The 144,179-nt window shown below is 39.8% G+C and overlaps 1 protein-coding gene across 2 annotated transcripts; it reads right to left on the bottom strand.

Moving 5' to 3' along the window:
• Window positions 1–37,644: 37,644 nt before the first annotated feature.
• On the bottom strand, window positions 37,645–135,796 carry LOC134563900 (transducin-like enhancer protein 4). 2 transcript variants are annotated; one of them, XM_063422314.1, is made up of 20 exons: window positions 135,658–135,796; window positions 135,139–135,236; window positions 133,932–133,995; window positions 132,492–132,536; window positions 103,891–103,953; window positions 97,153–97,227; window positions 80,936–81,140; window positions 80,509–80,525; window positions 51,445–51,564; window positions 50,872–50,925; window positions 50,073–50,225; window positions 48,724–48,856; window positions 48,252–48,445; window positions 47,985–48,061; window positions 44,623–44,872; window positions 43,290–43,537; window positions 42,255–42,402; window positions 41,455–41,605; window positions 41,048–41,124; window positions 37,645–39,404 (listed from the first exon to the last, which is right to left on the bottom strand). In XM_063422314.1, exons 1-20 carry the CDS (start codon window positions 135,700–135,702, stop codon window positions 39,297–39,299), a joined length of 2,325 nt encoding a protein of 774 aa, XP_063278384.1. In that variant the 5' UTR covers window positions 135,703–135,796; the 3' UTR covers window positions 37,645–39,296. The 2 variants fall into 2 exon arrangements, with proteins under 2 accessions (XP_063278384.1, XP_063278385.1); XM_063422315.1 differs by having other exon boundaries at window positions 80,936–81,137.
• Between the last annotated feature and the right edge of the window lie 8,383 nt (window positions 135,797–144,179).

Genomic DNA, 144,179 nt, shown 5'->3' with positions numbered 1-144,179 from the left:
CTCCCATTCTTAATGAATTTAAGATCTCAATGGTTACCTTTATGCAGGTCATTTCTTCCTCTGTTGCAATCAAAATGTCATCTACATACTGGAGTAATAAATATTGGTCTCTTGGTACTTGCCCTTCTCTGGTCCAGATTTCCAGTTCTTTTGCCAGTTGACTTCCGAAGAGAGTGGGGGACCCCTTGTACCCCATCGGTAATCGAGTCCAGGTGAGCTGAGTTTTTCTTCCACTTTCTGGATGTTCCTACTCAAAGGCAAATAGTTTCCTACTTTCTTGGTCAAGGGGTATACAGAAGAAAGCATCTTTTAAGTCAATTACAGTAAACCATTTATATATCTCTTTTACGGATGCTAACAATGTATAGGGATTGGCAACTACTGGATGAATGTCTTTTGTTATTTCATTTATACCTCTTAAATCCTGTACAAGTCTATACTCACCGTTGGGTTTCTTCACTGGGAAAATTGGGGTGTTGTATTCCGATTTACATTCCTCTAGAATTCGATATTTTAAAAATTTATCAATGGTCTTTGCTATTCCCTGTCGTGCTTCTGGTTTTATAGGGTATTGTTTGATTCGTACAGCCTTTGCTCCTTCTTTTAACTCTACATGTACCGGTTGTGCCAATTTAGATTTTCCAGGTACATCTGTTTCCCAGACAGAGGGAATTACTGCATCTTCTACTTCTTTAGGAATATTAGAAATTGGTTTTTCTTTTATCATCAAAATCTTTCCTGTCTTAGACTCCGGAATTTTCATTACGAGTTCACCATTCTCAAAAGTAATTACTGCCTCCAGTGCTGCCAGTAGATCGCGCCCTAAGAGCGGAGTTGGGCAGTCTGGCATGTATAAGAATTCATGGGTCAAGATCTTATCTTCAAAGCTCAATTCTAGGGGTTGCAAGAATGGCCGTACCTCCTCTTTCCCTGTGGCTCCAATGACTGCTGCTGACTTGTTCCCGATTTGCCCCTCAAGATAATTTAGTACAGAATGTGTGGCCCCCGTGTCAATGAGAAAATCTACGTCTTTTCCTTCTAAATGCAAAGTCACCATGGGCTCTCTTGATCTTGGCTCCCTCTCATGTAAAACTATGACCCTGGCTACACCATCCAGCTGATGCTCACTACTTTGATTAAACATACTGTCTAACTGAGGCTGACCATTCTGGCTAAACCGGTTTGGACACTCCCTTTTCTAGTGTCCCTCCATCCGACAATATGCACACTGATTCAGACCTAATCTACCATGACCAGAACCTCTGCCAAAGCCACCTCTATTAACGCCACGACCATCTCTACTACGTCTCCGCCCCTGTCTCTGTAAAACTGCCAAAAGGCTTTGCCCCTGTTTCTTGACAATTTCTCTGTCCCTGTTATTATAAACTTTCCAGGCAACCTCTAGGAGTTTATCTAAGTTTCTTAACTCTTCACCTTCCAGTTTCTGTAGCTTTTTCCTAATATCTTCCTGTGCCTGACCTAGAAAAATAAAGGCAAGCTGAGTCCTTCCTTGCTCACTGTCTACTTGAAGATCAGTATATCTTCTAGCTGCTTCCTTAAGTCTTTCTAGAAAGGCAGTGGGAGATTCTTTCTTTTCCTGTCGAATTTCATACAACTTAGACCAGTTCATACTCTTAGGTATTGCCTGTTGAACACCAACTGAAATCTACTCCTGATATCTCTTTAGCCTTAACATATCCACTCCAGAGGGGTCATTAGCATCCCACTCTGGGTCTGCAGTGGGAAAATTATAATCCAGTGTCCCTGTCACCAAACCATTTCGTATGTCTTCTCTAGCTCTTTCTCTTGCTGCTCGAAGAACCATATCTCTCTCTGTCTCATCCATCAGAGTGTCTAATATGACATGAATATCTTCCCAATCAGGGTTCTGAGTTTTCATTATCATCTTAACTACACGAGCTACCTTATCTGGGTTTTCTCTATACGTTCCGGCTGATTGTTTCCATATAACTAAATCAGCAGGTGAAAAGGGTACCTTTACAAAGACGGGTCCATTAGTTCCCACCCCTTGCCTTAGTGGTGCAATAATCGTTCTCTTTTGTTTGCCTGATTTTAATATACCCTTTCCTGCCTGAGGCCACTCCAGGGCCAGTTTTCCTCGTGTTCGGTGAGCTACTGGGGCGTCTAGTTCATTTGCTTCACTGTCACTACTTTCCATTCTATCTGTCTTCTTCACATTCCCCCTTTGCTTCCGCCTCACAATCACACCCTGGATAGGGGAATCTGGAAGGGGGGGATACAGGGGGGCAGACGGGACGGAAGCTGGTGAAGGAGGTGTAGGTTGGGAGCGGAGGGTACCCTTGAGCCGGTGTTGGAGGGGGGATAAATCTTTCAGTGGGTGTGGGCGGGGGAGCAGGATAGCTTTGAGCAGGTGTATGTGGAGAAGGGGGGGTTCTCTGAGCAGGCGGAGGAGGGGCAGGCACCTGGGCAGGCGGAGGAGGGGCAAGCGGAGGTGCGGCTGGCACAGGCAGAGGAGGATAATTACCTTCAGCAGACAAAGGTGGGGGTGAAACATATTGTGCTGGCACGAGCGAGGGGGGTGTAAGAGAATCAGGTGGGGTCAGGGTGAGCGGGGTAGAACTTGGTGTTGAGGGGGCCGTGGTGGTTCCGGGAGCCATGGGAGATACCAATAATTCCGATTCCAGTTCATCTCTTTTTTCCCCTAACATTTCACTTAAAACTGCATGTTCCATACAATGCTTATTTTGGACGCAAGCCAGACACTTACTATTCTCAAGCTTCATTGCTTTCATTTTGTCAAGCCACAAAACCGGTTTCTCAAGCAAGCACAGAAATAAGTCAATATATGGTAATTGTTCTACCCTTCCATCTTGTGTACAAAGCGATCTAAGTTGCATAATAACCTTCACATCAAAAGACCCGTTTTTCGGCCACCTCTGATTTTCAGGCAAAGCGTATTTTGGCCAGTGAACATTACAATATTCAATCAACTTATCTTTTCGTAATTCCTGACCGAAGTTCCCCTCTTTCCAATGTGCCAACAAACAACCCAACGGAGAAGAACTTGGTATAGAGGCATTATTGCTGCCCAAAACCTCTTTTAACCCTTTTAGTTTCTCCATATTACAGATACATAAAAACCACGGATGCCGAACCTGCAACGCTTTCGCGATGTCTGACGGACGGCTGCCTAGGCAATACCACCAGGAATTCCTTTTGCCCAACCAAGCGTAGCTTTCGCTGCGTCTTAATGGCAGGCCCCCAGACCAGAGAATAAAGAACCTTACTTCTCACTAGGGGTCGTTGTGAGCGGCGAGGGTCGCGGCTCCGATGGGCTCCCCGAGAAATCACCCGGTGCCGGCTGGAGCGTGATCGGGTCGCGGGGTCCTGGCTGCGCCCACAAGGTCCCATCTGGGTCGCCAAAAATGTTAGCGTAGGAAAACATATAACCACACGAAGGCGATCATATGCGGTTCTTTATTCCAGCGCGCGGGACACCGGGGTGATAATACACCCAAATCTGATGTCCAAAGGATACAGAGTCGATTCGTGATTTTTATAGTTTAAATTATACACATGTTAACTAACCCCCACCCCTAGATACTGATTATCCTATTCCTTAGTTACTATCTTAAATCATACCTACGCTTCTACCCTGATCCACACTTGATTTGGTTAAAACAATAGCATGGAGCTGTTTACAGAAGCTGACGCTTGTTCCCAGCTAGCTGCGTCAAGTTCCAGTTGTACGTTCTCTACTTTCCTCCCCCTACACATTACTCAATCCAGAAATTATATTTTTTTAACCCTCCACCAACACAACCATTTACTTAATAACGTCTCACAATACTTGAAAAATAAGATCACAGTCTTCTAAGTCTTATGATCAATTACATTTCTCAGATCCTTTACATATATGCTAGGGTAAACTGCTTCTGTATTGTTAAGTAATATTCAACAACTTTGATTTATATTTCTAAGGTAACAATTTGGCTTACATTAGTTTTAAGGCTTTCAGTTTTTCCATTTACGTGACTCCTTTCCAGTTACTCTATTATAACTTTTTTTTGTCATATGAGAACATACGTATGCTTCCTCTTTTGAAAGAATGACTGTCTTCGTGTTTCTTACCTGTGAACACTCTGTAACCTCTTTTTAGCAACTCATCTCAGTCTCACGTGTACCTATAGTCTATCACTTTGCTCTTGATCTTGCCAACTGAAACGTCCCTTAAAGGTGCAAATGAAATTTAACTAGGCAAAAATAAGGTTCTTTTCTGTCATTCATATTCTTTTTTAACTTAGGTTTAAATTAGGTACTCATTCCAAGACCCCTTTAGCCAGCACATTCACAAATTCTGCTTTTTCAGTTGTTCACTTGCTTTTGATCAATAAAGAGAAGTTCTCTTATAAACTGTACTAGTCATAGTCAAGCAGTTCTCCGGAGATTAGTCAAAGTTCATTGTCCCTTGTCAATGTTTAGATGACCTTTCCTTCTTTTTGGAAAATCAAACACAGACAAAAAACCTTCAAACCATTATTTAGGAAATTATGTGAAAATTTTTAGACTTGGAAAAGGTTAAACTGTGGGTCTTGATATTTTGTAATTAGGCTTCTGCAGAGTAATGATAGAAAGTAAAGTTCCTGAAAAGACTGAAATATATCCAAATGTTTCCATAATTTAATGTAACAAACCAAAGATGTCAAATTGTGTTTCTAATCCTTGCAGTAGCTTGCTGTTATAATTTCTTCATAAGTAGAAAGATAAGACTCAGAGATATTACAGAGTTGTAAAGACAGTGAACAGACCAAAAGTTTATTGGAGTGACATATATGGACATACAACTGCACTATTAAATTCACCACATTTCATTATACAACCAAAGCCACTTCTGTATCATTATTCCAGCTGAGAAACTTGTTCCTGCTTCAGAATCTTGTTCTCTGGTAAACAGCCCAAATGGAGCAATCAGGGAGAGATGTTTGCTTGAAATATTTCTTCAGGAGTATCTTACACAATATTATTAGTTTTAACTCTGGTAAGCACAGCTTAGTCAAAGTTTCCTTTAAATTTGGTATGGGCACATTTTCACATGAAACGACCACCTAGAAAAGCTCCTAACTCTTGCAATTGTTCTATATGCAGACTACACTTAACTTGTATTAAGTGGAGCATGTTTTCACCGTGCCTCTGAAACTGTCACAGTTTTAAGCGTTTCTACTTCACCCTCCAAATGACTTGACTGAGATATAAATGTTCTAGACATTATGCAAAAGTATGTTTAAAGAGTTGCTGTCAAAAAGAACTTAGCCTTATTCATTACACTTATAAAAGGTCCTGCAACTTTGTATATTCTGGGATTTGTACAACCTTCAGCTAAACGTTTCTCATTCTGTGTGGACTATAGACCCAAGGGATTGAAGACGTCTCTGTCAAGCTGTCAGGAAATAATTTATTCTAATAAATGCAGAAACACTTTCTTTTTAAGTCTTCAAGGCTATACCACTATCAGGACATTTGCCTTCGATCCAATATAGATGAAGATACTTGTTCTGAGGAGCAGCATAATTTAATTATTCCATTCTTCCTTTTCGTCACTAAAAGATGGTTAACAAAATATGGGATTAAAAAATATATTAAATATAATGAGTCTTTTTGAAAAACGGCTTACTTACTTTGAATATGGTGAAACATTGTTCATGGTTTTTCTGAAGGCATCCATCTTATAAGAAAGATGCTGTCACAATGAGAACCCACACCAGTAAAAATTGATAGACTACCCTGAATGATGGCAGACTCTTGACGTCTGGCAGTTTCAGGACATATGAGAAACACTTCAGAAAGGTATCTGTGTCTAATTAAGTTGTTTGTCACAGCAGGAGATAAAGAAAGGTGGACCAGTTCCAGCCCTGGGAATATGAGAAAGATTGCTTCCACTTTCTTGTACCTCCTCTCACATTCTGCTCAGCTGACAGACATCACTAAATTGAGTGGTGCTGATACAAAGACCGACAAAGACCAATATTATCTAAACCATAAGTGCTTAAGAGTGAAGTTTTGTACTTCCTCATGTAATACTTGCTATTGCATGAACCAGGGTTGGAATCCAAGCCCGAGAGTCATCAAATAAAGATTTCATCAAATGAAAGCTTCCTTGTACAGAAATTTCTCTTCTAGGCACTTGTAGTGTTTTTCTGCCAACACGGTGAGAGATTTTGACCTACTGGGTTTCTTTAACCCTTACAAAACAAAAAATCTCCCACAAAAACAAAAGTGCGTTATCAGAAGATGGAACTTTTGTATTTATATTTTTTATCCTGCCAGGTGGGGGTGGGGTTGAGTGTAAAGAACAGTAAACAAAAAAGAATCTTAACGAGAATGGTTCACTTGACACAGAAAAAACCAAGAAAATTACTGTGTTTACATCTTATTGCAAACTCCCCAGTTGTTTCATATACAAGAGAATTTAAGCTGACCCATCATTTAGTGCTTATATCATAGAGATATAAGAATTTCCTATGAATGGGAGAACAGATAAAATGCAGCACTGGCAGATCTAGCATTCAACACTGAAGAAATTAAAGACAATGTTTGCACCAATTTTTGGGTCACAAAGCTTCTGACTTATGCCCAGTCTGATTTAAAGTCCATTACTTCTTTCATGTCAACCCCACTTACAGTTTTGATTCACCACTGCTGTCACAAAGAATATGTCATTCACACATCTTTCCTTTTCAGTCAGACATTTGAAATAGCATGCAAAGTGGGTTTTGAAAATTGATGTTACCTCTCAGTTCCATCAGTAACCCCATGCCAGGTCACTGATTTTTACAAAATAAACAAACAAAACCTCCACTAATTTTCTGGTAGTAGAGTTGGGAATGGACATCTCAATTGAATGAGTAAAGCAGACAATGTTATTGGAGAACATAAAGAAGGTTGCTTTCCTCCCTGACTTCAAGATCGCCTACCCCATTGTGTTGGTTTTGCACGGCATGATTTTTGGTGAGGAAGGAAGAGGCCAGCCATGGAAGTGATTTTCTGTGAGGAGCTGCTACCAGCTTCCTCCATGCCTGGCAAAACAAATTCCTGGCTGGCTCTAAGAACAGGCATGGTGCTAAGCCAGTTAGAGAAGTTGGTAGCGCCTCTATGACAGCATATTTAAGAATGAAAAAACCCCATAAAAATCTTCCTTTCCTTCTGCTCTCTGAGGGGTGGGCAGGGGGCTGCTGGGCCCCATCCTAGCACGGCTGCCGGGGCCCATCCTGACATGGAGAGCAGCCACGCGGCCAGGACCCCGCGGAGTGGGCCAGAAGTGGGGACCACACCACCCGGCTGCTGCTGTCTCGGCAGCGCTCACAATTAACTTTATTTGCTTAGCTGCTTTTAGCCAGCCATGCTGAGAGCAGAAGGGCAGAAGCAGTGGCAGTAGTTGTTCCTTTTCAGGTCCCCACATGAGGAGAGGCGCTCAGTGGAGCGGTGCGGCTCGCACAGGTCCGGCTGGGACCACATGACCAGCAGCGAGCGGCATGGCCAGCAATTCCCCACTGCACAGCCCAGACAGATTCAACTTCTCAGTGCTGTGGAACTCTATAAAAACTTCTCAGCAGATAGAACTTGAGAACAAACAAGCCCACAAACAGCAAATCCCAAGTCAGAGAAAAAGGGGAAGGACTTGAGAGGAGAACAACATGGCAACACCAAGGCTGATGCAAAAGAGGGAGGAGGAGGAGGAGGTGCTCTGAGCATCAGAGATGAGATGATTCTGCAAGCCCTGGTAAGGACTATAATATGACTTATTCCCTGTAATTCATGAAGTATGTGAGGAGATGCAGAATTCACCTGCAGCCCACGAAAGAAAGGTGCTTGCACTGGAGCAAGTGGATGCTGAGAAGCTGTGATCTGATGAGATGCCTGAACAGAGAGAAGGAGAATTCTTGCTTCCCGAGGTAGAGGAGGAAGGCCCTTGTTTTCATACTAAAATAGCTCATCCTTTAAAAACTGCTCTCCGTGAACTACTGGCCCATGAAAATGCAGTTGTGAGAAGACTACTTTGCCCATGGGAGGGATTCACATTGTAGCAGGTTTGGGCAGGACTGCCACATTGAAGAATGAGGCAAAAATGTTGTTGAGTACCTCAGCCTTCTCCTCATCCATAGTTATCAATCTTCCAGCATTGTTTATGAGGGTGGTACAGCTTCTTTGACCTTCCTCTTCTGGTTAGAAGCCTGTAGAAGAGCTTCCTCTTATTCTTCACATTATTAGACTGAGTTCAGTTTGAAACACTCTTCTTATGATGACTCAATAAACTCTTTAAACACTCAGAAGAGGAATGATAACAAATAGGTTGTCATTTCTTTAAAATACTCTCTAATACACCTCCTTGAACTATTTCTACAGTTACAGTAGTGCCATGCTTTTAAAAAAATCAACTGTAGTGTTTTATTACTCCCAACATGCACTGGGAAAACACCCTATTGTTAATTTTTTTGGTCATGCACAGATTATTAAATCTGAGTTTCAGCAGAATATTTTAAAATCAATGTAGATGTTTGTCATTCTTGCCATTTTATTTGACTTCTTTCAAATGATTTGAATAAAAGACTATATGATTTTTGCAGATATTTTCTAGACTTAACCTATGTCCTTAGGTCTAAAACCATCAAAAATTTAGAATTTAGAATTTAGAAACCCAACCCCTCCTTCATCATACTTAATTATAAGGAATAACAATATGCAATATGTTGGAAGGCCTTGTACTGAAATGTGACTTTTCTCCCACTTCAGTCGTCTATCTCTGTATTCTGGAGCACTCTCTTTATCTCTACACCCTTAGAAGTTGAATTTTCAGAAAGAAAACATAAAGTGTTGCTTCCCTGCATCATGGGAGAGGATCTTCACAGCTGGGATTTGACAGATTTTTTTTTACTTGATTAATTATTTGACCTAGTGGTAAATGTTAAGTCTGAATATTACTATTTCTGTCTGCTCTGAGGTCCTCAATGTCAATGCACAGATCTATTGCAGTGATTTCAGAGAAGGGTCACCAAGTTGTTCAGAGGGATGGAACACCTCTCCTGTGAGGAAAGGCTGAGACAATTGGGACTGTTTGTCCTGAAGAAGAGACGGCTTTGGGGTGACATAATTGCAACCTTTCAGTATCTGAAGGGAGCCTGCAAGAAAGATGGAGAGAGACTTTTTTATAGGAGCGTGTAGTGACAGGACAAGGGGAGATGGCTTCAAACTGAAAGAGAGCAGATTTAGCTTAGATGTTAGGAAAAAACCTATGGTATGAGGGTGGTGAGGCCCTGGGACAAGTTGCCCAGAGAAGCTGTGGATGCCTCATCCCTGGAGGTGTTTAAGGCCAGGCTGGATGGAGCTCTGAACAACCTGGTCTAGTGAAAGATGTCTCTGCCCACAGCAGATGGGTTGAAACCAGATAATCTTTAAGGTTCTTTCCAACCCAAACCATTCTATGATTCTATGGGTCTATAACTCTGACACATTTTAATTAAACATCTGATAATATATAATCTTCATTATTGTTAATGTTTTCATTTATTTTATGTAAGTATGTAACATAAAAATATTTTCTGTTTATAGGTGTACATCACAAACACACGCACTGATGTTTCAAGATGCTTTTACAATTTTCAATAACAAAAATTCACCTCCTAAAATGAAATGGCACTTTTTAGATATCAATAAGAAGGAAATTATTTTTGTAGTATTCCAATCAGGAAAGCTAGATCCTATGCTCATTTTCCTGGAAATGCAGTTCTTATTTTGTTTTGTGAGAAGCAATTATAATACATTAAAAAAAAAAAAAATAGATGAATACAATGTTTTCCCTGTGTAGTACTAGCCTTTACAGCAAAATTACACAAGGCCCTATTTTTCTTGATTTCTGCATCTGCTTACAGCCTGGCAGAGATTACCTGCGAGCTTAGAAATAACTTCCACACAAACACATAGAAATTATAATGGAAGTCTAGGAGGCATACAAAAGTAGTTTATTCAAACCTGAATTAAACCCAACATTTATGTTTTGATCTGATGTATAGTAATAACTCAGTTTACTAGAAAACCTTAAGGTTTTGCTACAGAAATGGCAAAAATGACCTTTGGAAGTCATACGGGAAGTGGACAACGTTGTCTGTTTGAGAGGCTTTGGGGGATGTATGGACAGCAATGGGATAAGCAGCCAAAACAGAGGAACTGCAGAGTGTACTGCTGCAGGCACACCTGGATGGCATGCTCAGCTGGCTCCATTAGCTGGGCTATTTATTACCCATCTCTGAGGCCAGCTCTGGTGCAGGCCTCCAGCCTATTGCTTCCCCACTTCCCTGTGGCCCTGATGGAGAGTGGTGCCCTTGAGCAGCGAAGCTCTGGCTGCCCTCTTTCCCTCTCCACATCTGGATTCCCTGGTTAGGCAGACCTGGAGAGACCACTGTCAGCACCAGGCAATGTGTAGCTGCTTCTATTTACAGCCACAGACTGCAGTTGTGTCCAGATTCTACAGCTCCCACCCCAGCCACCCTCCCTACCTCCAGAGCACAGGACCAGAAAGGACACTTGGGTCATATGCCCCTACAACCTCTGTGGACCACTACTTCTAGGAGAGCCTCCAAGGATTTGTATGTAATGGGAATTTCTGTACAAATAATATCATATAGATAGAATGCATATTCCCATGGCTGATAGAGTATTGAGAATCTGATAAAAAATGGGTCTTCTTTATACCTGTTTAAAATTAAGATTTTTAATTCCAAAACTGAATAATATTTATCTTGCAGTGGTTTACCTCTTGAGGATAAAGTTATGCAATTAGTTGTGATGTTTATAATTACAATTTATCTTTTGCTTTAGGATCATCTTTGTTTTATACCCAATTTATCCATAAAGTCAGCTTTTACTGGATGTAAATTAAAATAAAAAGATTGAAAATCTGGCAATGTTGCAAATGCTCAAAAATCTGCTGAGACAGAAACCAAATTCTTACAAACTCACAATATGAGAAAAGGCTCTAACCTTCCTGAAACAGAGGGGAAAACACAAGCACTTAATAGAGGGAGCCAAGATGAAAGAGACTTAGTGAACTACAGAATGCAAAACACGCATTAAAAAAGATTATTCAATAAATAAATGTACTTATGGGTGTGTATCATGAACCAGATTCAACAAACACTAGGGCACATGTTCAAATTTAAGTACTGACTGCAGTGTCTCAGGTGGATGCTTAGGTGCTATGCTGAACAGAGATTTTGCAAGAAAAGTTATGTTTGTCTGCTTCACTGACATGCAACCTCTTATGTTTTTCTGTAAAGAACAAGAATATCTTAAAAATGTTTTAAACTGAGATAGCTTTCTCATTGCAGTCATTTATTTTAACACTGAAAATGAATTATTGTAAAGAAAACATTCTTGAGATATTTAAAATATTGGGCCCATGCATCCCTTAAAATCATCCTCTCATGCTGTTTGGAAAAAAAATGAGGACAGTAGCAGTTGCACTATACAGCTCTTCCATGATTAACAAGACTAAACAGATTAACATTGAGTATTTTTTCTATAAGGGACACAATGGTATTTTGAAAGATCACGTAGAGAAATCACTTGCAAAAAAATCTGGATTTTTTACAAATTAAGGTTACTGTTAGAACTGTTTGTCATCGCAGAGCATATGGCTGCTGGCAACCATTGGAAAATGACATCATCCTTGACCCTAGAAATACAAGTGATAAGTATAAGAGGATTATAAACCTTTTTCCATAGTGCTTTAATGCTACTTCCTAGCATGTCAGAAATGATTGCCTTAGAAGTAAAGTAGTAAATACTTAAAAGTCTTCGTTGTTGGCAGATTTAGCTTGTTAACTGTGAAGGCAACATTAGCATAAATATCTTCTAAATAGCACAATTATCTCTCTCTGGCTGTTCATATGACCAGACCAGAGATGAACTGAGCTCATCACCACCTTCCACTGTCAAAGGGCTTACTATACCTTTTGGAAACCACTCCTTTTCCCTGGCCATAGCTTACCCTTGCAGCCTCTCCTTCCTCTAGGATTCCATTCCCAGCCCTGTGTGTACAAAGCTGCACAGCTGTGATGCTGTTACACTGGATGTCGACCGAGCACAGGCTCCCTTTCTGTGGAGGGCCGTGCCCTGCCTGCCCCTGGAGGCATGGCTCCATCACAGCTACCTTTGCACACAGCATCTCGCCGATGTTTTAGCTCCACGGATAACAAGCATTAAGTAACAGCTGAATATCTCCATTGTCTGTCTCAGAGAGTTTTGAGGGGGTAGATGTTGGGGTTTATACACTGTCCAGAATGACCTTTTGTCCACTTCCTACAAGCTGCAGAGCACAAACACCAAGAGCACTAGAACACAGCAGTTGCCTGTCACTGTTTGACTTTATCAGTCTTGCAATAATATCATCACATGACCTATTATATCAAACTATCTGCCAGAGAGAAGCACCAAAATTGTGGTTTAAAAAGCAGAGCACTTAACAATATATTTTTATAAAACATATTTCATATATATGTAAAGTATGCATGCATATGTAAAGTATATATATGGGTATAAAATACATGAATTAAATATAATTTTGTAATTTTCTTTTTCACAGAGTGATAGAATTAAAATCAGAGATATTTTAGAAATTTAACAGCAGGTTACTTACATTAAGGCACATTTTCTGCTGGAGAAAAGGAAAAAATATGCTAATACTTTTTTTTTTCATGTAAGCTGACTTGTTTGTCTATTCTTATATCTTATTTATTTTACAAATCTGATCAAGCAAGCTAGTTTCTGGTATCACACAGTGTTGAGGACTGAAAATTTCAAGTGCATAACATTTTGTGCTGCAGTCCTACGTGTAACAGAAGGGCTGTAGAATGAAACCTCAGGCTTCTTTACTGTTCTTGGCTACTGTATAATTCACTAGATATGTGGCTGCATTAAGACAGATATAGGGAATACGACTGAAACCAGGATATCTGTTACACACTCCAAGTATGGAGACCTGAAAATACTTATTTTTACAAGGACCCCTTACTCATTTTTAAGGGGGCCTATAACAAAGACGAAGACAAACTTTTTAGCAGGGCCTCTTGCAACAGGAAGACGGTTATTGGTGTCAATTTAGATTAGATGCAGGAAGAACTTGTTCAGCAAGGAGAGTGGTGAATCACTGGCACAGGTTGCTTCAAGGGATGGTGTAAGGCCCATCCCAGGAACTATTCCAGGTCAGGTTGGATGAGGATCTGAACAACCTGGTCTAGTTGAAATTGTCCTTTCTCATTGCAGGGTGGTTGGTCTAGATGATTTTTAAAAGCCCTTCTAAACCAAACTGTTCTGTGATTCTACCATGTTATGAATGGTAGCTTGAAAAGAGCCTTAAAACTTTGCACTACTCACGTGAAAGTCACAGTGGGATGAAGCTTCATATCAGGTGTGCACTTGCTCAGGCAAGCACACAGTGCCCCTCAATTCAAAACTAATATATGACAGAGAACTGGAGTTGCATGTAGTGAACTCTTTCCAAATTAAAGACCTCTGTGCTCTGTCTGTTCCTGTTTAAGAATAGCTTGCAGAAGTTAAAAGTTCTGTTAAGGGTTCACACAAAGTTGAATAGTTACAAATCCAAGAAAAATAGTACTTACCTGCACTCTACAGGAGAAGTTGAGGGCCATTGACTGACCTCTGTACTACTAAGTCAGCTTCATATAAAAACTCACTAGCAGTAAAGGCAACTGGCCTCCACAAAGATTAATTTTAAACAGAAAACATACTGCTCAAAATTCAATTTAAGCTGAATGCAATTTGAAAGAATTAATTTTCTTATATTTCCTGTTTAAAACTGATAAGCTATTGCAGGTTTTCACTGAGTTACTTTAAATAGTTGATGATTGTTTACCAGTGTCAGCCTACCCTTTGATGTTTGTCATATTACTTTTTTTTTTAGAAAGCACTTATAGCTGCATAGTAGGATTATTTCATCATCAGTCAACTGATGTATCATAGATTATTGCTAACACAGAGCTCCAATCCTGATTTTACCAGATCAACGGGAAACATCACATTAAATTTAATAACTTTGTGACGGATATTTTCATCTTCTTTCAACATCCAGCCAGAATGCATACAGGATCCCTACATCCACATGTGCATAGCCCTGGAAAATCAAACACTGCATTCTGACTCATACAATTAACCATCCTCCTACACGTTAAAGGGAAGAGAAATCTCACAGGGGTGGAACCACCATTGATATTCTATTATTTATACCTGTATCAAAAGAACTGGAGACTCAGATGTCAAGCTGTTATGCAATCAGTTGCTCCATGTTTTCACCTTTTCTACCAAAGGAGTACGGATTGAAAACTACTTTGAAAAGCAGGGGAATTTCATGTTATTTTTTCTTTTTATTTGATTTTTATATTAACATATCTTAAACACCAGTTGTTATTTAAAACCTCATATCTTATTAAAAATATATAAAATTGTAGTTTATGTGGGACAAGAAGGTCATAAAAAGCCAACATACAACTACTGCAATGTAGAAATCAGAAAATAAACAAAAATAAGTCATTATCAATTACTCATTTAGCAACATTACAACATTTAGCAAATGATGCTTTGAGGTCTATCTTATTAATTTCATTAATAACTGAGAAAAACGGTGCACTGTTTTTTTATCTGAATCAAGTTTTAAATGCCTTCTTTTGGCTGCTCTAATTTCAGAGAATTTTTGAAATTACAAAAGTGATAAATAATTCTGCTTGGATTATATACTCTTTTCTTAGAAGAGAAATTATTACATTATAGTCAGGGTCCAAGACCCACCCACACAGAAGCAAAAGTCACCATGTTCAACTTCCCCTGGCTGATCATCTCCTCCCACTGAGAGTTATCCTTCAGTTTTACCATCTGAGCCTCCTAATATTTCATTTCCAAATGACTCAAACTGGGTCCTTTAAAGCTACTCTTTTTGATTTTTTAGCTAACCTGATGCATTTGGACCCAAATAGCTTACAGAATATACACGAGAACAGCTTTTCAAACAATATGGGAGACTAGAAAACCCCCAGACAGAGGGTAAAGGAAGATGCCAGCCTAAGTACAGACAGGAGGACAATGGTGTCTCTTACTCTTAGAACTGCTTATAAAGAAAGCCCATTTGTACTCCTCTGTATTTCACTCTTCTTGCACTCTATATACAGTACTTCAGAGAAACAAAATTCCATTCTTCTTTTTTTTATTATTTGGAATAACCATTTCTATAAATAATAAATACAGTAAAACATTAGAGTAAATTACAAGTATTTCACTTCAAGGGTGTGAAATAATATGTGGGGTGAAAATAACTTGCAGTAGTACCTGTCAAGTGAGTTACTAATCAGGAAAATATACACAGATACAGTGCTTTAGATAACTGAAAGTGGTTAATTGCTTTTGATTTAACTATTTGAACTGGAACAGGTCCACCTCCAGGTCTCTCTGTGATGTACACAGTTCAAGACTGTACACTTGAGTACATGTTTGCATCTCCATGATCAGCCACTGTAATATGGAGAAATTGCTGACTAGAGTAGATGGGAAGCAGATGAAGAGGAAAAAAAAAAAAAACCAGAAAAAAAAACCAGATGAAGAGAAATAGCTAAGGGATCTGAAATTTGCATGTGATACTTCACATAAAGGTTTGGAAACTTCACAGAGAGCAACAAATGCTGCAAAGTAGAATACACACATGAAGAAATGAAAATAAAAAATTATTCCCTTGAGTTTAAGAAAGGCAGTCTGCCTGTATGTTTGTACATGAGTGTAAGAAAGCAAAAAATTGTGAAAGGGAGTAAGCTACAAGCAAAATCAATTGGCAGAATAATCTAAACAAAATCAAACCCCAACAGCAAAAAGTCTATTGAGATAACTGGGAAAGATCTGATGCAGCTGTCTGATCTAAACCAAAAAACTTAAATGAAAACGTACAACGGCAACTCCTTGTCAACATTAAAACAAAATATGGAGTAAAATGCAGAGATAATTAGAGACTTTCAGTATCTGTTGCCTAAAGATGGTTTTTAGTTGTCAATAGCAAAAATGCTGTGGTGATAGCCAGCCAGAACTATGTATAGATCACCATCTGGAATGCTAAGGCTGGTGGAACACTTGAGAGCAGATGACTAAGCTCAGATTTTACACAGAAACCTTATAAGCAAGAAGCAAGAACATTACGGACCCTGTCTATTATAAGCAATCCTCAGAGCAATTCCTATAAGGAAGGAGGGGAGGAATGAGATGGCAGACAGAATGAATGAAAGAAGCCAAGAGCACCATTTTTGTTTCCAACAAAACTTCTAGATTTCTAGATTTCTTCTAGAACTCTTAGTTTAATTTTCCATTTCAAAGGCAAATTATATAAGTAAGAATGTAAATGGAGATCTACATGAAGAGCAGATCCTAAATCTGAACATTACTAAACAAGGACTGGTTTCGGGTTGGTGTCCCACATGCTGCACTCAGCTTTCCTGACTTTTGAAAATGTAATTGTGCATCCTTATGCTGCTCCCACATATCTTTTCTGTATTAATAACATTTTAAAAATGGCAAAATAGAAAGTTAGTAAGAGTGAAAATGCAGTATTACGGACTTGGAAAATAGTTTTGCAGCGTCAATGGTGAAATAAAATTCTAGCATTTCTGACTTTTAGTGGTGATTCAGTTTGTTTTGATTGACTGACAAATAAATTCATATAACTTCTAAGCAGGAAACTATATGTATCTTTTTGAGCGACAAAATATTCTTGCTAAATGTTCAAAAATGGCAGGCATTCAACTCTGCTGAAATCTCAGTTGTCCAAGTATAATGTGTATCTTAAACAAATAAACAAAAGAACCTCATCTAAATGTAAGAGAAAAATAAAAATTTCATAAATGCAACGAAAAAAGTAAGACTGGTTCACTCACCTAATGACAGACCAAACACTAGAAAAGAAAGCATGATAGACATTCCTGTAGTTGTACTATTTGCAGATCTCTTTATAAAGAGCTGCACTGTGTGTGCCAAGAGATCTCAGGGAGAAGTCACGACTACTAGGGAGCTGGTGATGAGAGTTGATAGCTTGAACCAATTCACCTGGCAGAAATGCATTACAAACAGGGTGTATTTCTACAGAAGAATAATACTTGTTTTGGAAAGCTGACAGTGCAAGTGCACAATGTACAAACAGAGGGATCCAAAAGGGTTGGTATTTTTCCTCAGTTTTTTAGATGAAAACTTTTCTCTGTTCCATGAAACATGTCTTGCAATCGGTGGGACATAAATCTGTGCTCAAGACTTTTGCCAAAATGTGACCTGAAAAATCTGGTTGAGGTCATTCCTGGCATCAGTAAGAGTTGATGCTGTGTCCCAAATTTCAGTCAAGTGTCTTACTAGAAACAAAGACTTCCTCTCACCAAAGTAGTATGTGAGCATGATACAAAATGTCTGATAATTTTACAATTCATACTGAAGCTCCTGTTACCTACTAACAAGTCCAGTACTGAACTTTATCATTCTTTAGAAATGTTGACATCCTTTAGAAATACTTTTAACTGATTCACACTTGGTAAAACTAGAGGCCTATTTATTTTGGGAAAAGCATTGCAGTATTTGTTAAAGGATACCTCTCTCCTCTCTTCCTCAGCATTCACTTCTGGAATGGCAAAGGTTTATTTATTCTTATTCTGGAAATACTATGATTTTCACAAAACAGGGATACATTTCCGCAGTAGGAGCTATTTTCCAAAAGCTACTCTAGTACTCAGTATTTTGAGGGCATGTTAACTGACAAGGAATATGCCTATCTGAATCTGTACTAAGAATTACAAAGTCCATTTATTTATCTATATATTTAAAAGTATTTTGTCAAGATCCAATCCACAGCCCTTCCATTCAGAAATACTGCATTATCTGTGGGAATAAGACAGAGGTGTATAGCCAATTCTTGGTCTGGCAGGTTAAAGTGATAGGTTTTTCATGCCTAAATGTTTTATTTTTGCTTTAATTGCTGTGAACACTTATGAAACTGAAAAAGAACTGAGCTGTAATTCCATTTAATTAAGGCTTCTGATCTTTGAAGATGTAAGTAGAATTATTCACCAAATCATAAGAGAACTGATTTTGTTTACGGGAAGTCACAGTCTATATAATCACTATATAAAGTTTTCAGGAGTTTTGCTCATTCAGTTGCTTTTGAGTTTTGCAATCCAAAGAACACCAGGATCAACAAGCATTCAGGACCACAAGGTTTAATCACCTTGTTTGTGCCCCATAAGTACTCCAAAAAATGTTGACAACCAAGACAAGAAGTCTTCATAGTAACAAAACCAGCAATAGTAATTTGATGATACCTTGAGAGTAGAGCACCTTTGGGAAATTAATCTACTCCCGAATACATCTTCATTTCATACTCACACTGAGGAATATCATAAATTAATAATTTCCAAATACAAAGGAAATGAGTACAATCTCTCTTTTCAGTTTCACGGGATTATTTATATCTCATATTCTCCCACTCTGAGGAAGAAATTACATAAATATTTACATGGAGTATGCAAGTGCTAAAATACACTAACAAGCAACAAATATAAATGCCAGGCAAATAAAGTGTTATATAAAAGGGTGAGTTCTCTAGACAGTATAAAACCATCCTTCACATATAAGTACAGATTTTCTCCAAACAGAAACAAAACAAAAACAAACAAAAAAAACCAAACCAAACCAAACCAAAACAAAAAATTATTTTCACTATAAAGAAATTTCCTCTGTCCTTTATCCAAGATAACATAAAAGTTCTGATACTCTAAAATTTTTCTTTAAGATCAGATCTAAGAACCAATGCTCTGAAACAGACAATGCAGGAAGAGTGCGCCATCTTCCTGGCCCACTACAGGAAGTCCTAGGAAATCTACTAGTGTTCAAAGACATACACAAATACATAGACTTGCATGCACAAGGGGAAACACACTCTTTCAGTCAGCAATACTAGCTAAGCCACCTCACACAAAAAATAGCAAGGAAAATAATAATAAAATGAAAAGGGAAAGCAATAACATTTGATGAATAAAACTAATATAGACTAGATATCTGCCGGTCTAGAATGCCTCCTGTAGTGGACCACTTTAGGCAACTGAAGGTTTCAGGTGGTAGCTAGATTGGAAACTGTAGTCTGAGTGAGAGGTACAAACAGAAATCCATCCCAGATCCATCTCCATCTTCACAAGACTGCAGCTTACCTGCTGTACTAAAGACTAATCTAAATTTCAAACTTGAATCAGACTTCTGATATAGTGCTTACAAAATTCCTCTACCATCACCATTCCTCCTTCTATCTAATTGACATAATCAATTTGAATATCAGGTGTTCTGAGGCATTAAAAACATTCATCAAAGAGTCAGGAGTAATGTAAGTAAAGTAGATCTGAAGTTATTTCATTGCTAAACCACAGACTCACAGAATGGTTTGGGTTGGAAAGAACCTTAAAGATCATCTGGTTTCAACCCATCTGCTGTGGGCAGGGACACTTTTCACTAGACCAGGTTGTTCAGAACTCCATCCAGCCTGGCCTTAAACACCTCCAGGGATAAGGCATCCACAGCTTCTCTGGGCAACTTGTCCCAGGGCCTCATCACCCTCATACCATAGGTTTTTTTCCTAACATCTAAGCTAAATCTGCTCTCTTTCAGTTTGAAGCCATCTCCCCTTGTTCTGCCACTACATGCTCTTGTAAACAGTCTCTCTCCATCTTCCCTCCCTTCAGATACTGAAAGGTTGCAATTATGTCATCCCAAAGCCTTCACTTCTTCAGGACGAACAGTCCCAATTCTCTCAGCCTTTCCTCATAGGAGAGGTGCTCCGTCCCTCTGATCATCTTGGTGACCCTTCTCTGGAATCAATGCAATAGATCTGTGCACTGACACTGAGGGCTTCAGAGTTGGACACTGAACTCCAGGTGGGGTCTCAGCAGAGCAGAGCAGAGGGGCAGAATCCACTCCCTGGCCCTGCTGCCCACGCTGCTCTGGATGCAGCCCAGGACACGTTTGGCTTTCTGGGCTGTGAGTGCTCATGGCTGGGTCACGTACAGCCTCCCATCCACCAACACTCCCAAGTTTTCTCGCCAGCCAAAAGTTGATGCCAAAAGTTGCCCTGACCCAGGTGTAGCACCATGCATTTGGTCTTGTTAAACCTCGTGAGATTTCCATGGGCCAAATTCTTGAGGTTGTCCTGATCCCTCTAGATGGCATCCTGCCCTTCAGGTGTGGCTACTGCATCACTCAGCTTGGTGTCATCAGCAAATTCACTGAAGGAGTACTTGGTTCCTTAATCTGTGTCATTAATGAAGATATTAAATAACATTAATGAATAGATATTAAATAACATTGGTCTGAATGCAGACACTTGAGGGACACCATTTGTCACTGATGTCCTTCAGGACTCTGTGCCATTGACCACTACCCTCTGGATGTGACTACTTCCTTACGCCTTTAATTGTCTTTTTCCAGTTTAAAGAAAAGGATGTTGTAGGGGACTGTGTAAAAGACTTTACAGAAGTCCAGATATTCCCTACTCAACCATGCCAGTCTTTGCCTTTTTTGCATGATTTCCTGTGTCTGGGGATTGCTAACTCTTGCTCAATCTGTCAGGTCTGTTCCACTCTCACGTCAATCATGGCAGTCTGTCAGGGGATCCAACTGACTATCTTACTGAAGATCTGGAAGCTTGTTTTCCTAAAGTTCAGAGGCCTAATTTTAGGCACTTCTTACCTGACCCACATCCCTCAGGAGTGCAAACTCTACCAATGCAGGGTTGCTGCAGCCTGGGCTGCTTCTAGTCTTGATGCCTCCAATGAGCTCACCTCTGTTGATGACCAACAGAGCCAGTAACATATTCCTCTGACAGGGCTGTCTATTACCTGGATTGTGAATCATCAAACCATAGAATCTTCAATGTTGGGAGAAACCTTCAGGATCATTGAGTCCAACCATTCACCCAGCATTACCACAGCAACCCCTTAACCATTAAATCACATCACCCAGTGACAGATCCAGACTTCTCTTGAGCATCTCCAGGGATGGTGACTCCACCACCTCCCTGAGCAACCTATTCCAATGCCTGACAACCCTAAATGTGAAACAATTGTTCCTTATATCTAAATTGAATCTTGTTTTAGTTTCAGCCTAAGGCTATTTCCTCTGGTCCTGTCACTGTGGGCACAGTAAAAGAGACCAGCCTCCACCTCACTGCACCCTCCTTCCAGGGAGTTGTGGAGAGCAATAACGTCCCCCCGAGCCTCCCCTTCTCCAGACTAAACAAACCCAGACCCCTCAGCCATTCCTCATATGACTGACGTGCTTTCTAGTCCTTTCATGAGCCTTGTTGTCCTTCTCTGGACACTCTCCAGCACATCAAAGTCCTTTTTAAAGACAAAGGCTCAGAACTGAACACAGGATACAAGGTGTAACCTCACCAGTGCTGAGTAGAGGAGAGGAATGACTTCCCTTCCTGATACATGCCAGGATGCCATTGGCCTTCTTGGCTATGTGGGCACACACAGCTGGCTTGTGTTCGATCTGCCATCAAATAGTACCCCCAGCATTATAAGAAAAAGGGAAAAACAATGGATGCACAATACAATTGCTCACCACCTGCTGACTGATGTCAGACCTGGGTAACTTCCCAGAGTTACTGGGCATGATGTTCTGTGGTGTGGAATATCCCTTTGGTCAGTCAAAACACAGCTGTTGAGAAAAAGTTAACTCTATCCTAACTGAAACTAGGACACTGTCCCAGAGGAACACCCTCCAATTACTTTCATATATTTTCCTGGAGTTTCTCAGTTGGCTTCTCTTACTCTCTTCAAGAGTCCCTGGTTCATCTCCGTAAGACTGAAGGTCTGCAGCCATGTGCCTGTACAGCTCAGAGTCACCAGCTGAGAGCCCTTGCCAGCAGTCTGTCCCTCCAACCTTTGCCTCTTATCTCACAGCTGGGATAAGAGGCAAAGCAGACAAGCCTGATATTGTCCCCTTCTCCCATCACATCTAATTTGCAGCTGTGCCAGTGAGCCCCACTAGTTCCCAACAGACTCTCATCCTTTGTTGAGAAAGGTGGTCCCACCTGATGCCAGCACATCCAGTGCTGAGTAGGCCTTTCCACTGTCAAAACACCACAGACTCTGACAGTGACACCAGCCTCAGAGCCCTAAAGTTTCAGAAGATTCAAAGAGAGAAATGGGATGGAGATAGATAAATAGACAGTCGTTTCATAAACACAGCATATGGCTTGCATGGTATAGAGACCTCACAAGGCAACAAAACTACACCGATTGTATACACAAGCTGGACAAACAAGATCAAGATGGTAGAGATGACTCATATTAGCAAATTCATATCTTTAAAAAACCTTTGATGACTTTTACAAATGGACCAAAAACCACAAAGCAGCCATTAGAAAGACTGAAAAACATACACAATCTGAAAGAAAAAAAAATGAATCTTTTGACGTGAGAGTGGAACAGACCTGACAGATTGAGCAAAAGTTAGCAATCCCCAGAGTCAATCACAGCAGACTGAGGACAAGCCTGGCATAAAGTGCCCCCAAAACACTTTCATCTTTCTATGGTGTGAGAAGTCAATGCTATCTAAAGTGGAGTATCACAGCATCAAGGAGACCAGGCAGCTGTATTTATCTACATACAGCCTGTATCTGTAATACATCCGGTTTGACAGCCCTGCTGAACATTTAAAAACACTTACAAACTTTAATGAAAACATAGTTTCAGATTACACAACTGGCCTCATGTAGTTCAGCTTTCCAAAGAAAAAAATATCAATGTCTCTCAACTTTATGCAAATGTCTAATAATCTTCTTCTAGACTGCAAGAAAATTTCAACAATGTAAAAGTGCAATGCAGCAATGCAGCATACAGCTCGGGAAAAAAATAAACAAACAAACAAACCCACCAAACAACCACCAAAACAAATCTCAACCATACTAAATACAGAAATCTATTCCCTGAATGAAGTCAACCCCTTAAGGCACACTGGAAGTCTGTCCAGACTAGGTTGTTTCAGTTCTTTAAAGCCCAAAAGGTTTCAAATGCTCAAGCTAAGCCATCCACTCTTTCGCTTTTACTCAGGAAAGAGTAAAACTCTCTCAGGGAGAGAATCAGTATAATTTAGCAAGCTAAAATCTATCTGCCAAATTTTCCATTTTAAGTAGATGAAACTGGGGGGCTGGATGCCTTTGAAAGTATCCCATCTAATTTCTTTCTTTTGATTTAATCTTGTTGTGACTAATCCTTTTTATAAGTGATTACTACTCATCATTAAACTCCTAATTATCTAAGCTCAGGTAAAGGACTGCTTTCTTTATTTCACTCCCAGAGAATATTGTAAATAATTTTACACAATATGAAGTGCATAAAATAGTGTGTGACATGCACTAAGTCTGAAGAATCTCATTATTTCATACTAGCAAAAACAAAGTTTCTACACTTTGAAATGCTGTTAATGTAATCCATGCAAATAAAATAAAATAAAGCAAAACACTAAAAGGATTCAATGACTGTATTTAATTGGTTTTCCACAAACTGGGATATATTTTCAGAGGCAAGTCTTTCTTGTGGTAACAGACTTTCTTTTGTGGATCCTTTTCCCAAGCTGCCAAAAATATTTGTCCCTTGGCAGGCAGCCAGCAGTGATTTTAAGCCCATAGCAGGAGCTATTCTCTAACATGGTTGCTTTCACCGAGAGGAGCTTTCTCAGCGTTGTTCTGGTGGTTTCTGCAACAGTCAGCGCATTCTTGCAAACATGCTCTAGCTCTAAATTAGGGATGAAATGCAGTAATACATTGCTCTAAATTTTGCACACCTGTCAGCAGCAGCGTTTGAAGCTTGAAAGTGCTGCAAGATGATCCTGCTTCTCCAATGCCTTCCTACAATTCAAGGTCTCCTTGAAATCAGCAGCAAATGGCATGAGGGTTAGGTACTGACTCACCGAGTCCATCTTCTTGGTGGAATGGCTCTTTCTGCTCTCACATTGCATTTTCCCTAACAGTTTCTACAGGCGGGAATACTGGGAGAGATTTTCTCAATCGCATTAAAAAATAGGTTTCAGTATTTAATTTTTTTTAATGGAGAAAATATAAGGCAGTAGCAGTTGAATCTGGGTAAAAGATTCTTTTGCTGGTGATTAAGAGCAAGTCGAGGTAGAAAACATATTTCACATATTTTTATTACTTTTACAATGGGCAGATTATTGCTACAACACGTAACCCAGTGTTTGGTAGCATCTGGTGAGAGTCATATAACCTGAAGTTTGAGAAGTTACTAGGATTCCAGTATAATTTCTTAAGCATATCTCCATCTTTTGGAAAGACTTCCCAGTATTTTATTATGATATCTTATGCTCATCTAATCACACATCACAAGTAATGGTCTGTGTTATGCCAATACAAGGAAAAGACAAGAAATTTTATAAAATACAATTGGTAATAAGTGTAGTTGCAGCCAAATTCAATTCTCTTCAGTTCTATACACTTTTACCACACTTTTTTTTAAGTGTGGTTTTGCAAGTGTGGTTTTAGCTCTTAATCTTCTGTTTCTTCTGTGAGTTCCTTGATTTGAACTAAAAGCATTACAGGTTAAGTTCCCCAATGAGTGCACAAAACATCGTATTATAATCAATAAGTTGGTGTTGGAACACTGAGAAAAAAAAATCAAATTACTCTCTTTAAGGTTTTTGACAGGAATTTCAGAGAACAAGATCTGGTAAGTGGCATTTATCAATTCTCTTTCTGTTGAAGAAAAGAACAAACCTACAAAATCTATTAGAGTTATTTATGTTTCTCTTTTTCTTCCTCTACTTCCACAACCACAAAAACCCTTAAAAATTAAAAAACCCTATTTAAAATGTCTGTTTACAATAGTGCAGGAAGAAACAATACAATGAGGCCTTCATTCACTTAAGTTTGTCTGCAATATGTATTTTAAAAAATGAGTGTTTAACAAAGGAATACAATTTCAAATCCATATCCATCTGACAGTTTTCTTCAGACATTAGAAAGAGAAGAGCAGATAAGCTGAATAATCCTGTTCCATTTTCATTTAGCTTAAAGAAAGAGCTCCATCTTTAGCTGTGTCCTTCTACAGTCTTTATTTCAGGTATTTCATGGCAAACAGCTATACACTCTGAACTATCTTTAAGATTGTTTGTTGTCTTACAACTTGCCCAATTATAATAAAAATTACTTTTAAAATTATGAATCTATCTTTCCTTTTGACTGCCATTAAACGTTCACCTGTTTCTGGAGATCACAGACCTAACTTTTTGCATAAGGTTATTATCATTTGGATATGCAGATGCATGTTTGCATAATGTATGGCTTATATTTTTCAGTACTCCTTTCAGCAATGTATTTATTAGAGAAAAAGCATTTTTTATTATCCACTTTCCCACAAGACCTGTGCCTCACATTTGCCCTGTTTCTAAAGAAACCAAAGCTCAAAGTCAGCTTTCTACTATTTTTATTTCTGGGAAGATGAAAACCTGTTGGTCTGTGTATTTATTTTGTTTCGTTTGGGATTTTTGATGATTCACATTGAAATTCAAAGAAGGCATTTTTCAAAAGCATTTTCATATCTGAGGTACTAGTAGCAAAAGACATATAAACAAAGTTTTCAAAAGGTGCAATTACAAAGCCTAACTGTATGGCCCACTCTTAGCTCTAAACATGAGACTTTCCCCCAAAACAAATATACATAGAAGTAAAAAGAAATTTGCCCCAGTGAGACTGGATAAAAATCAAAAACTGTCCCTTCAAGAAAAATATATTATCCTTTATCACTCTGAATGATTGCATTATTCTCTGCTGCTTTTGTGATTCAGTTGAACAAGTTAAGGTATTAAACAGAATTGCACATCACAAGAGGATATCAAATAAATTGTATCATAATGAGTGAACACATCTACTGTATTCTAATACAGAGACACCTTTTATATATTATGCAAAAGAATCTAATATGAGAGATCTAGCTAATTTTTCATTTCAAAAGTGTTTTGTAGAGAGCAGTTATAGTGTCAGTTATTTCAGTATTAAATACCAGATTTTTTAAAGACTGTAAGGTGGAGAAACGCCAAGCAGATATAAGTGCAACACCAGTCATTCGGGCAGCACTGATCTTACAATTTCAGCAATCAAAAGCAGCAAGAACAAATTTCAATCCTGTTTTGTTATTCAGCACATAAATGCTCTTCTTGGCATAAATCTCAGGCACATGGTGTGACTCTTGGGGATGGTGCTGTGCAGGGCCAGGGGCTGGACCCATTGATTCTTATGGGTCCCTTCCAACTCAGCCCATCCTGTGATTCTGTGATTTTGTGATTCTGTGACTCCATAAAATGACAGTGCAGTGTCAGGATTCCAACAGGCTACACAGAGGTCATACCAGTGTCTTGGGCAGACCTTCACAGTTATGCTCACCATCCTATTTTACAGGTAGCTGCCTATACTGCTGAGTGATTTTATTCAGTAAAACTAATGCCCTGTGGAAAATTAAGGAAAGCAAAGTGGAACAAAAAACATTCCTTTTCAGGAGGAAGTACCATTCACAGCAGTAGATTGCAAAAATAAAGTTCCCTGCAGCAAAGAGAGAGGCAGGTTAAAATTGATTGCATCTTTAAAAAGATATGACCATTTTTCGGGTTTTATTGCTTCTTCTCAGAACAAAGGAGCACCATATCTTTGGCTGTTGGACACATGCTCAACCTAATTACTTAGCCATCCATATACATTCTGGTACCAACTTGATTCCAAGTTTTGATGTCTATCAAAATTTAAGATGCTTATACAGAAGAAAATATTTTACCTCAATCACTTGAATGGCAGTGTCTTATGACCTAGTGATGCTTCAGTTACAAAAAAAAAGTAACAAAAAATGGAACCTGTATATATACAGTGCCTCCAAGTGAAACTGATAGCTTTTTTCTTGTTTAAGATAAAATATTTGGCTAATGCATACCATTCTCTTGTAGCTTATCTGCACGCAAAGGACCATTGGATAGGTGGAACACTTAAATAGGCTAACCACTTTTATACAGCTCATAGTGATTTAACAACTTCAAGAAATACAGTTCTCTTCAGAGGAATAGTCTTTTATCTACTGAGAGCTAAATACATATTTTAAAAACTTATATATTATCTTACCATGATAAAGAGGTTTACTGCAAACTTTAACATACCTAGTCACCACACATTATTTATAACAGAGAAAGAGTTTGAAATGCCTTTATGTAAACATCTTAGGTTTTCCTAAAAGGCTGTTTAAAAGTCTTTGATAACAGAGGACTTTGGGAAAAAAATGTTTCTAGCAAATCTCCATGTTTTCCTTTAGGTTTTGCACAATATTTACACTGATGACACCAATTTTGGGATTTTTGTTTCAAAACCTTATATAAACAATGTCTGTAATGAAAGCAAATATATTTTTTATCAGTCTCATGTAAAGTAGGTCTTGAAATAGAAATGCAGAGATTCTAGTGTAAAGTATTGGAAGCATCTTAGCAAATACTTTCAACCATCTCTACTCACATAAAATGCCACATTTATCTTAACTGACAGAACAGAAAATATACTGGGTTCCAAATATTAAACAACCAGACTTCCATAACTACTACCACCTGGTGTCATAACTGATGAACAAGGATGCACTCAAAAGGGAGAGACAGTTACACACTTGCTCCGTGCCCCTTATTTACATAACAATGTCTGGAGAAGGCTTTCAACTGCAATGCACTCTTTTGTCAAAGTTCACCCATCCAGAATCTGGGTTCTGAAAAGGAGAAATGAGACTTCAGTTGTGATAATCTGTTCATTAGCAAGATGTTTAGGGCTCAGAGTAAGCTCACTATTTTGAGATTCTGGTCTGTCTGGGAAAATACCACAACCCTCATAACACGAAGTCCTCCTAAGGGACTCATAAGAGCAACATCACAGTGCTCAGCAAACACCAACTGGCAGTCATTACGATTTCCCTCAGGAGGTACCTCATTTTACACATGATTCCGCATAATGAGACACAACATGCAAGCTTTCCAGGTTTTGGAATATCTACAGGTGTGTCAGCTTTTCACACTAGACCGTGTTTTGATCTCAAATTTCCTGAAGCAGCATGTTAAAAATGTGCTTCTGTCCTTCATGTAATCTTTCATGGAATAAATACTAAGTAGGTTATAAACGAATCCCTAAGTAAAACATACTGGTTACAGTCCCACTTCTAATCCACAGATAACAAAATGTCTCCAGAGAAGCATGCTTATCAAATATGTTTTAACTAGTGATCAAAGCTAAGTCAGGGCAGCATCATACAATAATTTCCATAGATATCAATGCAGTACACTATCAAAATATTGGACTAGGAGCCGCTGTGGAAAACAGATCTACTACTTCTTTCAGAAAAAAAGAAATATGATTTCCGTCTGAGTCTAATATCCAATACTCAAAATGAAGAAGTGTTGTAGGCGTACATAAAGTAACATAAAACAACACCAAACAGGCTTTTCAGCTGGGTCAGTATAGGATTTTAGGAGTTGGCATTATACCCCCTAACCCCAAAGACAACAAAAAAGAACCCAAGATTCACCATAATGAATTGATGTTTATCAAAAATATTAACCATAAAACAGATTAAAAATTGGCAATTAGTTCAGATAAACCTTTGGCCCCACAGTTCAGTCTACATCTCTAGAACCAGCAACCACAACTTTATGTGTGTTCCAGATGTGCACAAAGATGTCAGAGAGGCTCAATCACTGTACACACAGAAGAGAAGACAATCCTGTTTCCAAACAGGCTGCAAACAATGAAACAAGACAGGAGACACAGACACACAGCTAAGGTGAATAGCCTGCAGTATTGGCAACAGCCAACACAGCATTTGCTCTGAGTTCAGAAGAACAGGAGACTGAGTATGAGCTCACCTGTAGCCAGGCCTAGGGTGTTCTCACTCAGGAAGAGAGCTCATAATTTTAGCAGAACCAGAGTTCTAAATCATGAGAGAGTTTCCAGATAAAAAGTAATCTGAAATGTAAATCTCAATTTGAAAATTTAACTGGTATCAATTATCTTAGATTTTCCATGAGAGAACATATTTTTAGTGAACTTTTGGGTTATTTGGAGGCTTTCTTTTTTTGACTCTTCTTTTAGATTTTTAATTGTCTGTAATTAATAATCAGAGTATCTCATAGGTTGGAAGGGACCCGTGAGGTTCTTCAAGTTCAACTCTTGACTTAAGATAACCTAAAAGTTAAACCTTTTATCTAGAAGTGTTGTCCAAAAACTACATGAAAATTTACAGGCTTGGGGCAATGACAACTTCCTTAGGAGGCTTGCTTTCAGTGCTCAACCACCCTCTCAGTGAAAACTGTTTCCCAATATCCAGTCTGAACTTCCCCTTGATTAGATTTAAGTCATTCCCTTGTATCCTGTCATCAAACACAAGTGAGGAGATCAGTCCCTACCACTCTGCTTCCCAAGCAGAAGGAGAATTTGTGAGAGCATTGAGGTCATTCCTCAGTATCCTCTTCAAGTATCCTCAGCCACTCCTCCTAAGTCATCTACTCTTAGCCTCACTTTCTTTCTTTTCCTTATATATTAAGTGACAAGTTTGTATTTTTTCTTGTTATTTCATTTCTATAGATAATAACCAAAATGGCTAAATACCTCCTTTCATTTGCAAACACATTGTTCTAAAATAAACATGCCATATCTATTTCCTTCTCTCTCCCTCTCTGAAAGCACTAGTTATTCAGTGTTCTCTCATGCTAATCTGCCCCAAAGGATCTATCAACAATAGCCTCAGTTGTCCTTGCATGTGGGGGGTTGTAATGTGGCCACTCTTCTGAGGCTTAAACATTTCCAGAGATGGGACATCCACAACTCCTCTGGGCACTCTGTGCCAGTGCCTTCCTCAGCACCCTCACGGGAAAGGATTTTTTCCAAGTATCTGATCTAAATCTACCTTCTTTTTGTTTGAAGCCATTGCTCCTTTTCCTTACACCACATGCTCTTTAAAGAGCCTCTCTCCATCTTTCTTGCAGGCTGCCTTCAGGTACTGAAAGGCTCTTACAGGATGTCCCCAGTCTTCCTTCCAGGTTGAATAAACCTGATTCCCTTAGTCCTCAGAGGAGAGTTGCCCAATCCCTCTAATAATTTTGGTGTCCTCCTCTGGACTTGCTCCAACAGGTTGATGTCCTTCCTTGCTGAGAACCCCAGAGCTGGATAGAGCATTATAGCTCAGGGAAAGGGCACATATTAGATTTTGTGGAGGTGTCTGAGAAAAAACCATTGCAAGGACCCAAAATCTCTCCCATTTAACAACCTACTCAGGATATTTTAGATTCTTAAGGGTGAAGACAGATTTCTTTGCTTCTCATACCATTACAATACTCATGGGAATGCCCCTGTAAGTCATGAAACCACAGGAGAGGTGCAGTGAGAACAGATCACCAGATCATATGAAAACCACAAAGTTACATCCCATAGTTAGAGTTCCTCTGTACCCAGGCAGTTAAGATTGCCTGGCAGGAAAGAAGTATGCTCCATAAATCTCAAATATTTCAATGCCATCAAGGTGGCTCAGTATTTCAGTAAGAGATAACAAGAGAACCTAAATGCTTGATGGTAATTTCTTATCTTTTCTTCTCAAGAAATCTTACTTCCACAGTGTGAACAAGGGGCTTAGGAAACAGATGACAATCATGATGAATTCAAAGTGTAGGAAAAGAGATGATTGTCTTTTGAATTGCTGAGGGTTTGTTTGGGTTTTTTTTAAGGTGACAGGTACAGTCATTCTTGTCACTGTTTTCTGCAGACAAAATTCAGCCAGCCATTTGTAGTGTTCCTTCTGTGTGTTCCTTTACCAACCTGCCACATTCAAGTTGGGTACCATTCTAGGTGCCTAACTTTAATTGCATCAGATTTTTTTCCTTCCTGCTTGAAACTCACATGAAGCCAGGGAAAACTAAGTTCATAATCTCCTCACATTGTTAAAATTGCACATTGATACTTTAAACAAGTTCTTTCAAAAGCTATGCAGGATGGTCAACAATGATTTCTCTGATGGACTCAAATCCAGTTTCAGAAAATACTACATTTGAAAAGGAGAAAAAAGTGAAAAAAGTTAAAAGTAAATAAGGTAATTGATATGGAATAATTCTTGTGGTGGTCTGTCAAGCCTGTATATCCATGTTCACATTCTTCCAGCTGCAGACATGCCCAGAATGAAATATACAAACACTTGTCTCAGGATCAGAAATTTTCCTTTTATTAGGCATTGAGAAAAGAAAAGCCAGGTCTAGAGGCCAAGGCTAGTAAACTTCAGCCTGATGGGAGAAGGCTGCCCATGTCTCACACAGAACAATTTGGGTTTTGATACCATTTTCTCCTATGCTTCCTGACATGGTAAGTAAGGGAACCCTCAGCAGTCCTTGTCCTCAAGCCACATCTCTCACAGCAGTACACAGTAGCAGTCACTACAACTGACTACACAGAGCTGTAATTATCTTGCCTCCCTCCCGCGTAGCCAAGATCATCTTCCCTCTCTTCCCCTTGAGGTTATTCTGAGCAGCACACAGCTATCAGTCCGCAGAGCTGCAGTCTGGAACACTCCGCTGAACCCAAGTGCTATGGACATGGCCAGCAGCAGACGTGGAGGAAAAGCACCTGCTGAATCTCCAAACACTTTTGACCTATAAGAAAAAACCAGATCATCTCTCTGGGCTGATGGAGTACAAACCAGTGAGTCTAAGTAGGCCATAGCACACTGCATTGTTATGCTTGCATTATGTGCAGTTCTCTTTCCTACTATTGTTTTCAGAGAAGCAGTGTCATAATAAATAGACCTAGGGAGAACTGCTCATTTTTCAGCTGTATGAAAACACTCCAAAAGTGCATGGTTTCTGTTTGACAGCCCTTCTCTTCTACTCTCTTCACCCATCAAGCTTCTTTCCAAAATAAACATCCCTTCATTCCATTACAATAATACATTCTTTTTATACACAGATCAAGTATGTAAGAAGGACTGGGAGAGACCCATGAGCTGTGGATGCAAATATCCTCCAGTCACACACACATCTTCATAAATGTATCATTCTCTGTCTTTAAAGCAGTCTGCTTTTTCCTGGCCATCTCTGTACTGGAGAGCCATTGCAGGGTAGTCTGCTCTTAACTGAGCCTCTTTAATTCCATGTTATGTTATTATCTTCACTTGGGGGTTTTTTTTGGAGAGGGTGGGGTGGGGTGGGTTTTTTTTGGTTTTTATGCTAGATTTATCTTTCAGCTGTAATACCATCACCCTTGATGAATAGACATTTGAGGTATTTTTAGATGCCATTTGTATCTGCTCTTGGTCTGCCACCCTGAAAGATTAAAAGGACATAGGCTTTCCTTACATGACACATTCTCCATACTCTTGTTTTTCCAGTCTGCCTGGTAAGGGACACCCTTCTCCCTATCAGTTCCATTTTCAATTAAATCTTTGAACACGGGTGACCAGGTTTGTACTCACTATTCTAGGCAAGGTCTCGCCAGTGCCTTGTATAATGAATAGCAGCAATACTTCCCTATTTCTGCAGCAAATGCCTCTCCAGACACATCCTATTTCACATTTGTCTTTTTCATGGCTGTCTCCCACTGGCACATTGAGCCTACCTAGAACTCCTAGCTGCTTCTCCTCCTCTGTCATTTCCAGATGATGAGCACCTGTGAAACTTGGTAAAGCAGAGGGGTCAGCTGCACAGAGGACTGCTCCTACTGCATCTCTTTATTTAAGACTGCTCAGAGAAAGGAGGAGGCATAAGTGGACTTGTAACAGCTGTCGCAGCAGTTGTTACAGCCAGCAAAATCCTGTGAATGCTTCCCATTCCCATTCACTGAGCAACCCCTGAGAGCAAGACCAAGCCACAAGCAAGAGCATCTTTGGAGCACTGAACACCAGCTTCAGGAAGGTTCTCAGCAGGGGAGAAAAAAAGTGAGAAAATATCATTGGAGTCACATACAGCCTGCAAGAAACCCTAAAAACAGATATGATGTAGAAAAGCTCTTCCAATTATTCTTAAAATCTTGGATGAAATAAGCTAATTTGCAATGGAGGTGGCAATTTTTTTAATCAGGTAAAGACGTGTGCATAGATAAATAGGAGGATGGCATTAACATTGCTTTAAAAAATATTTTCATTGAAATATTACCATTGTTGCTCACACAAGTTTATAAAATGAGCAGTGTTTTTTGGGTGTTTTTTTAATAATATTGCTTCATGTGTTGGAGACAAGAAAGCCTGGTAACTATCCTCATTCTTTCAGTCACTGTTTTTTTTATTAGGTGGCCAGACACATCATCATTAATATCACAAGAGGATTCATGCTTATTTATTCTAAAATGAGTGCAAATTGGACTTCATACCTAATACCTCCAAGCCGTGCTGAAACACAAGAAAATCTATTATCTTTGTATCATATATTTTAGGGTTTTTTCTCCCCACTCTAGCAGAAGACTGACAGTTTATAACACAGCAGTGTGACTGCCTCATTTGCACATTTACAGTGCTTGATAAGGAGTTGAAATGCTTGATTCCCCAGAGGTCCTCCTTTTTCTTTTCCCAACAGAAAAAGCCTCCCTGTATTTCAATACGGCTGTGACAAATTTTTCAAAATAATGGATAGCTAGCCTTTAGATAATGCCTTTCGTGAAGAAGAACATAAAAACACTTTACACAGGGCTCATGCAAATCATTTCACTAGGTGTCAGGCAGCACAGAGCACAGGCTGGAATCAGAAGCAGAGCAACCCATTCCACGTACCACCTTTTGCCCATGGTCCTGGGACCAGAGTTGTCCTTAATTACCTTTTTTTTTCATCAAATGTGTCCTAAATTACAGTACAAAAAATCAAGACAGAATTGCTGAAACTCCTTGAAGTTGAACCCCTAAGCCATACTGGACAGATAGTGCATTAAAATATGCAGCTAAAATTCCGTATTGCTTTTGCTCAGGAAATGAGGTAACACCTTTGTTCACAAAATCAAACTGTTTTCCCCCAATGTTAATAGCACTCTCTAATCCCTAACTTTTAAAGCAGCTGTATCACCTATTCTCATTTTTGGCATTACTGTGGATTGTGTTACAGCACATTTGTTACAAAATTCTTCAAGTATAATGACAAACCCAAGAAAATTACTTGCTCAACACTAGCATTGGAATGCTTTTTAAAGACAGATTTAACTGAAAGCTAAAGATTTGCTTAAAATTCTTCCACCCCTTCTTTTATTTGAATATCAAAAGAAAGTGGAATATAGATGCTTACCATGATATGACATTAAAAGACAGTTTGGGTCAATATAATTACTGTAGAACAGCAGAATTTTTTTAAAAAATCCTTAAATATTTGTACTTACTGATTTTAACATTCAGATGCATTTTAGCATCCTGGTGTAATCAGCTAAGTCCAAACCACAGACACAGAAGTAACCACTAGACAGTCCTTCTTCTTAATTTGTACACTGTGCATATCATATCACAGGTTAGTCTCTCCCAAAACAAGAAAAATTTATTTTGGCCATTTTTTAGAACCACTTGAGTCAAAGTGACCCCACAGAAGAGCTTCTTTGCACTCCAGAGCAGGTTTATGGACAAGTTGTAAATGTCAGATTACACCATTTTTAATAATAAAAAAAGACACTATAATACTGTTTCCTTGTAACTGGGACAGAAAATCATTTGGTAAGAGTAAGAACATTTATTGGTTTTGACATAAAAATTTCTTGCTGTGCAGTGGAAACGCTGTAGTCCAAATACTGGAAGAAACGCGAAATCTCAAGGGCTGTGTTCAGTAACTCTTGTTTCAAAAGCAGACGTGGCAGGTGCATTATTTAAGAGCTTGTCAGAGATGATCTTCTACAGCACACCACTCCAGGATTCATCTCCTGCTATGTCTGGAAAGGGGATTCTCATGTAAGTATATGGCAGTACTGGCTGGCTGCACATCAAGCCCAAACTGTTCAACCCTCTTCAACACCACTGTGGTCACTGCAAAATATTACCATCAGAAAAGCTCTCCAGGACTGAAGGCAAAGACCCTCCTACACACCATGTGAGAACAGCTCTTTGGATGAGCTGTTCAGAGTGCATTTGCTCTGAAATATTTAAAGTGGCGTTTTTCTCACTAGCCATACTTGATGCTCTAAAGTGTTTTTGTATTGCTGTATGCAGTGTTAATTTGGTGCCACAAAGATGCAGTATATTCAATGTAAATGAGAAACAGTGCAGCTCAAGTTCTGCTTTGAATTTCTTGACTCCTGCACATACAGAAACTGTATTTAATTTATTTCTATTATATTCTATTTTATACTTTTATTTTAATTTTCTTTCACAACACAAATCCTTGAGTAAAAGCTAGTCACATCAGGATTTCAGTCAGAATGATTGGAAATAAATAGGGTAGTAACAGAAGTAGTATTTATTTGTGCCGAGGATCTAGCATGCTTTTGTAGAATATAGTCCAGGCACATGTAGACCTGCATAGCTACCTTCCTGTTTCTCCCACACACCTATCAACGTTTCAGGAAGAAGAAATTTCTGTATGTTCTTCAGGTGACAGAGTTCAATGCAATACACAAAATCCAATTTGAACTATTCTAGTACAGAGTTAAAATCCCTCATACATGAAAATCGTGGCTAGTAAAGTAAATCTTATTTTCTTTTCATGTAATGCAGGAGCTTAAGAAATAGGAGAAAGAAATTCACTTTTGGCTAAAAACAGAGAAACATAATTTAAAATTGCATATCTTTAGAAAACACTGGTTTGATAGGAAGTGTTCACTTTAAACGTACCTATGCTAGCCAGTCAGAAAAGACATAAAAATAAAAAGAAATGTCTTAATCAATCACTGCACTAAACAAGAATTGAGAAGGGAAGAATACAGAAAAAGAGACAGTTGCACCTTGAATTTGGAGTATGTTTGCCACAGGTTTATGGCACAAAACACATGCATCAAAACACTTTGCACAAAGTAGAGCTGTGCAGTTGCAAATAAAACTAATAAATGAAAAAAGAGGGTGACCCTAAGTGTGCATAACTGAAAAACAAAAAGTAGCTTTGTACAATGTCTCACTTGCACTCAGCCCTGAAGGGGAAAAAATCAGGATGACTACACATTTAACTGCAGTAATCCTGGATTAAAGCATTTGATTTCTACACTGCTTACAAGCCATCAATACAAACATTAATAAGCAGATATATGGCAGGCTGCTTCAGAAGTATATTACATTGCTGTCAAAACTAGCTCTGTTACAAATTCAGGTGTATGCAATGTTTATTTTTTTCAAGGAGTGCTTTATCTTAGATGTTTTAAGTAATCTCATGCCTGAAATACTACATAAAAATACAACATCCTCTCCAAGCATTAAGCAGGTTGTTTCTCTTTTTTTTTAGTAAATGGTGTACACCCTAGCCTTTTATATTTTTGAAAAAATATATTTTTTGCTTTGAAAAGATAAAGTGTTTCAAATATGTTTGCAACCAGGAAATTCTGTTTCTTCAGACAAGAGTAAATATTAACAGAAGGTATCTGTACCATGTTTATTTTTATGGAGTATTATTGTATTAAGTAGCACAGAACCTTGGTACAAGTGAAACCTTACATTATTCTAGAGGACATGTGGAAAATTCTTCATCATTAACTCTAAGGAACTGATAGCTCTGAGAGAAACTTGCCTCTACACTCTCCTGCATCAAGCATCAACAGTCGCTCAGAGTACAAGTGAATGACTTCATCAACTTACATCTTGCTTTGACATTTCAAGAAAACTCAAAATATTTCTAAGCTTGGGTTCATGTACCAGCAGTCACCACAGACTGCCATATCATGACAGGCTTGCATGCTTGGGGATTTCCACCATGCACAGCATCATTTCAGAAATGGGTTATAGAACAACAAAATCCAAACTTTCCCTTGGATTTTTTTCATTTCCTTTTTTCCTATCACAGACAGCATAACTCCTCCCTCTGCCACCCCTCCCAGCAGTGCATTAATTAATTTTCCCTAGCTTACTTTAACTTGTGTTCACTGACTTCATGGAAGCTGGTCTAAATCCTTGATCTAAACCCCAACGTCAGTGAGAGAAGCCTGTCTGTGAGTACAAAGAGACTTTAGGTCTGGATGAGGAAACCCTCGTGTGATGCTGCAGTGCAACACCTCTCCTAAATCCTCCTGAGTGCTACATACTCACTAGGCATGTGAGCAGTAGTGGTCCTCCACTTCACTCTCTCCCAAGGTACGGGATAACGTAGGTATGCCAGATGGGAAACCACAAAACTGGCAAGAGGCAAACTCTTAGGTGACAGGCGAAGTCTGACATCTCCGAGTGATCAGAATCAGTGCAGTCAGGTAACCCGAGCAACCATAAATTCATAGGTTTCACTATCTCAGCTGAAACTCTACATGGTGTTTCAGTGGCCAAACCACAAGTATCTGTAGTGGTATGTTCCGTGACTGAACAGCTGGACGTGTGACTGAGATCATCACACACAATAAGGGAGGGAAAGAAAAAAAAAGAAAAATGCATCTTAGAAGTTACTTATGTTTAATGCTTAAAAGTCTGAATGCACAAACAATAATCTACCATTATAGAAGTACTGGTGGTCAATACAATGCATTAGAACTATGTACAATGACACAGTTTAGTATCAAAATCTTTCTACAATGTAGAGTATTACGAAACTGTTAATGACATCAAACACTAAGCACTTAAGACACCATTTTTTGCTACCACATTTGGAACTTCAATAAACAGTCCATTTTAACTTGCAGCATCAATCCATTTCTAGTATGAAATTAAGTAATTTTCTACTTATACAATAAGATTTATCTACACGGGTCTCTTGATTTTGATCCATAGCAGCAAAGGCACTGTACATCAGCAGATCCACAGACTTAAAGATTTTTTTTTAAAGCATTCAAAAAAACAAAAAACAAAAAACAAAAAAAAAAAAAAAAGAAAAGTCACAGATCATAGTTTAACAGCAACAACAACAACATAAAAAGATAACACGTTGTCTCTGGCACAATGGCTCAGTCTGCGTCCGTTTTAGGGACATCCAATCAAGACTTGGATTGAACTGCTGGCGAACAAAGCAAGTCCTTATCCCAACGAGAATCCATTCCTTTTTTGTACGTCGGAATGAGTACTCTTGTAAATCCTACCTCAGAGGTCATTGCTTTTGTAGTTTGTATATTGGTAGGCATCCATTCTTATTTCAGTGCAGTTTCCAAAGAACATATCAAATATTTTTCATAATCTCTTGTAATTGAAAAATTGCCCAAAGACACATATCCCCATTTTCAAGGAAACATTGCAAAAGTTTCCAGAAGTAACAAAGGTGGTTCTTTGAGGCAACTTATTGTACTCTCTACAATATAACAAAGAGAGGTGTTTATATTAAAAAACCTAGCTTGACACCTAAAATGCTTTATGTTTATCAACAGAAAAGCATTGAAAACAAATCTGTACACAAGATGCCATATTAACATTGCAAATATATAAATTAGCACATTCTTACTTAAAGTGAATTTAATTTAGATGTGAACTGAATTTGCCATTCATCACAGGCATGTAGATCACTGGCTACAGTTTGCAATTTCCTAAGTTTCCAAGACTGTCTAAAATAGTTAAGATACAGCATCTTCCCACCAAATAATTATACTGTAATAACACTTAGAGGTCTCATCCAAGAACAGGACTAAAAAATATAACAAAGTTTATTTTTTTGGATAGAAACTACAAGTCTATTTAGTGTAATTTTAACTATCTCCTGAACATCCTTCTCCAAGATCCCCAATTTATCCATCTGCAAAAACACAAGTATATGATGCATCTTTCAAACTAAAGCCAGGCCAGACAGCTTTATTTAATCAGTTCATTGTTAGAAAGCCTTCTTTAAACAAAATAAATACATTACAGCTATAATACATAATTAAAGAGCCAAAGTCACCATTAAGTATGCTTATTCCATCTTCTTCCAAGTAGATATCTGACAATTTGGTATCAGAAGTTCTTAATGAACTTTCACAAATCAATAGCAAGTTAAGAAGGTAAAAATAAATTCTACAACTGTGATGAGCGTTTAAGTTTTCAGTTTAGAATGAAAAAAAAAAAAAAAAAAAGGAATATACAGCAAAGTGCTAGGAGAAGGAGTTCTGTCTGCATTCAGATTTGTCTCTAATAAATAACTTCATAGACTGTAGCTTTCTTGTCCCCAGAGCCAGTGACAATGTATTTGTCATCCACAGAGATATCACAGCTAAGCACAGATGAGGATTCTTTGGACTACAAGAAAAAAGGAAAAAGAAAATTACATCTTTCGAGTCCTTCAATTCTGAAGGGCTTGAAGATTAATTGGAAGAATTTATAGATAGGGAATACGTGAAAAGCTCATTAAAGCATCAGTACCATAGTGGCAATTTTTTAAAATACTTTTATTCCACAGAAAGATCTATTGTAAAATAAAACAGTGGTAGAAAGGGAAGTGAATATTATGTACCTAGAGGTAATCTATCAATCTAACAAACAGAAGTAGTCCTTTTTATATACTTTACAAGGAATGAACATTTATTAATATTTTATGCATTTGATTTGCATAAAAATGAATGAAAACCCATCTTCTTTCCACTTCTTTTGTTGTAAACAAGAAATTCACATAGAGAAACACTTCAAAGCCCTACCTACCCACAGTTTTGAAACAAAGAGAGTCCACAGAAATAACTGTATCTCCTTTCACTACTTCTCCAACACAAGAAGACAAAAGCTTTGCACAAAGGAATTGATATGATCACAGAAGATGCAATTAGGAAAAGAAATCTTGGTGTAACAGGACACACAAGCATGTAGGAGCCGTATGGGACACAGGATAGAGCAGGTTGCAGTAGCTCTGTCTCTTCTAGCTTTGCTATTTGTTCTAAGATGAAGTGTATGCATTGTCACATTTACCTTGCTGTTTCAGTGCATATTTTCTTTACATAATATGTGTCCACATAATTTTCTGCCTGTTACCACAAGAGCTAAACACTTCCCAATCATGCTGTGTTTTGGCAAAAACATCTCTATTCACTGTACTAGGACTTTCCTTATCTACTCCTCTGTAAGAAAGCTTACTGGAGTATTTATTTAATATTACTTTTAAGGGGGATGTGCTCTTGCCAGGGCACAGACAGAACATGGGCTGTTGGTGGGGGTTGGTTTTAGAAATGGATAGCCTCTACTAGGAAATCTTAGACTGTGCCTTTCTCATACCAAGGTAAACTGCACTGTCTCCAAAAGTGGAGACATGGCAGGCAGCAGTACACATGAGACTGATCATTTAAATCAGAGCCAGTTGAACAGTTAAATTTAATACAAAAATTCCCAACCTAGAGGTGCCTGCAGGTGAAAGAACGGAAAGACATGCCAAAAATCCCACTTTTCTATAGTGGCACTGAAATGCCATTAAAACTGGGCACAGAGGGACTATAGATAAGTTATAGCTTCCAGTTATACTTCAGTGGGCCCTTCCACATCGCCTCAGTTTTCAGCTCAGGAGTCTGCTGGTCCAATCCATCAACACATCTCACCCAAGAAAAATACACATGTTGAATATGACTTCCACTGGTTTAGCACATTTTGGACCTTCAGTGACTGTTCACCTAGCGACATGACTTGAGGACTGTATTTCACCAAGATACAGAACAAGGTGAGAAAGAAGGGTATTAAGAATAATTTTGGATTAAAAGGCCACTTTACTGTAAGAGCTGAATTAGTGAAATACTAGAAAGGACAAAAGCATTTCTTTCTCTAATTACAGACAAACTCTTTAAAGACTACAGTAATTAGCTGCATTTCCACCTGAAAACTCCTTAGGCTACTGACAGACCCTAAGATGTGCAGCTCTACTGTACTGTAATGTATGTGGAAAATAGCTTTTAGGAGATTATTACCTGGAATATACTGGCTCCATAAGGTGTTCTCCAAGCATTAAGAAGATTATCTTTTCCAGTGCTTACAAACCATTTGCCTGCAACAGATTGTTCAAAAAGTTATTGCTGCATTTTGTTTTCAAGGAATACACCTCAAGAAATAGAAGATTGTAACAACAAAGCATTTACACATATCCAAAGAACAGTAACATTTTCATCTGGTTGCACTATGATGTTCCATCACAAAATAAGCAGTATATAAATAAGCAGTCAGATAGAGTTTTTTAAATAACCTTGACACTTAAATTTAATATAACTAATTTTTAACTATATTCTGTAGTTTAGCAGCTCTATTGCACTTTCATTCAAAGGTAACCTTGAATGATTTTTTCGTGGAGGAAAACACTGACACAGAAAGATTTGCTTACCACAGTGAGCAAACTTGAGTGACAACACACAGCTCTCATGAAGATGCAGCTGATACTTGTCCGGCTTAGTAACGTGCAGCACCTCGACATTGCTGTTCTCCATTCCTACTGCCAACCACTCACCAGTTGGACAATAGCCCAGAGAGAAGATCTGTAATTAGCACAGCACATGCCTCCGTCAGTAAAGGAATGAGCTTGAGATATTCAAAACTGACCCTTGCTGCACTGTTAGCACTATGCAAACTCACATTTTTGGTCTACTGCAGTTTTAAAAACATGATAATCCAATTACTACAGTAATCAAGATAAATTGGTTCATGCAAACACAGCTGCAAAACCATGCTATCAAATGTTATTAAAACTTCAATAGTGAAGTACTGAATCAAACTATAAAAGTTAATGTCCAAGCTTATCTGGCAGCCTTTAAAAATATTTTCAAAAAACATTTTTGATCTTGAATCTACACAAATGGGAACAGATTGCAGAGAGGAACATTTTAATCTGGCACTTGCTTTATAAAACTGATTCTCCCTTACTCTCATGGGAGAGGTACTAATCTGTCAAACAGTAATAATCCAGATAGACATTTAGCTGCCACAAGAAAAAAAACAACAAAACCACACCAAACCAAAATCAAAAATGAGAGTATGGAATACGAGACTAAGTGAGAAATTCTTTGGAGTTCTCTTTTAGACTGCTTTTTTTTGCTAATAAAGGAGAAAAAAAAAATTAAACGTGCTTGTTTGTTTTAAAAAAAATGAGAAAATTTTGTTAACATGTCAAAGGTTCTGAGACTGAACCTGTGATGTGAAGTCATGTTGCTGTAGCTGTCTCCCTTCTCTGAGATCCCAGGATCTGACCGTATTGTCCAGACCTCCCGTCCATAATTTGGTGCCATCATTAGAAATGTCAATACAGCTCGCTCCATCTGTGTGGCCCTGAAATTGCCTAAAAATATTAAAAGAAGATCAGCACATTCTGAGCAAAAATACAAAATAACTTCTTCCAGTCCTTGAGTTGTAACTTGGATTCCAACAGCAACCCCAGATTAACACAAACTCTGGGATAATCATGTGAGTTTTGTGATGAACTGATGATGCAATCAGGCCAGACAGCTAATTTGATTTCAAAAAGAACATTTTAAGAGTCAGGTACTCTGAAAATCTTTGCTGCTGGCTGCGTGATACCCATTACTCAAAATAGTCATTTCCCCTCGAAGACTGTAGCATGATCATCAAAATTGCCTTAGTTTAAGAAAAATGTGCAGGTCACTGAAGATGAAAAAAAAGAGCAGTTAACATGGTAACATCAGGTAGTAAAGGCTTGACTTTACATGCAACACTGATATTACATGTAACAACATATACACAGTGCAGTGCACTGAGAAGCTCTGTGTGACCAGCTCTTAACTTACTGTATATCAGTGTTGAGACCAACCCATGCTCCTGAAAGACTAAGTCTGCAACGCAGTAATTTACACATAGCTTCACCCAAGACATATTTACTGTATCTCTGATTAAAGAGATTAAAGCGAGAGCAGTGTGTTGCATGGAAACCATGAAAAGCATCTGTTCAAGGAATCTACAGCAGTATTGATATCAGCTGATATTTAGGGAACTATAGTTACGGGCCGATCAAAAGGCCTGGAACGATGAAACTCTCAAAACCTATAAACAATCATACAGATTTTTGTCAAGGTATCACCATGGCTATTCTGAACAACAAAATACTAGAAGCATCTATACGTAGAGAAAATAGAATATATACGCAAAAGCACATTTATGGCTGTATCCAAATAACTCCTCACAACCCGATGATCAGTTTGGTCGACCCACCTTACTAAAGTCTGGTTATGCAGATCCCACACCGCAATGTTGCCGTCGCTACAGCAAGAGAAGCAGACCTTGGAATCAGGGCTGATAGCTAGGGCATAGCAGGCTGGAGCAGAAGATGTCAGCTCTGCCTTGATGCGAGGAGTTGGAGCTGCCAGGTCCCAAATGGATAATGTGCTGGCTTCCCCACCAACAATCAGTGTGCGGCCGTCAGGGAGCAATCTGCAGGAACGGATGTAGTTGTCTCTGTTCTGTGGAGACAGAAGCCATCAAGAGATTACTCATGAGGAAAGAAAACAGCATTAACATGAGAGCAGAAATCCATAAAAGTATTGTATTCCCTCCTGGTTTTAATGAGCCATTTATACGTATGACAATGATAAAGTGTATTAATGCCAGAAAATTACACGACATTAGGGAAGTACTTCAACTTGATCTACAAAATTCAGCAGTGAGAGATATTTAATCTTAATTAGCATCAAAACGCAAAGACCTGAACCCAGCCCAAAACAATTCAAGATAGCTGAATTTGACAGCTGGTGTAGAAAGTTGTATTTTCATACTCTGTTTATTTCAGCACATTACCCTCTCAGCATGGGGGAATACCAAATTCCCTGCACACTTTCCCCCTTCCCATTCCAGTGAGACTTGCTGCCACCGTCTAGGAGATGTCAGAGGAAAATATTTGGGCAATTTTCCTCATTTGTGTAGCAACTTGTGTAGCAATTCATTATAAGTCTACACATGCTGCACAGTTCTCATTTTACTGCCTCTGTAACAAGCAGCAACATCTCACCAAGAACTGGTAAATGACAAGAGAAAAGCTGCTAACAATAGTTCATCTTGTTAGCACATTCAAATAATTTGTGAATAACACTGAGGGATATTTTTAATTGCCACATTAAGACAGGTCAATGCATTCATACACATACACAGACACAAAATACGTGACACAATCCCCAAATATTCTCAGAGAATACAGCTGCAAGACAGCAATTTTTAGCATGATAGGATATCAACTAGCTGTAAAATTGCCAGCAAATGTCAAAGTTTATAAACAATATTTGCTGTGCTGTCTTTGATCTTTCTTCCTACCATAATTTAAGGATATTAAAAATATTTTGACTCATTGTGGGGGAAAAGACCCTCAGATATGGTGAGGAACATATTTAAACCTTAGTTCTAATAGAAACAACAAAATTACGAATGCAATACCAACCTGTGATACCACAACGGAAATCAAATACCTGCTTACCCTTTACCCCTCAGCGGAATCACTGCAATCTTAACACAACATCCTATCTTCTTTCAGTGTTGTGTGCTGCTGTTCACCTACCAGGCAGTCCAGCTGAGAGACAGGGCTCTTGTTGCCAGGGTGGCTGATGTCCCAAACCTTGACACAGCCCTTCCCACCCGTGTACACGTGTCTCGTGGGGTTGCTGATGGTAACTGCACACACAACTTCCCCGTGGTTCAGGGTGTTGATCTGACGGGCATGGCGAGGGATTCCTGGGCCGATGAGGGCGTCAGGAGGGAAAGGAACTGGCTGCATCTGACCATCTGCACTTACATGAAAGGAATAGGCTCTGTGGGGAAAGAAATTAAGAGGGTGATTTAAAGAGTTTTACTTCAAGCTTGTTTAGGAAAATAGAATCAAAGATGTGCTTCCACTGCAAGCATTCATGCCCTCAGCTCAGCTTTTTTCACAGATATTTCACAGAATATTCTGAGCTGGAAGGGACCCTCAAGGATCGTGGGGTCTGACCCCTAAGTGAATGGCCATATGGGGACTGAACACATGACCTTGGTGTTTATTAGCAGCATGCCCTACTCAACTGGGCTAACATCAGGTATTTTAATCATGTAAGGAATAAAGATTTATCTACAGCATGGCCCTCAAAGCACAAATATAGGTGCTCAGCTTTTAATATGAAAAGTTAAGCACCAATCAAATGAGCTTTTACAATTCACACTGTGATGATTTCTGGCATGAGTGAGGATATATGACACCACTCTTAATTTTGGATGGGGATATCACTGCATGTAGAGAAGAGAAGGAAGGTTGGGTCAGGGCCCCCTGGAAGACAGAAATAGTTGGCTGGTTGCTGCCAGAGCATGGTGGGTAACCGCGTGCCAGGGGACACTTGGCCGCTCGCTTTACTGACTCTTACGTGGCAGCTTCAGCTGGACTGTTGCCAATTTGTCCCAAATATGCTGTGGATCCCAGGCCCCTTGAGCAAAACTGCTCAGCACTGTACCTAGGGGTGCAGTGAAACTTCCACCAAGACTGAGGAGTTAAGTCCTCAAGGCACAGTTTCTGACAGCTGACATGACAGACCAGCAAAAATGCACTGCAATGGATTTTTTGTTTTGTGGGGGGTTTTTTTTGTTTGTTTTGTGGTTTTTGTTTGTTTAGGTTTTTGTTTTTTGGTTTTTGTTGTTTTTTTGGTGGACTCGACACCACTGCTAGAGATCCCAATTTCTCTTGCCAAAATCAGGCCTCTCACTGAGAAAGAATCTGTTATGTGATTGCCACTTATGCTACCTGTGAATATTCTATCAACAGCTTTATCTCAAAAGTATTTTCCAGGGAGAACAGTTAGGTTGTGAAATTGCCTTGTTCTGAGATGCTACCTGATACATCACATCTATAACAAGAGCACAACATTTTTAAGAGGGTTTACCTACACATACCAAGGTATGCTTAATGGAAGGCTTTAATTTTCTTAGACCTAAAAATCATCACAGTGCTTGTGAAAAATCCATTGTCACAATGGTGGGATGACAAGAGGTCACGAAAAAATTGTTTCATGAGAATTCTTTCTAAGTTCACTTCCTTAATTGATACTTTGAAGCGACTAAGGGCAGTATTCATAACAAAACTACTGAATTTGTCATTTAAGTTTCATAATGCATTGATATTAGATCAGTAATTTTCAGTTGGACAAAATGCATTAACTATCTTTCCTATTTATATACTATCTTTCAGTATTTATATACTGTACAATTCTCAAGACTTGATACAATACCAAAGTAAAAAGAGAGTTATTAGGGGTCAAATTCCAAATGTACTATATGGTGCCCACTCCATTTCAGGACACTCAATAGTGCTGAGAATTTTCACAAATTTCCCTCTAAGGTCAAAAAGGAGTAAATGAGAAAATAACAATCCTGGAAGATGTGACAACTATCACACTCAAGACGAAGTCATTACAATCATGCTAAAAGAGCCACAGATTTTAAAAGTTTCAAGCCCTCTGGTAGACAAATGACAGTTACATTTAAATGTTTAAAATAGACATCAACAGAGCAACAACATTTAAAAATCTTGGACATATACCAGAATTGAAGTGATTTGATTTCAGTTTGCCTCATGTTTTATTCCTCTCAATTTTAACGGAAATAAGTTGTGAGTAGGGAAGTATCTGAACCCCTGCAATTGCCATTTCTCTCAACACAGCAAGCAAAGCTTAGTAGATCCAGAGACACTTCTTTCCAGGTGACTGACTCCATCAGGGATGAACTTAAATCCAGCAAGCATTTGAACATTACATCAAGACATTTCTAAGAGCCCACTGTATATAATGGATGAAGACCTGTGCCCACAGAATTTTTAATGCAAGCAGCCGGTCTGCAAGCTGCTGTACATCAATTTCCATACCTACTTTAGGCGTTCACCTAACAGGGTGGCACAACTAGCAGAAAAGTAAAATAAGGTGGTTACCAGTGTGCGACGCCTGAGAGATCTGGGCCTGGCTCGTGACTCGTGTGACGTGTGTGCACGAGGTGCTACGGGCACTAGGCCTGATCACTTGTCACCATACATTGTTAATCCTGTGTGTCTGCAAGCTCACTGGCAGGTAAGGGTATGCATTTACTCACACAAATCCAAGTGTGTGACTAATCTCAACCACTCCTACACAAACATGTACACACAGAAAAGAGCTTGAGAAGGCACAAACACCTCTTGACCATCAAACTCTCCAGTGTGAACTGGTCACAATCTCCCAGAAGTGTCACAAGGAAGTGGAACTGGATGAACCTTAAAGAAAATCTAGATCAATATGGTTTGTATAGTTGCTTTACTTTTTCTCCTCTCTGCCTCAAGAGGAATGTGAGCAGAGAGTCCTTCATCTCTGTAATTCTTCCAAGCCTCTCAACATGAAAAGCCTGGTAAAGCAGGTCACATTATACGGGTCAGTTCCATCAAGGATGAATCTGAATATTATCATAAAATAATTCTTTCCAGTATTTTCAATCAAATGAAACATTTCAGTATTCCTTTTTCTGCACACAGCTGCTAAGCTTGCAAATAATTGCAAGGCTTTTGTGAACAAAGAAATAATTTTTTTAAACTGAGAAGCAGAGTACAGTGGAGATGGAAAGCTGAGATCCCATTCCAGCTTGCATTTCCATAAACAACCAAGTTCATCTCCTTTTGAAGTTCATCTCTGTTTTCCATTTATTTCTGTCTCCTTTACTTTGTATCACCCAGTCCATGTCAACTACTATTAGTCTTCAAAACAAATTTACAAATGCAACTTTAAGATTACACAGTGATTCTCCTGCTCTTGCTGAATAGCTATACTTATTTCTATTCACACAATAGTTTTCAGTAGCTAAGGGGAATTCCAACCAGCAAGGGAACATGACTTCCAACAGATGATTGACTTTTAAAGCTGAATGTTTGATACTCACGGTTTTCCTCCTGGGATGCCTGTGAGATTAGGAGGGATGCCTGGGACTCGCATGTGATGATGTGGATCAAAACCAACCTATAGTTTTCCCCAAGCAAAACAGAAAGGTGTATTAAAGTAAGAGTTAGGCAAAGGAAGCCTGTTTAATTCATGTTCTCCACAGCACACTCCCTGAACCACAAAGTGAGTGAACCAGAGTTAACCCCACAGGTCTAATATTTAATACAAACAGCTCTCCAAGCCAAACGCACGAACGGCAAACACTTACCACTGGAGATCGCCCGTAAGCTGCCGCCGCCGCTGCTGCTGCCGCCGCTGCACTCATTTGAGGGGAAATGTTGTGAAGACCAGCATAGGCAGCTCCAGGGCTGGTCAGCTCCCCATTCATACCAGCATGTGGCACGATACCAAATGGAGTAGGATAAGGACACGGTACTGCCATAGGTGTCCTTAAACCTGACGCTGTAAGAGGGGGGCAAAGTGAGAAAGTCACAGAGGCATTCTAGAGCCGTCAGATGAAACATGAGTTTGGAAAACTGCAAAAACCCCACAAATGACCCAAACCAACCAGCAAGACAGCCAAGGAAAGCCACACAACACTGTATTACAGTGCTAAAGAACCAGCTCAGCACTTAGTTTAAGCATCTCTAATATACTGACTTGTCACTAGAGATTTAAAGGAAGCCTGACAAGGGACAAATAGTCACTGTTTCACACCATCAAAATATATGGACACTAACCTATTGGGTCCACACCTGGGGGTTTGCCGGGCACTGGCCTCAATCCGGGAGTGGAGTTGCTGCCTGGAGTTGGGGCATCAGTCCGTGGAGTTGGGGTATTTGATTTAGACACAGGAGTGGTAGATTTCTCATTCTAATTACCAAGAAGTAAAAAGATAAAGATAAAAGATTATTTTATTTTAAAGATAAAAACCTGTTTTATCTTTATAGCTAGGGATTAGTGATATTAGGGATATTTAGCTTCTGGGTTTGGGTTTCAACAGTCCCTGGCAAAGAATAGAAGATGCAAAGACAAACATAGAATGGCTTTGGTAATTAACTACAGCCTTCACAGCTTTTCTCATCAGGAGAATCTGTATGATTCAGAATGAGGTAAATGACTGAAAATCATTCCCATCTGACAATTGGCAGCATATGTGAAATCTGTCAGTGGTCTCACTATGCTCATGGACCTGTTCCCATTATAATTTTCTGTGAGGGATGGACAAGAAGAACAGAAAAAAAAATCCCCGAACTGACCAACTACTCATACGCAAGTGTGATGCTAGAAACTCAGGATGAAGACAGTGACAGGTATAAAGTCAGGAACTGTGCAGTCCTGCTCTTGTGACAGGCTTGTTCATCAGACACACCACTGATTCCCAGGTCTGAACCTGTCATTCTATCACCTTTTCTGAGCACTACATTCACTTTAAGTTTTCTTTTTATTTATTTTATTTCTTTAAATAATTGCATACCCTGCCCTGTGAAGAATGGAGAGGGGAATTACTGTGCAGCTCAGGTATGTGATTAACTGTGACCACAAACAGGAAAGGAGAGAACACCCCTTGCAGGCAGCTCTTTTCTTTTGCATTATGATTTGTGATGCAAGTCAAGGAAGGCTCTTGTAAATGACAGATTACTTTTTAGATAGAAAATAAAAATTATTGTTGTTGTATATAGCCTGGTAATTCAAACAAAGCTAACAACCAAATCACATCCAAGCAGGGAACGGAATTTGCTATAAACCACAGCACAGGAAAACAGCTCAAGAAACCCCTGTGTACTTTTATTTATTCTCAGAATAACAATTCTTCATATGGGGGAGGAGAAAAATATCTCTCAGAACACCACATCTGTCATCTACTCACACCACCAGTGAAAATAACCTCTTCCTATCCCAAAAAAAACCCCAAAAAGACTGTGGACCTCCTATTATTTCATTAGACTCCCTTGAAAACATAAATTAAACTAATATTTAATTGATGCTTCACAGTGCTTTATTGAGAGCTGTGGAAATACAAATTGTGTCCAGACAGAAATTCGGTAAGCATGTATTACAGCCTAGGATAAGATTTTATAGCACTTACAAGGCTAAGTTCTTTGGATTTGGAGGAAGGAGTACTGCTAGAGGATGCAATAGATGCTGGACTAATTGGTGCATCTTTTTTCAGCAGTCGAGTCTTGTCCAAGCCATTTTCCCGTGGAGAGTGCGCTGGGCTCCCACGAGGAGAAGAAGGATCCTAAATATCAGGAATATGGGTTAGCATAAAAACTTTATACTAGCCACTAGTTCTTGCCTTGAGCAGTCCTCAATTTGGAATGAAGATCTGTCACAGGAAGGGACATATTTCTTCCATCTTTAATTGATTTAGCTGATACAATTGTAAAATTGAGAGGGATAGTGAAGGACAATTTGGGGTTTTTTTAAAAGTCTTAAAATTCGATGCCATTAAACCATGAAAAGTCATGGCAAAAAAAATATGGATATTGAAATAAGCAAGTAAATATCTTTTTTGAAGCGATAGATTAAAAACATCTGATGTGTTTGGCAGACCCGATGAGGTTCACACATGAAGTCACGGCCAAAGCGAAAGAAAACACAGACACTCTTACAAGCTGCACCCCCTCTGTTGTGCTGGGCTGGCTTCAAATATCTCAAGAGAACTTTTTGTTCATAGGAGAAACAAGAATACTTTGTAGAAGTAAGTGTTTCAGACCTGATTTGTATTCTAAAGAAAGAGGATATTACTGGATTCCCTCAGGCATTCAAGTTCCTTTACAAAGGCAAATGCCTTAATCCTATTCATAAAACCAATATGCACAGAAGCCACTGAAGATGCCCTCACTACCATTCCTGTAAGGTAGAAAAAACACCACTGTGTATACCTCATTGGAAACATCAACTACCAAGTTGTCATCGCTCTTCTCACCATCGCTGTCCTGCAATGACAAATCACAATGTGTTAAAAAACTTTTATTTAATATCCCAATGTCTCTTAATAACTATGAAAACAGAGGAAGGCTGCTCACAAACCTGCAGTGTACCATTCACTTTTACCAAACTTTAAGTGGTAATACAATTAAAATCTTTCAGCCACCTACAGGGCTTCTGCTTAGCAGGTTGCCACAACTATAGCATTCTTCCCAGTTTTAACACTGGTGGAGGAGAACACGGGATGAAAATCTTCATCCAAAGTGGCACTCCACTGTGAAGAGGAGTCCAGATAGGCTTCACTAATGAATCCCAGCCCAACTAAAGCTCAGCACTATAATTACACAGCTTCCAGTGCTTTGTATTTATATTGTTAAAAACAGTATCAATCATATGCACTAGAGGTAGGCAGCAAAAATCAGTTAAAATTTGACCCTCAATTTAAAATTAGTTATGCAGCAGAAGTCAGGTGAAATTACAGAGGAACACTGAAGTTCAACAATGCACAATGTAGACAATCTACTCACGTAACGAGCTGCTATTTCCTTCTCTTCTGTTTTCTGTTTTTTACTATCTGAAGAATAATCTGTTGAATTTCTGTGCTTTTCTGCTGTTCTGAAACTGGCTGAGGGAGATACAGAAGAGCTCTGCAGTCCGAAAAGAGAAGAAAGCATCGTCAGGCCCTCATTCACAACAGTGGTTCATTTGTCACTATGCCTCAATACATCTTACGTTGACAGTATGATCTGGAGCTGTTCTCACAGAGAGAACAGTTGAGTTTTAAACAGTGACAGCCACCCAGCAAGCGTCTGATATTAAAAACTGCACTATGTATTGCAAGAGAAAGAAACAAGTGATCCACTGACAGGTCATAGTGGCTATCTGCACTGCCAATGGGATGAGTTTTATGAATACTGTGCACTGGTCTTGTTTTGGTTAGTTTCCTCTACAAATATGCAGGGTTAAGTCAATAGCCCCAGAAGAGGGGTGTGTGTTTGCACATGTGTGTGTGTTTGCCTGTGTAAATCAAAAAGAACAAAGAGGCTCTAGGCAAGTTGCACTTCAGCAAACATTTGAATGAAGATTTCTGCCAAGGAAAGAAGCAAGCTTCTGAACAGTTTTGAAGCAGGCAAGAACAGGGAAAAACACCTAAACTCCTTTTATTTTGCTGCCTTTTACAATTACAGGCTATGCCTGCAGCAGACAGAAACAAAACACAGACTGGCTCAGTGATTCTCTTGCTATTCTACAGTACTCAGCTAGTGATGATTGCTAAAGAGCACACATATGGACAGGAGGGAAAGGAAGATAACGTGTGCTTTATGCACTATCATCCAACAACTCCACTCTACTCCTTTAAACGAGGCAGGCAACATTTATCAAATTCTACCATATTTCCAAAGTTCTGTGGAGCCTGTATCTTTGTATACAAAAAAGGAAGCAATGAAAGATGCAACATTCCCTCTGGGACTGATTTTAGTAGCAGCAGCAGCTTTTGGCCTGAGTTCAAGAAAGCATTTAAACATGCACTAAACTTTATCTCACTCTGAAGTCAGTAGCTGAACGTACATAAGTAGGGATGTGTTCAGGCTTTTTGCAGAATTGGAAACGACAGCAATGGAGACAAAAATAATTGTCAGTTGAAATCCTGCTGACTGCTTCCATCTTTGTCCTCCTTTTTTACTGGGGTGGTGAGGAACAACTAAAGAAGTCCTGATTGATGGATTTTAGATCCCCCTATTCCCCCAGAAACATGTGTTTGGGGTTTTTTCATCCATGCATGACGGACAGCTGTTGTTCCACATGAAACTGTACAATGTTGCAATTTGATTTTGGGGTTTTCAGTGCAACTATTAACACTAATACATACCACAAAATTAGCATTTGCATTGAGTAACTTCTGTTCCATCACTATTACAAAATTTCTTCTTTTCCTTATTATATCACAAGCTTCTGGTAAGGATTAAGAACACAACCACAGCAATTAAGCTGTGGTTATTGTCCAAGTCACATAAGAGAATATTACTACCTACTGGGACACAGGTCCTCCTCTCCCATTTTGCTGAAATTTCCAGTTCTTGAGAACAGCAGCTCAGATTAATGAGACTTTGCAAAAGTCTTCCATATTTTGACTGGTAATTGTTAATTACCATTTAAGAACACTGAGTGGAAACAAAATTTTAGAACTATGCTAGTGTTGAAGGCACAGCCTGTGCCTTTCCTATACTGTGCAAATACATCCTAAAATGCTACTTTAGTTTTAAAGCAGATCGTTAATCAATGATTATAGCAAATAATGCAAACTAACAAAGTTATTTTTTGCTCTGAAGCAACAACACATGTTGAGACATTTGGAGACAGCAGCGCCAGGGTACAGAAGCCCTTAAAATAAAGGCCAAGTAGAAACACAACATTAAATGAACTGATGACTTGAAAAATGTATTTGTTTCTGCAATTATATAGCATAGTCTTTTCCAAAAGGTTTTTATACTAAGCTCCTATTACATTTATATTCATTTACAGTTTGGAAGGCAGTAGCTTGTAATGTGAATTCAATTCATTATTTCTCAACTTCACCCTACAGAAAGCAATTTGCTTTAAAACGAAGAAAAATAATCACCAATAAACTACAAATTAAAATGGTGTCTAAAGAATTAAACTACTGCACTTATTTAAATAGAAGTATTTATTTTCATAAATTTGAAACCATACAGTTCCATTTTTCACAATCTGGTTAGCTATGTGCTATAGACACCGTTTTAATCTTTGATTTCACTACTTAATAAAGTAATAAATTGAAGGTCTTTACCAGAAAGATAAAGTAGCTAATTATCACTAGCACATTAAAGGATGAGCACCACACTGGGCATTGAGGCAATGCACGCTGCTTAACGCTTTTATTGCTTGATGGATCTGACCTTATACCAATATGAAAAGATCCTCCTGCAGTATTCTCATCTAATATTACCCAAAAAAATGGAGACAACTCACCTACTGACAGCAGGCAGAATCTCATTTCCCAATCTGAAATTAGGCCAGTGTGCTAGGACTGACATTATTTTGCCTCACGAGTCAATTACTACAGAACAAATCTAAACACTCCCACTTTGAACTGTCACACCCATTTCCTTGCACAGAGCCAGCCTAGCAACACCCCTGCAGAACTGCCTTTTTTTCCCTTCAATATGAAATGCACCTGCCACACAAAGATCAGTGGCTTCATGAGATGGATCTCTGGTACTTTTGCTGACAGATGTAAATTTATCTCTTATGCTAAGTAGCAAAGATATGTCACATATATAGACAATGAGCTATGGTCCAGATCTTCCTATGGACTTAATGCCCACTATGTCCACTGTGTGAGAGACAACAGTATTACTCATACTGAGTTCCCTCTATTGTTTGTTACAGCTTTTCAGTCTATAAACCCTGGCAAGGATTACCTTTGTTGAGAAATACTGGGGTGTAACAATGCCCTCATGTTTCCACTGACATAAGATTCCTGCAAATAATCCTGTACCCACCCACACCTTAGTTCCTGAGTGTGCAAGCCACAAACTCCAAGAGAGGTCCTTACATTTGCAGACTGTGAAAGAAAACCCATTAAAACACACTGTTCAGCTGACAGACTGCTCTGCTCCTTGATTAAAGCATCAGTGCTCTCCTAACAGCTGCCTTTAAGAAGTTGGAATAGCATAGTTACTTAGAGAAATTGAGTGATTCAGCACTATGACTTGGCAGGCTGTAACTTAATGGCTAGAGTCCTTGTTTTAGTAACTATTAAAATTTAAAGAGAAATAAAGTCTTTTTACACTGCTGTTTTCTTCAATAAAATGCATTAATCTACTAGAAGAGTAGCATTTTCCTACTGAACAATGCTGAGTTTGCTCACATGTAATAATTATATCAGACATAGGGAAAAATAGTCTTTGGTGAAAGTAGGTTACACTTAGTTTGTGTTTGAACAAAACATACCAGTTTTTCACTTTCTGCTTTGGTAGAACATTTTTACTCATGGTAAATACACTAAAAAATGCTGATAAAAAATAATGAACATACACATTTACAGAAAGGCTGAGCACATTGCCATGTTCACATAATTTGGTTAAGAAGGGGACCAGTGCTGGACCTGCAGTGATTTTTGTACTAGGCTGTAGAGCATAGCATGCCATGATTCAGTCTCTGTTTTGGGCAGTGCTGAGCACAGTGCTAACTGAAATGGTCTCCCACCAGAAGGACCATGCTGTTTTATCTCCAACACCATCAGGGTGCTGCTCCTGGTGGAGTTTCACTGCCATATGGGTGCAAATTAAATCAGTATCAAGACAGCCATGCAAGCCTCCTAAGCAGCCATAAAATTCTCACCAGCATACTTACTGTCTGTTTGGGAGAATTATTAGTTCCAATTTCTAGGGAAAAAAAAACCCCACTGTTTCACCTTCACCGTCCACTGGAATTTAGCTGCATAAACATAGATAGCTCACACTGCAATGTGGCAGAAATCAGTGTAGAAATCATAAATCAAATTGTACAGCTATTCAGCTGCAGACCCCAACTCCCCATACGCTGACTTCTCCAGATAAGAACTGGCCTGAGCACAATAAGTGATAATTAAATGAAATCAGTGTTAAAGGTAATGACTAGAGATGACAAGATGAAAAGCCTTCCTACATGTTAAAACCGGTAACTCTTTAAAGCGTTCACAAGTATGACCATTCCCCAGTGTACCCTTACTACTATGCCAAAATGATGTATTTGGAGTGGAATAATTAAAACAATAATTCCCAACAAAGTGGGAATTACAAGATAATTGACCATAGTGAAGTATTAAGCAAACTGCAGTAAAACCCAAGGATGCTCAACGCTAAGGTCAATTACAGTATAATTATCTGAATGACATTATTGCTGTTATGAAGACTGTTGAAAGTATAAAAGAAACTATAAAAATGGATACAATACGCGTTGCAGGAAGCAACCAGACAGTAATGCCGCTTTGCTGGCTGATGCCAATGTTATAGATGAAGTACCAGCACTGAAGCTTGGGCTCAGGCACTGCCCTAGGTTTGGGCTTGGAGCACTAAGCTGCCTAATATTGTAAGCTTAAATCAGAACTGGGAAAAAAAAAAAAAATTGGGGTTAAGTATGGTTAAGACTTCTGACAGCATAAGGGTAAGATGACAACTGCTCTGGCATGAGGTAGGAGATGTCCCACCAGACAGGTGAGAGGCCAGGGCAGAAGAAAAAGACGCAGTGCAATACAGCACAGAGACCATGTGCTCAGGGAGGAAACTGCAGCCAAGGGCTTCCACAAAGCAAGCCTAAGGGCTCTAAGGTAACACCGACTTACCTGTTTAAAAAATGAATTCACTTACATACACCTGTATCACAGTCACATTACTTTAACTAAACTCAGGAAGATGGCATGAAGTGCTGTGGGTTGATCTACAGATCCCATAATGGAGCACTGGCATAGCAACTCTCTCTCCTGAAGTTACCCATACTTACACAGCCTTTTTGTTTCTGGCTCTGATATTATTATTATTAAATTACTTTTGTTGTTGTTACTACATCCCAGTATCTGCATAGATGCATATGGATTTTGTCCTCTCTGCTTTAATTTCTCAACACACACTCTTTGCAGACCTTAGGCAAGCAGATTTTCTTTACCATGCCCTTACTTTAAGGTTTACACAGTAGATCATCATCAGGCTGACACAATCAGGCACTACAACCTGGACTACAGCTCCTCCAAAATAGTTCATCAGAGGAGGCTGTTGACTCAAGTGTTGATCCCACCTGTATCACTCACTGGTCATGGTGATAATGACCATGACCTTCTTTAATATTCTCATGCTCCCCTTCTCCAACTTGTTTCTCTATTCGCCCAAACTAAAACTCAACTTCGACTCAGTCATACCATGAATTTTGGGGTTTTTTTTGTTGTTGTTGTTGTGTGGGGGTTTTTTTGTTTTGTTTTGGTTTTGTCTTATTCACTGCCTTTTCCCTGTGGCTGCATTTTCAGATACCATGAAAAGCCTCAGTAATTGTCAGTGGAAAATGCAACTAACTAGCTAGGAAAGATACAGAACAAAGCGAGTTTTAATATCACATGACCCAGTCTGAGGTAACTGCACTGAGTTTTGTAATCAAGCGTGTGATAATTATTTCTAATACAAACTATGATTAAAATGCAAACTTTGAAGTTTTATATAGCATTTTTAACCACTAATTAACTTCACTAATTGCAAAATTAATGAAGTTAATTAGAGGATAAGAGTGCTATAAAAAAACATCAAAGTCTAGATGAGCAGTGATGCCTGCAAGAGCACGAGAAGGCCATAAAAAAGTCCAGAATAAAAAGAATATGTAGGGTCAGCAGTCTTCAAAATGCAAGTGCTCTCATAATTGCTACGTCGAGAGAAATATAGATATACGTGTACATTATGTATATCTTTGTGTAACTCATAAAAAATGCCCATGTAACTGCTTACACTTGTGATCTGCTTGCCATTGGTGGTACCACAGTAGTATTTAATCTAAGCTAATTAAAAGCATCAAAGTCTAGATGCTATGAAATGGGTGATAAAATGAAGCAATAAACTACTACGGTTGTACGCATTAATTCCAGTTGTATTTCAACATATACTTATCAATTTGCTGGAAAAGCTGAGAGGGCCACACAGCAACAGCTAAAGATACCTAGCAAATTTTGATATATCATCCTAGCATGTGATGATGCTTCTCTGGCCTCTCCTGGTGTACAGGTTAATATTGGTGAAAAGAAAAGTAGATATTTAAAGCAATGGTGAGGTCTGCTGGCTAGTTTTTCAGAGATGAATTTTTGCAATAAATCCTTTAAAATACAGCTTTGCACTAATCACTGGCTGAAGGAGACAGTATACGTAAGGCCTAATCACTACTTGACTTTGTGAGGGTCAAAGGCTGAGGAGAACTAGAGCAGCTTTAGGACAAACAGTGGAGCAGCAGAAGAACACAGATGAAAGTGAAAAAAGGGAAGCCAGGTTTAGGTTAAAGTATATCCTAGCACAGGCACATTCACACTGAGTGAAATCAAATGTGCCAAGAGTAATAAGCACCCTTTGGTAAAGCAGAACAGTTCGAACACAGGACCTAGTTTCAGCAGGGAACAAAAGAAAAAGAAACAGATGGCAGGAAAAAGAGTTAAACTTTTCTGATACGTTTACAGAAGCCTCAAAGTTTACATATTACATTTACTAGGAAGTCTGTTCTCACCCACATTTTGCTACTTGTTAACATTGAATTTAATTGACACTATGACAACCCAGGCACTGTCAAACATCTTCTGCCACTCAATCTACAGAGCAATTCACTTGATCCATTCTCTCCATTCATCACCCTGTGATTCTGTCTCCTCCCGTGACCAGACCCCAAATTAAGAATATGTGCTTCAGAACACAGCAGATTAGGTAATCTGGATGGAGAGAAAAGATTTTCAAGAAGGTGCTAAGGCACAAATTGCAACTGGTATAGACAACAGAGCAGGTGAGCCCTAGGGCATATGCAGACTGCAAAGGAATATCAACTCTAATGATCCCATAAAGGACAAGTGTTCCAACATCACAAGCCTAGAGATGCTACCAGAGAAAAATGTCCTGCTGGCTTTTTAGAATGTAAGTGTGAAAATCCAAGACACCCTTGCATGTTGGTCATCAAAGATTGCAAGCCTCTAAATGTTACTTTAGCCAAAATCAGAGTCACTTAAAGGGAAGTGTCAAAGGTCATCAAGTTACAGAAACTCAGAAGAAATCAGGGTAAATATCTTCGGAAACCTGAGGAACTGAGCAGTGCCAACGTGAAACTATAGTCCTCCTCTCCTCAAATGCTTATTTGGAGTTCCAGTTGCTGATCTTTCATGCTATTTCCTTTAGCAGAGACCTGAAACAATTTGAGCAGTTCCAACAAAACAGAAACACAGAGAACAGAGACTATGGGCAGTTAACTAGGGAGAAAGAGGAAGGGAAAGCATGTAATCCCAGAATATGAAAAAGAGCCCAACTAGCTGGAGCATTCAATACAGCCATTTAATTGTGGGCTCACCACCATGAAAGAGAGAGAGACTAGCCATCAGACTGCACTGCAGGTTTTGAGTCACTGACATGCCATGAGGCAAGGAAAAGCAGTAGCACTCCATGAATGTTCTTAAAAAGCCAATGATGGAGATGCATAAATATTCCCAACATCCAATACAGCTCCAGAATATCAACACTAATTATGTTTTTGCCACAACAGCATTTAAACAGAATGCACAGCAATACTTGGTTAGTTTTCAGAATTCCCCACTACAGAGGGTATGTTTTATGATAGCCATTAAAGGCTTGTGTCAGTATGCTTTATACTCTGTTCCTGCAAGAATCAGGAAATCCCTCCGAAGAATAACTGGGTTTTGCTCAGAGTCCTCTTTTCAGACCAAGCACTGTAGTAGAACTGTTATCCTTCCACTTTGCAAAGTGATTAAAATGGACTGTAAGGCACAGAGCCAAGCTGAATGCAAACACTTTCCTGCAGCGTCTCAAGGCACAAGGGTTATAAAAATCCCTTCAGTACTAGCAATCTTTCAGTACTGGCAAGTTAGGAGGTAAAAAATACACACATCTACACCCCCTAGATTTTCCATGTTCAAGCAGCAATGATCAGGCTTTAAGTGTTGGTTTCTCCAGAGATATTTAAGTGGATTCAGTTTTCATGTGACAGATCCTAACAACTTTCTCCTGGGATTTACATTCCCTATCTATTCTCCATTTTCACCAGAAGGATCTAACTTCGTGCTAATGAGCCTTTTTTTTTTATTGCTTTAAAACCACAGAGATCACATCTGAAGACAGTCCCACAAGACAATTTAGCTTCCCTCCATCAGCTACTGTGCCCTAGTATCCTACATTTTCCATTTGGTTATATTTAACAAAGGCTATATTTATGGCAAAGACATAAGTTTTGAGTTTTCACGTTTCTGCTCCCTTCCAGTCTTTTCATATGTATCAACCCTCCAGGGAAAAATACTCTCATTTTCTTCCCTTCTGTTGGTCTCAAAAGGATTTTAGTTGTTTTGCTGCAGAGATGACCTAGGACATGATAAAAAGACAAAGCAAATTATTGTTTTAACTGAATAATTCACTAATAGAACTGACGATCTCTTCCTACATGTTCTGACTAGTTATCTCCTTATCTCTATTTTTAATCCTATTTGTTCCTGACTTGATCAGTAGAAAAGTGACGGAAAAAAAAGCAGCCTTCAAAATGCTACCATGATTACAAAAAGCCCCCTAAAATTCAATAGAAATATTCAGTCCACATATTGACTGTTTCTGTCAGCAGAAACATGTTCACATGTTTTTCTCAGGCATTAAGCAAGAGATTAGCAATCCTCTCTTCACCATTAGATTTTGTGTGGCACCTGAAGACCTTTTTAGTACCCTACATAATTTAGGAAGCCACAGCCACTAGTAAGTGTCTCCTGAAAACAGAATTTCATTATCCAACCAAATTCTTAACTGGGTGGGTGAATAAAATATAACTGGGTGCTATTAATGTTTGTACATTCCAGGTCATGCTGATTCTGAAACAAAACATTCTCTTAACCATCTATTAAAAATGTCTTCCATAAAAAAATCTGAGTGCAACTATTTCTCTCTCTGCCCAAAGAATGTCCCAGCCCATTATATCTGCCTCACTTCATTTATCCTCACGTACTTGTGTTCCCAAGACCCTTGTTCAGGAAATTATCCCATTTCCTATTCAGGAAAGCACTTGAGCAGATGCCAGATTTGAGGCACACACTTTGATCTTACAGAACTCACAAAGCAGAAAAAGAAATCAGAGGAATGTACATATGTGCTGAACTTTAGATACCTACTGTGCACTACTCTGAATCTGGACCTCAGCCTGCTGCAAAAATAATGGTCCCCAGTTTCATTCTTCAAATCAAGGACTCTGCTAAATGGAATGGATGGAGGAGTGGTGGGAACACAGATTCTGCAGTCAGCCTTAAAGCAGCTACATCAGTATATAATAGCACATCGTAAGTATAACACCTACTTTGAAGACTGAAAAAATGAAACACATGGTCCTTTCTGTCAGATTTTTAGATGGATTACAACTCCTGAACATTGTAGAGCTTTGCCAAGAGAAGCAGCAGTAGCTTTTACTTCTCTGGGCCTTCCATTATTTATATTAGATAGGTCACACTGTTAATGTTTTAAATGTTAAAAGCACAATCAAATACTGACTTCAGGCTAGCTGGAAATGTTTTGATGTTAGCAATGAGTAGCCAATACATTTTTAATTCAGGTTAGAGAAAAGAAAAAGCAAAAATCTCCCTCTTGTACTCCCCCTGCACTCTGCCAAGTAGTTAACTGTGATTAACTTGGCATGCACGCACATAACATTCTATTCTATTCAAATTAGTTATTTTAGGTAATTTCTGAAGACTCTTGTCTCTCATTGAAGTATTTCATAATATGATTCATCTTTCCACTTGCTTTTAAGGGAAGACTACAGTAATATCCCTAAAACAGCATTCTGGCAAATGCTCCTGAATTATGTAATTCACTAGGTTCAGCTCTACTGCTAGAATCATTTTCAAGGAAGATGGATATAATACATTATTATTACAGCTACACAATTCTGAGTTGAATTTTCCTTAGCTGAAATACTAACACGTTAATGCTGAAATTGATTGGTTTTAAAAACCTCATGTGAAAGGTTTTTTAAATACCATACATGCTCAGGTTCTTTATTTTAAATAGTTTGGAAATGAGCTGGTGGAAATAGGGGACTAAAGACTCTAAAGACTGAAAAAAAATCTTATGTTCTCTAATCTAGCCTTAAGTACATGTTAAAGAACATCAAGCACGTTTCCAAGCAATACCTATGGTGTGGATTTAGATCTGCAAAGACCTGATATTTCATCAAGGTTCCAGGAAACCATTTTAAAAATTTATTTATAAAACAAAATGAAAGATGTTTATTTCCATGTGGGATGCCTCTAGAGAAGCTGGCAGGCAACAAGTTTATTAAAATGACAAGTTCAAGGTACTTTTCTTGTTGACTGTAAATAATCTCCCTGTGAGCCAATTAAGAGTGTGGAGATCAAAGGCCCAAGAAGCACTATAAAAGCTGGAATTACAGGGTTAAGGGAAAGCCTCCACAGGCTCCTTCAATATATATAATTTCCTCTAGGCCTCCATTGACTGGGTGAAATAGTGCAGACAAACATTTTTTTACTTGCTTTGGAGTACAGTATAAACCAACACCCACACTTTAAAGGACACCTAAATAGGCAGCTTGATCTTATGCACAGTCAGGAATAAATTTAGTAGTAAAGACTGATCCAGGTGAGAAGGCTAAAAGGGAGCTGGGATGAACGCACAGGATGACTTATAAAATGGGCTTCTCTGTCGTGAAGTGATTAAATCTCAAATTAAAACAGTTTGTCAGTGCATTTCTTCTCTCTAACAGGTTCCCAAGATTGTTCTTTTTCAAAGTACTAGTCAGAATAGCTAGCAAAGTGTTTCCTAATGCAAGGCTTGACTACAATGATGATCTCTGCACACATCATCTTCAAATTTGAAGACTAGGGCTTTCCATTGAGTACACAGAGCACTTGCCTTTAGCCAGAACTTCAGAGTGAGTTGGAAGTCACACCACCATTTACTGACCAGCATCTGGGCTGCTTGAGTTTCCTTGCACTGCTACCTTGCTTACTTTCAGTAATGAGCTATGTCCTGTTTTAAGATAGAAAATCTTGAATTTTAAAGGGTCTTCACTGCTGTTTCCTGCTAACATGGGGACAGATTCTGAACCTATCCAGTCTGTCCGCCTTTATCTCACTACCTTTCCTTGTCCCTTTTATATTACAGGGTTTGAGTGCAGGACAAACTTTCATTATTTGTTGTGACAGATAAGACCATCAGAATGTTCACTGTGCACAGCCTTTAGTTCTGACAGCAATGCAAATTTTCATTTAAAGACACCTAGAGCACCAGATGGAGCCCTTACAGTAAGAAAGTGTAACAAACTCTTTCAGAGCAAGTATGATTGTAACCAAAGCTCCAGCCCACATACAGAAATCCTTCTTCCCTGCCTGCATGCTCTCCCCACTGGGCACTTTCACTGCTGACAAAAATCACATTCCTACATCCACCTCTAGGGATGCTCCCTGTAGCAGCCTTGCAGGAAGTCTGGAAGAGTCTTCTAGCTGTGCAGCAGCCCTTGTTTGGTACCTGGCTAACAGTCACTGGAGCACTGTGCCTAAAATCCTTATCTGTGTCTGAACAATCTTGTTCTACATACAGAAAGTGGCAGAGCCTTGCCTGTGTGGCACTGGGTTGGAAGTAACACAATGAGGAAAGTTCAAGCACAGTGCTGGGATGCCTAGAGTCACTGCTGCTGGTGGGTGGTGTGCCCTAAAGTGGGCTAACACTAACCTCAGGGCTTTGGCACTGTGCTTTGTGGCATGGTGTATTTATGCTGTGTGACAGCTGGTTAGCCCAGGGTGAGCAACACAATCAAACACAAACTCCCCTGCCACGACTCTCTCAACAGTGCTGTGGCTTCTGCCAATTCTGCTACATATCACAGAATCACAGAATATGCAAAGTTGGAAGGCACCCACAAGGATCATCGGTCAACTCCTTCAACTCCTGGTCCTGCACAGGACATCCTCAAGAGTCACACTTTGTGTCTGAGAGCACTGTCTAAATGCTTCTTGAACTCTGTCAGCCTGCTGCTGTGACTTTCCTGGAAAGCTGTTCCAGCTCCCAACTGGAACAGCTCCCACTGGGAGAAGAACCTCTTTCTAACAGTCAACGTAAACCTCCCCTGTCACAGCTTCAGGCCATTCCCTCAGGTCATGTCACTGGTCATGAAAGTTAACAGATCAGTGCCTGCCTCTCCTCTTCCTCTCACAAGGAAGTTGTAACTGCAATGAGCTCTGTCCTCTGTCTCCTCCAGGCTGAACAGGCCAAGTGACCTCAGCCACTCCTCAAACAGCTTCCCCTCAAAGGCCCTTCACCATCCTCATTGGCCTCCTTTAAAAGCTTCTTTAACAGTTTATTGTCATTCTCATACTGTGGCACCCAAACCAGTCCCCAGCACTGGAGGTGAGGCTGCCCCAGAGCAGAGCAGGACAATGCCCTCCCTTGCCTGGCTGTGCTGCTGTGCCTGATGCCCCCCAGGACAGGGTTATCCCTCCTGGCTGCCAGGGCACTGCTGACTCATGTTCAGCTTGCCACTGACCAGGACCCCCAGGTCCCTTTCCATGGCCCTGCTTCCCAGCATCTCATTCCCCAGTCTGTCCATACATCCAGGGGTGCCCCACCCCAGGTGCAGGATCCAGCACCTTATCTTGTTGAACTTCGTATGGTTGGTGATTGCCCAGTCCTGTGGTTTGTTGAGGTCTCTCTGCAGGGCCTCCCTGCCCTCAGGAGAGTCAACAGCTCCTCCCAGTTTTGTTTCATACTTAGTATCCCTTTTGGTCCTGTGTCCAACAGCCTGGTGTGGAAGGAGCCACAGAAACACAAGAGCAATGTAATTTAGCCTGAAAGAAGGATGAAATCTCAACCAAAGCATGTCTTCTACAAAAACATGCAGAGAAAGGACTGAGTGGTCAAACTAGAAGTATCCATGTAATTCCCCAGAATGGGACTGAAAACCACTGTCAAGTTTTAAAAGGAAGAATCAGGTCTAGATGGATCACAAAGTAACATTGTTGCTTGAGCTAAAAACTTAAAGCGGGGAGGCTGGAAAACTGTTAATATTTTGGGAATGTAGGTTTAGTAGTCTGCTCTTTTGTCTGATCACATGAAGTCAATTAAGCTTCTTCATGCCTCAGTTCATTATCTATAAAAGCAGGATAATTTCAGAAGTCTAGAACGTTTCTTTCCCTTACAGGATTGTTGTGAGGACTCATGGACTGAAGATTAGGAGGTACTCTGGCATCACCAAAATGGATCTATTACATATGCTAGACTGAAATTTAAAAATTAGGAAGGAATAATCAGTATTCCTTGTATCAGTAAAAACACAACTAGAAGATTAGAACAATACAATTACTGTAACAGAATACCTGTACTAAGCTCCAGAAACTATACAAACATAGAACTTTAGCCAATTCTTAGTTTGCATAAATCTGTATGAGACACACATGAGAAATGTAAAAGAGGAAACATTTCTGCATTGTATGTAAAATCCATCAGCAAAACTATGAGAACCTAAAGCCACTACATCTGAGATGCAACTGAATACTCTGAACACAGTTCCAAGAAAAAATGCTACTGATGGTTAATGCTGTTGTTTTTTGAATTACCCATGGGTAACAGAATTAATCATGAAATGTTCTATCTGCAAGTTTGTCTTTAAAATTATTTTTTCTCAAATTAACCTTATGTATTCAAGATGTGTACAAAGCCAAGCCTGCAGCTACCTAATAAACTCAAACCTGTACTTCAGAATGAGTAAGACCTTCTCAAAGACAGACAGATGTCAGATGAACCTCCCTTTCTTCTGCAGATTTCTGCTGAAATGCAAAGCCAGTCTTTCCACCATCACTTCTTTTATTATAACCTAGCACGTACAATGTCTTTTATTGCTTTTTGCTAGGCACTATTTGCACTCAAAGCACTACATAAGTATGAAAAACAAACATGATCTGATTAAAATCCAATATAAATTATATGCAAAATAGGTGTAGCCCACCAGTTCATGGCAAGCTGCCAGTAAAGCCTGGCTTCTGTAGCTGAAGGATGTGCACCACTGACCTAGGGCTTCATCTATCTGCTATACTGTTACTTCTGTCTTATTTTACTGTTTCCTATTACTGAATGTTCTTTCCCATATCCACTCCTCTTCCTAACTGGCCAGCTTAGAACTCCAGTTGCATACCATCTGACACCAGACAGTGCAAAAAAATGTTGCCCCACAATGCATAATCACTTTGTGACTTGAGTGCCAATTCAGTCTCAGCCTGTGTAGTACACCAGTTCTCTCCTTCCTTGCTTCATTCAAAAGAACTGTTACTTCAATGCAAATTCATTCCAGAAGCACTCTCCTGCTACCTGGTCTCAGCTCTCTGAAACTCCAGGTAAACCAAAATTTGAGGCCCTTCTGCAGGCAAAGCAGATTACCCTAATGAGCTAGTAACTCTGTGCAACTAAGTACAGGGAAAAGTACATTTCACATGAAAACACAGAACTATCCAAGCCTGCCTAAAAAGTAAGGCAATGCCTCAGAACGTTCACAAGTTAGTTTTCCTGAATTCTCACACAATTAAGTTGATCCAAAACTGGGTTTCCCAAATGCTGTTCAAACACAGTATTTCACTTTCACTGTGATTATGAAATATATTTGTTTTGATTGGGCTTTAAGTCCCTGCATTTCAAAAAGTCCCCATTTTACCTTCAACCAAGGTTGAAATTTGCTATCATAATACTGTTAGCTCCCTTTAGAATTGTTATGTGTATTTTTCAAAGAGAAAAGAATTGGGGATTCATCATGCACAAACTGATATGTACAGTAACCCCACTCCTAGCACGTTTGCTGGAAATAGCTTGGTACTTCTGCCCTTTGTTTTGATATTTGTCTGATTAATAACAAATTCAGGCCTGATCTCACCGTATTTAATATCTGGGCAGAACACTTCTTGCTGATTTCAACAGGGCTATGGTTTGACACAACAAACATCCTGCATGTTACAAAAAACTTTAGCAGTGACAGCAGTAAAAGGCAATTTCTTCCTTATCTCTTTTTGTGCTTCCCTTCTTTTCTTATCGTGATGAGAGCAGGAACAACATGGCAACCATAACAAAAGGGAATAACGAAAACATTCAAAGATGATTACTCAAAATGGGTCCACAAATACCACGATTACTTGGCTACTATGGTGTTTGATTTCAGGACAATTTGAAGATCCATGGAGGCAGGTGGCAAAAAATACCTGCATATCACAGCTTTGGTATCCCAAAACTCTGTGGCTACCTCAGATACCAGAAGGCACCCAGGTTACAGCAGAGGCAAGGGATGCCTTTGTAAGCCTTCAGACAACGATATTGAACAGCACCTTCTTCTTTCACTGCAGTGGAGTCTTCACCACTGTGAACTTTATTTGCCACTTTCCATATGACCTGCACAACACCCTGAAGTCGATGGCTGCAAGAACACTACAGTCAGAATGACAAACACAAAGCGTCTCTCCCGCCAAGCGGCAAGACCTTCCAGATCATACGCTAACTTTCTCCAAAATCAGCCAGCATAACCATATTTCACAACACATTTGGATGCATTAAGGGTCCCAAGCAAACCATACTCAGACACAAAACTCAAGTGCCGGAGATGGCTAGAGCAAACTTGCAGCTCCTCCAGGGCCAACACTGCTTTTTTAGCAAAGATAGCCTAATGTGATACTATTCTTCTGCATCTATTCTCTGCCATCCCTCAAGACAGACTTGAAAAGAAGGACAGCCAGAAAACTATGAGTCAGAGAGAAGTAGAAAGATACTCTCTGGGGCCCAGAAACCACGAGGATAGGTAACTCAGTCATGTTTTTTAAATGCTTTCTTTCTGTCTCCTTCTTCTCTTCCTGAAGGACTAAATGTAAAATGAAATTGTCTTACAGAAGGACAGCTGCTTCCACCCTGTGCTCAATCATTCCAGTCACACTATGTTGTCCAGTAACCTGCATTGATAATTCCTCATGAATAAAATGCCAACATTATCATCCACAGCTATGTTGTTGACATGCGTTTGCTATTTCACTAAAAATACCATTAATTTTCTGGCTTCACAACAGCTGAGCTACTTCCCATTTGAATATACAAAAGCGTATTTTGTTTAAACCAAATTAAAAGCGTTCCAGTAAATGACTTCAATTTTGCTGGCTATACTACTTAGTGTATACTGTTCTATTTAAGCCTCTCTTTTCTCATCTCTAGCCCTTCTACACCCCCATCCTTTGCTCTGTATTTGTTTTTTTCTCCCCTTCCCTTTATATACTTAATCCTTTCATTTCAGGAACTGGATTTGCCCAGCAAGACATTCACAGGCACAGAGAGCTTCAAAAACGTAGTGCCAAGGAGTTAAGGCAATGGTGAAAATGCCTCTGCTCTGTTTTTACTCACCTGTTTGCCAAACCATATTTAGCACTAAGGAAAGAAAGGCAGAGGGGAGGGAAAAGCACATAAATGCTGAATGCACCTTCCTTACCCATCCAGACAAGTGCCGACATTCCCCATTTAAGCTGGAATGAAAACCACCATTTCTGCCAAGCCCTCCTGGCATCTCACCACTTTATTTGTTCCCATTTGTATCTAATGCTTTTGTCAACAGTTCAACAAAGTCAAAGCAAACAACCCACTACAAACACTGAGGGTAACAGCAACAAGCATGAATCCTTCACAATTATCCAGCCCAGCTGCTCAGCGCCTGTCCAGACTGCTTTCATTTACAACAGTGTCAACAAAAGGCTGAAACCCAATAACTAGGTGGGTCAATACTATCACTGTAAAGCCTCCAGAGAAGAAAATGCTGTTCTGCTGCTTAACTGCTTCAGCAAACATGCAGAATAATTCAGTTAGATAGACAAGCGCTTGCCTAATCATTTCTTGTGTGAATTATTCAAGGCTTTCCCTTCAAACTGCTAAACGATGGCTCTTCAAATATTTCCAAGGAACCACCAGATGTCCTACAGGAGAAAAGGGAACATAAGGCACATTCTGACGTAAGAGGGCAATGGTAACCTGTGATCTTGAAAAGCATTAATGTTAGAGGATTAGCGCCTTCTTACACCTTCCTTCTGGTATAAAGAACACACAGCTTTTAACATACAAGTGTTAGGCACGCATCAATTTACTAGCTGCTTGATCTCTATACAGCATAATCAAGGCTGTTGCATACAATTTTTCTTCCTTTTTTTCATGCAAATTGTAAGAGTTCTCTCCAGAGAATACGTGACGTGAGGTAAAAAAAAAAAGCACAGTAGTTAGGTGGATGCAGAGAGGAAACATGCATTTGTTGCTACATATCTCTGTCTTCCTCCACTGCTCCCCATGTTCATCTGACACAAGCAAGATGCTCACTCATCTTTCTCCAGAGGTTTCACATAGGTTCATGTTTACAGTTTCAAAGAGCAGGACAGTGTAGTCTGACTGCATAGAACCCAGTGCTAAGCACTACATGTTCTACTTCAATTGCGATTTTAGTATGGGAAACAGCCACCTCCGGATGTCTGCTTCCCTGATTTTGTTGGCTTTTGTCACAATCGCTCCATTACATTAACATATTATTTCTAAACTTTTAGCAAACTTCAAGAAAATGGGCAAATTAGGTAACAAATGGTGCTTGTTTTCATTTACTGGCAAGAACAACCCTGGATATGAACGAATGTTTTTCCTAGGACCGACTTACATATACATCACAGTGCAGTGTTGGACTGTATCTTGAGCCAGAATACAATATCAAATACACTTATGAATATTTTATTTTTGACATCTACAGTAACAGTTGCACACGCTGAGTAACTAGTATTCCAGAGAGGATTCCTGGCAGTTTTAGGATTTAGAGAAAGAGTAAGAGAAATTCTCTCTGTATGTCAAATTAAAGAACATATTTTTGTTTTTATAATTAGAACCTGCAACATATTTTGTTTGCAAAACATATGGCTTTGCAGCGATTGCACTGTAGCAATCTCTGGTGTTGTGTGTTGTCAACATGAGAGACTTCTTCTATCAAATAAAGTTTTCATCCTCTTTCTGTCCAAAACAATCATGAAACATTTGTCTACCAAATAGCAGCAGCTCCATCACGCTGTGATCGCCGCAGCTGTTAGTACTCACTACAGCCCTACACTACTTCGTGGGAAATTTCTGTTAGATTTACTATTAAAAATCAGGTTATTGCTATTTGCAACACTAGGTTTGTTTATGAGTATTATCAGGATTTTTACAGTCATTAGCAGGATTTATAAAATTGCTTAAAGTCCACAGGGAGCAAAGACACAACAGAGAGGTACTGCACAACAGAAAATACCTGCTATCAAAAGAGTTGCAACTTGCACAGATTAAATGGGAAAAACCTCTGACGCTAGATACACTAGCAACAGGCTGATGATAGATACTCTGGAAAGAACAGGGAAGAGAGATAACATCACAAATTTTGATGGTGTCTCCTTTTCCTCATCCATCAGAACAGGACGAAGCGTCAAAAAACAGCACCCCCAGCCTTTGCCACAGCTGAAGGTAACACTGTTAACCACAAAACCTTCATAAAGCACACCAGAGTCCTCAGGTCTGGTGAATTACTGCTTTCAAACACCTGCAGTGTGATACAGAGCTTTTAGGCTACCTCGATGGTGAGCACACACTGCTTTTTTCTGAGGGCAACAAACTGACCCTGGACAGATGCCTTTATGCTTAAGGTGGGGTGCCTTTGCTACTCTCATGGCAATTATGCATACTGACATGGCACTCAGAAAAATACTGTAGTGCAAGGGAATGGCAGAAAAAGGTTTCTCTGACCCCAAGATTTCTCTAACCACAAGATTTACTGTACTTGATTTTAAAGAGATTATTTTTAAATTATTCAGACACTGAATTCTTCTCATAAATTGCAGTATGGGACAGCAAGGCTCATCACAAAATAGTAGTTGGAGGTCATGGCACAAAACTTCTCAAAGCAGGGAAGAAAAGCAAAACATTAATTTCTTACAGAGCTAAAATAAATTGCAGTTTGATATTTTTAAAAAAAAAAGTAGAGGTGAAACAGACATATAACATCAACAGATATGGCTTCAACAAATATGTCACGGAGAAGGAGAATTATAAACACATAGGTACAATTATTACAAGCCAGATACAATGATTTCCTAAATGCCTGGTATTGGAAGATCATAAGGCAAAGCTTCATGTTATTTAGGTCAGCACTGGCTTTTCAACTCAATGCAACCAGTGATTTCTATACAGTCTGCCCAGTTTGTTAATATAATAAAGAGCAAAGGACTCAGAAATACATTGACATAGCTGAAGAGCTTTATGCTGTGTGTGGTCTGTGCCAAACACAAACACAACTGCAGAAAACCCTTCAGGGGGCACTGTAATTGGGAGACACCTTTCCTGGCCTCTTTCCCATATTCCCACTTCTGCAGAACATGCCAGTCTGACAAAGCAGGACCCTGCCAGCAAAATCAGTGTTATTGTTTATTTTGATCTGTCAAGTTTAATATAGCAAAGAAAATACTATATGCCCTCTTTCAAACAATATATTGGCTTCAAATATGCCAGCTTCTCTGTATAGAGAATCTATGATAGACAGCTCACCCAGTTAATGAAAAAAGGAACAACCCATGTTGAATCTTTTCCTTCTCCCACCCCTCCGCTCCACTTACTCATAACTATGCATTAAGAACACTCCCACAGCTGCATTCACTGCCTCTTGAGTGGCAGAAAAACAGAGGTGCAGCTGTGCCTGCTAATAGCCGTATGCAAAGAAGTAGCACTGGACTGGCTGCTATACCTCACTTAAAAGCTCCTCAGTGCTCTTTGATAAGTTTGTAGATCAAAAAGAAGTGATACAGAGCAATCTGCTGTCCTTTTAACGCAATTAGCAGATTAAAGTGGCATTTCACTTCCAATACTTCATTAGAACACAGATCGCATCCAGCAATTGCTGATGATACAACATTCACAGTGTTCCCCCTACAGTCCTCCCTGAGACTTGGTCCAGAGCTGGGGCAAGCCCTGAGCTGGCAGCCGGCAGTCAGGGCCAGCAGCCAGCACAGCTTCTGGAGCCAGACATGAAACCTGTACCCTGGTGCACTGCAGCAGGGGTGAGGGTGGCAGAAAGCAAGGGAGGAGAGGCACTTTCCAGGGAACTGACAGGAATTCAATGACCCCTGCGCCAGTGGTCTCCATAATTTCTTCAGGAGGCAATGGAAAATACCGTCCCCAGGATTTGCATCTCTTAAGCACGGTTGCAGCTGGGCCTCTTGCTGGGTCAGCTGTCACGGTTTTTTGCTACATGTCTCCATTTTAGGATTTGTGTGAGACTTTCTGCCCCTCAAGGTCTGTTTCTCTGACAGTCTTGTGAGAGCGAAGCACGTGAGTGGTGAAGTCCAGTAGAAAAGCCGCAGGGACAGAAGAGCTTATTTCAATTTTCCTCTTAGAGTATTTTCTGATGTAACACCGACAAGCCAAATGATATGTCAAGCTTAGGAAAATATTCTTTAAATTTCTTGTCCCCACGGATCCAAAAGCAAGTTAACAGCATCCCAGCAAAAGCGACATCAAGCTGAATTCCTTAAATCCCTTCACTGTGGGAAGCAATGCCGGGGAAGGACCTGGCTACACCCTCTCTGCCAGAAGCTTGGGGCATCCCTGGGGTACCCTCCAGCTCTGGCCCTGTTGCTACCAGCCAGCATAGCTCCACTGGTGCCAAGGAAAGAACAAACTAAAAAAGATTAATTCGCAGATGTTCATGCATTTCACACACAGGGTGCCCTGTGGTCCGTTGCCAGGGCAACGGGAGACCACCAGCGCGCGCTTTATTGGCTTTATGAAGTGCGTCTCGGGGGCTATAGTCCGAGAAATGCTGCATGATAATCTTCAGGCTTTCCAGAAGCCTTGTTTTGTGTTTATCCACATTTAACCCTCTGAGTGTTATTAAGAGCCACCACTATGTCTGGCATGACAAGGAATGTAGAGACGAGATGCGAGGAGACAAACGCACCGTCTCTTTTTCCAGCCTAGAGACCCTGGAAAGCACATCCTCAGCACCTGCTCCCAGCTGCCCTGCACTGAAGTCTTCACCCACAGCCCGCAGGTAAGCTGGCAGGTAACCTGCTCTATGGCTGACCTCAGTACAGCCAAGTCTGGTGACAAAACCGACATCAGGAAGTGCAAATGCAACTAAAGCGTACTACTAGATTAATAGATAAGTGATGGCAAGCACATTTTCTCAGTAACTTCAAAAGAAGATTAAAAAGAATCAAGAGCGTTCCAGAAGCTTTCTAGACGCATGATGAGAAAAACCCCACTTTTATTTGGAATCCCAATACATGACAACAGCAAACCACCCATGCCAAAATCTTTACCAAAATTTATAAACTCACACAGAGAACTTCTCTCTCTCACCTCACTCCAGGCCAGTGTCAGGCATCTCCCCTAGCTGTCCTCTTACCAGCCAAGGCAGGGACGCAGACGGGGGGGCAGGAGGGAAGAGGGGTTAGAATCACAAATGACACAACACCCCAAGCAGCAGCAGCCGCCACTGACATCAAGCACTAATCCAGCAGGAGAAGAGAGGGAGAAAGCAAGGGTGGCAGAAGGGATCAGTGGAAGAAACGGCTTGCATTCAGAATTGCAGGAGAAAGAGCATGCAGAGACAATAATTTCCTGGGAAAAGCTAAAGCCTAACGAGAATTTACTCTGCCTCCTTTATTCAGACAACCAACCCCTTTGTGGCAGGGGCTTCCTGACTGACAGGAACCCAGGGCTCCTTAATAGGATTTCCATATTATTTCCAACACCTGCCTGTAAGTTATTTGTTTATATTGAAGAAGGCCAGATTCTTAAATCAGGCATCTGCTTCTGGTTCAGGCATATTTTAGGAAATGATCTAGGAAGAAGCTTTGTTGCTATGGAGACATTTTTATTTTCTTCCCTTAGTTGGATGAAAAACATTAGCATTTCCAATTTTTTTGTTCTTCAAAAGGCCAAATGTCGCTTAAGAAAAGACAGAACTTTTTGAATTGCTATGCAAAATAGGCTAATTGAGCTTTAGATATTTAATTAATTATTCAACTCAATTAGAGCTGTACCAAGGAGAGGCAGGAAGAAGTGCAACTTTCCTGCAGACTTCCCTCAATGGCCAATTCCTGCTGTCAGGTCTAATTGCTTCTTCCCTCAAAGCACAGCTAAAACTTTGTAATTCATGTTGCACTCAACAATCTTGCATAACAACTTGCACATCAGTCAGACTACCCATTTCCTTAAACTTATTCTAAATCAAACTAATCATCTTGGACTAGGAATGTGCTCCTTTCCCAGTGCCAGAAAAGAGACAAGAAGAGCAATACAAATACAAATATACTACTAGCACTCAGTGACTTCACCCATATGACAGAAACTTCCAGTGAATGTCATACATATCGCTGAATCCAGAAGGTGCACCTCTTCCCTCCTTTTAGCAGATAATCTGCATGCCCAAGGAATCTATTGATTCATGTAAAAATAAGAGATGTTTCAAGTTACTTTGGACCTAAGGGTTTTAAAGACAAAATCAAAATGTTACGTGCTCAAAAAAAAATCATAGTGCCAACAAAAATCTCTAAGTCAAAAATCTAATCTATGTCCCTCTTTTGACAAGAATTGATACGTGTTATTTTTTCCAATTACATTGACAAACATTTATGTAACTTGACCTGCAAATGTGTTCTTCATTCCAACTCATCCACCATGAGTAAACTAGAGTAAGACATGAATCCCAGCATCCAAAGTATGACTTTAATTGCATGCTTACAACGAGGAGAACTTGATGAGATAGAATAAACAAATTAATTTCCTCCCTTTGCTTCTTTTTCCCCAGCTATTATATTGTCAAAGCCTTTGCACTGGAGACCTTTCCACCCACCTCCTCATTCCAGCAAACTTCCTCTTCCTACTCTATGATGTGAAATCATAATCCTGTGTTATCAACATCAAAGTCTGTTGCCATGGAAATAATTAGACGTGACTGCTCAGGTTAGAAATTACAGCCCATGTATGTATTTTACTTCAGGGTGAAGAGAGCATCTGCAGAGAGAATATTTGAGTTACTCTAAATCACCAAGTGGCAATATAAAAGTTTGACAGTGGGACACACTATGGGAATTTGACCAAATGTGAGCACACCACTAAGAAAGAATCACCCTGTGGTAACATGCAAAAAGATGTAAGATAAGACAACAGTGGACCATTTATAGAAAAAGTAGGTACAAAGCTACTGGGTAAAAGAGGTGGAGCCATCAAAACTGGCAGAAGCAGCTAATTCTTTGATACCTGAGTATATGCTGTTACTTTTATATGAATATGAGTACTCTACACTAAATTAAACTTCCTACATGACCTCCTGAAAAAGACTAAAGAAGCAATACTGCATGAATGAAAGAAATTTAAAACTCAGTTGGGGTGGGGGGAGAAAAGAAAAAAAACACAGCAGGGAGATAAACACCTGAGGTTTAGTTTCATGTTCCAGAATTCTTTTTAAAAACTACATTTAATGACATACTACAAGTTTAGCCATGAAAAGGTTATTAAGAAAAAAAAGCAGTGCCAAAAAATCAGCTCCATAAGATAAACTGAGACAACAAACAGGACCTTGCTAATTAGTATTTGTTCTGCTTCAGCAGATAGTTACTGGACGAGACTGCAACAAACAAGCATGTCTCACCCAATCACATCATTAATCCACTCACGTTCACCACCTGAGGACCAGCTATGCCCCACAGATATTTATTCATCTGTTCCACAAACAAACAATTACAACACATTTTCTGGAATTAGGGCACCTGTTACATTCGGCACAGCTTACACGCCCAGAGGCAGATATCAATTAATACTGAAAAAATTACTGTATCAGAAGCCAACAGAAGTTACTCATTATTATTTGGTAATGCTACTCCCAAAACACCCACAAACATCAAAAACACAGCTCTTGCAGAGCCCTGTAGTTTAAATCTGCTCTGTTTAAAACGCTTCATAACCAAAAGCAAAATATTTGCAGTGCTTCGTTCCTGCATGGCAAAAGGTACAAAAAGAATCCACAACATGAGTCTGAAATGTCTGGATTTTAACAAGCCTGTGAAGTGCTTTTTAGCTGAATGGTGATTAATTGGCCAAATAACAAAATGATCAGGAAACAAACCCTGCAAATTTTGTTAAATTTGTAACAGGTAACCACATTTTTTTGGCTTGTATAATACACACTGAAAGCAGAGACATTGGGCGGGACACTCATGCCTCTAGAGGAAGTCCCATTTAAAAAGAACCTGACAACTAGGACAAAGTCCACAGAACATGTAACAGCAGCTTATGTGGTGTTCCTCCATCAGCAGAAGAACCAAGTCAGCAACATAATTACATCTGGTAATATCCAGAAGTCTTATATGTTGGAGTATTTTTATTTTAAAGTATCTTGTACTTTCTAGAAGTGCCTTCACACAACTCCTCCAAGCATCAGGTTACTCACAGATTTGGGATTAAGCAGCCTACTCAAAACTAAATGAAAAGAGGTCTAAATACTTAATAGTGGCTAACAGCTTGAGAAGCACTGGAGCACCTGCTACCACAAATGTAAATGGAAAGTGGAATCACATCCATCCACTTTCCCTGAATCGCCCACATGTGTAATTATTAGCTTTCACACAGATTAAGGCAAAAGTAATTTTATTTCTAAATTCACCTCAATTTGCCCCGACAGACTTCTCCCAGTTCACCAGCATGTTGGTCAGAAATCCACCCTAAAGCTGAATTTGATGCATCATTTCAGATCTTTTCTTCTAAAATTCTTTTTTTCCCTCCAGAGTAATCTCAAACTAGCTGTTTTGTTCCTGTCACAAGATTGCAATTTTCAATTATTGGCACTTGTTGCTGCTGAAACAGATGAAAATGTAAACAGCTTTCATCACCTTGACAAGGTTTCTTACTATAGGCATAGTCTCTGTCCCAAATAATTCAAAAAATCAGATGAAGAAAAAAAACCCCAACAACCAAAAAATAACCCAAAGAAACAAACGAACCAACCCCAAAAGAAAGGCAATGCATGACAGTCACATAAAGAACAAGAGATCTGCATTAGAAGTGGTAAAAAAGTTACACATGTTGGATCCTGTGCGTGAATTCACATGTTCCAGAAGACTCTGAGGTTCTTGAACAATCTACTCAGGGACATCTAAGCTACCTCTGGCAGGCCCACAACCCAGCCAGCATTTGGGAGCTCCTTCATTCCATTTGCTGCACTGAGAGTTATAGGAAGAGACTGCTAGCACTACACTGCTTTCTGTCTGGCGGAGCTTTTTTACACAAGACATTTCCATAGCTTCTCCAAAGGGAATGTATTAGAAAAGGAACTTTGTTAGGCACCAGAGAAACTTTTGCCATGTTTGTCCCAGAGATGATACCAGGGCAGGAAAGAAGGACATGCCTCCTGCACCAAGAGTTCTCACAGGAGGTGGAAAAATAACTTGTGCAGTGCAATTAGTAAGGAAGAAACCACTTTAAAAAAATCCTTTTTTTTTTTTTTTCCCTCTTTAAAAAAAATAAGTTTTACGGCTTTGAAAAGGAGATACACCAAGTCCTCTGTGAAAAGCTGTTCAGTTAATTGCACAACTGTTTGTCTTTCTGTCTAAACACATTATATTCCCTCAGAGCCCTTAAGCCAGGGCTGCAGTCTGAGCACAGCCCTGGCGCATGCCACCCTTCCCTTCCTTTTGTCCGCTCCACAGCCTTGCCACTGCACAAAGAGCACTCCCATGACCCAGTTTACTGCGTTTAGAATTTTCCCACACTTCAAACTTTGCAAAGAATTTGGAGGACTGGGTCCAAGAAGAAATCAAAGAGCTCCCAAAGCTGCCCTTCTCCACAGAGCTTGCTGTGCTAATGCTGATGTATTATTTAGGAACAGCTCCTGGACGATCTCACGTTACCTGAAGGTGACTACTCAGTTTCAGCAGTGAACTACTCACTCCGGGGAGGTGCTGAGGGGGATCAGCATGTTTTGTAGAGTGATGCAAACTGCCTTTTCCCTGGCCCAAACTAAGAGAAGAGTCAGGGCCAGCACAGGCAGAGACAGCAAGTTTCAGTAAGAAAGCTGCCCAGCAAATCCAAGGTGTTGTGAGTAATGGCAAGAAATGGGTCATTTCAGCCAAATTCCTTTCTATGTAGAAATGGGTGCTGTACCTTTGTTATCTGAATTGCACACTAAAGCGTAAATTTAAACTTCATGAGCTATTTTAAAATCCACCCTGCTTAATAATCTATATCAGCAAGAAAACACTTTAAAGTGTCTCTCACAATTAAACCTAGGCACAACCTTATATAAATCAAAATTTTGCTACCATATCAAAACGTTACACTGGGGCTGTATAACATTGCCCATATCCTCATTACATGCTACACTAATTACTACCAGCAGATTCAGAATTTTCTGCACATTAGAGGCTTTTAGAGGAGCTATAAAAAATTTCAGGCATCATTAATTTAAATTTGTATTGAAATTTCCTTTTGACAGATGGCCAAAAATTACTTACTATTTAGAGTACCAGAGCCTGCCTGTTTGCACATTGGAAGAGGAAAGGGAAAAATTAAAAGGAAGAAGGAAATTTATGTCACGTTCATTACCTGTTAAATGTTAAGGAGCATTATCCTGCATGAATAAATTATTTCATACAAGCACATAGACTCCAGCTGGTTCTGGCTGACAAAAACTGTCTCAAGTCACACAACAGATAATCATAAAAAGCCTCTCTTAACCAGGAACCACTTAAGGGAGGAGGGATCGATTGAACAAGCAACTAACTGCTACTCTGGGCATCGCTGAAAACATTTAAGGAAATTAGCAAACTATTTCACCTTGCAAAGCTGGTAGTAAACGCCATAATGCTGACATGAAAGCCAATTCACAACCTGAGCACTGTGCAAGACAAACATCTACTTATCATTTCAAAGTAAACTGCACAAAGTAGATGCCCTTCTTTCCTTCTGGACGCTGTACGAATAACAGCACATCTGAATCAATCCCAGACAAAATCAGCCTTTTCAGTACAAATGCTCCCCCTAACATCCATGCCAGCATAAACCCCTCAACACCTCACAAATGTTACAGAAACATGACTGGCATACATAGTTTAAAAACAGTGAAGGGCATATATTAGCAGTTCTCCTCAGTCACTTCCTTGAATGTAATCATCATGGTTCCAACTGTATAGGTAAGCAAACTCACTCAAAAAACCATGTGGGTCTGTGCTCTCACAGTTAGGTGTCTGCCCCACTTGCATTTGTTAGTTTGAGTGCAGAAAAAAGGAAAATGGACTAAACTTATCTGTTCACAGTGAAGAGTGGGTGTTCCAGGGAAAGGGTCATTAATGTGAGCTCCCACCTCGTCACATAAAGCAGTAATAGCAGTTTCCAGCCCTCATGACAAAGAGGATGGAGTGAAATCCAACACGCTGTTGGTCTTATGTCGGCAGATAGACAGCTTCAGTGCCTCTGCTGCTCTCGGTGAAAACTGACAGTTCCTGTCAGCTCCTGGTTGTTATGCAGAGCCATGTGTGTAACAGCAAAACTGACAACTATTGGCTCAGTCGCGCTTGGCTGGGACATGTCAGGAGTGCCAGTGGCAGAATGGGTGTGCTGGGATAGGCTGTGGGACACGGCCCCACCTGTAGCTGCCAAAGAACCAAGGTGTCAGCCCTCGTGTCAGCCCTGGACAGACAGGTCTCTGGTAGGGGCAAAGCCTGTGCTCAGAACCATGCTTCTCCTAACACCACAAAGGGCACACTAGTAATATCTGCCTGAAAAGTTTCTGCTAATTTTGTCTAATGCACACCAGACTCGTACTGTGAACATCTCTTCCATCACTTCCCCAAGCCCAAGAATGTATTATATCTTCATTAGAAAAGCACCACTAGAAACTTGACAAACTGTTTCTAAGTGCTCAATAAGGTTGTCAAAAGTCTCACTGTTTCTAAGATAAGTGTATAATTCTTTTCACACTCAGCAGCACCTAGTAATACTTGATCTTGTTTCTGAAAACCATGCAAACTAGGAGAGCAGACCCATCAAGGAAGAGGACAGGGCTCTCCATCTGCAGCATAAAAATCCCAGGAGTCCCTAAGAGACTCTGGTGGCTATCAGTATGGAAAAGCATCACATGTCACTGAATCATACTTGTATCTACTACTGAATGCTCAAAATTATACAAGTTGCAAGGTATGTTATTGCATCTACTTATGGACACCACCTTACACAGGATACAGGTATGCCGCAGAGTCACTCAAAACCTGAAAATTAATTCTTGGAAAAGGAAGGCAGATTCCTCTGTGCAAGCTTCAGTACCACGTTCATCAGGGTAGAGGGAAGGGCAGCTCACTCCTGTCCACCTATAGGACTGCAGGCAGTGTCCTACATCTCCCCGTGTGAGCGACAGAGCTCTCCTTCCTCAACTTAATTATAAGGAAATATTAGAATTGCAATTTACAGCCCCCCAATTACCTAAAACTACTGGCTTATTCTTTCTGTCTCAAAAGCTTGGAGAGAGACCCTGGGCAGACCTTTCTCTCCATCCAAGAACAGCCTCAATGCTGTTCCAGTAAACCCACTGGTCAGCATGTTGCTTGCAATCCTAGCTGCTCTGCCACCAGCCATCCCCCTAAATGTGACACAGGCTACGCAGGGCGCTGCCAATCAACAGAAGCATTACAACCCAATTCCGTTCTGTGACTTTTTCCACCACTCTGTGCCACACTTCAGATAAATGCAGCCTTCACACAGCTCTATCGAGCTACCTTCTACACCTACGAAATGGAATCCTACCTTGATGGAGTCTCTGTCTGCATGCAGAGCAGCCCCCATGCGTAAGGAGGGGGAAATATGGTGGCAGGGGATGGGCATGTGGAGGAAGAGAGAAAGAGAAAAGTACTAGTTAGTTTACATAAAATTATACATTTATCATACTCTGAAGAAAGAATCCTGATGTCTGTTAAATAATAAATTGCACAGATGTTAACTTCTCTCTACAGTTAATTATTAATGCTGTACAGCCAGATTTATAAAACTGGATTTCTAGCATTTGAACACAATTTCTGACCACTGCTAGATAATAAACACTAAAGGAACTAGCTAGGAACTCTTCTGAAAACTCCTCCCCCCTCCCTCCCTCCCCCTTGCTTGCTTTAAACAGGAGAATTTAAAAAAAGAAAAGAAGGGAACCGAAGCCATACACCCCTCTGGCAGCACCTACCTCTTTGGTGATCATTATCATGGTGCTTCTTCTCGTCCTTAATTGGGAGGTGGGACTGCCCCCCGAGTGCACTGGAGAGTGCCAGGAGCCCAGCACTGCTGCCTATGGGTGGGATGGCTGGAGGCTGCAAGCCCGAGGGGTGCGGAGTGAGCGGCACGGGAAGACCATGTCCATGTGACAAGTGCTGGGCCTGGAGTTGTTGCTGCTGTGAAAAACAAAACACAGATATTGAATTTGTTCAGGGAGCTGGGGGTTGTCTGATTGATCACCTACACCAGCTATGACTGATCATATCAATCAATGCATCTGATCAATCCAAGATACCAGTGCTCACAAACATCCCGGTGCCTTAAAAATGTCCAGATGTTTAGACACAACATATTTGGTAAAACGCAGACTGAACTGGAAAACAACAATGACAAAAATTAAAAAATTAAAAAAGCAAACAAATTATACAATTTTTGGTGATTTTTAAAAATTTTTTTGACAGAGGTATTATGTTTTTCTCCTTCTAGTAGAAACGTACCATGTACACATCTAATCAAAATATATGTAACTGTTAAAGCAGTTATATAATGAAAAAAAAAGCTGAAAATTGAGAAAATTAGTGTTAAACAGTTCTCCCAGTGCTACTGCACAGCATGCAGTGAAAGTTAATTTGAAAGAGAAAACCTGAATTAACAATCCAGAAAAGGAAACTGGTTGCAGCCACCGTTTTAAGCCCTTTAAGTGTCCTCAGCGGTACTTGAGCAAATTACTAAAGAAAATCTAATGTAGCAAGGCTTAGGTCCTCCTGTAGGCTTGCTCAATAATGCTGAAATAATTGGGCACTCTGTGCACGTTTAGTGATGCTCGAATGAAAAGCTAGAGGCCTGCCCTTGTACTCTTCTCTAGCTGCTGACTCTGTGTTGTGACAGGTTTATTTGAGTGGGACTGTGATGCATGCACCAGTAACTGCACTGACAAGAGTTTAAAGTCATTTTTACCAGTGCACTGGCAACACATAGAGAAAGCCCTTGAGAGGTTCGAATTGGAGTGCTTGACCTCAACCAGGGCTGCATCAAGCTCTGTGCTGTATTAACCATTGCGGGTAGACAGACTGTTGCTATTCATTGGGAAGGCAGGGGAAAAAAATCCCTGACAAATCAACAACAAAAATCAACAACAAAAACTGGTGAAAAAGTTTAGTTAAATATATTCCAAAACAGATCTAAGGCTTGTAAGCAGGTCTGAGGCTTATACACTAATCATCCGACTAATTTCTGTTCATAGAATAACCAGGGAAGATTACCCCTGAAATTTTCTTCTCATTTTCAAGCAGCTGTTGCTCAGGATAAGTCAAATCCTAAGTCTGCTAGGATTGTTCTCTCCCACCTGCATATCTTTTCACAAAACTTTAGAAGAAATAGAAACTTGCTCTGCATAAAACAATTCCACTTTAAATTTCAAAGACTTAAAACCTTGCTTACATAAGGGAGAGCTGAAAGTAAAAGGCTACAAGTCACAACACACTAACTAACCCTGGAAGCACACTGCACACATACCTCCCTTGACACCCTACCCTGAATACAGATCCTTCTCTTCTGCTTGGAAATAAACCTCATGCAGTGGAATCAGACTGGCAGTGTAATGCACCCATCATCTAATCCAGAGCAGTGCCAGAGAAAGGAGGGCAGTGATCTACAAGAAAGTTGTGGGGGAACAAAAGTACAAAAGAGGGCAGGGGCAGACAACGAAATCAAAACCAACCAACCAAAAACCCAGAAAGAACACTCTTCCAAGCAGGAGAAGGAAAGGCTAAATCCTTTTCCTGCTTGCGAACCCATGTCATTCCAGCGGGTGTTCCTTCTTGTAGAATGTATCAAACCCATTTTGCTTGCTTGATGCTCTTATGACAGTATGCTTCATTCTTCAGAATATTAAATTAACTACAATGAAACAAAGCAAGAGAAAATAGTGTGTTGTTTAGCTTCAGGGTTTGAACAGGGCTGCCTTGCAACAATCTGGTGTGCCTGGCTTGGGGAGGGAGGATAAGAATGAGCAAAAGAAAAGGGATGAACAAAATAATCTGTGTTCTGCTACCTGGTTTTGAACAAGGAATTTCCTATTCCTATTTGAGAATGTGCTATAAACTACTACATGAAGATCTCTGTCTGAATCTGCCAGTGGTTTAAAACAAAGACTTTGAGAAGAGCTCAGAATATCAAGAGTGAGCTTTCCCCTTGTTAACTATTACACTGCCAACCGAAGAGGAACACTCATTGCACACTACTGTACACTCCATACAGATCTGCCCACTGACCTACCCAATCTGCATTATATGACCTCCTCTATTGATATAGGATGGTTTCCAAAGAGCTGGAAGAAAATTGCACTGTGAATGTAATATCCTTTTTTACTGCTCTTTGTTGAGATTCTCTCTACAGAGCTCAGCAAGATAACATCACGGACTGAAGCTTGGATGTACTGAACATCATTAATGACTCTCAAACATAATATGGTCTTTAAGAGTAGTAGCCTAGCAGCTTGAGATCACTCAGAACAGCTGGGCTGCTGTTCCAGTCCCTTACAGCCAAGAACTGATGTGTTCCCACTGCAAGCTGAGCTCTGAAAGTAACTGCAGAGAGTGGGGAATTAAAAAAACCAAACCCAGTGCCTTCCTGCCATAGGGAACTTTTCTGAAGAGACCAAGCTCTTCCATTAAAAGTAATGGGAACCTGAAATATGGTAAGAACATGGCCTTAGATGTGACGAAGTGTCATTCACTGATACAGCAGAATTTTAGTGTCATTAAGTCACCTTGTAACAGCAGAAAGAAAATGCTTTGGTATGAAAACTAGACTGTTAAATAAAGCTAACAGAAGTCCAGCATAGCTCCACATGCCTGTGCCACACAAGGATAATACTGTTGCATGCTATTAGATTGGGTAGGAGTAAAATTTCAACACCAGAAGGAGGGTCGTGGAGTAAGGACTGCATTGGTATAGGAAAGACTATGATCTCTCTCCAATACAAGGAGCAATGCTGAACACCAAAAATGAGGTAGTGGTCCAAAACCAGAAAGGAAGCAAACAAATGAAACACTGGGTAGACTTTTGCTCTCAAAATATAGAAGCGGAAAAGGAAATAAAAGGATATAATCACATAATTAGTGCTGTTTGCTAATAGGCTTAGTCAAGAAGGTAAAGACAAAGCGACATTTCTGTCTGCCATTTCCAAACTTTTCAACAATATTACTGTATTCAAATACCCACAAAATGACAGCTTGACTTTGTTTTTCCATTGCTTATGGGCGTCACTCGTGAGCATCAGGTGGCCTACATGCAGGTACTTTTAAAATGGAAAGTTATATAAAAATGGGCAATTCCTTAGCTCACTGGGCATTAGAGTAGTGCTATGAAGTGATAGAAGAGATGATCTCCTCTAGTCATCAAAATGCCAAAGTTATGGAGAAGTAAGACAACTGATAGTTACTCCCCACACAAAGAAATATTCCAACTGGAAGAAAGTTCATACCTGTTTCTGCTTGTAGCATGAATTTAAATCAAAATCAAAAAGACACAATTTAAAAACTTGCAAGAAAAGCCTGAAAATGAACCAACTGAGCAACCACATAATTTTTTTTGAAGTTGCTGTAATGCCTTCTCTTCCTCTTCTCCATCTTGTCTTTAATTTGTTATCTTTGGTCATGTTATTTATGAACTCTTAGCATGTGGTTAACTTCAGACAATCCCATCACAGTTGACTACAGTATGCATGAAGTCAAGCATACATCCTCCACATTCATGCATAATAGGTGAAAACTTGGAAAGGTAGACTTCATGATGCCATAAATTTTCTAGAATTATTTGAAAATAAAAACAGCAACAGTTAAGCTACCAAAAAATACACCCTATGGAATTACAAAACAGATTGCAATGTTTTTAAGGAGCATTCAACACACACAAAGTATAAGAGCACAGGGTAAACACAGCAATCAGAAAGAAGCCAAAAAAGAAGATGGCATTCTTTTCAGTAATAAGTTTGGGAAGACGATAATTTAAATCAGCTGAGTAGTAAAAACTGAAGTAAAGCTTTCAAAACACATTAACACAATGTCAAATAAAGATAACATCTGGCTGCTACTAATGGTATCTTCTTTTCTGTGTATTCTTCTAGGCCGTCTAGGGTAAGGAATAAAACAACTCCGAAGTCACATCTACACAAATAGGTAAAAAGGATTTGCCGAACATTTTTATCTGAGTAACACTAATTTTTAGAACCACCATTCTAGATGTTGATACTTAGCTTACTTCTTTTCCCAACACATCTTAAGAGATCAACTTTTAAGTAAAATGTGATAACAAATCAACTAACAAATTAGCTTTGAATGCTCTCTTGTTATAGTCAGCACATTCAAAGCCTATTTTCCTGGAAGAGATTCAAGTTTTTACTGGATACTTTCCAAGCAGCTCTGTGTTGCAGTAATCTACCACTTTCCTTCTTACAGACCCTGAAAAGTCACAGCCATTACTCAGACAACCTGAACATACTAGTCTGACCTAACGACCTTTCCAATGTCAACAAACTAACGACTCAAAAAGATATTTTCTCTTTTATATTTTTACACATGTTCACCACTTACACCTGCAACACTGCTGGGAGAGGACCTCAAAATATCTGAATCAAATAGCTTCACTGTCTGTTTGAAATGAGTTAAGTGATGTGGTTGGTTGCTCAGAGTGAATCATTAGTAAGATAGCATACAGACAAAACAGAACCCAAGATGAAGAGGAAATAAAGACATAAAAACAATGGCTCAAGAGTAAACAATATCAACGTCAGTGATTTGAAAACCAGCAAAGGCAATTCTTTGGCACACACAGTTATGAGTGTACTTAGGATGATATGAATTTTTATCTATCGTGCCTGTTCACACCCTTGATGTGATCTGCAGTGTTTGTACTTCCTTTGTACTGTTTGTTCCCTGCTGGCAGATATTTTAAAAAAAGAAACCAACTTTTTCTGATGTTATGACACAAGAGAACAAAACAGCCCACAAAGACAGTCATATAGCAGTTCCTCCAATTAAATGGTTCTGGTGCTGTATGGGTATATACCATAAAATGAGTTTGCATAAAGAAACAGTGGTACTGATGTAGGGTAGAACAAACTAACCTTACTCTTTTAAGGGAGAGTCAGCATTTCAAAAATTATTACAGTTCCCAGAGTAAAAGGAAATATCCCACTCCTGGTGGGAGTCTTGCTATAGACCACCAAGATGAAGAGGCAGATTAAATATTCTATAAGCACCTGGTAAAATTCTCACAATCACAGGCCCTTCCTCTCATAAGGGATTTCCACTTATGTATGCTGGAAATACAACACAACAGGGAGGAAACAATCCAGGACAATTTCCTGACACAGTGGGGATGAGGGAGACAACAATGGCTGGTGCCCCACTGGACCTGCTGTTTGTGAGCAGACAAGATTCGTGAGAGGTGGTGGTCAAAGACCATCTTGGCCCAGCCAGCATGGGCTTATGAAAGGCTTATCCTCCACATCCTGTGGATGTTGTCTACATGGACTTTAGTAAAGCTTTTGAAAGCTCTTATCATAGCATTCTCTTGGAGAAACTGGCTTGCCATGGTATGGATGAGTGCATTCTTTGCTGGGTATAAACTGACTGGATGGTTGAGCCTGCAGTGTTGGTGAACAGGGTTATACCAGCCAGCACCCCAGGGCTCAGTGTTGAAGATAGCTCTGCTGAACATCATTATTGACAGTCTGGACAAAGGGATTGGGTGCCCCCTTAGTCAGCTAGCAGATGACACCACGCTGGGCAGGAGGGCAGGAAGGCTCTGCTGAGGGTCCTTGACTGGATCAATGAGCCAAGGCTAACAGGATAAGGTTCAACAAAACCAAGTCACAATAGCCCCATGTAGTGCTACCAGCTGGAGGCAGTGTCTGAAGAGCTGACTGGTGAAAAAAGGCCTGGGAGTGCTAGTTGACAGCAGCTGAACATGGGCCAGCATGCGCCCAGGTGGCCAGAAAGGCCAAGGGCATCCTGGCCTGTATTGGCAATAGTGTTGCCAGCAGGACCACGGCAGGGATCATTGCCCTGTACTCCCACTGATGAGGCCACACCTCGAGTGTTGTGTCCAGTTCTGGGCCCTTCAATTCAGGAAAGACATTGAAGTGCTGGAGTGTGTTCACAGAAGGGCCAAAGAGCAGGTGAAGGATCTGGAACACAAGTCCTGTGAGGAGTGGCTAATGCAGCTGGGGCTGTTTGGACTGGAGAAAAGGAGGCTCAGGAGATGTTATCGCTGTTTACAACAGCCTGAGACGAGATTCTACTGCAGTGGGAGTCAGTCTCTTCTCCCAGGCAACTAGCTATTGGATAAAATGCCCTCCAGTTGTGCCAGGAGAGGTTTAGACTGGATATTAGGAAAAACCTCTTCACTGAAAACATGGTCAAGCATTGGAACAGGCTGCCCAGGGAGGTAGTGGAACCACCACGTCTGCAAGCACCTAGAAAAACTTCTGTACGTGGCACCCGAGAACATGGTTTAATTGTGAACACAGTAGTGCTAGTCTAATGGTTGGATTCAGTGATCCCAAGATCATTGTCAAGTCTTTTCCAACATAAAAAAATCCTGTGATTCTATGAAATGTATCAGCAATTAGTGGGAACTCTAAATGCTCAGATGCAACTCATCTACTAGAAAATTTGGATGTGTCTGTCCACAAAGGTGAATGAATATAGACCTTAAAAATCTAGGAATAAGAATGAAAAGAGATGAAAAGGAAAGAGAATAAGGAGTAGACTGGTGATAATAATAATGATTATAATATTCCTTTTTTTTTTTTTTTTAATCAAAAGCCACACTACTTGCTCTCTAAGATTCAGCAATTTCTGCCTTTGAGGATGCTGATTCCACAGAAGGAAAGCAAGTTCTACTGAGGAAACTATGGGGGAAGGAAAAAAATCAATAGCTGTCATTAGTCAGAAGAGGAGCATTTAGAGCTCCTACATAAATAACAAAGAAACCATCAGAATCATATCTCTACAAATTGCTTCAAAGGTCTTTTAAGTGATCTAGGAACAAAAAGTCATCTCCCAAATCATATTGTGGGATGAAAGGCAATATATGCAGAGCACATTTCCGTTCTTAATCATATATATGGGAACATCTGTCAGGATACATGTTTCACCATTTGTCCTCCCTTCCACTCTTATGAATCTTTTTCACTCAGTGAAACAGCATAGACAAATTAATACAACCTACTAACAAATAAAAGATTCATGGCAAAAAATTGGACAGAATATTAAAAAGGGAAAAAACCAAGTCCTCTACAAAAGGCTAAGTTCACCTTGCCACAGAATATTAGAGTTCAGTAGTTCCTCCTTCTGATTGCAGGACTTCACTCCATTTCACACTGGCGGTGGAGGGAGGAAGAATTAAACCCTTCAAAATCACTTTCTATTATCATTTCATAAAGGGCAGAAATTCCTACATAAATCACACAAAACTCTCTTCTTCCTTCTCCCTCATCAATTTCTGTGTAAGGTAAAGAAAATCCACATCTGCCAGAGGAGGCAGAAAGCACAAATAGTAAGTTAAAGGTCTTGCCATGAGAAGTGCCAGGAGTGCCACATATCACGATATGTGCCTTGACATACCAAATCTCTGCTTCAAAATCTTTTCACGCAGACCAGTGCAAAAAGTAACAATGGCAGCAAATGGGTGTTTTCAGCTATGTATAAACAGATGGCAAAATTAATCCCTGGCTAAGTACATGCACACTGGTTCAGGTACCTTATTTATCAAATGCTCCACTTATGTCCTATCCACAGACACTGGGATGAGATTTTTTTTTCTCCTCTGGATTAACAGTAAAAAGACAGCATCTCTGTTGGGACCTTATAAATTTTGATTCTTTCCTTTAGAAATGGAGTAATGTCTGTGCTTTTCCCAGTAGACTTCTAAATAATCTTGTAGGTTCACCACAGTAAAAAGTTTCTGAAACCCTAGGCTAGAAAGTGAAAAAGTTACAATCTAAGATGTATCACAAATCAAACAATAAAAGATAGAAGTTAAGCAATGGCACTGGTTACAGAGAGATTCAAGTGGCTAAATCTATAAGCAATTCTATTACCAGAGCTTTTAAATGTGTCAACTATAATTCACTTCTAAAATTCCTCACAGGAGCCACGTAATACCAGCATAAAACAGATGCATGTTATGCATCTCACAGATATATTTCTCCAATGCATCTTATCAAGTTGATCCTTAACAAGCCAAATTTCTACACAGCAGTTATTGAGAAGCAGAGGTTCCTTAACTCTAAATGCTAACACCATGTTTCATCATACTTACAGTACACAAGTACACACTCTGTTGGATTTCAGTCAATTGTCTTACCTTGGGATAAACACCTGGGTTGCACAGATTGATCCATTCTTTCCAACCCATTCTGTGTCTTTAAAAACAGCCATTTCTGATGCAGCTGTGGTCCTGTGCAAAGGACTGTAACATCTGCTCTTCTCAGAGGTGAGTAGCTGCTTCCCACAAGTGTTAGGACACATGGATACCATTACCTCTCTTCAAGCAGATTTCGTTTCTTTAATGTAGTGCCCATTAGCCAGGTAACTGAAACTTAAAGTGAATTCTTTTTCCTTTAGTGCAAAGCCCAGTTCCAATGGCTTTGATAAAGGAAAGTCTTGACAAGGATCAAATCACCTGGATTTAAGTTGCAGCCCCAAGACCATGGAAGGACTACTAATTCTTTTTGCCTTAGCCTCTTTATAAAGCATAACAGGGAAAGCAGTACTCCCCTGTTCCACAAACATTCCTTGAGTTAGTTCATCAGTGTTTGTGATGCACTCGTATAGCCAAGGATGTGACTGTGCAGAATTCATCAAGCAATAAGCAAGTAACTGTCTTGCTAATAAAAATCAAACATTCTGAAATATCAGACAACTTAAGAATTTAAGACCTCCTAATTCCTTCTTCATGGATGGACTTAACATTTGGAAATACTCTACTTATGCAGTACTTCAGTGTCCATCCCAGTTAAGCACTAGAGCCCTTGCTCTGGTCCTACATTTAAGACTGAAGACTTGCAAAGTACTATACACCCACCCGAAGCAATGCAAACATTTAAGTGACCCACTCTACTATGCAGTCTTGGTCCTCATTCATTGCTGTAGCCAGCAGCCTACAAAGTGTTGTTGGGAAGAAGGCAAATATATGACCTTGCTTAGAAGCGGTATCAGAACTCTTGTAGGATGAAACCATGATACAATACCACCTCTCTTTAGGCCACACTGTACAGTAAGGGTACCTATTTAAACAGACAGCCTTGTCACTGAGAACAAAAACACTGCTGATTTTACAATCAAGCAACTTTGGAAAATCCCTCTCTTCACAATACCTTAAAACCAAACAGATAGACTTTGTCTTGTTTTCCAGAGAACTGGTATAAGGCTATCACTGAAGGCAATACACAGCATATAATAGACCACGATGGAACACAGCACATCTGTATTTGGCTGGCAAAAGCTTCCACTTACTGGAGTATGGACCCTGCTGGCAACAGTATTGTCTGCTCTCTACCGTGTGTGAAGCAAAACCATACAAATGTAAGTCATAAATAAAATACTGCATATGTTCATGCTACAGAATATCACGAAAATTTTCCACAGGACTCTTCATATCTGCACTGATTAACCCTAATTCAAAGAACAAGAGAAAAATACAGTGGTCACAAACTTTGATGCCAGGGTTTGTAAAACCTTGAGGAACATGGAGGCCAAAGTCAGCTCTTCTGTCTGAAGACAGAAGAGCTGAGTGAGCTCGAGTGTGCGAGCCACAACACTCATGTCATGTGCACTTACTTAAGCATAACGAGCAAAGGCCTCTGGCACCAGCATATTGGCAGTGAGATGCTCTAAGTGGTCAGCACTTCACACTGCAATGCTACTGACTGCTCATATAGTGACAGACCAATATAAATTCAAGTAGCTACTACAGGTTCTGAAAATAGGACAAAAAGCAGAAGACACTGGCAGCTCACTCATAGTGTAGTAACAGTATCTAGAATCCATCCTTAGAAATATGAAACCTGGAAATTGTTTACATTTCAATTAATTCCCTCAAAAATCCCCAAAAAGATAATTTTCAATTTCTTTAAATAAAGATGCTGCATATAGAAGAGATTTATTTGAACTAGGCCTTACCTACAAGGCTCTCTCTGAGGCTGGCACATGGGAGTGAGGGAACAAGATGATAAATTCCCCAAAACACCTCTTTGCAACCGAAAAACAGGGTGTCTTTAACTTAGTCAGACTTCAGGTGAATAATTCAAAACCAAAAGTGCTGACCCAAAAAGCCTTCTACAAATCCATTTCAGACACTGGGTAGGATCAAAATATTTGCAGGACCACATCACCACTAAATAAAAAATCAACAAACAAGAAGCAATAGGAAGCAATGAATTTTGACATTTCATTAGGGTACACAAACATAACTTGAAGCACACATCTATTAAGTCAACCTCTGCTGCCCCGCTTTGACAACCTGTGCACAATGTACAGCAGACCACCAACGTGTTCTACAGAATTTGAGCTTCAACCACTGCTTAACACACCTTGAATGTGCAACATAGAAGGGCTGGAGAAACAAGTGACTGTTGTCCCCATGCTACAACACTCTTGCTCCAACTGCCCTCGCCCATCCTCCCTGACATCACCATTTCTGAAAGCACACACTTGGGCAGGAACAACTTTTCCATACCAACTGAGTGTACTGGTTCAAGTAGAAAACCCTCACTCCTCCTCACAGCACCCGCACACAGATGAGCCAGAAACAAGCCAGCATCTGAGAGAAGCACAGGAGATGCCTCTGCATGTTAAGCAGCATTTGGCATCTGCAGCCTTGGAGAAGGCACCACGGCAATGATGGCAGGCACCGAGGCCAACCCTTCATTTTGTGTACTTATCTGCACCACACTGCTTTCAAAGGCTTCCGTGCCCATTTTCTAAACAGCTGTTGTTCTCCACAGCTGTAAAACAAGTGCTCTTGAAAGCAAACAAAAATTACGGACCTTTTGAGATGGGTCAAACAAGAACCTTGGCCTCAAAGGGTAGAAATTGCAACAAACAGTGCATTTACGAACAAACATTTTAACGTAGTAATTATATGTGACAAGACAGAAGAAGTCCTTTCTTCCAGTAACTGCCATTTGCTTATTTTTTAAGAAAATAATAGAAGTGGCATAAGAAAACAAAATGCTTAAAAATTAAACCAAAGCCATTCTTTTTTTCACTCAGATGCATAGAATGGTAAAGAAAAAGAATTATTTCAATCATTTCCTTAGTAATACACGTAATATTTAAATAGATTTAATAGTGCTGCTCCAAACCAATGAATTATGAGTTTAAAACCTATTAAAATGTAATGTTTTTTTCCTTAGCTGAGGGGAGAGAGATTTAAATTCACTGAATTTTAATATTTCAGCTTGAGCTGCAGGAGGTAGAGAAAGTCCAAATGAACTATTCCATCAGCACCATTCAAGCATGAACATTTTAATCAGTTTTACTTCCTTGGAGTTCTCCAACACAGTTTACGCTGTCATTCTGAAAGCACTTAACACAGAGGGTGTGAAAAACCACCAAGGCTTGTTATTGCCTTCACAATTGATGGCAAATAATTTTGCAGACTTCCTATCATTAAAATGTCACTGCTAAAAATTGAGGTTCAGCATTTCTTGTGCTAAACTGCATTTTCTTTGAACACCATCACATACCTGTTCTTAAGTTTTTGGTACATTTATCTCTCTCTATGTGATAAGCAGGCACACAAGCCTTCATTTCTGCCTTACTGCAGCTGAAAAATGACTATTTTAAACAGATAAAATTCTTTAAAAGTTACAAGTTAATTCCCTGGTTCCCTTATTAAAATGTAACCACACTCACACAGCATGTTCCAATTGTAAAGTATAACGGATTAGAGAAAACAAACCCCAACATTTTAAGAAACTTAGATGACTCAATTTATTAATACAGGAAATGAAATCATTCCTAATTAGATTATATTACTGATTTAAGGCTACAATTTGTGTGCAGTTCCAACAGTGTGATCTTGCAGATCCTAATCTAAAACCATGGCAGCACAAGACACGACAAGATCACCTGAATATATCACACTGCTCATCTTGGAACACCCAGCCAGGAAAGTAGCTCTGGATGTGCACCACAGACTGCCCTGAGCAAGAATGCTGCACCACAGTGCTCATGGCAAACACCAGAGGTAGACTCTGGATGCCTGCAGATTTACAGTACTCCTGTAGCATCCTTATGATATATCCAGTTCTGGTTTAGTTTTTCTTACTGCATCTCTCCAGAAGATGATAGATGATATTTAACTTGTTTGAGCCCATCAACAGTTTTAAACTGAACATGACCTGTGAAAGAAGTCATTATAACTCTGTTTCATTCCATTAAACATAACTAGTTTATTGTCAGGAGAACAGGCAGTCTCTCTGGGTTCCGGGCTCACTTCAGTATTTTGCATTTAAACTGCATGGATCAGTGATTTGGTTCATTTACCAATGAAGATAGAATAATATTGCAAAGTTAAAAGGTGCTTCATCAGATTCCATTAAATCAGAGCACATTCATACAAAAATATATACATGCGAAACACAAAGAGAGATATGATCTGTGCACCTTCAATTCTTTTCTTGTGCCACACTCCATTCTGGTACCATGCACCTTTAATTCAAAGCCAGAGATGCTCTGCTTGAACCAAGGGGGTTTGGCATGAGCAAGGTGAACCAAATAGGATGACCACAAAACAAAGAGAGACTTAAGCTACAATTGTATTTCAAAAACTCAAATACTGCTTCTGCTTTTGTCTGATACATAGTTCAATGGGTTAAACAAACATTGCAAGTGTTTAGAATACAATAGGGTTAAAGGAACACAAACCCTGTCAGCCTTACTAAAGAGAAAAATAACATAAGACAACATAATCAGATACATTAAAAAGCCATGATTTCTAATTACGTTCTCTACTTTTATTGGTATTCACTTTACAAAGTATGACTAGCCTTTTCTAGCCCCATGTTACATTTTCAGCCTTTAAATCTCTCTAAATGTAGACATAACACTGTTGTGGGATTTTTTTAACATACTCTTAAGCTTATTAGATAACATGCATTCCTGTTTATTCATTTTTAAAAAAATTAATCTCTAAAAGACTGCATGAAATTACTTCTCTTTAAACCTAATGAGTACTCAATTTCAGTTCGTATTGTTTCCATTTTTCTAAAATTAAAGAGGAATACACAGTATTTCCAAAGTCAACATAAAACAGAATGAAAAAGGGCAAAAGCAAGGTAAAAATCAGGCTTGTGCTGGAGGCAAGGGCTGGTCAACTTTAATGCACAAACCCAAAGTCTGATAGTTTAGAGTAGTCTGAGACATTAGAATTTCACTTGACATAAAAAGACAAACTCAGACAGGATGAGAAAAGAAAATTTACTTCTGTCTGGTGGGGGGGGGGAAGACAGACAGAATTACTGCCAGGCTCGCCGACAAGTGTCTCATCTGTTTATTTTTATACTGTGTGGTTTAGTGGTTCATGAAAGCAGGATAAATTCAAATAACTATTGCGATGGCCAGTATCTGTAACATCACACACTTTACACTGGCTTCCTTTACTAGAAATCAAACTCCTTTTAGCAGTCTCTCCAATGGAAACAAAGGTGAATGGGAAAAACGTGCACAGGTAGACTGTGAAGTACGTGCTCGTGCTCATACGCACAAAACCACACATGCACGTACACACACACGCTACAAATGCACCACACACGTATAAGAGCTTTAACAAAGGAGCCAACCTTTAGCTACTGACTTTATGCAAAGAATGTTAATAAAAGGCAGTATTTTTGGTTAGGTAATGAAAACTAATTGGGAAATTATTCATTTCCCACTCTCCCCACTGGAGCGTAGAAGACACAACAAATGTTATTCATGATTCTACACGTTGCGCTCTGATTCACCTCCTTCCTTCTAACGGGCACTTCAGAGGAAATAAGGGTTACTCGTTTCCATTTATAATTTCTAATTGACTACCAGTGCTTTCTTGTGGTCAGAGGTATACAAAATAGAGTTAGAAACAGCCTATTAAAAACAAGCTACAATCAGACTGCTGCTCTAAGCTACTGTCAGCAATGATCAGAAAGTCCTGATTTCCTTGTTAAAAGACAGAGCCATAATTGAAGCAATATCTTCGCTTCAGATTGATTATTCGGCGACCCTTATCCACATCTTCATTCAGCAATTTGAATTTTAATGAAAGTAAATGGAATAATTAGCATTTCAAAGTGTGTTTGATACACTGAATAAAAAAAGAAAAATACTTTTATGTATAATCCATACACAAAAGAAAAAGCATTTGGGAGGACGCAAAAAGTACAAAGTACAGTTTTAGTGTCTTCATTAGAATAACTAAAACAACTGCTTGCTTCAGCCGCATAATTATACAAGAGAATAATGTGTTATTAAGCTATGACTTCTCACCTTTATTTTATGTAGTGTGAACAGCCAGGGCTTTCATTGTTATGTCTGTCTTCTCCGGTTATAAAATGTAAACACTATGGCTGCCCACACCTATAAAATCGCTCCACTGGGCCAACACCACTGTCAGTAAAGGCTTTACAAGAGGGGCTCCATGATCTGTGACTAAGAGCAGGACACCTACAAGCACTGTGGGGATGAGTTTTTAGGCTGTCGATCTTGGTTCTGTGTTTGGGTATTTCGGTTTTGGTGGACATGTTTTGGTTGGTTGGTTCAAAGGATGGTGGCTTGTTTGTTTTTTTTATTTTTTAAGTAACAGCTATTTTTTAAAGTAAAAATAAAAAGTGTGGCTAATAATCAATAAAGATTGATTGAACCAACTTGCAGAAAAAGATGTGGGCAGCAGGGATGGGAAAAAAGGTCTATCATATCAAGGATACCTGTTACCATGGCTGCAGAAGCAGACTGGCAGGTGGTATGCAAAGGAAACAATATTACTTAAATAGAAAACAAAAACAAACAAACAAACAAAACCACAAAAACCCAAACAAACAAAAAGCCAAACAAAAATAACCAAAAAACCCCAAACAAACAAAAAAAACCCTCAAATACAAAGCCTGTTTTGGGGAATAGATATAACACAGTGTTGGGGGTTAGATTTGGTTTTGTTTTTTTTTTCCTCTTCTTACAGAATTTTTTCCCATAAGTTTCCAAGAAGCCTTAATGACTACTTAGTCAGGACAAAAAGAGTGCTTGAGGGATATAGCAGCACGAAGCTACACCTATTGTTTTTGAGTCCCTGGGAGTGTCCCTCAGACGGGAAGATGATTAGCTTTGGGGAAAGGCAAAAAGACAGATCTGGGGGAGGGCGAGGCACTCTTGCTCTCAGCGCCGAGGAGGACGGTCAGGCTGCCCTCTGCCTCTGCCTCGTCCTGGGAAATCTATCGTCATCTGCTGTGTACCCGGGAATCCTGAACTCGCTTTCTCCAGCCTCTCCCCCCCACCGCCGCTGCTTCTTCGGAGCTTTGAGGCTCTCCTGCTACTCTGTAGCCCTGCACTGCCCAGCCCTGCCGGGACACCCCTGCTGCTCCAGCTGCCAGCGCAGACCTCATCTCATCCACCAGCCCGGGACTTTTCCTTCCTTCCAGTTCGGCCTCTCGGAGCCCTGCAGGGGCACCCAGATCAAACTGCTCTGGGCTTTTGTAAAAGAAAGCCCTCAAGGTTCTTGGTTCTGTTTATTATTGATGCTGTAGTTGTTGTTTGTTTGTCGTTTTGTCATATATACTAGTAAAGAACTTTTATTCCTACCCCCATACCTCTGCCTGAAAGCTCCTTTAATTTTCCTTTTAATTGGAATAATTTGGAGGGAGGGGATTTGAATTCTCCATCTCTAGGGAGGTCCTGCCCCTTCCTAGCAGATATCTGTCTTTCAAACCAAGACACACAGACATTAATTACCCCATTAGTCTTCTTGGCACAGTGCAAGCAAAAGTCTTCAGGTAGTAACCAGCTTTTATGAAGATCAAGCTACTGAACTTCACCACTGCCCACAACTTTTGCCCACCTGATGGAAATGAGTTCATGCAAGAGAGAAAGAAAAAGAAAAGCTATTTACAAACACTATCAGAGCTAAAATGGAAAGACCACATACCCCAATGATTGCGTTCAGTTCTGCCATGGTCACTTGTTTGGCACGCTCCACAGCCTGCACCACTTGTTGCTGGTGCTATAAATGAAGATCAGAAACAGAATAAAATTACTTGTTTTCTAAATTATTAAGCACAGATTCTTACTTTTACTGTTTTTACTTGTTTTTATAAGACATGCAGGATCTGAAATAACTGTTCTCTAATAGACAGTCACACTGTGTCTTGATAAGCAAGAATATATAAGCAAGGGGAGGATTTTTATTTTTATGCCATTACATGCTGGGAATTACACCTTTGTTTCCCAAAGAGCTCTTTCACAACCTGGCTAAATGGGAAACTCTCTTCCTTTTGTTCATCAGCATAGTGTGCTTTTGAATTTAAACGATATCTTCAAATGTAAGCCATGGAAACTTTATGAATAAACCCCACCCAGTATTCTAAAAAGAAGGGTATTTTCAACAAGCACATGGCAAACACATAACTGAAGAATACACAGATTCTCCTCCTAGCATAGCAGCTCAACCATGAGAAAAAAATTTTAAATGGCATTCACAAATCTGTCAAACATGTGAAAGAGAAATAATTATATCAATACTCAACATGTAAATTTTAATAGCTTTATAAAGTCCATCAAAAACACATGGTCTAATTAACAACACAGTTAACAAGCTGTAGTGATTGTATCAGTTTAAGTGAAACTGTATTCCTGCAGTAAATTCAAAATTGCTGTATGTTGAAAGCTGACTGAATTTTTTTTTTTTTTTTAATTTATTTGAAAACATCAACTACAAACAAAATAAGGTTCTCATCTTGCAACCAGATCCATGCCTGTTCAGACCTCCACCAGTGGCAAATTAATCTTCACAGGCAGCCTCCCAGAATCAGGATGACACAGAACAAATAGGTGCAAGGAGGGGTCACAGAGAACTGCGAGTATGTTGTGTGATCTGCACTGAGCGTGAGACATTGCTGATTTACAGCCAAAGGTTGAACAGGAAAAAGGAGTCTCCTGACTACCTGGAGAGGTGCAAAAACTGTAACAATGAAACATCAGCTTTGCCTAAAAACCAACATCCAGATGATTTTTGGCAAAAAGTTTAGGGAAAAGGTTGAGAAGGTCCCTTCAGAGTCAAGTCAACAAAAATTACACCACTGTTTTCTGGTAAAAGTCATTCACACCATGGAATTTTTCATCAAGTCATTAAAAAATCCCGAAAGAACAAAGCAGAGTTTTTAAAATTTTTTCCTTTTTTAAATAAGAGCAAACTTTATAGTCATCTTCTCCTTCGTACCATTTCACAGGCAACGCTTTCTGCAGTGAAGTAAGGAAAGCTCTTGTATGTATGAGTGTTCTATTCCAACATCAATTTACTTAAATCCTGTTCCCAGAAGGAGAAAAAATTTCTAAGGCATCTGCAAAAGCTGGCCTAAACCTATCAAAAATATTCTAGAAATTACTTCAATTTGCATCCAAGTTTTGGAAAATAAGTCAACTCCACAAGAGCTAGAGTGTTTTCTGTTCCCTTACAGCAAACATATAAAGAATAGCTCTCAGAAGAATTTGGGAAAAATGGTATTTCATTCTTAGGTCAGAGGAAGAGAAGGTGAAGGGATGGACTACCAAAACCCCAGTTCCAGATTTTTGCCAGAGCAGTCACACAATCCATCTTTCATTGATTCTAATAGGTTTGGGATCAAGACTTCACAGAGAGTAAAAGACCCAAGGGCCTAGTAACATTGAACCTAAATTAGGTACAGTAGAGACAATTAAAACTCTCCATTGCTAGCTGCTTTAACATTGATTTAATCTTCAGTGGTTTTGTATGCAAAAGACTCAAAATAGATGGTCTGCAATTAGCCTTTCCATCGCTTTCAGTGCACTGCAGCAACTGAACTGAAGTGAAGCAACTCCTCAGCTCCCAAAAAAACCCATGGGAGACATGCCTTGAGTGACCCTGGAGTACTTCAAGTTACAGAGAAAAACCACACACTTGAGTGAAAAAAAAGGCACAGGAAAGCCCATGCAGGGTTTGAAGGGCTGCCTACTCACAGCCTTTCTGAACCTGGAGTGGGCTGGGTGTTCCATGGCTCTAGGAATGGGTGGGGATCTCTACATGTGGAGAAGGAGCCCAGCTGGGTCCAGGGACCCACTGAACCCCAAAACCACAGTGAGGGTCAGGGAGCCCAGGGGCCTGCTGAGCAGGATAGCAGCTGGCTGGCCCAACCTGAATTGGTACTCAAGGATGGATGGTTCCAGCACCAGCCATGTGCTCGAACATCTCCTGGGCCAGCAGGCCAGCAACAAGCAGCATAATGTTAAAACTACGCAATACACATCCACCTGTCCATGAAGTGATCTTGTAGCATATACAGCCAAGTAAAAACAGCTACAACAAAAAAGGGTTACTTTTCCCCCCCAACCAGATATCGACACAGTGTTGCAACTTTCATCCACATTTAATGCTAGCCTTCCTCTGCGCACACAAGCAAATGACAGATCTGGGGTTTTTTCAGTTGTGGGAAAACAGTATTTTGTACTACATTAAACATGCCAGAGCAATACTCTGCCCCACCTGTCATGTAGACTGGTTTGTCCTTTCTAACTTCTTCTCTTGGTTATTCTCCCCTTTTTGCATTCTGCAATGAGCAGTGTGTTTGGACTTGCCTCATTTTGGAAAACCACTTATTTTAAGTCAGTGGGTAGCAACAGCTACAGAGACCACAAGAGGAATCTAGGCTTTTTCAGCATCACATTGTCTCACCAAACAGCTGTCACCTAGCCCTGGCTTATGCACAGGCACTGCAACATGGTGGAAAATTCCCGGGCTTTTTATACCATGTCAGGGCTCTCCACACCTCCCAATGACAGTGGAGCTGTGCTGACAGCAAGCGAGCAGCCAAAATTCCCCCAGGCACGGACACAATTATGCTGGTGTTAAAAACCCCTAATTACAGCCTGTCTTCAGGATCGCCACCAATACCCAAAGCAAAACTCACTAAAAAATTTGTTCTGAAGAAGCAAGCAGCCTCTGCTATTCTTTACTTGTATTATTTGTACTTGTATTATTTTGTTGTTACCTTATATGTTTAGAGGAAGTACAGGTCTTGCTTAAGAACTGCAGCACTGTCCTTCTTGGAAGCCCTATCTAGAGACAGCATAATGAGACAAGACCTTGCCAAAAATGCTAGTGAGAATTAGAAAGCAAATAGACATTTACGGTGGAGTACAGCACACACTGTAAAAGCAAGAAGGGACAAGTTGGGTCACTGCATCCAGGCACCATAACTCATTCATGATATTCATGATTCAGAAAAATGTAAGAGCATTATTAGCAATATATGCATAAATTGCTAATGAGATGCATTTCCTTGGTGGAAGGATTACAGATCTCTCAGAGTTTCCTTGTATTTGCTGTTAAGCTCTAGTCTGGGACAAGTCTAAGATGGAGGCAAATAATTCTGTCTTCTCAACCTCACATCTCAGACCAAAAGCTAGTTCCTCTTAATCAGTATGTAAGAACCCCTGCTCTGCTTCTACGTAATGGATCTCACACTTCTTATTCAAATTTACTGGACTTTAGAAATACCTCTACGGAATGTATGTACAAAGAGGATCATGCATATTATGGCCCACATCAATCACTTAAAAGGAAAACCATCAACTGACATTGAAATGTTTGAAAAGAGAAAACTCCAAGCAGAATTTTCTTTTGATGTTTGTTTACATGTATGCATGCCAGTGCTTGGCGTTTTATTATTCTAGTAAGTATATCTGACCGCCTTAATGTGCACAGGGAACTGAAGATGCCTGTTAAAAAACAAACCATCTACCTTGTTATTAGCTAGTTCACTGGCAGTTGGAAGGGAAAGAGAAACTTCCAAAAAAGTTTATTACAGCCTCCTTCGGCCTTACAAAACGCTTACACTGAGGCATGTACGTTGACAGGGATCAATACTGGCTTATCAAGCAGCTTTTGCAAGCAGTACTGAGTTCCAAGTTGCCACAACTACAGCATTTGCTGTACATCAGCCAGCCTACATGTGTTTCATGATTATGAACACAGACAGTATTTACTCAAAAGAAGGTAACTGTGATATGTATCTCCAGACACACTGAAGAAATGCTACTATCCAGCACTTGAGGTCATTCAGCACTCAGCCCACAACGACAGCCAAAGGTTGCAACCAGCCACATATACCACCTTGAGCAGGCAGGAACCAGCCCCAACTCGAAAGCCACAGGGTTGTGAAAGTGCCATATTCTGCTGAAGCTGGTAAACTCAGTCGAGAAGTGTCAATTAGCAGAGGCACTGTCTACGGCTATTGACACAAAATTAATTGCATTGTACTGGCTATATCATTCAAGCATGGGAACATTGAGCTGTCTACCAACTGCAGCAGATCAAAACTAAATTAACTGAATGGCCACAACCTTGCAGGCGCCCCTTTCATCTTATGCAACAGCAACTACTTTGAGCACACTGGTATCTCACAATATCACACAGAGGTGGAAAATGACTGTTGCAACCCAGGAAGCCCAAAACCACAGCACAAATCGAACAACACATTGCCCCTGAGGTCCCCTCACATTTTTGACCACAGAATCACTCTTTCCTACAAAAATAGGAAGCTTGTGTTTCTTGGTGCTGTTTTATACAGTCTGCCTAAACTGGAATAAATGTAAAAACGAGGTATCAGTTGACCGTGTGTTTAGGCAGGTTAGAAACTTTGTTTTAAATATATGATTAGATGATGTACAGCACAAAACTGACTGAGGCCTGGTGAATTTACTGAATACTTTACTGAACTGCCCCCAGAAACAAAGCAGTAGTACACAGTAGGGTGATGTATTATAAATACATCCTTTTCACATGATCTCTAGTGATTTTGCCCACAATTTCTTACTTCTAAGTGAGTTATCACAAGCCATTGATTCCTTACAAAGTTAACAAGCAATAAGACAAGTTAACCTGGTGCTATTATGAGGCAATAATGTTGCCATCAGTGAATGCAACCACTGTATTTTGTTCATTTTTCCCTCAGGCACAATATAAAGAAGCCTGATCACATTTTTCAGCCACTATTCCACAATTAGAGTGTATGTAAAATGCATAAACAGCAAAAGCATGCTGCAATTTAATTCTCTATTAATCTGGATGATGAAACAAAGAGACTTCCATTAAGACATTAGCTTTTTAAAGACACAAATTAGAGAGAAACCAAGACTATCAGTATACTCAAACATGAAACTCAGTTCTCGTTTGACACAAGTGTGTACCAAAATAGACTGGGTTAAATTTGTATTGCTACTAGAAGAGGTCAAACAATCATCAAGATTTTCCTAAATCCATTACAAAAACAGTCACTGGCAGTTGCACTGTCAAGATACATGAAAAACTTCTTTTATGCTTCCCCTCTCAATCTTTCTCTGCTGTCTATATATGTCTGCACAGCAAATAAAACCATGTAACTACACCAACAGAGACTCTGAAACAGTCAAAGTACAACACAGCTACTTGTTTTAGATCTGTGCAGGACTTGAATTCTAGACCCTAGACCTCCTGCAATGGAGCAAGAACATAACACAGAGTTTAGTTTCCACAAATCCATCTTAATAAGCAGAGAGCACAGCAGCACTCACAAACGCTGGTTCCAGTTTTGATGGTATTGTTTCAAACACACACAGATACACACATGTGGCATGCACAGAGCTCACTAGCTGAACAACAACAACATGGAGCACACAGCCTCTCATTTGCAGGGGGCTGAGTAGCTCTCTTGGAAAGCACTGGCATTTCATGTAACAACTGAAAAGCCAGGAGAAAGTCACATCGTGTTCTCAGGCATGATGTTTTACAGATGCAATACACAACATACACCTTCCGGTTCTGTCTTTGCAGCTGTGTGTTGTGTTGAAATGAAACCACATGCTAAATTGATGCACACTAACCTGCACAAATCGATCCCAGTCTCCAGTCCCTTTCCTTCAGAGGGGTGGACAAGGGACGCCACTATGCACCAACTGTTTCCTTTCATGAACCACACTTCCTATTTACTTCACACACGCCTGTTATTTGGAAGCTTCCTCATTAGCTACCATCAACTCCCCCAAATCCCAGTGCCTCTTAAATTATCCACAATGCACTTGCAATAATACTAGCAAATCATAATTTGGAGAAAATTAATGCTTAGAGAAATTAGCTCACAGTGAGTTTCAATTTTCTGTTTGTATTCCCCAAATACACAAAAACATAAAAGGATTTAAGGCAGTAAGTAATCGGGGATACAGAGAGAAAAAAAAGCCAACATAAAAACTGTGTTTCTATGCCTGCTGTGTTGAACATCATTATTCACGTACAAAAGTAGAAGTTTCTGCCGAACTTAAATGTTCATTGCCAAGGATGTAGCACAAATTACACCTCTCTAGCATTTTTGCAAGCTTTGATTTCAGACCCACAAAATCATAATTGCAAGAAAAACTATACTGTACATTAAAGAAACATATTTAAACCAAAATTCTGCTTTGACATTACAACACATTCCATTTCATAAATATATTTAAATGACATTTTAATAGGTTTGAAGAAGATAATGACGATAAAGTGATAACAGCACAATGCAAAGTCATCTACAAGTGCCAAGAGATTCATAAGGAAACAGTCTCAACACGAAGTCCCACTTTCGTAATAGATACGATGATGCAATCCTTTAGATCAGAAGCAGTACAAATGACTACCTACCTCTTGGGACAGGAAGGGAATGACTTGTGCACATATAGCATTCAGCCTCTTGACAATTTCTGCCTGCAAGTCACAACAAAAAAGAAGTTCAATTACATAAATTCTCAAAAGCGACTGTCACCTATGAACCCTAAAGAGATATTTGTTTGGTTTTTTTTCAACTCTGGCCATCCTCTAGCCAAGACATGTTCCCAAAATAACAAAAGTGTTTGCACACGGATCCAAATGTACTTAGAAAGCCAGTAATTTCTGGCTAAAATATTTTCCTTAAAAACAACTATTTAGAACTGATACAAAGAATAGTTCATTTTGATTACACAATCATAGGAATTTAACAAACAGAATCTTCAGGAGATGTAACAAAAATATTTACAAAATTCTGTGTATCAAACTGAACTCTGCTACAACACAAAAGGAAGGATCGTTTCTAAATAATAGCAATGCCATTGTAAACAAAGGGAGCAAATACACCATTTACTTGTAACAGTATCATGAGAACATTAACATTGTAATATACAGCATATCATGAGAACCTTAGCATTGTAATATACAATCTTACTGATAATCATTCTAACACATATTTCACAAAGGAATACTGCAGTCTTGTAGCACACTTCTGCTGTTATCTGTTCTCCTGTTTAGTAGTAGTTACTTTCATGTGGCAACTGTAACCACAAATTAATAATGCAGGATGTTTTATTTTCATACAAGAGATAAATTCTTATTCTCTGCATTTAATCTAAAAATCTCAATAGAGACAAGAGGAGACCTGTTTAGATAACACAAGAATTACAGATCCAGAAGCAGAATATTCAAAGCCACACAGACTTTCCTACCATAAATCATAATTTTCTTACAGTAAATTCTAACCATGATCAGTTCCTCATTTTACAATCAGACAGAATGTTTTTCCTCTTGCAAAATTACAAATCATGTGATGAAGACATACTAACATGCAATTTAGCATTCCTTCTTCTAAAAGCAAACCTTCAAGCATTTTTGCTATGCTGTCTTTTAAATGGCAAACACTTGCAAAAGAATCTATAGATCAGAAAGGCTCACAAGTAGCAGTAAAAAGTGCTATATTGTATTTTCATATAAAATAAATCTGTGTTCAAGGAATATTACAGTTACAGAGCTATGTAACCAGCAGACATGGTTTGCAAGAGGTAAGAGCACATGTGAAACTAACTCTGCCCCCTTGTGCATACTGTGTGATACACACGAGTTAATACATCCTATTTTGGAATACAACTTCTTCCTTTCTCTGGAATTCATCTAGATGCCCATTTGCTGTTTATATAGCCATTTCTACATTAAGCTGTCCTTGAATCTTCCCACTGGTCTTCACTGTTTATGCAAGTCCTAGTCTCATTAATTTAAGGCTTTTGTTTTTGTTTTTGTCTACTACATCTTTTTCTATTTATTCAGCAGCATAGATACTTTACAGGATACTTTATAATATGTTCTTCTCAGCAAAAATCTAAATTATCCACGAATTTCAAATGCACCTATAATATCAGATTTCCCACAAGGCAAAACTTCCTTTAAACAGACAGCATTCACTATACTAGTTGACAAAGAAATTTATTAACTGCTTGTTACACGGAGCAGCATAGGGAGCAACAAGTTGTGTGCACCTCAGCTTCTGCCAGAAAGGCTGTATAATCCAATACAGCATTACTTGAATAACAGCATTACTTGCTTAAGGAAATGTAGGCTGTAATACAAGGCACAGCTGTAAAGTACCTGTTCTTAGCGGTTCTTAGTGGACTTTTAATCTAGTCATTTCCAAATTTTGAGTTCCAGACACCCCACCAGTTTTTCTGAGAAAGCTCCTCAATGCCCTAAAGCCAGGGAGAAAACTATGCATTCTATTCTTCGAGGCTTTTCCACATGAGCAGAAAATTCCCAAATGTCTTGGTGTAAGCTGAAGCCACCCTGACCTGCCACCTAATACACATATGTGCCTTCATAAAAAATAAGGCACACCATGCCTTCTTCTGCTGCCAAAGAACTCCTCCCCATCTTTAAAATGCCCGTCACAACCTCACCCTGCACAGCTCCATGAGGGTAGCCTTTGGAAAACTACTCTTCTACCTGAGCCACATTAGCTGGACACCTTTACCATGCTGCAAAGGAACTGAGAACAAAACCAGCTCCAAGTGCCATGTAGGAGCTCAGCATCTAATTTAAAAAGCTTGTAGATTCATAGATTTTAAGGCCAGAAGGGACTGTTACAATTGTCATATCTGACCTCCTGGGTAACACAGGCTGTAAAACTTCACTGGCTTCCCCATCAAACCCGTAAATTACCGCTCAGCTAGGATATAGCTTAGTCAACAAAAGTAATTTTATCCAATTCACTTTGAGGCATTTCTTCCCAAGTGAGGTACTGAGCCATAAATATTTCAACTTATTTCAGTTATGTTGTTTTAATTTTGACCACTTCTCTCCCCTGTCCCCAACAGAAGTATCTCTTCTACTGCTCTTCTGTCCAAAATGTGGCTGAAATATATTTGCTCAGTATTTACATAAAAATTCACCTCTGGCAGATTCTGAACCTGGGAAATATTCAATTAAAAAGAGTTTTCTAAAAAGCTGTAAGTAACTGAAAACAGGTGGCTGAATATGCACAGTTACATGACAGCAATAAATCTCTTGAAATCAATCCCACTGGAGTGCAGACCGAGTCCTTTCATGCTGTATGCAGGCAAGTGAGCTGATGGAGACAGCACCCAGCTCTGCCTATGGAGAATAAAAAGAGCTAAAACAGCTTCAAGTGATGTTGAAACATTCCTCAGCAGCATTTCTCTGCTAGGCCGGTCACAACAAAGCCAAAAAGCCCCTGCTATGCCAAAGTGTTAGCATTTTTTCCTTATTAAAACAGTCTTCACTTCCCCTAGCAAAGAGCATTCCCAGTTGCATGGTTGTGCATACAGTTACCTTTTATCATCCTCCAAACTGAGGCAGCAAGGAAACAGTCCAGCTGAGCAGCAGCAGACTGCAGAGACACAGCATGACTGAGACACAGAGTGCCTACCTTTGGAGACCACATGCAGTCTGAAGGCATGAAGGAAAACGCCATGTACATGCACAAATGATAGCAAGGTACATGTCCTGTACCAAGAAAAGTCTCACACCAGACATTTTCACACGGTAGATATGAAGTACGCTCTGTCTCAATACTGCAACTGTTTCAACAATTAACTGCAGGAGATAATGCCACAGCAACAGGCTTGATTGTCTTCCACAAAACATACAAGAGAAAGGAATTAGCTGCCAGAAGCCAGTTGAGTGAGTTTCTTGAGATGTTGCCCTGAAGCTTGAAGGTGTAGGTGCTGATGACATAGTTTAGCATCTCAGTAGACCTATTCCCAGTACCCCGGAGGAAACCTGGAAATTCATTCTTCTTTGCCTAAGGTAAAAACTATGACACAAGGTAAAGCACAACTCTACATTTCTACTCACACACATTTTAAAACCCTACATTTGAACAACAGTTTAGAAATTCTTTTCTTTTTTCTCTTTTTTTCTTTTTCTGTTAGTCACCAGGCCAATCGGTTTTTCACGGTCAGTCTAACTGCCCGGCGAAGGAAAAAGTATGATTTCATAAAACGAAGCTCCAATTCCTCACATGGAAAGTCAAAGTTGCCTCGGAAACACGGCTGGTTCCGCAGTCATCTAATTTTACTTCTTTTGTCCCACAGGACCAGGCTTTAGAGAGGCTTCATTTATTTACAGGCCCTTCCACTGGGCCTCAGTTACCAGCCAGCAGTGGTACGGACACACACACTTCTAATGGCCTATGTTTTGAAACCAAGTCTAATCTGATGGCGCAGTGCCCAAACTCCTTTTCCAGCATAGCCATTAAAGGATGTAGGTTATTGCTGTTGTCACCATTGATATTTGTCATTGTAATGTAATTAGGGCCCTAAAATGATGCATTACAGCCCTTGGCACAGCTTCTATTAAAATCTTTTCTTCTGCTCACTGAACTGCGACCTGCTTTCTGATGAATAACAGACAGACAGCTTTAGGGTGAGGAACAGATTCATCAAAGCTCTGGAAATAAAATAAATAAATAAATGAGTAAGAGGGCAACCTAAAAAGAAAAACACATGGAGGGTGTGTGAGGGGGAAGGAAAGCAAACAGCACACTTGAATTTCATATGACCACTTGAAATTCTGATTCCATCTAATGAATCTTTCTTAGGACAATATATTCCCAGCCTGTGAATCACATGGTTAATCAGGGCTCTAATCTGCTATCCATCAGCCTATGCCAGCACTGTAAATTCCAATTACATTTATAGGTTTTGTGGGTCATGCATTCCCAAACAACTATATTCACGGATATCCCATGTAAACTGGCACATTTTCTGAAATGCTGTTGTTAGTGTTACTGAATGTTATAATACTATTCAAAGCTTTATGAAAGCTCCTGATAAACAACTGCTAAATTATTGCCTGTGGATACAGCGTGACGCTCTGAAATAACATTAATGGCCCAATAAAAGGGTGACTGTTCATGCCAAAATATAAAAAAGATAGCTTTTGCTGCCACAGTTTGTCAAATCTGTTAACAAACACCGACACTTCTATTACTCCTTTCCCTGAACACAAAAGATGCTTGGTTTTGCCTAAAAACACACCAGCATGGAGCCAGAAAAGATGAAGGAAAGGCAGAAAGGAAAGGCTTGGGCTTAAATTTCCTTTTTGCTTATGTAATGCAAACTTGTATTGTTTGCATCTTTTGGGAGACACCTACAAGATACTGTTTTAAAAATTTTGGCCTCTTTTCATAGCCACTAATGTGACACCATTTTTTAAAAAGAGAGAGATTTATTAACTACAATGTTAACTTTTTTCTTTTTTTCTGCATATCAAGAGAGGATAATAAAATCACTGTGCCAGAATCTGATCCCAGTAAATTTATGAAGAACCAGCTAACAGTTCCTTCAGCATTGTTGCAGGGATTCAGCACGAGAGGAAAAGCTGATCCAGACAATGAAATCTTTTCAACCTGATGTTTTAAATTTCCTAAATACACCTAAAAACCTGACACCTTAAGTTCACAAGTGCCTATAAAGTGTTCTGAAAAATGTTCAAAGATGTCTGTTTACAAGACTTATACCTCAGGCCACATGAGGTGACCCAGTCATGAAGGGGGGCTCAGTAAAGCTGGTCCTTGCAGTACAACCGAGGTTCCACCACTATCAGTTGTAGGAAAAGAGGAGCATGTGATGGTCCATTAGACTCCTAAATCCCTTTCAGGATGGCAACGTAGGGGTTTAATTCAATTTACCCTTGCCACACGCAGCTAAAATAGGACATAAGCACTCGGTTAAATATGTTCAAGTGCCTTAATTAGGACTTCAGCATATGTCCAAATTCTTAGCACTGATGGAGATTAAAAAAGAAGCAAGAGTGATATAAACTCCAGATATTAAGGTATTCAGAAATGTTCTAACAGATAGAGAGTTCAGAATAAATTTGTTGTTCAAAAATATTTATTTGCACTCTCTTTTTCCTGGGAAGAAAAAAACATAAATGATTCTGTGGAAAAAAAGAAAATTGGGATTTTATTTATAGCACATAAACTTTGGGAAAATATTTCCACTATATTTCACAAAGTTCCATGGTTATTACAATTACAAAAAATTGCTGGCAAAGAATTACCACTGGAGGCTCTAGGTTTGCCAGTGGAATGGAAACAAAACTACTATATATGTACTGTTGAAATAAACCAGAATAATAAAACATTATTGGGAAACCCATTTCAGCAGCCAGTAGGAAGAAGAATATATGCAATTACACTTTCAGAAAAATAATCTGAAACAACTGTTATTTCAGGTTTAATTTGTTCTATACAATGCAGCCTTTGCCAAAAAGATCAATCTAGTTTATTAAGTGCTTACCAAGAACACATGCACACACCCTAAACAAGCATTTCACAAATTAGTGAGAACAAAAAAACGTTATTACCCTGTATGAAACATATCATGATTCTGAATAAAGCAAGCAAAAAAGCTAATCTTAGTATTTCACAGAAAATTAACTCTTCATTCATAAAGAAGAATGTGTTTTGTTTTAATCACAGACTTTTGTCTGGAAGTGCTTACTACAGTTCTACAGAACTGGAGCAAATACTACAAGCCTTGAATATGAAATTTCTCTTCAGCCCTAAAGGAACGGTGCTTGGAAACCAATGCACAAAGAGCCTAGCCCTGTAGTCAAAACAAGTGATAGGAAAAGACCTTCTTACCTTCTCTGCTAAGAAGGACACTAAACAAAAAAGATTTTCCTCACTAAGCCAATTGTTGATGTTTAGGAGACACAATTGGAGCAATGTACATACAAGCTGAAATGTAATAACCACCACCAGACTTCCAAATAACCACAAATACAATTCTCCACCTCACCTTCCTACCATTTTTTTACAAACATCCCAGCTAATATCATAAAGTGATTTAAGTTAATTTAGTGTTTTGGAAGTTAATTTAAGTTGGCTATTTTGCAAAAAATACTACAAACAGCAGCACAGCAATAAACTGGAGCAGCAGACTTCTCAAAATCAATTTTCTAATGTACATACCACTCTGTGGACTGCTGAAGTGAACTGATAAGACACAGCTTTTATTTAATGTCTCAAGAATCACATGGAGATGAACTGAGCACGAAAGGATATATCCTGAATCATTCACGATTAGGACAATAAAAAGCAAGTCAAGTAGGGTGACACATAAACATGCATCAAGCCTGCATCAAGCCTGTCACCTGATGGTTGATGTTTTTTTGTTAATATAAACTTACATCAGCAAGTAGAACAGAAATGCACAGCCTGGAGATTACCAAAGTTCTTCAGTTGCTCAGGCAGCCACGAAGCTGCATCCTGCCCTGCCCTGACACATGTACCTGCAGAGCATACAGAAAAAAGGCTGCAAGTGGAACTTGAAATGACAATGACTGGCTTCAATTTCCTTTCCTCAAAGGCAGCAGGAAACACTTGCTGAAAAATCAGACAGAAATGAGTAAAAGGACACTGCCAAAAGGAAATGCTGTTTCCGTCAGTAGAGCTTTGAAGTCCTCTTTAAGGTACTATGCCTTCACCTACAAGCAATCTTCAGCATTTCACAGCAATACTTTTTTTGAAATATGTCCTCATTACATAGAGATGAGAAGTTTCCACCACTCTCTACCAATTTTTAAACTGTGACTTCACAGTTTAAAAAAAAATACAGATGAAAAAAATGTTTTAAGCTTATAGACCTATGGCACCACACTAAAGCAGCTTCAGCTCAAAGTTCAGTACTTTGCATCTGTCCCCTAGCCACAATTAGGTCAGAATTTCCGATTTTAATCTTTCCCACAGTTGCTGAAGGACAGCAGCACATGCACAATCTCTTACTATTCAAGTTCTGCCCTCACACACTCTGCCAAAGAGTCTGACCACAGTTCTGCACCTGCTGGAAATGGCACAAGCCAGTCTGAGCCTGTCCTTGCAGCTATATGCATACACTGGTTTTAGACTTCAGTCTAAAATATCTTACGTATTTATTTACATAACAACACAACAATTTTTATACTTTGTTTCACAGGGGTGACAGGAAAACTAGTCAGAAAGGAATACCGCAGATCAGTAGGGGTTTTCATATGTTATACCGTGAAAAATTAAATGAAGAGAAAAAGACAGAGAGTAAAACCCTGTTCTCTTAAAACCTGTGTTTAACTTGAGGTGGTGGCCTTAACTGCTCTGAAAAAATATTAAGAGGGCAAGATTTCATGGAGAAGGTGAAAATATCTGGCATTTTCATCTAAAAGAAACCATGCTTTTAAAATTTACATATATTGTGCTTACAAAAGTGGGTTCTGATTTTAAAAAAAAACCCAAAAACAGTTACTATAAAATAAACACTGCAAGAATTTTCCCACTACAAAACGAAACTGTCAATGTCCGCTTCTGACCCTTGCCAGAACTTCACTTTCATCTGCAAATACATTTAAAGGAAGATTCAGAAATAGCTGTAAGTACCTGTTATCCTACATCCCCTCTCTATATTATGGCTACACTGTTTACGCTGGAGCAGCATGCTCCAAATGTTAATCACTTAGAAGCTGACATGCTACCAGACTTGACCCCTGCAAAGATTGGGACAGATTTCCAGTTACACCTAAAAAGTTATACTTTACAGTCTTGATACTTGCAGAAAGCACTGCAACCAATGGCAACAGACAACAGTCTGCCAAGAAAGAAAATTAAGTTTTTCCAGCAAGTATTGTGCGCTTACAGGTTTTAACGAACTACATAAAACAAATCAATAAACTGATAAAAGCGGCAATCAGAAGTCACCCATTAAAACAAAGAATACAATATGACTGCTGGACTCAAGTTTATTTTCTTCCAAACTCATCTGGAAGCCAGGAATCAGTCCTTCTGCATCAGGAACAAGACTATTTCTCTTCCACCTTTGGCTCCCTTTGTTTACCTGTCTCAGCCCTGCAGCTTATAAAAGGTGGTGCCCATAGTTTGTCATTGATAGTCACACTTGATTGTGTTTGCTTCCAGAAAAGAAAATACTAGGAATAAGCTCTAATCTGTTTGGTGGATTTGTTAATTCTGTTTACAAGAATTCTCGGAATGCTTGGAAACTTTGCTGTGTATTACCTGCAATCATTAATCTCTTCTTCCTACCCAGCAATTTCACAATACATCACAAACAGCAATTAGCTCAATAAATAAAAAGATAAAAAGCATTTATTTAAAGGAAACATTTTAACTCATTTTCCATTACCGTGAAAATGAGCAATACTTAGATGCAATTTCTGCAGATTAACACAACAGATTCTAGTATTTGAAACAACAGAGAAAAATATTTCCCCTTTTAAGCCAATACAGAACAGCATAATTTTAACATCCCTGAAACAGGTGAAAAAACAGTGTTGTGGATTCTGTGGCAATGACATTATCAAGTTTCAATTTTGAATCCTTACAAAGACAGAAATTCAAATAAGGCCTGTTACTCTCTCACATTTTAAACCAAGTGAAGTGTGATACCTGCTAATTCTTCCCCAGTATAAATAAATGTTTCATGCTCTATCAAATCCTAGTTGCTGGAATAGAGTGATCATCTGAGAAGCAGAGTACATTTAAGACACCTTTCTCCTTTTCCAACCTAAACAATTTTTGTTTGTTAAATCAACACACTACAAATGAAAGTTTACTAAAATACTAGGAGTGTATAAGTAATACGCATTTTCTTTTACTCCAAATTTAAATGCAAGTTTCAGTTTCAGGTGTTGGCTCATGATTTCCTCACACTTGAGATAGCAATGCCACAGACTTACAGAAGTACCAACAGAAAACTTCCAGTACCCTATAGGTAAGGGCAGCTTGTCACTATGAGCTTACACCATGGATGACAGAGCCAGTGAGGATCCCAATCCCCTTTCTCTGGAGCATGTTGCCCTGAGAGTACAGAGGACAATGCCATGGAGCTGGGGAGCTGAACAGAAAATTGAACTGGTAAAGACTGGATATTCCACACTTCGCACATCTCTGCCACCACTGTGGTGATACTGATTCCTATTTGTATTTTTTAAGAAAAATACTTGCTACAGCAACCAGCTCAACAGCAGGGGATTCCTGATGCAGCAGGATGCTTCTTTCCATAGAGGAAGAATAAAAAAAAGACTATGTCTTGGGTTATGTAATCAAAAAAAAGTGTATTCTATTTCATCTGTTGAAAGCAGGGAGATGTTTTTATCTCTTGTAACTCCAGGGGGGAGGGGGCAGATGCCTTCTGATAATGGGCCAGCTGTTAAAACCAGGTGGGGCAGTGTTTCTTATCTCTTCCACCACTGTCCACCCTTGGGGGATATCTTCTGTTAAGGGGCCATTAAGGCTCACCAGTGCCAAGACACATTACATCATCCCATTGTGAGATGCTACACACAGTGCGGGGAGGGAGCCAATTGTTTCTACCAAGATAAAAACTGAGATGTAGGAACACCAAGCATCCTCTTCTCCACTGGATTCCCAGAGGAAGACCAGACCCATCTCACCACCACTGAGCCCTGTCTACAGGATCATCTCTACTCCAACAGAACCACATCTGTTTCACCAGGAAGATTTATTTGGACTGCTTCCAGAACCCTGACCAACAGAGTGTCAGGTCGTATCTCTGACTCTGTCAGGATTCCTAGGTTTGTTTGGTTGGTTGGTTTTGTACTACTACATTTGTATTTTTAATACTCCTAGCAAACAACTGTTATTCCATTTCCCAAAACTTTGCCTGAAAGCCTTTAACTGCAAAATTACAATAATTTGGAGGGAAGGAGGTTTACATTCTCCATTCCAAGGGAAACTCCAGTTTTCCAAGACAGACATCTGTCTTCTCAAACCAAGAGAGACTATAGTTTCAAATCTCATTGAGAAGAAAATATTGATATGAATTGTCATTGCTCATAATTTCAATCATCATTCATCATAACTATCTCTGCTGAAAATTACTATTCTAATTTCAGCATTTCTGCAATTAGGATTTCTTGCTATTTTTTCTCCTAAGAAAAGGACAATTAAAGAATAGGTAATTTAAGTCTTTAACATGTGAATACCTAACAAGTGGTAGTTTAACTAGCTAACATCTAAAATAATCAAGTGGTTTACTATTCTCTTTTTAGCCTTCCCAAGAAGACACATTTGCAAAGCAAATGCTAAGACATTTGTAAGACATGCATGCTTAATATATTCACAAAAACTCCCTTGTCCAAAACAGTTGGATACACTAAATATATCTTGATGTTCAATTCATTTGAATGGCATTCCCCCAGTAAAACTCCTACCAGAATAGACAGAAGCTGAGTCAAGCAACGCCTAATTCCATTTATCTTTAAATTACATCAGTATTATTGAAGTTTTCACACACTCTTCATCTAAAAGGGATTTCAACATAAAATAACTTTTTGTAGAAAAGCAAAGTTTAAGACAATGCCATAAAAAGCAGAACAGAAGGAATGGAGCAAGAAGAACTCTCTGGTTAGGAAACATAGATTTCACGGAACATTTTCCATTGTGTAACTGCTTTAGGATCACCCTTTCTGGAGAGCTACTATGAACTGCATTAATTTCAGACAAATGCTGAAAAAAATGTGACAAAGACACACTATGTGTTAACTGTCCTTCTCAAGATACTACACCTACAAACTCTAATAAGAACATCTAGAACAAGGAAAACACATCAAGTGTAAGCAAATATAGGGAGTAAATAACTCTCTAAACAGATTAACCATGTGATCAAAGCAGTTCTCCTTAAACACGTTCTTATCAAAAGAGGCATCAGTCCGAACAAGATTCCTTCACAAAGGTGTACCAGTTTCACATCCATGATCCTCTACTATAAGTATGTCTGGGCCAGAAAAATGGATGACACACTCACTAATTATGATGTACAAGGCACAGAAAAGGCTCTTCCTTTATCCAGCTACTCTTGCTTACCCCATCCTTCTGTTGGTAACATTTTTGTGGGCATGTGATAAACTAAGCAATGAAATTATCCTCATTAAAGCAGAGCCCACTCCCAAATGAAACTGTTATTTTTTTGAAATACAAACACCATCCCAAACACAGTTTACCACAGAGTTGACCCCAAAGCAGGATCACCCCTTTCACCACCATTGCCATCTTCTGCCTGCTCAAAATGCACAGAAGACTTCAGTCCTGGACAAACAAAATCTCCAAAATCAGACTTTTTCTGAACACTCCTTTGAGTCAGAAAACAAAAGCACAGTTCAGGGAGTAAACCACACAGCAGCATTTCTGTCAAGCTGCTTATCTCATTAGAGATACCAGTAGTTCTCTGGGCAAGATAAGGCACCCTGATTCACTTTCTCCACTACACTGCCACCAAGTCATATTTGTATCAATCATATCCTAAACTTTCACCTCTCAGGTTAGTATCATGATTGGTTTAACTTGAAGTTGCAACTAGTCTTTAGAGCCACCTGTTAGCTAGCTGGTAAATCAAATCACCAATACCCAACTTCACAGTGAATTCAAAACAATCGATAAATATAAACTAGTGCAAATTAGTGGTGTACATACCAAGTCAGTTCTGGTCAAATGAAGAAATTAAATACTGTGGTCAAAACTGTGAGGAAAAAACCTCACCCACAAAATAATGTATATTTTTTCGGTTATAGCAGACAGAATGAGAGAAAGCAAAACCCCATTTCTGTGCGCAGTTTCCTTTAGATTTAATGGATTTTTGGCTTTTTGACATGGAATAATTCTATGGTTTACCAAAATGCAGTCTCTGGCCTTGCTAATTTCATATTTAGCTTGCTAGGTCTGTAATCTTGCCACTCTTTTAATCAAAAATGTTTCAGGCGAGCATTTACATGAAAAATACTTATTCAAATCCTAACATTTCTACCCACAAAAATACAGAGGTTGGATATATTCTGGTTTATGAAAATCTGTTTTGCAAAACTATCCTAATTATTCCTTTTTGAAATAGCAGCTTCCCATGACAATTTGAGACTTAGTTGTGCTATTCTGTTTGCATTAGAAATTTGCCAGAAATGCAAGAAAGGAAACCTTAAAATTACTGAACTACCTACTGATGGTTTGCAAACCTGCTTGTGTAAAATCATTATCTGCTTTTCACAGAAGAAGCAGCAAATGCTGGGAGGAGTAGGATGGAAAATAGCTTTGATGACAAGCAGCTAGCTCAGACTGTGCTTCTTTTGTGTGAGCTTCAGTGAAGATGAGAAAGCTGAAAAATATTATACTTCAATATGAAGTGAAATCAGTTTAAAATTACTGATTTATTTATTGAATTAAGTCCATTTTCACTACTATAGCACACCAAGAGTGAGTGAAAGCAAGGGAAATTGAGAAAACATTTATTTTTTATGTCACCAACAAGGGATACAATTACTTCTACCAGCACAAGTGTAACTTCTGCTCCTGAACACCAAACCAAAGTTACCTTAAAATAGCTACAGAATAACTCAAGGAGCTGGATAAAAAAAAATCAGCACAGTGAAACCTTGCCAGCTCCTCAGTTATTAGGACCTGAGCAAGTCAGTTCAACAGCAGTTAAAGCACATCTGTGTGTACTTCAGTCGTACTCTTAAATACCATTCACATGCATCAAACACCACTTTATCTTAACTTTGTACCTGTAAACAAAGTCTTCAAAATAGATGCCATTTTTCTGCAGTCTAAAGCAATACAAAATTACTCTCAATACCCACCACAGAACCCGTGTAGAGCTCATGTGATCTGCTTGTAAATAACACTTTCTCCAGCTCTACTGACTAACCTAGACTATACAGACAGATTTTATAGTTTTGTTAAATTCATAGCTGTTCTGCATCCAAGGTCGACTCTCTTCTGAGCGAGGATAACCACAACAGGTAGAAGCAAACTGATGCTCAAATACAGATAGTGATCTGCTTTACCACCTAAATTCCACTGCTTCACCGAAGTGGAAAAGCAGAGCAGTGTTTCAGTGGAGAGAACAAGGTATTAAATGTTTCTTGTATATTGTGTTGAAGAGAGACCTTAGACTAGTACTTCTTTTCAAAAGTTCAACTTGCATTTATGCTCCAATTACATTTGCAGCTTCTCTCATGTAGGGTATTCATATACTGAGGAGTGATGATGATTCAGTCAAAGCTGTGATCCTCGCTACTGAATATGAAGCTTGTTTGCCTAATCTTTTGACATCTCACTTTATCATTACCCTCCTTCCTTCAACCTCTACAACAAATAAATCAAGAAAGAGCCTTGAGGAATTCATTATCTAGTGGGCAGGTAAAAACACAATCGTGGTTGAAAGGAGACTGGGAAACTAGTTATTTGAGAGCTACACCAAGATCCTGCCTCAGACTTATTCTGCCTAGTTCCACACAGAACCATCCTGCACAAAAAAGTGTATCAAACCCCCTATTTTCCCTAAGATTACAGTGTAATTGCTTGTACCAGAGAACCAAGATCCCACAACGCTGCAACCACTGTATGCATAGCATACAACACATACAACATTGTATGTGTTGTAAAGGTTTGGGGACATGGGTGGCATGAATACTATCACAAAGTAAGAAATTTTGTTCTGGTTTTCCCAAAAAAATCCCACCTTGGTAAAAAAAAAGCAGTATTACTCCACTGTCAAGATGGAGGATATAGGCTGAGAAGAGACTACCACAGGGAAACTTCCTCAATACAAATCAAAGCACTGACTGCATTACCACCACTTAAAGGCACATTACTGGAACCTGCTAATTGCAGCTGGGATGGGAGACAGCAAAGTTCACACGGGAAACAAAAGGAGGACAAAACTGTCTTGGGAAAAAGCACTCTGCCTGAAGCATACTACCCTATTAGATAAACACAGCCACTTCTAAGTGACTCCCATGTAATAACATCTCACCTCTCATTTCTTAACACACTGCTCTCCAAACAATCCCCTGTGGTAAGGGCAATGCTTCAGGAAACAATATTACTTCCACCTCCCAGACAGAGATCTGAAGCAGTGAAAGCTATAGGTGAAGTCTCCAGAAGATATGTGATGGGATTTTTAAAAATGTCTTACCAGACTAGACAAGTAACTTTGCAGAAAAGTTAGCAAGAGACAAATACTCAAGAGGATTTACTAGAATACCTAAGCACATGGGGGTTTCTACCATTACTTATAGCTAAGTAAATGTAGCTTTGCATCCAAAAAAAATCCCACAGCATGTTACCAGAAAAATCCTGAACTACTGTCTTCTGTCCCTGGTCTCCCCACTCAGGAAGGATACAGTGATGAAGTCACCAAAAGGGCACACAAGTTTCCATCTGCAGCACTGAAGCTACCCACTAACCCTGCTGAGTCTTTGGCTTGATCAAGTTCTTTGTCATACAGCTCACAACTCAGCCCTGCAAAAACCTGCAACTCCTGCAACTCAGTGCTTCTCCAGCCATGTTCCCCAGAGAGCTGAGAATCTCTGCCAGCATTATTCACACATAAAATACAGCAGCAACACATTAAAAAAAAATAGTGGAGATCAGACAGACTTCTGTGTAACAGCTTAGTGGTGAAAGGGTTTAGTCAGACCAATACATACATTACTTATATTTTTTTCTTTACTTCTCTTTCCCTGTCTTATAGGTTTCTGTCAAAAATGGAAATACTCCCAATTCTTCCCCTGGAGAAGGAAAGTCTCTTTTCCAGGCCCTGCTTAGAACCAATGTAAATGAAAAAAACACCACGGGCTAAACCATGTAAATAGGTTTTGGGCAGGGAGTGTAACCCAGTGTAACTCAAGGAGCTGACCACAATCTTTCCAAGGGGGACAGCACAGCATGCACCTCTCCTCTTTCAGCTTTACTGGATCATTAAGAATCTCACACAAACCAGAGTGTTTTCTGCTGGGTATACCAATCATTTTCCTGGGAGAGAAGAAACATGGGTCTTGCTAGTAGAATAAAAACCACCTGAATTAAAATGAATCAAGAGTCCTACCTTCTGCAGCTTTTTTGTTTATGAAAAATCCATACTATGTTTATATTTTGATATAAACATTAGGTGCCACTCTTCAGAAAGTGATTTTAAAACTACTGAAATAAGGCAGCGTGTATTGACAGGACCAACTTTGGTGACTTCAAGCAATGAGAGATTTGAGACAGTCCTGCAACTTCAACATTCCCCTATGAAGTACCCTCCATATGTGCTAGGTCCCTTAACTTTCATCACATCCATCAAGCCTATGTCTACCCTTGTTCCACAGCCCAGTGGTGCAGAAGTGCCCACAGCATTGCTCCCATCTCGCTGCAGGGAGCAGTTGAAGTGGCTTACCCAAGGTCTCATGGGAACCCCTTGTCAGCCCAGAACAGAAACTTGCACTAGCTTCCCTCCAAGCCCCAGATCCTGGCAGCTGCATCTCATCCACCTGAGAGCTTTCTGTCCTGCTTTACATTAATACAGAGAGGCATTTCCTGTGTCTACAAATTTTCATGCCCTCCAGGTCTGTCACATGCTTAAAAAAATCCCTCTTGACCCTTAATGCAGTGCATACTTCCAGCTGCATTTTTCTTTCAAAATGTGTAAACTAAGATTATCCTAGGATTCTTTCACCTACACAAAGGGATGTTAAAAATCAGACAAAACACACCTCTGAGTTCCAAGCACAAAGAGTGAGCTAGCAACAACTAAACAAAGGATGAAAGATAATTCCCTACATTCATAAGGCCTCTATGTCCATTTGATTGAACAAATACTTGAAAAAAAATGTTGCATATGCAAAGAAGCTAGACATTTGTATCTGCAGAGAAAAGTCTTGCATCTTTCCATGGAAGAAGGTTCTTTAGGTACACCTAAATAGCATTCATAGCAAGGCTGCTAATGTTAGTTTTAAAAGCATCTTGTATACATGCTAGAAAATTCAACCTCAAACAGAAATCTACAACCTCAGAAAGAAAAAAGCAACCACATGTATGCTCACGGGGCCATCTTCTTGTATAGTCTTGTGGTGTTTGTTGCTTTTTACATCTCTATATACATGATCAAACCTAAGAACAAGAACAATTTTCAGCCTTTGTACATTGTGGGTTTAGAAAAAATGTCAGAAAGAAACCATGCCCCAGAAATTTCTAGGATGTCACGGACACACAATTGTAAGACTTTTTCTTATGCTGCCAACAACTGAAAAAGGATGAATTTTTTGGTGTCACTAGTCTGTAAAGATAAACCAGGGAATTCTGTGGGGGTAAGAAAACTAATTGCCTAGTAGATGCCAATGGAAAATGTTCTATTTATGTTCCTCATATTCAAGACACATTATTAGCTTTGTCTTCCACCTCTACAAAAAAAACAAAAGTAGAGAGATGCAAAGGAAGCGGGGTATCACTCTTGAATTAATTAAACCAATAATTTCTACACAATTTACTTTTCAAGAATAAATGCATAAAAAGTAACTCTGACATAAAAAGTCCTTTGACATTGGGATGAAGTTGCCAAGGATATTTCTTTAATATAGTAAATAAGCAGGAAAGCCCTATTAATACTTGAATTTGCTGCTATTGTAGATACTGTTTAGGTAGGATGAGACAAAAAGAAAACATATATCTTGCCACCAGAAATTAGGAGGTACTGATAAAAACTGTAAATAAGCAATATGTTCAGGCTGCAACAGCCTTCTGCAATTAGGACAGAAACTCTACTGGTCAAATTGAGTAAAAGAACAGACAATCTATGCTTTGTTAACACACCAACACAAGCATACAGGGAATGTTTTATGCCCTCAGAGTCTTTCAAATCTTGTTATTCAAGACTGTGGATGTGTATTTCAAGAAGAGGCACCTACTTTGTATCTAGTCTCTACATGCTCTACAAAATTACAGAAACCTGACATTAGTGGTGTTGTAGCTGACTCTCTTTTACACATCAGCACATTGCCACCTTTCAAAGAGGGCACTAAGAAATTGGATGGTTCTCATACAGAGTGAATGGCACTGCAGGGAAGTAGGAGATGTGAGAAGAAAACCAATTAAACAGTTTCCTCCAAACATTTCTCTTTTTTTGCCTTCTCTCTGAAATGGAAAAGTTTTAAGTGTTTTGGCCAGGTTTGGCCTTACTCTCTTTTCTTTCCTTCTCCAAATGTTATCACAAGACCTGGCTCTGCTATTTCCAACTTCTATCTCGAAATACAATTAACAGAATAGCAGACAGGAGGACAGCTCAAGTATCAGTGGTGTTATATCTCCTGGTAACCTCTGAAGCATAAGGACAAAGGAAACTCCATAGCAGTTAAGGCACTGCTGGACCTTGTTATGCAGTGAATATGGGTTTGGAAGGTTGGGTTTGGAAGTATGGGTCTCCTTCCACAGCAAACACCTATTCATTCAATATTCAATAATTCTCTAGAATCTCTCATCTAATAATGGATGTTAACTACCTAATCTTAGATCATGCCCCATCACATACATATCACCACCATTACAGTGAGAGACATAGGCACAGAAATGTTATGAGACTTTTGCAAAGGGCTGAAGAGCTCACAAACTCATTGTCAGAGAAACCCCAGCTGGTAATTTGTCACATGCCCTAAATTAAAAATGGCCTCTTCCCTAGATCTGAGGCAAGCAAGCCCCTGGGATAAGCATCAGCAGGTATCTAGAGCAGGAAACAGAACAAACAGCAACACTGACTTTTCTCTGCAGATCCATGGTGGTTCATGAAGGTTGAGTACTGCAGCCACCATAAAAATCTAGTGGAGAGACCCACATCCCTCTTAACCAAAACCATGACACATTTTGGCTCAGCTGCTGGACTCAAACACCCACACAGACTCCATGCTACCACTGGCTTCTTGGCTGCCAGGTGGCAAGGTGGTGGCTTGTCCACTTTCAACCCAACACAGGATCTCCCAAGGCAGACAGGTGGAAACACAAGGACAAGCACTGTCAGTCACAAGTGTGCTCCCTATCCCAAGCCTTAGCTATGCTGCACTAGTTATTTTGTCTCCCTTGCACCTTTTAATGGGAAAGGGTATGGAAAACAGCCCTGTGTCTTCAAAAGGAAGTCAAGAATCATTTCACCTATGAGGCATGGCTGAAAACTTTTTATTCACCCCTGTAAAAGGGGAGAAAATGAGAAAAGTGGCTATCCAAGATAAAAACTTTGCTCAAAGATTTCTCCAGTTTCCCACTTGTTTTAGAAATTAAAATTTGAATTGCATGATAAATAGGAGAAATTGGTTTACCAATACATAAAAGTTACTGAGAGAGAAAGAGATTAACCAGATATCCGAATATTTTAATCTGGAAGCCCCATTGTCTATCTCATTATAAGAAATATGCAAAAACTAAGATCCTCCTCTCGTGCCAAGAAGAGAGACTTGAGACAATGTGTGATCAAAATGCTTTCTCTTCCTTAACCCCCGACTAAAAGCTCACTCCAGTTTGCCTTATGAATAATTTTAAATAATACTGTCAAGTTAACATGGTAAATGGCAGCTTCAGCCATGGAGCAACTGTCAGTAACATCCTGTAAGCCTGACTCTGCCAGCTCCGAGGTCTGTGCACCATCACTCAAGCATTTTCCCACCCTCTACAAGGATCTCACCACTGTAGCACTTCAGTGGGCTTCAGGGTACCTGCTCCTCCCTCATCCCCAGCTGAGCCTGTTGCTGTAACCCCATGGGCACCCCTGAGGAAACCAGTTATGAGGAAACCAATTGCCTTGAGGACAACAGACCCAGGATATGCCTTTTTGCTGTTGTTCCTGGCTTCAAAATTGTCAGTGTTAAATTCCTAAATCATTTGCTGTCACTGCCTACAAGTACCACAATATTTTATTAAATATTTGCAGAGAACCATGTATTGGCCTTGCTGTGATTTGTTGATTTAGGGTTCAAAGTCAGAAGAGACAAGGGGAAAGATCCCGTTTGCTCTCCAAAGCACTCTTCTGCTACAGTATATGTACACACCTATTGAATAATATGGGCCACACCTGCAATTGAAATGCAGGTGATGTCTCAGAAGCAGCTTCATCATGCCCTCTCTGTGGTGCCACTCCATCACTGGCTACTCAGTCCGGGGCAATCACTTCTTTCTGGAGTAAGCTAGAATGGGGTCAGAGGGAGGTTTTCTCATTTGCAAAGTCTCCAAACAACCAAGCTACATCTATAAACAGAATAACATAAAAGAGGCTTACTGTACTTCAGATGGAGGAAAGAACAGCATCTTTAAAAATTATTTGTTCTCAGTAATCATACAGAACACGCACACAGGATATAATACATATCAAACAAAATCTAGCAGCAGGGCCTAGTGCAATAAATATTCTTTATAACATGAAGGGAACAAACTTTTACTTCTGCTCAATTGTGAGGTGTTCCGCCAAGGTTTTTTAAGCAAACACAAGAAAAAAGAAAAGCACATATTCTCACTGCCAATGTTTCACATCCCAAACATAACGGTGAAAAGTTTTTCTCCTTTGAAGAATTTGAATTTCATGCAGCAAATGTCAAAAACCTCTGGCTGTGTAAGGTTCTGCAGAGAAGCTATTTAAATAGACCAAAGGAGAGGCCAACTTAGAAGATCGCCACTCAAAACTATGCTCTCTGTTTCCTTCTAACACATGAAGAACTGTGACCACCACATCTCTGCCACCTTATGACACAAAAACTTAACAAGTAGTTCCAGAAAGATTCTTTATATATTTCCAGTTTAGTACCATTTTTCTTTAGACAAGTAAACCTCACACATTTTCTGAGAGCAGAAAATTATGAAAAAATTATCACCTGTATCTCATACTCAGCTCCATTGACTTTATCCTGAATCTTGGTATGTTTTACTCCTTACACGGAAAAAAAGAAAAAAACCAAAAAAACCCCAAAAAAACAAAAAAAAAAAACCACCACAACAAACCACCCACAACCAACAACAACAAAAAACCTACCAATTATGGAAGAAAGAAGAGAGAAATCTAAAAAGCATGAGACATGGCAGCTTAAAATTAGAATGGAAGTAAAAAGAACTCTAAACTTATTGTGGTTCTCTCATGATTAATTTTTGGCCAATCTCATGGTATTCCAGTGACTGGCATGTAATATTTGGAGTTGGCAATATAGCATATCATACAGCTACATAACCATAAAGAGACCAGTTCAAGTTTACTACGGGGACTATAACTTTGACTTGCCTGACATCTGCACATTTAAGTGTCTCAGCCATAACACCACAGTGTTATGTTCAATACCAGAGCATTATGTACTTGTCCTGGGCTAAGAAAGACAATTTTTATGTCTAAATCCTATCCACACAGGCAAGAAATCACTATTTACAGTTCTATTTGTAATTTGTGACATATTTCAGTTATATTTAAAAATTATTATTTAAACAAAAGAAATATGGACACCTGCTGTTGACATCACTCCAACACCATTTCTGCTACATTGAACTACAGAGTTCGTGTCACCACTAAGACAAAGAGTTATCGGGGAAAAAATTTAGAGAACTGCTTGAAGTAGAATCACAGAATAGATTGGCTTAGAAGAGATCTTAAAGTTCATCTAGTTCCACGCCCCCAGCCATAGAGGCAGAGACATTTTCCACTAGGTACCACTGGAACTGTAAAACTATTACCTTGAGCCAATACAAAACCCGTAAGAGCACAGATAAACAGCAAGACAAATAGATATGCCTAAAATCAATCAATATTTTTGCTTTTTAAAATACAGATTAATTTTTAACTTGAACATTCAATTTCTCACATAGAACAGCATTTCTTGACTGTAGGTAGGTTCAGCTTCCAGATACATTTTGTCACCTGCTAGTTAATGCAAGTATCATTTTATATAGCCCACATTTCACATTATGATCTCTGTTCTGCTCCTGCTGCACCTTGTGGCTAAACAGGTTTTCTGAAAGTCAATGACAAGATGTACACAATCAGCAGACCACAAAGGTAACTTTTTAACAATTACAATGGCACTATTCACAAACTGACCTACATTTTTGATAAGTCAAATTATCTATTACATCCTTAAACAGTACCTACAATTATCCATAAAAGAAAGAGAAAAAAAAGCAAGACCAAATTGCTAACTCTAAATTCTCCATGTCTGACAGCCTCGATGTTAAATTTTTTTCACCAGTTTTAATGCACCAAGTCTACAATATTCAATGTGATTGACCAGTGTAAGCATCCCCTTAATATTTTGTAACTTAAATCAAAACTAGGATTTTAAGGAGCTTACCTAAAATGGCAATTATTTCACATGCCTGAATCCTTATATTTGAAGTTATTTCCTTAACTGAGACAAGCAGCCAAACACTTTTAAACCAGCTTTACAATCAGGTCTGCACTCTTAATTTCACTTTCCTAATGTCTATTTTGCACAATGAAAGCACTCCTCTAGAAAACTGGTAATGAGATCAGCAAGTGTATAACTAAAACCTGTACTACAATGCACACACAATAGTGCAGGATCAAGTTTACACAAATGCTGCAAATCCTGGGCATCCCAGCAAAGCAATATTTCACTCTGAAACCTATCTGCTAATTAATGGGTTTTTTCGTGTGCTGAATGACCTCAGCACTTCTTTTTTGCCCCTAGAAGGACAGCAAATCTCACTTCACAAAATGGTGCAAAAGCTGTACACAAAATGGTGATGCAGTTTGTCTGTCTTGGTGGATAGTAAGTCCTGATTGTTCAGAAGGAGCCTTATGCCTGTGTCCTATTTCCAGGCATACAACCCAAAAGAGCACCGGACAACCCAAAGAGCAATGATGCCAGGCAGGAGGGGAGCTTCTCACTGCAAAGGTGCACATCACCTTTCTCCCTCCCTCTGCCTTCCCTCTCCTCTACTGGAGACAGAACCCCACAGAGGGGCTGGGGGTTCTCACTGGAACACTCTCCTTTACTGCAAGTTCCTTTCCTTAAAATAAAAAAAAATTTAAATGCAGAGATTTTTTTTATAAGGGAAACTGTTAGGTGACTATAATCCCAGTGTCACCACTGGCCTCCTCTGTAACTGCAAGTCAGTCCATAAACTAATACAGTCAGTGAGGCAGAATCATAGTAATTAGTATCTTTCAAAGACAGAAAAATGCTTTTATTTTTAAGCACTGTAGAGCACAGCCTTTTGCCAGTCAAAACAGAGCATATGTCTTAATTTAAACGTTTGCTCAGCATGTTTTGTGCTACTTCCTGTGTCTCAAGCATCTGTCTGAATTTGCCTAAACAAGTGGGAGAAAATGACACTTTCCTTTGCTCATGAACAGTCAAACCTGGATGATATGGAAGTTCTTGTTCTGTATGCTATTCTGCCGTTTCAAGGAGAAAGGTTATTTCAACAGTAACTCATGGAGTAGCAGAAACAACAAACTTCCCAGCAATTACCAGGACCTTTCCACAGAACAGCTGCCTTCCTAACAGCTGTGAAGAAAAGAAAGTACAGAACCCTGTTATAGAACTTAGCAGTTATTACCAAGTAAAAGGTTTCTGGTTTAACTCCAGAATAACAAGATTTTCTAACTTTTCATAAGCTTCTAAGCTTTTCTCCTGGCTTCAGAGGCTAAATAACCTAAAACTGGGACAAACAAGCCTCAGTTGTCAAACTGATTTGACAGCCTATTTTTTACATTTTGTGACTTTAATCAAAATGCCACTTGTTTTTCTCTTCCTGCTTAACAGTACTGCGTGAGCTGCAGTCTTCAAAATTTCACTTCTAATCTCTCTTATTTTGAAGTTTTTCCGTTTAGTTCTGACTACCCACTGCCTGTATCTCTATTAAATCTTTCCTACTGTTTACAATAGAGAACAAATTCAGCCAGTATAATTTTAGCTGGCTTTTCAGCTATTTTTCAAACGCAAGACAACATACACTCAGCTACTGAATGTGTCAAAAAAAAGACCACACATCCACGCACATGCATTCATGCCAAGCCCAGGTTGTTCCCCAAAAATAAAGAGGACAAGGAAGAGTATATTTTTCTGTTGCACAGGTAGAGCATATAAAAAAACATTTCTCTGTGACATATGTGTCTTATCACCATGAAGATGAAAAACAGTCAAAATTCTGCCCTAAATTAAACAAATTGATTCCCATCTTTAGCCCCATAGGAAAATAATTTACTAAGTCTCAAGAAGCAAGCTGAGTAAAGGCTGGGATGTCATAGAGCCCATATATTAACTCAGTCAGCAATAAATCTCCCCTTACTCTCCATACTACTTTCTTAAATAGCTCACTATAAAGCCCTAACCTAATTAAAAACAGCTTTCTCGGCAACAGTGGCCTTGATTTCACTTATTTACACATTAACTGCAGCCTCCGTTTGGCCAATCCAGTCTATTCCCTGTACCACACAGGGCCTTTTATCTGCCCTGGACAGCATTTTCTCCAGCAGATGAAGTAGATGCCAATTGATTTGCTGTCGAGCATGGTAAATTAATAGCAACAAATTGCTGAGGGCCCCATCTCACTGCTCCACCATGCTTCGGCAGTTTTGCTTTATTTGCTCCATGATGGGCAGCAGTCAGGCCTCTTCAAGTCAATTTCTTCTTAACAACCTGCAATACTTTTCAATGGTGAAAATAGAGCTATTCCTTGTAAGACAGAAATCAATATCCTATTGCCCTTAGAAAATGCTAAACAAGCAGTATTGGCAATCCACTTGGTACTAGAGGGTATCAGATATAATGCAAATCCATACTGCTTCCCTCCTCGTAGTTATTACAGCTTGCTAAAAGGTTCCTAATGCCATTTATCATCATTTACCATCGACTACTGCAGCTACGATTATGATATCCTATCAGCTAGCAGAACCCTTTCATTTCTATCCAATTAATATTTTAGCAGCACTCAAATGGTTGCTGCCCAAGTCTTGTAATAAAATTTACATGGATTGGACTGATTTTTTTTCCCTGTGATCTTAAAAAGTGATTTCATTTATTTTTTAATACTCGGCTTCATAGAAGACCTAAATTTTTCTTCCAAAAATGCTGAAATTCAACATTCTAGCACATGAATTAGTTTAAAGATGATGGTCTAGGCAAAGAGTGTGAGAAAGAATTTATGTATTGACACCTCCAAAGAAACATAAAATAAAAAATGAATGCCGCATCTTAGTTATACTTTCCATCAGATCCATTCACAAATATCTCTTGTCTATAGCCAAATACAGACACTTATTTTAAGCAATAATTACAATTCTCAATTAAACATTCAGCAAGCGTGTTTGATTACAGCAATTTAAATAAACTGTTTACCATAACGTTAAAACAGTCTAATTTCAGAAATTAAACCAAATGACCACCTCCAAGTACCAACAGTATGTTAGAAACACAGACCAGTGAATTAACTATTCATTCATGAACAATCAATTGAGCCTCTTAAAAATGTTTTAAAAAGCAACTTAGTAAGAAATGGGCATCTTTAGGCCACACTCAAGTGTATACTAATATTAAAATTTAAAATAGTAGGGACATATCTGTTTATTATGCAACCCAAAAATTCCTAATCCAGTATCTTTTTTTTCCTAGAATGTTTCAATTTTGAAGCTCTATTGATCCTAATACAGAATATCAAAAATGAGCTTAATATATTAGGCTATAACATCACATATGACAACATACCCTACACTTGTCTTTTAAAAAAATACCAATGACTAATTCTACCAGTCTAATGCTATTTACTCAGTTACCAAAATTTAAATTAATTATGTTCTCAAACATAATTGTTAAAAATTGGCAACATTATGCAGGCTTAATTAAGATTAAATCCAATTTACTAAATGTACTTTAATTGGTACTAATTACATTAGCTTTCCTTTCAGAATGACAAATTCCCCATAGGTTTCACTTTAATAGTCTTCTATCAAAATCAACACAGGATGACTGATGATGAGCATCACACAAGGGGTGGGAAAAGAGATGCTCTTCCCCCCTCTCTACCCCCAGCCACACAGGCACACTCACTACTGCTGCTTTCTGCACGTTTATCCTTTTATCAATTTGCTAAGTCACAGAGTCATGACTCTATCACATCATTTTCTGTTCCAGTGAAAAATTTCTCTAAAAATAAATACTCTGTGGCTGGAAGCAGCCAAGAAGAACAGAAGCTTTAACAGAAAAATACACAAAGGTTTCAAATATCAGGGCCACCAATTACTAGGGTACTTCCAAGGACTCTAGGGAGTCCTGCTCTTGAACCCTTTGAGACGCAAATCTAATAAGTGAATAAGCCTAACCTGATCTTGAGAACTAGGCCCAATTACGCCGAAGGGCAACTTCACCGCATTATTGCCTGCTTTCCATTACAAGGGCATCCATTGAGTACATCTGGAAAAGAACCTGAGAGGAACCAAGGCTGTCTGCCCAGAAAAACAAATAAAGACAGATATGCCTCTGTGCTAAAGTGAAAAAAAGAAAGAAAATATAATAAGTAGGTGGTTTGCAGGGCTGTCTGTATTTCATAATGTGATAAACTGCCCTCAGGATTTTTATATGATTGAATTTAGAAAGCTGGGGGGGGCAAGGGAGAAGGAAAATAAAAAAGGGTGAATCGCTCAATTTCAGCCGAGTGAAATTCAAAGATGGGAGAGGAGGAAAAGGGAATTTAAGGTGGTAGACTAAAAAAGCTTTGCACACATCAAACGAAGCAAACAATGCCATCTATACAAATACCAAACTGAACCGTAATACTGTGATCATAATGGAAAATGGTAATATTTTGCATTTGCTGAGGCAAGAGGAGAAAGGAAAAATATAACACTGTGTCAATAGAAAGGGAGATATGAAAGACAGGAAATTGATATCAGATTTAAGAATGAGAGTGAACGAGTTTCTTAGCCGCAACTAATTTGATTCATTGTCTGACAAAATATTTAAGTGTTTTGCATGAGAGTACAATACATAAAACTTGAATAGACTGAATGGTGATGGAAAAAAGGTGTTCAATTAAAACCCAGTCCTTTGTAATCTCCACACTTAGTTGTCACTATATTTTTAATTTCTGCAGAGTATCATTGATGACTCCATCACCTTAAATGTATAAAATTTCTGAAGTAAAGCATTTAGAAATTAAAAGTTAAAAGTCTTTTGCTGTGAGGTTTTTTACCTTGCTTAATACAATTTTATTACACACTGCACTTGCAAGCTGATTTTGTTGCAAAGAATTTTGTGCAGTCAGTGTACGTCTAAAGTACTGCTGTAAAAACAAAGTATCTAGAAATATAAACAAGTTTGACTGCAATGCTTGCTTTCAAATGTCTGTAGGAATTTGCTACATAGGTGGCCTGTAAAGACACTGGTCTTTGTGAATTGTTTCCATATCTACAGCTTTACTGATTAAGGGTTTGTTTGGTTTTATTTTGGTTTTTGTTTTACTCTAATGGGACCTGAAACAATCTGTATATTTATTTGAGAACAGACTCAGCGCCCCTTAGAGTCAATGATCAATCTTTCCACCAGCACACCCACCAAGGATCAGGTCCAGAGAGTCAGCATGTGCATACAATCTGATCTGCTGCAATCACTGCCTCTTCCTGTCAGCCATTTGTTAAATGCATTTGTTGAGTCTTATAGTACCTGTGAGAACGACCCATAGGAGAATCCAAAACACCTTGTCTGTGAAATAACTTGTATGTACAAGATTCTATAAGTTTAAAGCTGTAGATGCAAAATGCTTTGAGGTGGGAAATCCCAGTGTCTTCATACATATACCATCTAGCAAAAATGGCCTTAATCAGTTCTGTGGCACTGAGATGCTAATGGAATACAAAATATAATAAACAACATGAAAAAAACTTTTGAGCTCTATGACTGCTGACAACAAGATAAAAAAATCCTATTTCCAAACCCAGAGAAGTTTCAAATCCCTAACTTTGAACAGAAGTGCATACAAACCAATTTTCAGGTGATCTTTCTTCTCCCATCCAATACTTCCTTTATTTCTGTAGCTTACACTCCCCAGCAACACTGGCAAATTGCTCAACCATTTGCTAAAACGAGTTGCCAGTATTAAACTCCACTACATAAGAAGTTCCCTCACTGGAAAAGAGGTCAGATGTTTAATTCATTCTCCTCTAGAGAAGGTTAAAAAACACACATTATCAAATAAGAAACTCTAATTTACACTAGCATGCTCCAGCTGACTAATCTCTTGCTAATCTTGGCCTAAGTAATAGAGCTCAAGGCACAGAACCGGTAGCAGCCCTCCAGTATCTAGAGGGGATAGAGACTACAGAGAGAGCTGTAAAGGGCCTTTCACATGTAGTTATAGGACAAAGGGAAATGGCCTTAAACTGAAAACATGGCAGGTTTAGTTAGATATTATGATAAATTCTTTACTGTGAGGATGGTGAGGCACTGGAACTGGGGGGGCTGAGGATGCCCCATGCCTGGCAATGCTCAAGGCCAGGCTGAATAGGGCTTTGAGTAACCTGATCTAGTGGAAGGTTCCCTGCCTATGGCAGGGTGCTGTGGAACCGGACGATATTTAAGGTCCCCTTCAACCCGAACCATTTTATGAATCTACATTTACACCATCACAGAAAGCTCATTTACTCCTTTGTGTTTAAGACACTAACACATTGGTTCTGGACAGAAGTCCAAGTAAGTAGCCTGAGAGAAACATCGACATGGCTATAACAAACTGCATTTGTAGCTCCAGCTTAAATCAGCCCAGGTTAACCAAAAACCCACTTTTTCCACACGCTCCTTTTCCCAATACACATTCATGATATAGCTAGCATCCCTAAAAGTAAACCCCAAATGTTTGGGACCAGACTGAAAGGAAGATACAACCCACAAACCCATCCATACTCACAGAGACTCTCCCTGTGGAGTATAGCAGTGCCTGCATGTGTGAAAATAGCATGTGGAAAGTCAAGCAAATAATACACAATTGGCAGACAAGACCATAACCTACAAAGAGTCTGCATAAAAAACATGAGACAAAAGATTCAGGGCCAGGTGAAAAGAAAAAAATTCTGATGCATTCAAGCATGCAATTAAGGCAAGTCACACAGAATACATATCTGTTTTAAGATTGATGGGAAAAATTATACAGACCATTCTTACAACAAAACAAATTATCTACCTACCTGTTTATGCATCTCTATATTCAGCCCATAGGACATCTCGTAATACTAAGAAAAAGGAAAATTACTCTATTAGACCTTGCAATTGTGAAAACTATTTTGAAATTGACTTTGACTGAAACATGATCTGTACAAACATATACAGTCCTACACACTTTTTTTTTTTTGCCTTGAATAGTTCATGGAATTGCAAAGACCGCATTTCAGAATAAACTATTTTTTTTGCTTTCTCTACATTGTTTCATGTCACATTTACAAAGAATTTTAGAATTTTTTTACATTTACAGCTGTAAAACAAGGCAAAAACAGATAACAAAAAATAATAAAAAATAATCACAACTAGAGTCAAGGATTAGAAGCAGAAATGAATAAGAGTCTATTCACTAGCACACATAAAACATGCCAAAAAACACCCAAAGTGCTTCAAACATATGAACATATAAATCAGCAACATCTAACGGACCAATTATTCAATATTTTAAATTTTAAAAAAAAGAACACGAAAAAAGTCCTGTAATTAAATTGCAGGAATTAAAGAAAAAGGGAAAGAGCATGGAAATTTAGGGCCAGAGCAGACACACCAATCTAAGTACGTCCTGCTGTGCCCAAGTACTGCAGGGAACTCTGCTCAGCGTGTAATATTAATACCAAAAAATCTCTAAGACTTAGGCTTATGACAACTGCAAGACTTACAATTTGCTTGTGCTTTTAAGATTTTTTTTAGGTTATTTATTTTTTTGTGTATACAAGAATATTACTTGTCATGTGCATATGGAAAACAGCTAATCCTTCAGAGACATACAGGAGAAGAGATAGCAGGAGCTCCTCTAGAGTTATCATGATCTATCACACAGTTATCTATTTAGAGATGGCTTTCTATGCACATTATTTAACCATGCAGACCACAACAACTGAGGAAATCCCTTTCACAGCTGAGATCCCTGACAATCTCAATTTAATGAAATAATGATTCAGCCGCCAAAGAGCAACAGTTCTTCTAGGAAGTAGGCTTTGGATTTGCATGCGCTTATGTACAATTTTGTCTCACGCGTATCATTGGAAAAAAATACTATCCTGAACCATTTTACAGAGATACGACCATTGCAACAAGTCTGCAAAAGTGAAAAAAGTGGAAACATCATCCTCAGGTACACTACGGAAGCGGCACACAGCATGAAAGGGCTGACAAGTGATTCGCTACCATTTGGAAGAAACATCGTCAATTGCTTAAAAGGTTAAAGAGCCAGTTTCACACAGACACTGACTGCTACAAACAAGTTAAAAGACCCCAGAAACTACTGATTTATAATGGAAGCACTGATGCAACCTCAACAACTGCAGTGCTACTACAATATTCCTGTTTGCCTCCAGCAATCCAAATGTATGTCAGTCTCAGTATACCAGGCGAATAGACATTTTGAATTTGTTATGCAGCTTGCTTACCATGACATAATGTCGCTGCATCTCTGTCTTCTCACTGGCCAGTTTTTCACATTCTAGCTTTAAACTGTTCAAGAGACAAAAAGGAAAAAGCATGGGTACTTCATAACACTAAAGTGACATTCTCCTGAGCACCGGCTGCTCCCTTTTCCAAACATTTCTCCACTACCCAAATATAAATGTGTATTCCAGCTCTTGCTTGGGAGTTCAGGATGGGGGTTTACACTTCTCCATTTTCAAGGGATACTATGCAACATCCTAATTTCCTAAAAGAACTGCATACATACATGTGGTATACAGAGAAGATTATTTTTCTGATTAAAAAACTAAACACCAACATTGGTTCACAGAAGAAGCACACAGAGGTACATATCTTTAACAGTCAAGCTTGAGAAGCTACTAATAAAAATGTAATTTGGGTTTCAGAGTTTTTATTTAGGTGTTTTAGAAACACCTCTTTCTTCTACTCAGCTCACAGAAGAATCAAATGCACATTACTGCTTCAAGAAGAAAAACTTGTGGATTAGAATTTTCGCTCTTTGCTATTACTGATGACAGAACTGCAAGTAAAATACTGCACGTACTTTAATGAATGCCAGGGTAAATACTAACACCTCCAATGTTTATTATGTTTTCAGAAGCCCGCTAAACAAGCCTGCCAGAAGTCACTTGTCACTTTGAGGACACAGCACTGTTCCACTGAAGGATAATGAAATAGCTCGCCGCCTCACTTCCAGGTTATCAGCACTTGACATGTCAATGAAAGGCGCGAGGGGGCCGAGCCAAGACAAGATGCCTGTCCTGAGCGGCATTTCGAAGAAAAGCAGAGGACGAGCCCAACCAGACACATATTTTTCTGTCAACACTCGCCCTCCCCCACTCCGCACCCAAAAGTAAACAAAAAGACCAAAAGAAACAAAAGAATTATTAAAAAAAAAATAAATGGACAACCAAAAACGGAATGTGGGGAAGACAAGAAAATCCGCTCGCACCGCTGGGCTCGGGGCTCACGGGAGCCCCTCGTTCCCAGGGCCGGGAGCGGAGCAGGACGTGGAGGAGCCAGCGAGGAGAGTCTGTCTGGGGTGAGTCCGCCCCGCTCCCGGGTTCCGCCAGGAGTCCCGAGCCCCCTCCCCGCCGCCTCTCCGGGCGCGGCACTGAAAAGGGCGAGAGGAAAAACCGCGCGGGGCTCGGGGAAAGTAGGCAGTTTTACCTGTGGTACTGAGCCTGCAAAAACTGAAACTCCTCCTTAATCCGATCGCAGGATTCTGAAATGGTGAATTTAAAGGGCTGAGCTGGCTGGTGAGGAGCCTGCAAGCAAGGAACAGCAGGTCTTTTAATCGCCCCCTCTCACCCGGTCACCACCTCCCGCCCGCCGCCGTGGCTCTGGCACCCGGCCTCCGCCGAGGCGCAGCCCCCCAGGTCCCCGTTCGTTCGCGGGCGGAGGCGCGATGCCCCAAGCGCCCCGAGACGCTGCCCCGACGTATCCGCCGGCAGTGCGGGACCGCCGCTGGAAGAGATGTCGCCTGCTCGGACCCTCCGCACCGGCCGCAGCCGCGGGACGCGGGGCTGGCGTCGGGACCGCCGCGCACCGGGCGAGGGTAACTCAAACAAGCCAACCCCGACCTGGGGAGGCGGCGGCGGCGGCGCGGCGGACAACAATAAGAAAATGGCTACAACTCCGCGGTGCCCGCGCCGGAGCGCTGCCCGCGGGGCCGCCGCCGCCACTCACCGGGTGCCGGGTCTGCGGGTACATCTTGCTCAGGTCGCGAATCATCCACACCGCTTCGGGGGGCGCTGGCGGCCGGAGCGGCGGGGATCAGGGCTGCAGGCTCGGCGGCGGAGACGGAGGGCAGGGACGCCCCGGCCCCGCCGCCCCGGGGCTGGCGGGGCACCGCCGGCAGCAGCGAGGCGCGACGGCGGCGGCGTCCGCGACGCTCGGGGGCCGCTGCCACATCCCCCGGGGGCGGTCAGCGGGCGACGCCGGCCGGTTCTCCCGAGCGCCGCCGCCGCTCCACGGGCTCCGGCGGGCTGCGAGCCCGGTGCGGCGGAGGGCGAGGTGGAGGAGGGCGGGGAAAGCCCCTCCGCCGGCGCCGGCGCGCGCTCCACCGGAGATTCCCCCCGCCGGCAGTTTTCCTCCCCTCCCGAAAACTTTTACTGCTGCTGCCGGCGGCTCTCCCGGCGCCGGGCGGAGCGGGGCGCGGAGCTCCGGCGGGGACGGTGGCTGCGGCGGCCGGCGGCTGCTCCGCTGCCGCGGCGGGGGTGCGTGCGGTGTGGTGCCCTTTTGTGCGGCGGTCCGGTCCTCGCTGCTACCGCCCGCACCGCATCTCCCCGCTAGTGCTGCTCGACCGCCTTTTCTTTTTTTAAATTAAAAAAAAAAAAAAAGAAAAAAAGAAAAAAAAAAAAAGAGAGCGAGAAAGATTTAAAAAATACGGTACGGTCCGGGCAGCTTTATTTATGTCTCTCTTTTTTTTTTTTTTTTCCCCCCTCTCTTTTTCCCTCCGCGCCTTTCGAAACTCCGGGAAGTGGAGGAGGTGGTGGCGGGGACGCGCAGAGCGCAGCCCCGTGCTCGGCTCGTCAGCGCAGCGCGGTCCGGCCCAGCCCAGCCGTGTCCTGCCCAGCCCGATCCAGCCCGGCCGCCGCTCCCACAGCACGCTCTGCCGAAGTGACTCCTTTGACCAAATTTAGCAGCGGCTCGTCATTAACATTCTGATACATATTCACAGCAGCCGGAAGGCCGCCGCCGCGCGGCACCCTGGGAGTCGCAGTCTTCCCGACGCCAAACCTGGCGCATGCAGCCGCTCCGGGGACTACTTCTCCCATCAAGCACCGCGACGCCGTCAGCCGCTCCCCCCGCGCCCCGCCCATGAAGGGCGGCGGCGGCGACCAATGGGCGGCGGGCTGCCATTAATCGCCGCCCGGCACTAATGCCCATCACTTCGCCGCTGACAAATGGGCGCGCGGAGCCGGGCAGAGGGGCCGCCCCGCACGCTCCCCCACGTGGGGACCTGACGCGAGGCAGGCCCGCAACCAATCAGGAGGCTCTCCGCCGGCTCCCCGCCCCCGCTCGCCCGCCGCCCGAGGCGGGGCCCGCAGATCGCCGGCGTTCCGCGGCGCCGGCGTTCGAACAGGGGAAACATTTGTTCAGCCGTCAATCAAAGTAACGTGGGGCCGGTGTCGGCTGTCGCCGCCGCCGCCGCTGCCGCCGCCTCCTCCTCCTCCGCGCGGGGCGGTGGCGCGGCGGGAGCGGGGGCGGCGGGGGACCCCGCCTCGCGCTCCGCCCGCGGGCACTGCCGGGGACGGGCGCTAATGAGGGGCAGCGTCGCCTTAAAAAGGAGGGTGCGGCGTCGCCGCTGCCCTCGTGGGTCGGCGGCGGGGACGAGCGGGGGAATTGCCCCTGCGCTGCCTGCCTCGAGGGCGGGGCGCTCTCGCCTGCCCCCGGCTCCGCAGGCCGCGTCGTGCCCGGGCCGGGCCAGGCCCGCGCTCACGCTCCTGCACCCGGGAGGCGCCGAGGCGGCACCGCCGGGGCAGCCCCGGCCGCCCGACGGCTTCCCCCAGCTCCCGGTGCCGCTGGGCACGCGTAGCGTGCCCTGATACAGTCGCCGAATGCTACGTGATTTAACTTTTGTTACGCCTTCTTTTTTTTTTTTTTCTTTTTTTCCCCTTTTTTCTGGGTTTTTTGTTTTGGTTTTTTTTCCGCTTTACTGAAGGAACTCCGCCTTTACTCGAAGAAGCGGTGACAGGGACAGGGTGTTCTCCACTCGCAAGAAGAACGCTTCAGGACCTGGTCGTTAAATGCTCTGTTGTATTGCCACGCTTGTGTTCGGCGGGGCGTTTTGTCCTGGCTTCACAGGGCGGCTGTGCCGCCTGCGTTCTGCACGTTTTGGAACGTACGGTAAACACACCTGGAAGCGACTTGTGAGGAGGAAGGAACGGCAACTACGGCCTCCTCTCTCAAGCAGCTAAAGCTGCAGCAGCCGCGGCTGCTGCGTTTTGCAAGGCCGGGTAGCAGGCGTCAGAAAGTGTCTTCCCAGGCCTGAGTGTCGTATGCTTTCTCCAGGGTTGTCACTGAAGAGCTGGAACGTGAGCACCTGATTCCACACACAATTCCCCGGAAAAAAAAAACAAAAACAAAACCCCACCACACACACGGTTTTGCACGTAGTAGTGCTGTGTCCTAAAAAGACCCCAGAACGATTTTTCTGCAGAGCCCTGCTCTAGACAATGCCGTGCAGTGACGCATACATGAGGGACAGGCTCATAGATTGGGGTGTTTTTTTTCCTTCTCTGTCATGCTTAGATTTGCCTTCAACCAGTTTGTATTCCTGATGAGCTGCAGTTTAAACCTGCATGCAAAATAGATGTGGTTTAGTCATGTCATTTTTGATGCCTGTATACCGAGTCTATAGTCTCAAAATATACACTCAGCAATTAATACCCTTATGATGGTAGCTAAATTATGTATGCTTACAGGTTTGGTTGTAAATTCTCTTTACTGCCTACAGATCTCTGGCTAAGGCCTGCAGCTACTGAACACCTTGAGGCCTTGATAGGACATGCCACTGAAGTTTTACTCTTGAAGCTTTGCCTTGCTTAAGTGACCTTCAAGGGCTGATCCAGTGGAACAGTTGTGGTGGTGATGATGAAGGTGGTAATGACATCTGTCTTCTATCATGGCCTAGGACTTAGCTGCAAGAGGCACACAGTAGAAATTCCATCTTTTTCTGGAATTTGTAACCAAAATCTTCTCCCCTATGGTGACTGGTATGATCATTATCATCTGGAGCATTTTGTCACAACAGATCCTTAATCTTTTTGAAGAAAGATTTTGTCTAAAACAGCAAGTGCAAAATGGGCCAAAATATGTCCATCCCTCTCACCTTCTGTTTTGATACCACCAAAAATATCTACATATTATGTATTGTAGTACTCAAGCCTCCAGCCTACTTGCATATGTAGTTTCTGCTTTAATTTTCATATCTACCAAGGTCATAATCAGATTTCTATAGGGATTTAGACCTCTAAATATTGTTTAAAGATTTCATGATAAAATACCTGCCTAATTATGAAAATGCTGCTTCTTATGTGTCTAAGTCTTCCAGCACCAAAAGTGCTTTTAAAAAATCAATCATGAGCACTGCTCACTAGACAGAGGAGCACTTCCAACTCCCTTGAAATAGACGACAGTCACCATAAGCCTGGACCAAGTCTTTACATTCAGAAGTATGGCTGCCAAATCTAGAAATGCTTAAGTGGCTGTCACCAAGAGTGTGAAAGCTGTGCAGGAACAGTACAGAACAATTCACTCTGCAGATTTGCAAGCATCTTTGGAAACCCGATGAGTGTTCACAGTGGACATCACTATCAAATCCACAAAGTGGAGAAGGATAAGTCCAGATATAAAATAAACAGTATATCTGAAGAACCTAAATTCTGAAAGTAACAGCAGGATTCATTGTTCCCTGCTGCCCTGCATGAGTTTAGCATTAGGTACAGAGCCCCAAACATAAAGGTATTCAACGCCTTAGGCAAAAGCATACAGCTTTTTGGTCAAAGCAATCTCTGGTCTTATTGCGCTGGTCTGCAATGTTCATTGAAGCTTCACCAGTGTTTGGTCTTGCTTGCCCATTGGTCTTAAGTGAATTTGTGTAGCTAAAAGTAAGGCAGAGCTTGGCTTGCAAAGCTTTAGCAAGACGTATATATCCATATAGTTAACTCTTTATGTAACTAATCACTGTCTATTTTTGTACAGTTTTGCAGCATTCTGTCAAGATCCACGAGACTCAGAAGTTTAAGAGAAAGTGTGCCATAACTTGCCACCTTTAAATTATGTGAATTAAGATCAGAATGTCATTGTGATTCTGTTTTCCTGTCTTTTGTCACTTCTGACACAGCTTTGATGGATCTTTAAATATGGGCTGGTTTGTATTTAAAGTTTCTTGGTTTTTCCTTCTTTTATAAAAAAACTTTTGTGCCAGGTTATATAACCTGTATTGTTATCTAGGAAGTGGAGAAGGTAGATTTTAAATGTTTTACACATATTGCTAAAGATTTCTCGTAAGTGAATCAACTGCAAGAAATATTTAGGCAGTATGTAAGTAAGTGTGCTGAGTTTTGACTTGTGTAGAAAAACCCTTGTAAAATATCTCAGAGGAGTCAGAGGTTGCAAAGTGTCACATCCATTCTTTTGTCAAGAAAGGCAACTGGTTATTTCAATCCTAATAGTTCAGAACTAGCCTGCTTTTGTTTACCTTCAAAAGTTAGAGTCTGAAGTGAACAGAACAATGTGTGCTTAAATATGTACTTTACTGAATAAGTGAAAAAACCACTCTTTTCCACCTCAGGTTTTCTAACCCACTTTCAGACTCCTGTGATTTTTTTTTCTTTTTTTTTTTTTACAGTCATATCATAACCTTAGTACAGATTTTATCAGCACTAAAGAACCTTTAAGAAATGGTCCAATCCTGAGGTTCTTTTATATGTAACTCCACATATTCCCTGTCTGGAATGACTGCAGCTGAAGATCTAGACAGTTGTGCCTCGCACTGCAACTTATTACAGTTTATTTTGGGACCAAGTTACAAGGTCACCATACTTTGTCAGCTGTATACTCACACACACGCAGGCACAGAGACTCACAAAAATAAAGTGTTAAACTGATAATCAGTTCAGAATGCCCCGGAGTAAATCTTATATCTCTACACATATTTAAGTTCACTGTGTAGCAAGTGCTCTTCTTAGCTTTCAGAAAGATAAACTCAGTGAGGTTGTTAGTTGAATTGAAACTAAGTTTTCTCTGCTTAAAAATTCTAATTATGGTATTAAGCCAGGTGCTACTGGTAGAAGAATGTAACAGCATGACACAGAGTTTATGATCTGGTGTTTTACAAGTGCTATCGAGTGACCCTGTCTCAGCAAGTTTTTAAAACACTCCCTACCTACAATTAGTCATTAGTGACCTTAGGGATATGTTGTTGCTTGTAAGCACATTAAGAGAATGTATGATACTATGTATAATGCAATGATTTATATGCCAATTTAGCTCCCTTGCAAAACAGTAATTCTGCATTTTTCCAAATTACTTTTCACTGAAGTCTTTACTTTTTTTTTTATGTTGCCAAAGTCACACTTTATCTAGTTATTTTATAGGCACTGGTGGTTTGGATTTATGCTCTTACTTTAATTCTGTTTGATTGACTAGGTTCAGAATTCCTGCAATGACACAGTTCTGCTTATAAGAACTGCACTTGGGATGTGGCAGGAAAACCTGTGTTAAACTACACTGACGTTCTTTTCTGCAGGAAGAATAATAGTTCGTTATCCTGTACTAGAAGCTGGATTTGCAAATTTACATGGTACAAAATGGCTCAGGCAGATATTTGAAATTAAAGTAATTTTTCCTAGTCACTGCTTCTTTCTGCATTAAAATCTGTGAACTAGCAATAACGAATATTTTTATCCATGGCCAAACCACAACAAATTCTTTGGGAGGAAAACTTTAACTCTCTCAGAGGAGTCTCATAAAGTCCTATGCCTTCATTAAGTTGTGTTTAAGCCTTTTTTGAAAATGTTTGATATGTTAGTGCTACCTAGACAAGTGACTAAAGTCCTGAGGCCCACCTGCAACATTTGCTTAATGCATATAGCTCTAAGGCTGCTTATTCCATATTTTGTGGTAATACTCTTAGTTGCAATAAACATGAACACAATAAGGCTTGAACTGAAAAAACTGAACCTGAACAAAGCATTTTCTTACAGTTACACCTTATAGTCAGATTGCAACTACATCAGAAGTTATACCCCTGATAAGATTACAGCCTCTCTTACTGCATTAATTCAGAGGAAGCACCTTAGTCTCAGTAACTTTAAATCCACCTCTTGATTTGCAACATCAGATACAAAATTTTCTTAGTTTCCAGAAAACTAATCAGATGGTTTCATAAGAAAATATATGTGGGCAGGTCTAAGTGCTAAAATCCAGAGTTATAACAAGGAAGAAGTCAACCACTCACACAACACATCTCCCTTGCATTGACCCCCAGTATAAGAACAAGGATTTTCTTATCAGGAGTGATAACTGTAGTAGAACACATGGCTAATCATTCTACCTCCCCTTTCAATCTCAGTGCTTACTGCAATGCTAGGAGTTTGCTAACCATATTAGAGGATGAGGTGAATGGACTTAGCATTCCTTCTTGCTACTCAAGATACAGTCTGTGGCCTTGAAGGTAAAGAAAGTTCTCCCAGCCCTTGCAATACCATTAACAAATGTCACAATTTAGTCTCTCGCACATATTAATTATGAAATAAATCCAATTCTTTAACTCAACTCACATTTTCCTAGGTGCAATAAATAGGATTCCACATTTTTCAAAACTTTAGCTTTTCAAAAGTAAATACTAAGTTGAAAATGGGATTTTTGTCATATAATTTTGATGAAAGAGAACTCACCATTTTGGAAGTTATTATTTTCAAATTATTTATATTTTGACATGCAAGAGAAGTATACAAATCAATTTAATTTTACAAGTTCAAAGTGCTTTAAGTAGGATGAGGAAAGTGTACTTCATACTGAAGCGTAAGAGGCCAAAAAAAAGAAAAATAATTTCAAATGGATATAGTATGTCTTTAAGTTAATGTTCTTTATAGTGGCTCCATTAACATTAACTTTGGCAAAACTAAGTAAACTGAGTAGCATGAAAATATTATTTAATACAAAATCTCAAAAATATTTTTAATTTATTTTCAGAGTGTAAATAAGATTTTGTACTTCTCCTTTTCTCATCCTATGCTGCAAATTTCCTAGTTGCTCTGAAAAAGTGAAGACACCATTTCTTTTAATTTTAAATTATAATTGAAATTGAATTGCATACTGTCATTGTACTACAGACTCTGCCAGCAGAGGAATCAGGAGTTTAGATCTGTGTATTGTGAAGTAGCTTTATTTCCTTCAGACCTTCCTTAGGAGCATCATTCAGAAGTAGGATGTACACACCTTTTATAGTAGCTATAGAATTACTATATGATAAAGATAAATGTGTTTAGCAGAGACTGAATTCAGCAAATAGCAGCTGTAAATATATTTTTTCTTCTAAACCCATGGAAAATTCTAACTCTATGGCAGTGGTTTTTTATCTGATGAACAACCAGGATTACTTACTAAACACACTTTTGCTTCCTAAGGAATGTAAAGAAGAATTTCTCTCCAGTTTTATTCAGAATGGAAATAGTGGAGATCTTGTGCTTCAAGTAAGTTTATTAGTTGAAATGTGAGTTTCCTGTCTTATAGTGCAGGCAGATTTGAATTTTTAGTGTATTTGAGCATTGAAGCTTTTGAACAGTATGTGGATTTTGAGAATCACTGTATGCATTCTGCTTCTATTTCTGTGTTTAATGGATTAATCTAAAGTGACCCTCTATGGACAGGGTTGTATTCATGACCTGGACATGGACATATCCATGGAGTCAGTTCTTCAAGAAAATGGTCAGCATTAGGCTTTTGTGTCTTATATGCATATTTTGCAGTGATGCAGAGAAATATTGCCAAGACATCAGATCATGTCAAAGCCACATATGAAGTTACCTTTTTGTTATTCCTGTTCGTACAGGTTTGGAAAGTTGAGAGCTCATGCTCTCCTATGTTACAGCCTTGTTTTTCCTGAGCTTGGCACATTTTTCTGTCCTGCCCCCAATGCAGAAGAGAAGCCCAGTGGGGACTCCAGGGTATCTTCTGTGGGATGGAGAGCCATTGTCACTCTCCTGGAGTAGAGAAGAGTGGGTTCTATAAGTGGGAGACTCTGTTCTGTCTTCTGGGTATGCTTTATAGTTGGGGTCACAGTCTGGTCTCTATGAAAACTGAACAAAAACAATGCTGTTCTCTTCACTGGGTACTGACAAATGAACATTCACAAACCATAATTAAAGAAAGCAATGAGGAAGTGATTATTATTTGGAGGACATCTTCTATTTGTATAACTGGGTATGCATGCAGTGCTTGTCACTCCAGGTACTCCAGGTATCAGCCAGCCCTTTAACCCACACCTGTCTGAAAGGTAAACAATGATGTTTTGTTCCTGATAACAAATCCTTTCAATAGGGCAATCTCATGAACCTCTGTAAAGTTTACTTAAGGAAATAATGAATGGAGATTTAATCCCTACTTTCTTGTAGCTCAAGTGACTCCATCAGGTTATATACCGCTGCTTTGGATGAACAGTGGTATAAAAGAGAGAACAACCCACAGGATCCTGATTT

The sequence above is a fragment of the Prinia subflava genome, chromosome Z (genome assembly GCF_021018805.1).
Source record: "Prinia subflava isolate CZ2003 ecotype Zambia chromosome Z, Cam_Psub_1.2, whole genome shotgun sequence".
Taxonomy (NCBI): Eukaryota; Metazoa; Chordata; class Aves; order Passeriformes; family Cisticolidae; genus Prinia; species Prinia subflava.
The sequence above is the reverse complement of the archived record's forward strand: the minus strand, read 5'-3'. Positions and strand labels throughout refer to the sequence as shown.

Coding starts and splice junctions, on each gene's coding strand:
- LOC134563900 (XM_063422314.1), bottom strand. CDS start 135,702: ATGATTCGCGACCTGAGCAAGATGTACCCGCAGACCCGGCACCCG. Junction 133,996..135,138: donor TTGCAGGCTCAGTACCACAG/GTAAAACTGCCT, acceptor TCTCTTGAACAG/TTTAAAGCTAGAATGTGAAA. Junction 41,125..41,454: donor ACTCAAGTTTGCTCACTGTG/GTAAGCAAATCT, acceptor AATCTGTTGCAG/GCAAATGGTTTGTAAGCACT.